Genomic DNA, 141,691 nt, shown 5'->3' with positions numbered 1-141,691 from the left:
CCATGGGTAATTGGCCGACTCCCACCACGGTAAAGGAGGTGCAGCGATTTTTTAGGGTTGGCCAATTACTACCGGAGATTTATCCAGGGTTTTGGCCAGGTGGCTGCTCCCATTACCTCACTGCTGAAGGGGGGTCCTGTACGTCTGCAGTGGTCGGTTGAGGCGGACAGGGCTTTTGGGCAGCTGAGAGCTCTGTTTACCTCGGCTCCCATGCTGGCCCATCCGGATCCCTCTTTGGTATTCATAGTGGAGGTGGACGCGTCAGAGGCTGGGATAGGAGCCGTGCTCTCTCAGTGCTCGGGCACGCCACCGAAGCTCCGCCCCTGGAGCGGAACTATGATGTGGGGGACCGGGAGCTGTTGACTGTAGTTAAGGCTTTGAAGGCGTGGAGACATTGGCTTGAGGGGGCTAAACACCCTTTCCTCATCTGGATTGACCACCGCAACCTGGAGTACAACTGGCCAGCTAGGAGACTGAATCCTCGTCAGGCAAGGTGTGTGGATATTGTGGATATTGTTACGCACGTTACTTTTTGTCTATGTTCCGTGTTTTGGGCACATTTTATGTTACTGTGTGCTGTCATTTTGACCAGAATAAAAAGTGTGCCTGCACCTAATTTTCCTTCAATACACAATCCTAACAGTAACGTTAACTGATATAGCAACAACACATTTCTGTAAACCCAATTAAGACAATAAAATACGTGCAATTTCTTTAAAACCGCATTACACGGATCATATTTCTAAACAAACGTGTATTTTCCAGTTTCAAAATCAGAAAGGTCGTGCGTCTTTAAAAAAAAAGTATTTTAAAATATTTTTTCTTTTTGTTTGTTTATTCATAATAAAAAATTATCATTAACTTACATCCCTACATCAATCATGTCTATGAAAAAAAACAGATATTAACAAGAAATTACTAAATACATACAAAAAATAATATATATACAAAATAATTGTAAAAAAGAACGACAATTCTAGTGCAATTGTATTCACTCTGAAATCTCATTATAATCTCACTATAATGAATCTCACTATAATGATTCAGGAAGATGTTATGATTTTTGTTATTCACTAGGGTTAATGTCTTAACAAGATGATTTAATTCAATCAAAAATATTTTGGTATAGAATTCTGGAATTTTTGTTTATGTATAAAGTATTTGGCATTCACAATCATTTCATTGGTCTTGTTATCATTGCAATAGTAACATATTATATCCTTCATGACAAAAACATAGGTAATGTTCAAAAAGGTAAATAAGTATTCTGCAAGGTTTCCCCCAAAATCTATCACAGATATACATTCATAGAACAAGTAAATCAGATTTTCACCTTTTTCACAGAAAACGCAGATATCATCAACAGCCACACATTTGGACCACATAGAATTACATGGATATATATTATGTAGAATGTTAAAGTGCACTTCCTTACATTTGTTTGGTATACAATATTGGTAAGGCATCAACCAAGCTTTTTTCCAGGCAATGTCAGGAATAAGCATGTTCCCACCAAAAATATTCCTCTAGGCGTAAGTTGATTCCGTGAATGGAAAATTTGACTTATGTCTTTGTTACAACAAGATTTTTCAAGTAAGCCCACACCTTCCAAACTAAGTTCTGGATAAGCTCTGTGATCATCACCAAAGCTAAGATGAGTTTTCATTAGTGTAGTTAGACCACCGGGAATGGCTTTGATCACAGAAATAAACTCTCTCTGGGAATGTCTTTGATCACAGAAATAAACTCTCTCTGGGAATAGCTTTGATCACAGAAATAAACTCTCTCTGGGAATGTCTTTGATCACAGAAATAAACTCTCTCTGGGAATGGCTTTGATCACAGAAATAAACTCTCTCTGGGAATGTCTTTGATCACAGAAATAAACTCTCTCTGGGAATGGCTTTGATCACAGAAATAAACTCTCTCTGGGAATGGCTTTGATCAGAAAAATAAACTCTCTCTGGGAATGGCTTTGATCAGAAAAATAAACTCTCTCTGGGAATGGCTTTGATCAGAAAAATAAACTCTCTCTGGGAATGGTTTTGATCAGAAAAATAAACTCTCTCTGGGAATGGCTTTGATCACAGAAATAAACTCTCTCTGGGAATGGCTTTGATCAGAGAAATAAACTCTCTCTGGGAATGTCTTTGATCACAGAAATAAACTCTCTCTGGGAATGGCTTTGATCAGAAAAATAAACTCTCTCTGGGAATGGCTTTGATCACAGAAATAAACTCTCTCTGGGAATGTCTTTGATCAGAAAAATAAACTCTCTCTGGGAATGGCTTTGATCAGAAAAATAAACTCTCTCTGGGAATGGTTTTGATCACAAAGCAGAAGCAGAGCAGAAGTGACAACATTAAGATGGCGCGGAAGAGGATGGCTGACGTTTTACATACTCCTAACCAATTGTGCTATTTTGTTAGTTTTTTTGCGTTATTTGTAACTTTTTATTTTTTTATTTCACCTTTATTTAACCAGGTAAGCAAGTTGAGAACAAGTTCTCAATTACAATTGCGACCTGGCCAAGATAAAGCCAAGCAGTTCGACACATACAACAACACAGAGTTACACATGGACTAAAACATACAGTCAATAATACAGTAGAAAAATAAGTCTATATACAATGTGATCAAGTGAGGTGAGATAAGGGAGGTAAAGGCAAAAAAAGGCCATGGTGGCGAAGTAAATACAATATAGCAAGTAAAACACTGGAATGGTTGATTTGTAGTGGAAGAATGTGCAAAGTAGAGATAGAAATAATGGGGTGCAAAGGAGCAAAATAAATAAATAAATAAAGTTATTTTGTACGTAACGTTGCTGCTACCATCTCTTTTGACCGAAAATAACTTCTGGACATCAGAACAGCGATTACTCACCACGAATGGGAAGAACCTTTTTCCTTTAACAAGTCCGATGAGAAGGATATACTGCTCTCCGGGAACAGGCCCAAATCCCCATAATTTGCTTGAAGAAAAGACGGAGGAAAAGAGGACGCAGATCGGGCTACCTTCTGAGAATCCGTAGGCAAGCGAGTAAAATCCCAGTGCCATCCATTCTACTTGCTAATATGCAATCATTGGAAAATAAAATTGATGACCTACAATTACGATTATCCTACCAACGGGACATGAAGAACTGTAATATCTTATGTTTCACGAGTCGTGGCTGAGCGACGACATGGATAATATAGAGCTGGTGGAATTTTCCATGATCCGGCAGAACAGAGAAGCTACGTCTGGTAAGATGAGGGGTGGGAGTGTGTGTCTTTTTGTCAATAACAGCTGGTGCGCGATGTCTAATATTAAAGAAGTCTCAAGGTATTGCTCGCCTGAGGTAGAGTACCTTATGATAAGCTGTAGACCACACTTTCTACCAAGAGAGTTCTCATCTATATTATTCGTCTATTTCCCACCACAGACCGAATCTGGCAGTAAGACCGCACTCAACCAACTCTATAAGGCCATAAGCAAACAAGAAAATGCTCACCCAGAAGCGGTTTTCCTAGTGGCCGGGGACTTTAATGCAGGCAAACAAATCAGTTTTACCAAATTTTTACCAGCATGTCACATGTGCAACCAGAGGAAAAAAAACTCTAGACCACATTTACTCCACACACAGAGATGCATACAAAGCTCTTCCGCACCCTCCATTTGGCAAATCTGACCATAATTATATCCTCATGATTCCTGCTTTCAAGCAAAAACTAAAGCAGGAAGTACCAATTTACGATTAGCCTCGTTATTGTTACGTTAATGTGTTACTTTTTACTTTAGTTTATTTGGTAAATATTTTCTTAACTCTTCTTGAACTGCACTGTTGGTTAAGGGCTTGTAAAGTAAGCATTTCACGGTAACGTCTACACTTGTTGTATTCGGCGCATATGACAAATAAAGTTTGATTTGATTAAAGCTTGTTGGGGAAACCTAGCCAATTTAGCGGGTAATATTTCAGTAATATAATTACAATTCAGTAAAAATTGAAGACCTCCCAATTTATTAAACACATTATTTGGAATGAAATACCAGAAAGGTTGTGAGGTGGTGCAAAAGATATTGTACTGATGACGTTTATATTGTGTAAAGTCAAGCGTGATAAGACTACCACCGAGCGGTGCGGAGGTGAAAATCTCTAATAGGTGAAGCAATACTATAGTTTTTTTAATCAAACGAATAAATAAATACTTCTACAAAAATAGCAGTTGAGTTAAATGTTTTATCATACTTGACAGAATTAATTTTCCAGAGGTTATTTCAAATGCAAAAATATGGAAAATAAGGCCTACTGTTAATACATTAATATAAAGATAAAACAAATTATTGTAAAACAGCAAGTGTACAGTAAAAACACATTTTCAAATAGCTTTTCATCCATTTTGTAAAACCAAAGACAAAATGAGAACCCTTTACACATACATTTTCAACATGTTCATAACAAACACCAATCAATTTACATAAAAAGTACAAATAAGTGCTAGTAACAGAAGTTTTCTGCATTATGTTTCAACAGAAGATTGTGATTCAAACAAGCCTAAAATTACATTTAGTCAGTTGTCTGAATGCTATATAAGCTTTGTAAGCATGTGACACCCTTTTAAGTTCTCATCTTCTGGAACTTCAAGGTCCACATTTGATGCACTGAAATCGAGACATCTGAGTGTTTGAGATCTAAGGTTTGACTCTTCCTTGTGCCGATTTCTCAGGCTCCCAGTTCCGTCTGGTACATCCCCTTTGACATGTTTGGGAAATACTGTATAGCGATTAAATATTATTGATCTTCAGAAATTTGGGGGTTTGAACCATGAGTCAAATTTGTCACATGGACTACAATTTTAGACTGTTTTGGTCCTTTCTTTTTATCTGCCGGTTTCACCAGTTGGGGCTTTCTGATTGTTTATTGGCCTTGAGGTCAGTTCTTCTCTAATTTAAAACTGTCTGTGAAACCACTAATCCCCACTTTGGGGTGGGAATATAGGGATTGAGGTGTTAATACTGGGAAGACTTGAGTCTATATCTGGTATTCTTGTATAACTACCCAATTTAGAAGTCTTGGATTTGGGAATTTAGAATTTCACTGTGAGGTCGTCAAGGTTAAGGTCTGAACCTCTGAGATCCACACCAAACACTTGGTAATCAACTTTTGGCAAATCAATATCTGCAATGGGATAACTAGCCGTACCTTTCACCTTCCTAGACTTCCCAACAGGCACTTTTATATATACTCCACCTGGCATTCAACATCTTTTATATGCGCTCTACCTGGGATATCAGATCTGCGTTTACTATGGGATGACACTTTGTATTCTGGGCCTCTGATATCAGCTTTGGGTAAGCTCAGGCTGACATCTGGGTGACTAACTTTCAAGTCTGGTGCTTTTAGATCCACTTTAGCTTTTGGAGGAGAAATGTCATTTGTTTTCATAAAGTCCATAGCTGATACTGCTCTTCAATTGGGACTTCCAAACTGAGGCAATTTTAACAACGGCAGTTTGAATTTTTGAGATTGTATAGCAACGTTACTGTCTGGCAAATTGAGATCAGCTTGGGGGCCTTTGAGGTTACCAGAGGGAACATTTATGTCTAAATCTGGACTACCGATCCCTGTGTTTACTTTCAGGGTTGACAAGCTCAGGTCCGGTCCCTCAATGTCTCCATCTATTCCAGCATCTGGACCTTTCAGACCAGAAAGGCCCGCATTTAGGCATTTGAGGTGAGGAATTTTGAATTTCCAAGACGGTGAGCCAATGTTCATATCTGGAGTGTTTAAATCTATGTTAGGGGCTTTTAAGTCAATTGTAGGTAGGTCCAGATCTGGTGAACCAATCCCATCCTTCCTTCTTTGACAATTTAACCATGGTCAGTACTGATGTCATGATCTGGTCATTTTGGTGTAGACCACCCAAATGTAGGCATTTTGAATGTAGGAGTGTTGATGTCAAAATCAGTGGCTTTGATGCTACCATTTGGCCTCTCTATGGTTGGAACTCTGAATCTACCTGGGGGCATATCTGGAGCATTGAGGTCTAGTTTGGGCTTTTGAGATGACACTTAGATATTCTCAAATCCGGAGGACTGATTCCTCCTTTTAGCTTTGGGGCTGAGAGGTCAATATCAGGTAAGTCATAGTCAGATTCATCTACATTTGGCCCAGATAGCCCAAAATCAGGCATCTTCAAATCTGGAATTTTTAGACCTGTTTTGGGACCTTTGAGGTCAGCTGTGGGGGAATTTATATCTACATCTGGGCCGTCTAAGTTTCCAACAATGTCAACATCTGGTCTCTTTAGGTCTCTGAATTTAAGCATTTTATATTTGGGCATTTTGAGTTTCCCAGAGGGTTCATTGATGTCAAGATCTGGGGCATTCACATCTAGTTCAGGGGCTTTGAGGTCAGCATCTGGTAAATTCATGTCTGGAACATCAATTCCCCCCTTAATGTTTGAAGCTTTGAGCCTCAAGACTGGGGATTTTGACATTGTACCAGGCAGCAAGAATGTGGGCATTTTCAGGTGACCAGAGGGGCCATCGATGTCCATATCAGGAGCATTCAGATCAACCTTTGGTTTCTTCAATGTAGGTACTTTGACTTTACCGGAGGGCATATTAAAGTTTACATCTGGTGCATTGAGGTCTAGTTTGGGGCCTTTGAGGGCAACATCTGGCAGATCCAAATCTGGGTGACTAATTCCCCCTTTAAACGTGGGGGCTGAAAGATCTAAGTCAGGCCCCTTAAACTTTGGTCCAGATAAACCTAAATCTGGCATCTTGAAAGTTGGCATTTTGAATTTTTCTGATGGACTGTCAATATCAGCATCTGGAATGTTGAGGTCTGCTTTGGGACCCTTGAGTTTGGGAGATGACAAATTCAAGTCTGGTCCCTCTATATCTCCATCTAGATCAATATCTGGCCCTTTCATTCCAAATTGAGGCATTTTCAGATTGGGCATTTTGAATTTCCCTGTGGGTGAATGAATGTCTATATCTGGAGTGTTTACATCTAATTTAGGGGCTTTGAGGTCAATGTCTGGTAGATCCACACCAGGGGCATCAATCCCACCTTTATTCTTTGGCATTTGTAGACTGAACTTTGGTGATTTCGCACCTGCATTTATGTCCACATTTGGTCCTTTTGGCATTGTACTTGAAAGCCCAAATTTGGGCATTTTCAGTTTACCAGATGGAGCATCAATATCAAGATCTTGAGCATTGAGATCTAATTTGGGCCCTTTGAGATGACCCTTAGGTAGACTCAAATCTGGGGGATTGATGCCCCCTTTTAGCTTTGGGGCTGAGAAGTCAATATCAGGTAAATCATGGTCAGGTTTATCTACATAAGGGCCAGATAGCCTGAAATCAGGCATCTTCAAATCAGGCATTTTTAGACCTGTTTTGGGACCTTTGAGGTTAGCTGTGGGGGAATTGATATCTATATCTGGGCCCTCTAAGTCTCCATCTATGTCAACATCTGGTCCCTTTAGGCCTCTGAATTTTGGCATTTTCAATTTGGGCATTTTCAATTTCCCAGAAGGTGCATTGATGTCAACATCGGGGGTATTTCCATCTAGTTTAGGGGCTTTGAGGTCAGCATCTGGTAAATTCAAGTCTGGGGAATCAATTCCCCCCTTTATCTTTGGGGCTTTGAGATTAAGTTTTGTGGATTTTGGCATTTTACCAGACAGCCCAAATTTGGGCATTTTCAGTTTACCAGAAGGGCCATCAATGTCCAGATCAGGAGCATTCAGATCAACCTTTGGTTTCTTCAATGTAGGTACTTTGATTTTACCTGAGGGCATATTACTGTTTACATCTGGTGCATTTAGGCCTAGTTTGGGGCCTTTGAGATCTGGCAGATTCGGATCTAGGGGAGTGATTCCCCCTTTCAACTTGGGGGCTGAAAGATCCAAGTCAGGCCCCTTAACCTTTGGTCTAGAGGAACCTAAATCTGGCATCTTGAAAGTTGGCATTTTGAACTTTCCTGATGGACTGCCAATATCAGCATCTGGAATGTTGAGGTCTGCTTTGGGACCCTTGAGTTTGGGAGATGACAAGTTCAGGTCTGGTCCCTCTATATCTCCAACTTTGTCAATGTGTGGCCCCTTCATTCCAAATGTAGACATTTTCAAATTCGGCATTTTGAATTTCCCTGTGGGTGAATCAATGTCAATATCTGGAGTGTTTACATCTAATTTAGAGGCTTTGAGGTCCATGTCTGGTAAATCCATGTCAGGCGCATCAATCCCAGCTTTTATCTTTGGCATATTTAGACTGAACTTTGGTGATTTCACACCTGCATTTATGTCCAGATTTGGTCCTTTTGGCATAGTGCCTGAGTGTCCAAATTTGGGCATTTTTAGTTTTCCTGAGGGAGCGTCAAAATCTGGGGGATTGATGCCCCCCTTTAGCTTTGGGGCTGAGAGATCAATATCAGGTAAGTCATAGTTAGGTTTATCTACATTGTGCCCAGATAGCCTGAAATCAGGCATCTTCAAATCTGGCATTTTTAGACCTGTTTTGGGACCTTTGAGGTTAGCTGTGGGGGCATTGATATCTATATCTGCACCCTCTAAGTCTCCATCAATGTCAACATCTGGTCTTTTTAGGCCTCTGAATTTAGACATTTTGAATTTGGGCATTTTGAATTTCCCAGAGGATGCATTGATGTCAAAATCGGGGGAATTTCTATCTAGTTTAGGGGCTTTGAGGTCAGCATCTGGTAAATTCAAGTCTGGGGAATCAATTCCCCCCTTTATCTTTGGGGCTTTGAGATTAAGTTTTGTGGATTTTGGCATTTTACCAGACAGCCCAAATTTGGGCATTTTCAGTTTACCAGAGGGGCCATCAATGTCCAGATCAGGAGCATTCAGATCAACCTTTGGTTTCTTCAATGTAGGAACTTTGATTTTACCTGAGGGCATATTACAGTTTACATCTGGTGCATTTAGGCCTAGTTTGGGGCCTTTGAGATCTGGCAGATTCGGATCTAGGGGACTGATTCCCCCTTTCAACTTGGGGGCTGAAAGATCCAAGTCAGGCCCCTTAACTTTTGGTCCAGAGGAACCTAAATCTGGCATCTTGAAAGTTGGCATTTTGAATTTTCCTGATGGGCGGCCAATATCAGCATCTGGAATGTTGAGTTCTGCTTTGGGACCCTTGAGTTTGGGAGATGACAAGTTCAGGTCTGGTCCCTCTATATCTCCATGTTTGTCAATATGTGGCCCCTTCATTCCAAATGTTGGCATTTTCAATTTGGGCATTTTCAATTTCCCTGTGGGTGAATCAATGTCAATATCTGGAGAGTTTACATCTAATTTAGGGGCTTTGAGGTCCATGTCTGGTAAATCCATGTCAGGGGCATCAATCCCAGCTTTAAACTTGGGGGCTGAAAGATCCAAGCCAGACCCCTTAACCTTTGGTCCAGATGAACCTAAATCTGGCATCTTGAAAGTTGGCATTTTGAATTTTCCTGATGGGCGGCCAATATCAGCATCTGGAATGTTGAGTTCTGCTTTGGGACCCTTGAGTTTGGGAGATGACAAGTTCAGGTCTGGTCCCTCTATATCTCCATGTTTGTCAATATGTGGCCCCTTCATTCCAAATGTTGACATTTTCAATTTGGGCATTTTCAATTTCCCTGTGGGTGAATCAATGTCAATATCTGGAGTGTTTACATCTAATTTAGGGGCTTTGAGGTCCATGTCTGGTAAATCCATGTCAGGGGCATCAATCCCAGCTTTAAACTTGGGGGCTGAAAGATCAAAGTCAGGCCCCTTAACTTTTGGTCCAGAGGAACCTAAATCTGGCATCTTGAAAGTTGGCATTTTGAATTTTCCTGATGGGCGGCCAATATCAGCATCTGGAATGTTGAGGTCTGCTTTGGGACCCTTGAGTTGGGAGATGACAAGTTCAGGTCTGGTCCCTCTATATCTCCATGTTTGTCAATATGTGGCCCCTTCATTCCAAATGTTGACATTTTCAATTTGGGCATTTTCAATTTCCCTGTGGGTGAATCAATGTCAATATCTGGAGTGTTTACATCTAATTTAGGGGCTTTGAGGTCCATGTCTGGTAAATCCATGTCAGGGGCATCAATCCCAGCTTTAAACTTGGGGGCTGAAAGATCAAAGTCAGGCCCCTTAACTTTTGGTCCAGAGGAACCTAAATCTGGCATCTTGAAAGTTGGCATTTTGAATTTTCCTGATGGGCGGCCAATATCAGCATCTGGAATGTTGAGGTCTGCTTTGGGACCCTTGAGTTGGGGAGATGACAAGTTCAGGTCTGGTCCCTCTATATCTCCATGTTTGTCAATATGTGGCCCCTTCATTCCAAATGTTGACATTTTCAATTTGGGCATTTTCAATTTCCCTGTGGGTGAATCAATGTCAATATCTGGAGAGTTTACATCTAATTTAGGGGCTTTGAGGTCCATGTCTGGTAAATCCATGTCAGGGGCATCAATCCCAGCTTTAAACTTGGGGGCTGAAAGATCAAAGTCAGGCCCCTTAACTTTTGGTCCAGAGGAACCTAAATCTGGCATCTTGAAAGTTGGCATTTTGAATTTTCCTGATGGGCGGCCAATATCAGCATCTGGAATGTTGAGGTCTGCTTTGGGACCCTTGAGTTGGGGAGATGACAAGTTCAGGTCTGGTCCCTCTATATCTCCATGTTTGTCAATATGTGGCCCCTTCATTCCAAATGTTGACATTTTCAATTTGGGCATTTTCAATTTCCCTGTGGGTGAATCAATGTCAATATCTGGAGTGTTTACATCTAATTTAGGTGATTTCAGGTCGACTTTGGGTAAGTCCAAGTCAGGTGCATCAAGTCCACCTTTTATCGTGGGAGCTTTGAGAATTAGCTTTGGTGTTTTTACATCATTATCAAATTTGGGCATCTTCAGTTTACCAGAGGGGGCATTCACATCGAAATCAGAAGCTTTGAGTTCTGCATGTGGTTTCGTTAGTTTGAATTTACCTGGGGGTATGTCAATATCTGGACTATTGAGGTCAGGCAAACTGATATCTGATACACACATCTCATCCACTGAGAGGTCCAGGTCTGGATTCCTAAATCTTGGTCCAGATATAGCAAAGTCAGCCCTACCAAGACTTGGTGTTTTGATCTTCCCAGATGGGATGCCAATGTCTGAATTTGGCAATTCTAAATCTATTTTGGAACCTTTAAGGTCTACTGAAGGTAAATTGGAGATATTGACATCAGGATCAGCCTCTATAGACCCATTCAATTGAGCTAGGAAGAGATCCCTTGTACTCATGTTGGCATTAGGCAACGAAAGTTCTCCACCAGGAGTATTGAGAGTCACTGTAGAGTCTGTTCCTCTGACATCAGGCTTGGCCCAGAGAGGTCTCGGTACCTGCGCATTAGGAGAGCATCTTTCCCCAGAAGCTGTAGGTTGTCCAGAGCTGTCCTCCTTCATGAACTTCTTTATTTTGGCATTGAGTCTGTTATAGGAATCCTTCAACATCTGCAAAGAGAAGCAATCCAATAACAATAGATATAATTGATCTAACAACCTTTTGAAAATGGACTTAATTTGTTATTCAGGTAATTCTGTTTAACTTTAAATGTATTCCACAAACCTCCTCTGGTGCTTTGATGCTGTCCAAGGTCCCCATACTCTTGCGCAAATTATTTTTCGTCAGAACTTGAACCTTCTCATCAAATCCATTATCATCCATCAACCTCAGTATTTTCAACACGTCGTCTTTCGAAAGTTGGTCAAAGTTGATTGTGGCACCCACAATTTCATCTCCTGAAAAAAACAACATTTCTCAAAGTGAAACACAGTTAAAGCATGGTGACCGAATATGTCAATGATTCCAAATGTGTCCTTAAAAACAGCTATGTATTTTACTTATGCACAAATGTCTGAGAAAAATTCCAAGAGTGAAAGCTCTAGTTTTTTTGTTTTTTTGGGAGCTTTGAGACTCAACAACATGTTTATGTATTAAATAAGAGACTCAAAAGTCATACCTTCTTTCAGCCCCTGATTGGCCAAGGAGCCATCGTCAACACTGGAAACGACCAATTGTCCTTCCTCTGATTGCTCCAGCATCAGCCCATCAGAGAGCCTCCTCCCGCTGCGGACACCAGGCTAAAAGCAGACATACAAACATAGTTATAAGAAATGTGCAGACAGGCGTGTGGCCTCAGCATTGGTCATGTTTCAATAACCCGAACATCAAATGCCAACAATGAACAATAAACTTAAAAATACATGTTATTTACAATAACTTACAAATCTATAATACAATCACCTTTCTAAATAGACGTTTTAAATGGCATACACTTCTAGAAAGTAATGCTGAGGCATAGGTGTTTTTCAAAAAGTACATTTCCTGTTGCTTAGCTTATTGTGCTGGAATATGCTTGTTATTACTATCATCATGGCTGATGGATGAATGATCTCACATACCATGATCCTTTATGAAAAGCTCTTCTGTCTAAATCTGTTGAGGAGGACAGAATCAGTTGAAAAGAAATGCTCAACTTGGTTTCATGCTCTAATAATCAAATCATGTAGGCCTAAATACTGCAGCATACTTTCATAGCCTTCAAGAGTATCAAATGTAAAGAAAGAACATAATGAGACAATAATGCCACAGCTCATTTTACCCATTTGAACATAAAACACTAAATCAGCTGAAACCATAACTAAAGGGGGGCTATGGGGGATAACTTGTTTACATATGTAAATTGGCAGATGGTTGACACCCAGGTAGCTGCCCATTTGAGGTATTCGAGGTATGGCCTTGGGACATGGAGGGAACAACGGGAACAAGTTTGTCCAGATATATATATATATATATATATCTGGACAAACTTGTTCCCGTTGTTCCCTCCATGTCCCAAGGCCATACCTCGAATACCTCAAATGGGCAGCTACCTGGGTGTCAACCATCTGCCAATTTACATATGTAAACAAGTTATCCCCCATAGCCCCCTTATATATATATATATCTGGACAAACTTGTTCCCGTTGTTCCTCCATGTATATATATATATATATATATATATATATATATATAGTGCACTACAGTCGGGTGTAAACGCAGAAATGACCACACCCATCAGTTTCTATTATGAAAAGCTTGCCGTGGCAGGGGCTCAAATAAAGCGATTTGTAAACAATCGCTTCCAGTATGTTCTTTCAAGTCCTGTAAGTGATTTGTGTCACATGCTTAGCGAGACTGCTGCTCTAAGAACAATAATTAGTTCCACAATTATCATAATCATCATCATTAACTTCATCATCAAATACTGTACATCCAAAACATGAATATGTACAAATATTAATCACTCAGACTTATTAAACTATGTGTTTCAGTATTCCCCTATTGCTTTTAAGTCCGCCATAATGTTTTGAATTAAATAACTTAATTCAGGAGCAGAGATTGAATGTAATTATGCCACACGCCCAACAATAACTACAGGTAACTGCCAAAATAATTGAAACACTTGAATAAATAAGGGTATATTGATACAAAGTATGCTTGGCAGGCCATTAGTTTGCCCATTATTTTGGCTACCATGGCTATGCCCCCATTTTGGCTACGCACCCATAAGATGACAATGCCCCCATCCACAAGATGACAATGCCCCCATCCACAGGGCATAAGTGGTCACTGAATGGTTTGATGAGCATGAAAACAATGAAAACCAAATGCCATGGAGTGGGGCCTGAGACAGCATTTTACACCAACATCAACAAAACCCCAAATTATGGAATTTCCAGTGGAAAACTGGTGTCGCATCCCTCCAACAGAGTTCCAGACACTTGTAGAATCTATGCCAAGGTGCATTGAAGCTGATGTGGATCATGGTGGCCCAACGCCCTATTAAGACACTTTATGTTGGTGTTTCCTTTATTTTGTCAGTTACCTGTATATTCACTCATAAAGACGAGTGCACTGACAGTAAGCTAAATGCTGCAATCATATTTCATGAAACATGGCACGTTATTGACATTTACTCTGTTCAAATAATTCCTATTGTTTGACATTCATTCACATGGTGCAGAGCTGTAAGAGATTCGAGGCTGACTGAGATTTTCCCCAAGTCAGCCCCCTGCACCTCTCTGATTCAGAGGCGTTAGGTAACAAGTGGAAGACACATTCCAGTTGAATGCATTCAGTTGTACTGACCCTTACAATGACATCATTGTGGACTTTGTAAACACTACAATAGTACCTGGCACCATATAGTCTGGATGGAGTACTTCAGCAAAGGTTTCAAAATGTAAATAGACAACAAATCTAAATATTACCTTAGTCTCCATTGGGTTGTTTTGACCATGCAGTTTCTTGTTACTCTGCCACCGAGGAGTTTTACCACCGATGTGAGAAAGTTGTGACAGTGTTAGCAGTCCATGCTGTTCCGTACTCCTGTAGGACTGCCTACCCCTTGCCTCACTCAGCGAAAGCATACCCTCCCCAAAGCAAACAAACTGGTTCCACCTTCGGCATGCCTTCCAGGTGCCTCACTCAGTGAAAACAAACCCTCCCCAAAACAGACAAACTGGTTCCATCTTCAGCATCCCTTCCCAGCCACAAACCGTCACACACATTCTCCAGTCCAGGTAGGCAGGGCGATCACTGAAACCTGGCCTCCCAAGATTGGAACTGTGAGCTGGAGTGCTCTGTTTTTCTCTGACATACCAAGACAGGTGGAAAATAATAATTGTCTGTAGATATAACAAAAATGCAGGTGTGCCAAAGAGTTGTCTTGTTTCAAGGGAGGGGCTGCTAGGTCGTTCATTCATGACTCATGGTAATTATGAGGCACAACAATGAAGGTGTGGCATGATCTAGGGATGAAGACTTGAATAGAACTGATTTATGAGACATCATAACATTCTTACTGTGTAACCATACCTTTAAGGTGGGGCTACTCCTTCCAATTACCATTAAATGATAATTATGTAATTGTACTGACATTTTGATCAACCCAAACTCAACAAAACAATAACATGAGATGTGTAAATCATAGAAATATGACGATTGTCATAATGATGTTCAAGCAAACTCAATAAATCTAAAAAGTGACCAGACGTGTAAAACCAGTGCAGCCATTTTATTTTGAAAATGTTACACCTTCATATTACTGTACATGAGAGTACTGACCACTACTGAAAATGCTGCATGCAAAGGCGATTCTCCCTGAATGTTCTCTCTTACAGTATATTACAAAACAGAAACATTCTCAAATGACTGATATACAGTAGTTCTGCTACAGAATGGCTTGAAATCCTCAGACGTAACAATACTGTGAGGAGCTTCCAAACAAATGTGCTCTGTGTGAATGGCAAACAAAAAGAGAAATAGCAACTTTAAATTGTCTTTATAATTTGTGATAAATATTTGTCTGTAGCATGTCCGTACAGAAAACAGTGTGTAACCATGTGTTTTATCTATGTGAAGAATGTCCATTATTGTGCACTCTAGCTATACAGATCATACTGTCAACAGACCAGGTGCAAAAGGAATCTCAGACATTCATAAATGATTGACAATGCTGCAAAGTGAATGACTGACTTGTCTAGGAAGACAACTTTCCAGTCCAAATCATTATAGCGCTATAAAATACTCACTTCATACAAAAGCAATTCAAGTACTTTTTCATTGTTTCTTCATTACCTCTGTGCCATTGACACATCGACAGTTCTTTCGTACCACATTAACGTGTTTCATGAATAAAAAGCAGAGAAATTCCACATGACGCCCAGGTTAGAAAATTAACCTGACTTCCTAAAATGTAGTAAAAGAATAATCTTGCTCGGGTTGGACTATTCAGACCTTACTCTCTGAGGTCAAATGTCAGTCGGTGGGCCTCAAGGCAGAAGTCGCCGCCCTTAACTACAGATCTAGGATCAAATTACCCTACACCAAATCCTAACCTTAACGATCATGGGGATAAAAAAATATATAATCCGACCCTGGACCAGTAATTATTATAGTGCCAACTTCTACCACCTCCATTGGACGGGTGGTTGGTTGGTCCACAGAGTCTGACCACCACTGGCCTCCTGTGGGGAAACAGAGAGAGATCCCCATTGACATTTCCCATTGTCATTAGTCCTCTGATAGCTTCTCTTCTCACTCTCTCCTCCCACCAACCAGCTTGCAGAAAATGGAGTCGTCTCTTTGGCACAGATCAGCAGGGGTATCAAACTCCACCACCTTCCCAGAATGCATCACCAGCACCCTGTCTGAGTCCATGATGGTGTTGATTCTGGTGACAGAGAAAGAGAAAATCAAGGTGTCACTTTATTAAACTAGGACATCAAATTACATTAAAAATGTACCATAAAAACTCAAGTTATGTATAATTCAGTATAAATGTCTACTAAAGCACTTAAGATCATTATGTAAAGTTGTGTTCACTGAATAATTTACCTATGGGCAATGGTGAGGACGGTCTTGTCTTGAAAAGTCTCTCTGATTGTCTGCTGTAGCAGTTTGTCAGTCTTTTGGTCAACGCTGGCTGTAGCTTCGTCAATGCACAGAATCTATAGAGAGGAAACAATGGTTGAGAAATAAAGCCATGCTAGTAATTGATACGGATGGTTGAATTCAAAGCCATGTTTGTAATTGATACGGATGGTTGAGAATTCAAAGCCATGTTAGTAATTGGTATGGATGGATGGTGTGGGCTGGTTCTTACATTAGCTTCAGTCAGCAGAGCCCTGGCCAGACACAGCAGCTGTCTCTGTCCCAGAGAGAGAGACTTGCCCCGCTCTCCCACCTCAGCACCTAGACCACCTAAGATACACAAATACACTCACAGAGGTTAGTGAGGCCACCTGACCAAACTCTTACAGACACAAACATGAACTAATTACTACCTTCACTCTCTTCCTTTCCTCACTCTCCTTTACTTCCTTGTTCTTTCACTCTCACTTGGTTTGATACCAGGGGTGAAAGTAGAATTCATTTCTTACCGCACAGGACATACCACGTTTTTAACATTTTTAAATGGGTCTAATCTAGGGCTGTGGCGGTCATGACATTTTGTGATTTTAAAGCAAATAACTGCCTGTCTCACAGTAAGTGACCGTTATTAAACACATTTGGCATCTCCTGGCTTCCACACCGATGCAGACCTTTGGAACCTCTACATGTTCTAATAAGTCTATGTAATATAACCTACACCATCACAATAAATCTATTATTTATTTTAATACCATGTCTCTTTAGACCTGTCTAAGAAAATGTAGTCTGTTTCAGAAGAACAGTTGTCATTATGTTAGGCCCTGATCTGGCGATGCCATATGACTGTGGGCTACACTAGTTCATTTAGCAGACAATATTTGCTTAGAATTCCGTGGCATGATTTTATAGTATGAAGAATTCAATTGAACATAGCTGAATAAAATAGAAAGGATGCTTTCTCCAAACGATTTCTAAAGGGAGTACACGGCAGTAGGCTATAAGCACAAATGTTCCAAAATGCAATCAATTAGCGGGAAAATGCCACTCAAGTGACCATAATGTGATTATGCATGTAATTCTTTATTATAAAATGTGCATTTTTATGGTGAAAATGATTTTCTCCAAATGTGTAACTCACGCACTGCCTATGTATGTACGTTAGGCTCTACACCAGTTGTAAAAACTGATTAATGAGCTTAAATTAAGAAGTTATTTGGCCACTTTAGTTGTGATTCAAACCGTATCAAAACATATAGGCCTATGGGCTAGGTTATAGGAGTTGTTTCTTGCCTTAATGCACACAAGTGGGATCATTCACAAGTGAAGGACTAATGTCACCCATTAGACTATTCTTGATTTAATCTTGCCTTTACATATACTAAATAATATGTGTCAAATTAGTTTTCATTTATAATGGACCATTATCATGGACCTGTCTCGGAACAGTGGCAGGGGGGAAAAAATACATGTAATCTATGCGCTTAAATAGCGAATGGAGTTTTCCCGTGGTTAATTTTAATGCCAGCCAGGTAGGCTATACTTCTGTTTTAAAGCAAAGCAATGTGTTTAATATTAGGAAAGCCTAGCCTATAGAAAGCTGATGGCCTCTATTAAAAAGAGGATCCCATCAAAACACTTTTCTCCCGCAATTGCATAGCCTATAGAAATGTTGCGCAACATGAGCTCATCGATTACGTTTGCATCAGAGTGATTAGAAGGACAATAGAGTGCTGAGTACCAGGCAGTTAGCTAGTTTGGTAGGCTACTAGTGATCAGCAGCAGCATCAGGTTATGTGGAATTTGACTGCGTTCCTGGCTCGTGACTGCCGGTGTGGCGGTAATATGTTCACCCTAACAGCACTAGTCTAATCATAGAATGACACAAACTCAGCAAAAAAAGAAACTTCCTCTCACTGGCAACTGCGTTTATTTTCAGCAAACTTAACATGAGATTCAACAACTGAGACATAAACTGAACAAGTTCCACAGACATGTGACTAACAGAAATGGAATAATGTGTCCCTGAACAAAGGGGGTTCCAAATCAAAAGTAATAGTCAATGCAGCTGGTGGCCACACCAGATACTAAGTACTGCAGTCCATCTCCTCTTCATGGACTGCACCAGATTTGCCAGTTCTTGCTGTGAGATGTTACACCACTCTTCCACCAAGGCACCTGCAAGTTCCCGGACATTTCTGGGGGGGAATGGCCCTAGCCCTCACCCTCCGATCCAACAGGCCCCAGACGTGCTCAATGGGATTGAGATCTGGGCTCTTCGCTGGCCATGGCAGAACACTGACACTCCTGTCTTGCAGGAAATCAGCCATCCTGCTCGTTCTGTGCGTGGTGGCATTGTCATGCTGGAGGGTCATGTCAGGATGAGCCTGCAAGAAGGGTACCACATGAGGGAGGAGGATGTCTTCCCTGTAACACACAGCGTTGAGATTGCCTGCAATTACAACAAGCTCAGTCCAATGATCCTGTGACACACCGCTCCAGACCATGACAGACCCTCCACCTCCAAATCGATCCCGCTCCAGAGTACAGGCCTCGGTGTAATGCTCATTCCATCAACGATAAACACGAATCCGACCATCACCCCTGGTGAGACAAAACGTGACTCGTCAGTGAAGAGCACTTTTTGCCAGTCCTGTCTGGTCAATCGACGGTGGGTTTGTGCCCATAGGCGATGTTGTTGTCTGGTGAGGACCTGCCTTACAACAGGCCTACAAGCCATCAGTCCAGCCTCTCTCAGCCTACTGCGGACAGTCTGAGCACTGATGAAGGGATTGTGAGTTCCTGGTGTAACTCGGGAAGTTGTTGTTGCCATCCTGTACCTGTCCCGTACCTGTCCCGCAGGTGTGATGTTCGGATGTACCGATCCTGTGCAGGTGTTCTTACACGTGGTCTGCCACTGTCTCTCCTGTCTCCCTGTAGCGGTCTTAGGCGTCTCACAGTACGAACATTGCACTTTATTGCCCTGGACACATCTGCAGTCCTCATGCCTCTTTGCAGCATGCCTAAGGCACGTTCACACAGATGAGCAGGGACCCTGTGCATCTTTCTTTTGGTGTTTTTCAGAGTCAGTAGAAAGGCCTCTTTAGTGTCCTAATTTTTCATAACTGTGACCTTAATTGCCTACCGTCTGTAAGCTGTAGTGTCTTAACGACCTTTCCACAGGTGCATGCTCATTAATTGTTTATGGTTCTTCATGGTTCATTGAACAAGCAAGGGAAACAGTGTTTAAACCTTTTACAATGAAGATCTGTGAAGTTATTTGGATTTTTACAAATTATCTTTGAAAGACAGGGTCCTGAAAAAGGGACGTTTATTTTTTTGCTGAGTTTAGATGCATAGATTACATATAGAATCCCTATTAACTTTGTTAACCAGTCATGAGGTTTTCATTTGATTGTGAAACAATCACTTCAAAAGGCACTCCTGTTGGCTACCCACGCACGTTTGGCCACTCACAATATAATTCCAGCATCCACAGTGCACCTGCAATTTGCTGAATGGAAAGACAAATCTGTTACAAAAACACTAAACGTGTAATGACATTCGGCGATTGTCATTAGGCCCACTACACTTGTATCCCGAAATTATGCATCCAATGCTGTACGCACGTATCTCGGTCACTTATCTCCGCCTTTCCAACATTTTAGTGTTTTCTTCGAACCACAAGTATACGGACCGATTTCAAGTCAACTCGCTCATTTTCATGCAGCCGACATGCGGTAATGTTAAATAATGGTGTAATTCAATATAGTTTTTTCTGCATTTCCTTTAAATTATTGCGATGGGTCACGTTTTACTGGTACGGCGTACCACCACTATTTATTTTGTTGGTACCGGAATGTACCGGCTTACTTTCACCTCTGTTTGATACCCCTCTTCTCTCCATTGGTCTCTCATTCTGTTTGTCTGTTTAATTCAACTACTCTTCCTATTTCTCATCTGCTAGATCACCCTCTCATTTGCACGATTTTTCATCATCTCCCTTCTATCACCATCACAATCTCCCTCCTCTACTGTCCTCAATCCTCTCTTCCCCCTCTCTTTCTCTCCCACCCTCACCGATGCAGTTGATGACAGCGCTGAGGTGACAGTGTTCCAGGGCCTCCAGTAGCCGGGGGTCAGGGTGACGTCCACATGGGTCCAGGTTCTCTCTCACTGTCCCGCTGAACAGGAACGGGTCCTGGGGGATGATGGCCAGTTTGGACCTGAAGGGGGAGCGGCAAATACAGTGTAAAAAAATCATCTATTTTTTTGTAGTTCAAAATAAGTAGACATGCTTGATGAATGTCGTCACCTATAAAGAGCTTTTATTACAGATGCACAGATCCCAATCATTATCAGTTGAAAAAAAAAACATTAAAATCATATCACCACCATCATCTCTTAATCCTCTCACCTGAGCTGGGCCAGTCCCACCTGGCTGGTGTCCACTCCATCCAGTAAGATCTGACCCTGGTTCAGCTCCACCATGCGGAAGAGGGCCAGGAACAGGGTCGACTTGCCTGAGCCCGTCCGGCCTACCACCCCCACCTTCTCCCCAGGCCGGACCACCAGGCTCACCCCGTCCAGGGCGTTGGGCAGCCCCTCTCTGTAGGACAGCACGGCCCCACGGAACTCCACCCAACCCTGCTCAGGCCACGAGGTGGGCACCTATGGTAAAGACGGAAGTAGATGGGTCCTCAGTCATTTAACAAACTTATTTGTTTTCTATTCCCCTGAATGGCCACTTCAGTAAGAAGTAACTGACCAGGCTAAAATACCCAAAGAACTTGAACAAATAGATTTAGTAATTTTAGAAATAACACCTATCCAACACCTCATAAAGACAACCACTGAAAACCTGCCACATAACCTTCTCAAAGGTCTACAGAGTGGCGTACACTTCTGACAATGAAAAAAAGGAATTATGAAACCTCAATGGGGTGCAACTGAGTAGCATGCTATAAAACACACGTCCTCACAGGACTCCTCACCTGTGGGTTGCTGTGTTGTTGCTCAGTGGGCAGGGTGGTGGAGTACTCCTCGGTGCGCTCCACACTCACCAGCTGCATCTCTGTCTGGGTAAAGTTGAAGATGAGGCCTGACAGCAGGCCTGTGATGGACAGAGCATAGGACAGGGACAGACCCACCAGACCTGGCAGGGAGAACACCCATAGGACAAACAGTTATTATTAAGGCCTAGGCACAGCAAACAAGACATGCACTGAGTATACTCTATACAAAACAATATTGCCCTCAGAACCGCCTCAATTCGTCGGGGCATGGACTGTACAAGGTGTCGATAGCATTCCACAGGGATGCTGGCCCATGTTGACTCCAATGCTTTCCACAGTTGTGTCAAGTTGGCTGGATGTCCTTTGGGTGGTGGACCATTCTTGATACACACAGGAAACTGTTGCGCGTAGAAAAACCCAGCAGCGTTGCAATTCTTGACACAAATGGAGCACCTGGCACCTACTACAGTACCCTGTTCAAAAGGCACTTAAATATTTTGCCTTGCCCATTCATCCTCTGAATGGCACACATACACAATCCATGTCTCAATTTTCTCAAGGCTTAAAAATCCTTCTTAAACCGGTCTCCTCCCCTTCATCAACACTGATTGAAGTTGATTTAACAAGTGACATTAATAAGGGATCATAGCTAACACCTGGATTCACCTGGTCAGTCTACGTCATGGAAAGAGGTGTTCTTAATGTTTTGTATACTCAGAGTACATGTACTGATACTATTTCTAGATTCTCCTCTACAGCAGCCTCAACAACTAGTAGACATCAACAGTGTAATCGAGGCCTGTGTTGTGCTAAACCTGTGCTGACTATGGGACACATGCTAACATGCTAGCTGGGTGCTCACCCGGGTCGATGGATTTGAACTGGTGCTGGACGACGGCGATCACGCTGATGCCCGTCACCACGACAACGCCGATCATCTGCAGGCGGATGTCCAGCCACTGCATGGCGGCGTTACTAAGGAACAGACAGCGCTGGTTCTGCTCCAGACGCCTCTCGTTCTCCTCCTCAAATCTAGAGCCACAACAGACAGACGGAGAACATGAACCTCCTTCCAAAAAAAAAATATATATATATATGTCCTTGCTGTGTCTGAATCCTGGCTCAGGAAGGCCAAGATAGAACCTAAAGGGGGAGGAGTTGCAAAAATTCAGAGATTTCCATACCCTAATTTTGAAAAACTATAACATCTTCCGCCCTGGACACCAAGATAGAACTGCTAAACTGGGGGGAGGAGCCCTCAATCTCACACAAATTGCAGTCTAAATCTGTAAACAAGGGCACCCTCACGAGAACTCCTCCAAATACACCTCCGCTGTCTTCAACCAGGATCTCAGCGATCACTGCCTCATTGCCTGTATCCGCTACGGAGCCGCAGTCAAACGACCACCCCTCATCACTGTCAAACGCTCCCTAAAACACTTCTGTGAGCAGGCCTTTCTAATCGACCTGGCCCGGGTATCCTGGAAGGACATTGACCTCATCCCGTCAGTTGAGGATGCCTGGTCATTCTTTAAAAGTAACTTCCTCACCATTTTAGATAAGCATGCTCCGTTCAAAAAATGCAGAACTAAGAACAGATACGGTCCTTGGTTCACCCCAGACCTGACTGCCCTCGACCAGCACAAAAACATCCTGTGGCGGACTGCAATAGCATCGAACAGTCCCCGGGATATGCAACTGTTCAGGGAAGTCCGGAACCAATACACGCAGTCAGTCAGGAAAGCTAAGGCCAGCTTCTTCAGGCAGAAGTTTGCATCCTGTAGCTCCAACTCCAAAAGGTTCTGGGACACTGTGAAGTCCATGGAGAACAAGAGCACCTCCTCCCAGCTGCCCACTGCACTGAGGCTAGGTAACACGGTCACCACCGATAAATCCGTGATTATCGAAAACTTCAATAAGCATTTCTCAACGGCTGGCCATGCCTTCCGCCTGGCTACTCCAACCTCGGCCAACAGCTCTGCCCCCCCGGCAGCTCCTCGCCCAAGCCTCTCCAGGTTCTCCTTTACCCAAATCCAGATAGCAGATGTTCTGAAAGAGCTGCAAAACCTGGACCCGTACAAATCAGCTGGGCTTGACAATCTGGACCCCCTATTTCTGAAACTTTCCGCCGCCATTGTCGCAACCCCTATTACCAGCCTGTTCAACCTCTCTTTCATATCGTCTGAGATCCCCAAGGATTGAAAGCTGCCGCAGTCATCCCCCTCTTCAAAGGGGGAGACACCCTGGACCCAAACTGTTACAGACCTATATCCATCCTGCCCTGCCTATCTAAGGTCTTCGAAAGCCAAGTCAACAAACAGGTCACTGACCATCTCGAATCCCACCGTACCTTCTCCGCTGTGCAATCTGGTTTCCGAGCCGGTCACGGGTGCACCTCAGCAACACTCAAGGTACTAAACGATATCATAACCGCCATCGATAAAAGACAGTACTGTGCAGCAGTCTTCATTGACCTTGCCAAGGCTTTCGACTCTGTCAATCACCATATTCTTATCGGCAGACTCAGTAGCCTCGGTTTTTCGGATGACTGCCTTGCCTGGTTCACCAATTACTTTGCAGACAGAGTTCAGTGTGTCAAATCGGAGGGCATGCTGTCCGGTCCTCTGGCAGTCTCTATGGGGGTGCCACAGGGTTCAATTCTCGGGCCGACTCTTTTCTCTGTATATATCAATGATGTTGCTCTTGCTGCGGGCGATTCCCTGATCCACCTCTACGCAGACGACACCATTCTATATACTTTCGGCCCGTCATTGGACACTGTGCTATCTAACCTCCAAACAAGCTTCAATGCCATACAACACTCCTTCCGTGGCCTCCAACTGCTCTTAAACGCTAGTAAAACCAAATGCATGCTTTTCAACCGATCGCTGCCTGCACCCGCATGCCCGACTAGCATCACCACCCTGGATGGTTCCGACCTTGAATATGTGGACATCTATAAGTACCTAGGTGTCTGGCTAGACTGCAAACTCTCCTTCCAGACTCATATCAAACATCTCCAATCGAAAATCAAATCAAGAGTCGGCTTTCTATTCCGCAACAAAGCCTCCTTCACTCACGCCGCCAAGCTTACCCTAGTAAAACTGACTATCCTTCCGATCCTCGACTTCGGCGATGTCATCTACAAAATGGCTTCCAACACTCTACTCAGCAAACTGGATGCAGTCTATCACAGTGCCATCCGTTTTGTCACTAAAGCACCTTATACCACCCACCACTGCGACCTGTATGCTCTAGTCGGCTGGCCCTCATTACATATTCGTCGCCAGACCCACTGGCTCCAGGTCATCTACAAGTCCATGCTAGGTAAAGCTCCGCCTTATCTCAGTTCACTGGTCACGATGGCAACACCCATCCGTAGCACTCGCTCCAGCAGGTGTATCTCACTGATCATCCCTAAAGCCAACACCTCATTTGGCCGCCTTTCGTTCCAGTACTCTGCTGCCTGTGACTGGAACGAATTGCAAAAATCGCTGAAGTTGGAGACTTTTATCTCCCTCACCAACTTCAAACATCAGCTATCTGAGCAGCTAACCGATCACTGCTGCTGTACATAGTCTATTGGTAAATAGCCCACCCATTTTCACCTACCTCATCCCCATACAGTTTTTATTTATTTACTTGCACTTTTGCACACCAATATCTCTACCTGTACATGACCATCTGATCATTTATCACTCCAGTGTTAATCTGCAAAATTGTAATTATTCGCCTACCTCCTCATGCCTTTTGCACACATTGTATATAGACTCCCCCCTTTGTTTTCTACTGTGTTATTGACTTGTTAATTGTTTATTCCATGTGTAACTCTGTGTTGTCTGCTCATACTGCTATGCTTTATCTTGGCCAGGTCGCAGTTGCAAATGAGAACTTGTTCTCAACTGGCCTACCTGGTTAAATAAAGGTGAAATAATTTTTTTATTTTTTTAAATATGTTTTGGCTTGGACCTTGGACTGGTCCTAGAGAGGTACAAGTTGAGCCGGCTTTTGTGCAAGCTCAGATCTAACCGCTAACACCCCTGATTCAACTAGCCAAATCAAGGTTGGTAACCACCAGATCTAGAGTGGGTCCAAAATATAAATTCCTCATTCTAACTTTACCGTTCTCACCTGGAGGCACTGGAACTTGCTCGGATGGTACCGAGGCCACTCAGCGTCTCAGAGAAATGTGAATACACCGGCGAGAGGGTGAGGCTGCACAGACGCTTCAGGTCTCTGGATGTGTGTCGGTAGAAGCGCTGTGTGAGGTGGTAGAGCAGGCCCAGGGGCAGCAGGGCCACTAGGAACCAGGGCAGGCCGTAGCTCATCACTACCAGCATGCCCAGCAGGCCGAAGATGCTAGCCAGCAGGATGTTGAGGAAGAAAGGGAGAGTGTCATCCACGCTGTACAGGTCAGAGGAGAAGCGGTTAACGACACGGCCCAGTGGTGTAGTGTCGAAGAAGGTAACTGTAGCCTGGATTGATATAGAGAGAGGCGGGTCAGGGTTAGTTAGGTGTGTTTGTACTCTATCATGGCAATGTAAACAGTAAACACTACAAACACGTGTATTAGGGTAGTCTAGCAGTCTGAACCACTGCCTTCAGATCACATATATGGCTGCAGCATGGGTTTGAATCCGGACCAATGCCTTTTCAGCCTAAAACTATCTTTCCCACTGTCTCACCTCTATCCAATAAAGCATTTTTGTTTGTGCACAAAAAAATATACCTTTAAAATAAATACTACAAAGTGTATAAAACATATATATATATATTTTTTTTTTCCAAACAGTACCCACCACTAGGAATGTGTGGACAAAACAAGTACACTGTAAATTATCTACAGAACATCAACTCTCACACAGTAGAGGCTGGAATGGATAATGGTTGGAATGGAGTCAATGGAGTGTTATCAACCACATGGAAACCACGTCTTTGAGATGTTTTATACCATTCCATTGACACCATTCCAGCCATTACTATGAGCCATCCTCCCCTCAGCAGCCTCCACTGCTCTCACAGCATGAGTTGAACCGTGATAATTTTTCAGAAAAATCATAATTATGCTAGAAAATGTAAAATACATCTTTTGCATGATTGAAACCATGACCATGGTCATGACTAAACCAGTTTCCCGAGGGGTCAACTGAACAGAAGACGCTCAACCTTGAGGACTGTGTCAAGCAGCCTGTTGTGGACGACCGATGCTGCACGGATGCCTCCAAAGGCGAAGAGGAAGGCTCGGAAGGCGGTGAAGACCGTGTTGGCACCCGCAATGGAACAGTAAACTGTCAGATAGAACTTCACCTCTGAGCTCATGTTGGCGAAAGCTGTCGTTTCCATAATATTGACAGGGAACCTGGGGATAAAACACACATTTGAATCAATCTTGCATCATGGAAGTCTCTGCGATTTGACACCTAATCCCTTTACTGCACAATCTAAAGGATTTAGAGGCTCTGTAATATCAATGGAGAGTACCTAAGTATGACTTAAAGCAGTGTGGAGTCATAAGTGGTGATGGGTTCTGACTCCTAAACTTGAAATATGGAGTGCCATAGTCTGGTTTCTACACCAGAAGTAAATGGTTATCTGTAGCAGGAATGTATATGGTGGAGGCAATTAAGCTTGGAATGTACTGAGTAAAGGAAAGGCAATCACATCGTTGCAGTCACTGATAAGGGTGGAGAGCTGTGGTTTAGTGAGGAATGTGGGGCAGAGGTCAGGTCAGATTAAGGGAGAAGGAACTGTTTATTGCCCGCATCACTTAACTTCCTGCCTAGCAATAAAGATGTCATGTTTAGAGAAGAGGAGGATACTTCACCCAAATTGGGGTATATATACTCGTGCTGGGGGAAACTCGTGCTGTTTTTGTCTGCTCAGCTGTCCGACCTTTTGGGTGAATAAACTTGGTTTGAGCTTTTATAGTTGTCCATCAGTTTTGCCATGTTATTTAGAACCTAACAGTGGATTAGGTAAGAGGAATGACACTGCCCATTCTGAGTAATTGAATCTTATCCAGTGTATCAGTCTCAACGTTGTAACAACCTCTAACTTACATTAGTCCTCCAGGAGAGAATAGCAGCAGGTGTGGTGAGCTGTAGGCAGGCATGAGAACACTCTGGGCGGAACCATTGTTCTTCAGGTTAGAGATCCAGTGGGACAGCCACCAGTCAGACACATTCTTAGAGGCTGAGACAGAGACAGCAAAATGTAAAATTCATAAACAATCCAGCAAAGCCAACAGAAGTGCGATGTCATATTAAGGCGCCAGTTGGTAGCTGTACCTTGCATGAGGAGTAGGGACAGCAAGATGGAGACAGCCAAGGGCCCTCCTACCGCTCTCCAGTAGGTGTGGTAAACCTTCCAGGCCAGCCCGCCCACCGCCTTCTGCTCCTCCCTTGACAGTGAAGACTCCTCCTCCGCAAACAGCTCATTGGACGGACCCTGCTTCTCCTCTCGCTCAATGACATCTGATTCAAGTCAGAACGCAAATAAAAACACCTGACAATTTTTCCATGGAGTAGTCCATCACTCAATTCAACAACAAGGTGTAGAAACTAATCAAATGGACTTTCATTCCTCTGCATCAGTGATATTAGCACTGTGTTGCAAGCAATATATTCCAAAACACAACGCTAAGAGACATAAATGACTACTGGTACCTTTCTCCTTTGCATTACTGTCATTCTTCCGGTTCTTGGGCACTGCTTCTACCAAAGGAAGGACCTCTTCAGGTGTACCTATTTAAAACGAATGAGAAGGACAGAGAGTTTATTCAGACATATGCATTTACACAGAAATTTAATTCATTATTCCATTATCAATTGACGAACGAAAGGCCAGAGTTCACTACCCGTTTTAATAATTGTTCCATTGTCCATGAGAATCACCACATCAGCTTTGTCCACAAACTCTATGCGGTGGGTGCATAGGATTCTGGTCTTGCTCATGAGGATCCCCATGATGCATCTCTCCATGAGGTGATGGGCCACGTCAGAGTCTACTGCTGCCAGTGGATCGTCCAGGAGGAAAATGTCTTTCTCCTTGTTCGTTTAAAAGAGAGATTGACATTCAATACAAAAAGCAAATGATTTAATGTTTTCTGCCATCCATACTTCTAACCTGGCAAAAGCTTGCTTGTTAAATAAAGTTGGAGATTCACTGATACACAGTCTCTGTCTTTTCTAGATGGCTGTTGTGTTACCATGGATTCTGGTGAGGACTCTTACCATGTAAACAGCTCTGGCCAAGGCCAGGCGAGCTTTCTGTCCTCCACTCAGAGTCACTCCGTTCTCTCCCACCTCGGTCCTGTCCCCATTAGGCAGAATCTGGACAAACAAGACAATTCAGCCAAATATTTTCAAATGCACCGAGTTTGGGATTTGTGCTTATTAACATTCATTGGATATATAACAAATATATTAGAGGTTGGTCAAGTAAAGTTTGGACTTAGCCAAAATAAAAATGGAACAAGGGATAAAGCTAGCATTGAGGTTGTCTATGAAGATAAGAGAGATTGAAGCAGAGAGAGAGAAACAAATAAAGAAATTGAAAAAGAGGCGAGTCTCACATTGAGGTCGTCCGTGAGCGCACAGGCCTCCACCACGGCCTGGTAAAAAGAACTGTTGTAGTCCTTGCCAAACAGGATGTTGTCCCGAACTGTTGCATGCTGGATCCACGGCTCCTGAGCGGCTAGACCAAACCCATCCTCCCTGCCCTGGACGTATACATCACCGCCACGCCTACAGAGGGAAGTAAACAACTCAACGATAGATCCAAAAAGGTCATTGAAATAAACCAACAAAATAAATTTACTTGAGCTTTGTAAGCTTGAGGCGGTGAGCACTACCGGTTGAGTTCTCCAGTGATGGCTGCCAGTAAGGAGCTCTTCCCACAGCCCACCTTTCCCACCACAACAACTAGGGATCCCTGGCAGACAAGAAAAAAAAATACTACATCTTTGCTGTGATAAGATGGTAGACCCCATGATTTCCAAGCTGTATAGGTTACATAGTTTGTGATGCAGGGTACACACCTTAGTGATGGATAGGTTGAGGCTATGGAGCATCAGACTTCCTTTGGGGGATTCAGTATCAGAGCTTGTGGGGGGGTCTGACCCCCCAGGCCCCTGCCATGAGAATATGCCCTGACTCATCACAATGGTGTCCTGGGGGTCCTCAGGGGCCACTGTAAGTTGGACCCACAAAGTCAATGAAAAACATTTCATGCACATATTTGCATCTCTTACTTTCATAGACACAGTTATTGCACATGTATTAATTAATAATGTATGTACAAGCAAAATGTACTTTACTTATGCTGAGCACGCACACACACACCTACCGAGACTGAAATATGCATCGAGGTCCTGGTTGGGAAGCTTGAGGAAGCGTTGGATGCGGTCCAGGGACACCTTGGCCTCCAGGATGCCGTTGAGGACCCAGGGGAAGCTGTTGAGGGGGACGATCAGCATGCCCACTAGGGCCAGAGTGGTGAACACCTGCAATGGAGGAGGGAAAGTGTCCCTATTCGAATTAGTCTCATGCAGCCACATCATCATTGTGTTCCTGGGTATCAGTTAGTAGATCTTTCAATAGCTAGTATGTCTGTTCCAATGTCCATTCTAGCATAGCTACCACTTGGAATGTTCTATCCGAAACATTACTTCATACAAGGTGATATTGCTAGTGAGGACATTGGAACAGATTGATTGCAAAATATTTTGCTCACTTTTAAATGGTAACTACTATCGGATGAAGCACAAAATGAAATATGGACCATGCCTACCGTGGCTGCAGTGAGCTCATGGCCGAGCAGCACGTATGTGACAAAGGTGATGATAGATATGACTATGGGTAGAGATCCCCAGGTGTACACGCACACAGCATCCAGGTACTTAATGGCCTTGAGGTGGGACAGCTCTTGCCTCCGAAAATCTGCTATCTTCTGGGCAAAGTAGGCCTCCCAGTTGTAGAACTTGATGACTCGTATTCCAAAGAGGACCTCTGTCATTAGCTGGAAGGCAAGGACAGGGCAGACAGATGACATTGTTGAGCTCACATTTTTAGGTGAAACGTCTGCAAGCAGTTTCACAGCTTGACATCGAAGACTTTTAATATAAAAGCTATAGAAGTTGTATGTTGTAATTTCTACTTCATTACTACTTAATAGCACTGCTCTAAACAATAAAAATAATAGCATTCATAGGTGTTGCTATGGTTGGAGCGTTAAGATAAAAGTAAAAGATAGTCAAAGCCATAGAGAATTTCTCACCTTGACACGACTATCCTTATGTGAGAGCATGTGCTTGTTATTCTCCATGATCTTCGAGGCCAGCACCTTATTGAGCGGCACCAGCAGCAGAGCCACACCCAGTCCTCCTAGGAAGGCCACACCCACCTGCAGGTAGAGCAGGTAGAGGGCAATGGAAAACTGGAAGGGCAGACTCCACACCTCGTGGAAATTGTTGAAGAAGTTGATCACATGGTCCGTGTCCGTGCTCATGAAGTTGACCACCTCGCCCAGGGTGAACCGCGCTGCCAGGCTGCCGCCGCTGACCCGCAGTGCTTTCCCGTAGATGGTGGAGATGAGGGCGGCGCGCGCTGAGAGTGAGACCTTCGAGACTTCGAAGGCAAAGATGTTCCGGATGAGGGCAGAGAAGAAGGTGCTGAAGAAGAGGCCCGTGGCACACCAGGCCCCCTGGCTGATGGGGGCCCCCTCCTCTTCCATGTAGTGCACCAGGCTGCTGAGGAGCAGGGGTCCTGCGAAGCTCAGCATGTTGCCCGCTAGCTTCAGCACACCAAGCAGGTAGTAGCGTAGCCCGAAGGCTTTGTGCAACACTTTTAACAGTCCTACCTCCTCCACTGCTATACCCTGCTGGAGGGGTGAAGTCCATGTTCTGTTCTGTAGGCTCTTGTTTGCAGGCCTGGGTGTAGTGTTCCTTCTCTGTGTTGCTGCCCTCTGTTGGCAGTCCTCCCAGCAGTGGAGGAAGTGTCGGTGCACTGCAGTGGTGCGGAGCCTCCGGGGAAGGAGATAGACATTGCATGGCCTCTCCAGCTCCCCACGCCGGCCGCGCCTCAGTAGAGGGTTCAACCACAGGTACATCAGGCGGGAGATGAAGCTACTGCCATCCTCTGCCACCACCTCTCCCGTGTCCTGGTAGGAACTCTCTGGGATGAGGAGAGAGCTGTCTGCGTCATTGACGGACATGGAGGTGTAACTCCCTTCACCGACGCAGGGAGCAGCGAAGGCCAGGAGGTAGACCAGGAGAGAGAGTCCCCGGGTGACTGCGAGCACCAGCCGTGCCACTCTAAAGGGCTCCACCAGGTCCAGGTAGGTGGCCTCCTGGGCGTAAGCCAGCAGGGTGATCACCAGGTTAGGGATAGGCAACAGGACCAGCAGTAGTAACACAGAGGGACCCCTGGTTCTTCTATAGATGGACCTCTGGAGGACAAGCAGTGCCCCAAAGTGGACCAGCCATGCCAGGACGGCACATCCATCAGCCAGGACGTCCAGGTACATGTCCCCCCGGTGGAGGAGGACCACCAGGACCAAGTCCACCACAAAGAGCAGGGTCACCAGCAGGGCTGAGGCCACCCTGAGGCCCCAACCACACGGGGGAGAGGACCAGAGGAGGCTGCATCTGTGTAATGCAAAAGGATAAAATGGTTGATGAACTGTCTGAAATATGGCCTGGCTAGATATAATAGATATAATAAAGATGCCAATCTACAGTAAGGGATCTAGTACAGACATGAACTTACTGTTCTGGAGGTAGAAATCAAACATCTTTATTTTACCTAGGTACACGTAGGTACAATATGTGGGTCTGTATCGCATACTACTGTATGTGCTGTAGGATTAATAGTGGCCAGAATGTTTTAGCCTATGCCTTGTGATTTTGTGAGGGGCCTGACTGTGTGACCTAACGTTACCTCTGAGCACTCAGGTAGCAGGCACTGAAGACGGCCACTACAGCGTGAGCCAGGGCTCCCAGAACCAGCTGGTTAAAACAGGGGCTGATGGCTCCATCCCGCCACACTGGGAACGGGTCAAGGGTGTCCGTGTGGCACAGGCCAGAGAACAACTCACTGGGGCCAAAATCAGCCACTACACCTTTCCCCATTCTCCAAGCATCTAGGGAAACGTTTATAAACATTGCAGATATCTATACTACTTCTGTAATTCGTTTTTCAACCTGTCTGATCAAATCTGTCAGCAACACTTGCAGTTGACTACAACCAGGCCTACCGGTGTTTAGCTCGTCAAACAGGTTGGGCTTTTAAGAGTGAGTTCACATAGGCTACAACACAGTTCTGTACTAGCTAGTTACAGTACATATGTAGCTAAATGTTTTGTTTTGGCTGGTCATAAGAAATGTGTTTGTGTCTCTATAAGCAGTCTACCTCTATGATTCAGTTGCACATGGTCTAGCTAGCTAGCTGTCACTGTCACTAGTCAGCCACACTTGCTTAGGGGGACATTTGTAAACATTGGAATGAGTGGCTAGCAAATCTCTCACCAGCGGCGTGTGTTATTGTTCGTCAAGTTAATGAAACATTTCCTTTTGCATGATATAAAGCGTATATATAGCAAGACTCTCTCTGCAATTTGGGGTAACACAATTGTCAAGATAAATTGAAATACCTGTTCACAGCTTTGGATTCATGGGGGAACGTAGCATCTGCAGTGTTACAACTTCCGGTCACGCGCCACATGTATGTTTTCTCCAAAGCACAAGCCGCATTGAATTCAATGCATTAAATATTGTATTTCTAAATGACAGGGGTTTACGAACACTAACTAAAAGAAAACCACTTTTTTATTTATTTTGTAAACACTAATGCAGATTTCATTCTACTCCAGAAGACTCGCTCCTGCGATTCAGATTCTAGTTTTTGGAAATCACAATGGGGAAATACTGTTTATTATAGTCACGGGTCTTACCACTCAGCTGGTACTATGATATTGCCTCATACATTTAGAGGTGATATTTCAGAGTCTTGTATGTCCAAAGATGGGAGATGGGTTATATTGATCTCCAAACTAGATACGTGTTTTTTATTATATGCAATGTGTATAGGTACAACTCTTACCTCAAATAAGACTAATAAGCTTACTGAGCTGCAAAACAAGTACACAAATGCATGGCTTATAATAGCTGGAGACTTTAATGAAACACCTTATAACTCTTTAAAATAGAGACATCATAACCTAATTTTGCAATAAACTGACAGTGATTGATGCATGGCGCTTCTTTAATACACACTTAAACGAATACACCTGTGTACTAGGTAAACGATGGTCAAATCCACAGTGGTCAAATCCACAATCTCATTTCTCCCCCACTTTTACAGTATGTACAAGAAGTAAGATATAAAACCTGCTCCTTTGACTGATCATAAAATTATATTATTTAAGTTAAGAATGTTCAGAAAAATACAGTGGCGTTCGAGAATACTGGAAATGTAATAATTCACTCCTAAATTATCCAGTCTTGAACAAGAGCTTACATAACTTGATCATAGACTCGTTTAATTTAAATGATTTTAGAACCAAAGCATGGAAGTAGCTGTGAAATATTTAAATTCAAAGTAAGATCTATCGCTATTTCACGCAGTAAGGAATTCAAGTAAGCAAAAATGTTTGAAAGAATATGAGTATATGAATAAATTGAATGTTCTTTTAGAAAAGCATATCCCTTGAGAAAAGGAAGAAACAGATCTGAATACATCTCGAATAGAACTAGATCAAATGTAAACTGATTTAGCTAAAACCGACTTTATTAGAAAAAAGAGCAAAATGGGTTAAAGGGCGAAAAAAAAACTTTAAGAGAAAATATCTTTCTGCCTTAAATATTGACAATAACTTGTGTAAAAACCCTAAGTATAAGGTTCTGTATTTATTTTCTTAGTCAACCGAGTGTTCTGTTTCTTTGTATTCTTGAAGGTAGCCCTGTCTTTAATTTTTGTTAATTGATTTCACCTGTGTTAGTTGCTCACCTGGTCTCATCAGCTCCTTATTTAGTTCAGTTGATTCTGTTTGTGCCTTTGTGAGGTATTGTTCGTTTTTGACCCTACTAAGACATTTCCTAGCTCGTGTGTGAGAACCAGTTATAGCCTTCAGTCCTACTTTTGATTCACCTGCCTGTTTGCCTACCTGTGTATGACCATTGCCTGCCTGTGACCACGATTCCTGCCTTCTGCAAGGGCGAAATATAAATGGATAATTTTAGCATATGCTAATAGACTTAAAATGGGCCTAAACCGGCGTATTATTGAAACCCAAACTGGTTTCATGAAAGGTCGCCGCATCAGCTGTGACATTGGGTTAGTTTTAGACTTGATTGATTCAGTTGACCCCGAGGCTATTATTTTATTCCTCGACTTTTGTGAAGCATTTGATACAATTCAACACAATGCTAATACTTTCGATGTGCACTTTTGGTTTCGGGACTAGTTTTGTCTCTGTTATCAATATGTTTTATAAAGATATGAAGTTACGATTAATCGTAACACATCTCAAATATTTCATTCACCGCAGCGTACGCCGTGGTTGCCCTATTTCAGCTTTCTTATTCATTTTAGTTGTAGAATTACTATCTATTAGCATTTTAAACAATCCTGAATTAAAGGGTATTTCAATATTTGGAAAATAAATACATATCTCAATTAGCAGACGATACCGCTCTGTTTCTAAAAGACAAGGGTCAAATTGCTTTTGCACTTAATGTTATCAAATCATTTCATTCTGCTTCTGGTCTGGAATTTAAATAATTGCAAAATGTTGTCCCTGCATAACTTAAATGACCAATCTAATGAGAATATTCCAGTGAAAGATGCACATGGCGAAAAACCATATTGTCTGTCAACATCTCAATTTCTTTCAGAGATGAAAGAAAACGAAATCCATCTTTAATAACTGGCTCCAACATGACCTCTCTATTATTGGAAGGGTTTTATTGTTCAAAGCAGAGGGTCTGTCACGTTGCCCTGCTGTATCCCTATTTGTAGCTGATCAAACCAGCAAGGATATCAAAACTTTATATGGAAAAATAAACAACACAACCTTAAGAAGTCTGTAATATCAAACCAAAGAGCTGATGGTGGGTTTGAAGTACTAGATTGAATTGATATCAACAATATCTTCAAAGTAAACTGGATAAAAAGAGGTATGTTTAGCTCTGAATCCATATGGTACTTAAATTCCCTGTCATATTTTTATGAAATTGGGTGGTCTTTAATTGTTTTGGAAGTGCAAAATTACCCATCAAACTGTCCAAATTTCATAAACAAGCCCTTTTAGCCTGTCCACAACTTCTCCCCACACAAGACACTTCTGTGGAACAACAAAGATATTGTTGTTAAAAACAAGTATTTGTTCTTTCCTAAGTGGTTTGAAATAAATATTAGATCTGTGCTTGATTTATTTGATAGAGAAGGAAATATACTCTCGTATAGAAAGTTCTTACAAACATTTAACTTCCCAATACATTATAAATAATGTAATGCTATATGCAAAGCAATACCTTCAGGACTTACTCAATTAATTCAATGTAATTTATGTTTTGGAGAACATGTCAGGATAGATACACAACTAATGTTCGAGGTTGCCCCCTGCTGGAAAATAAATGTAATAATACATTCATAAAATAACTTTTTAACTCCAAGAACAAGATCTCTCCAAGAGCGAAATTCTTCTTGAATGCATATATTACTGAAATTGAATGGATCAATGCTTGGTTGCTCCCTCACAAATTTTGTATGTCAAAAAAGTAAAAGCAATCCACTTTAAAATCTTGCACAAAATATACCCTTGCAATAACTTGTCTAAATTCAAGGACTTAGAGGATTATGCCTGTTCTGAAGGGAAAACTTCTTTATATGTGTGACTGTGAAATTATTTTGGAGCGAGTTAAGTATTTACATTTTTTATTTCATCAATAAGACCCATGTATTTACAATTAATTATATAATATGTTATTATTCAAATGAAAACAAAACTACTGAGTAAGTCGTTAATTTCTTCATTCTCTCTGGTAAATTGTATATACACAAAAACAAATATTTTAAATCTGTCTCCAAATGCAATATATTTTTACTTGAAATCCAATATTTAATAAATCTCTAGAATTAGTCAATAACAAAAAAAACACTGTATTCTTACAACTCTATCATAGGTTTGTACAACTGTAACCCCTGACCTTCTTACAACTCTATCATAGGTTTGTACAACTGTAACCCCTGACCTTCTTACAACTCTATCATAGGTTTGTACAACTGTAACCCCTGACCTTCTTACAGCTCTATCATAGGTTTGTACAACTGTAACCCCTGACCTTCTTACAGCTCTATCATAGGTTTGTACAACTGTAACCCCTGACCTTCTTACAGCTCTATCATAGGTTTGTACAACTGTAACCCCTGACCTTCTTACAGCTCTATCATAGGTTTGTACAACTGTAACCCCTGACCTTCTTACAGCTCTATCATAGGTTTGTACAACTGTAACCCCTGACTTTCTTATTTTATTTAAGGTACTTTAACTTTTGAAAGTCAATTGTTGTGATTTAATTGTTTTACTTTTAATGTTATTTTGTGTTTCTTCCGAGAAAATATACGTGTAGTGATGTCCTATGTTTTTTTTGTTGTTATTGTATTGTAATTAGAAATGTTATGATAGGATTTTTTTTAAATACCCCAAAAAGTATATATTTATTTACAAAAAAACAGGGAGCGTTCGTAATTGTATGCAGTTGGTGAAGTCTTCTTCTTCGGTGTGGTTTATAGGCGGTTGGCATCCAACGTTATGGTGCATTACCGCCGTTTACTGTACTGGAGTGTGGGCCAGGTACAGGAAGAAACTAAATCCTACCTGCCAGCTCCGTGGCTCTTGAAAAAAATAACATATTTGAGACTATATCTAATGATGTTCTACTCAATATACTCTTTAAACTAATTTCCTGTATCCCCTTCTCCCTCATACTAGATCTCCGCCTCTTTCCCTCTGATAATACCCACACTGTGGCAAAACATGCTCCGCTGTCTGTTTCCTGGCAATAACCACACTTTCCTGTTGGATGCTTTCCTATCACATTTAAGGATTTTTTCGAACCTACTGTGTCCCAGCCTCTCTTCAGTCGGTGAAGTCGATATTATTGTAATAAATTAAATATTTGTTTATATTGTTGTAAATTCATTAACTAATTAATCTGAATCATCTACTGTGTACTGGCTTCATGAGATGATTGCAAAATTGCTACATTTTTAAAGATTAGAATGAAGTTACAATATCTTTCTAGATTAGAAATCAAAATGAAAAACATATTTTCAGCAAATCAATTAACAAATGTAATCAAAAACAACATATTAAAACGCTTAGATTTTTTCAGGCTACACCAAATCAAATCAAATTGTATTTGTCACATGCCAAATACAACAGGTGTAGTAGACCTTACAGTGAAATGCTTACTTACAAGCCCTTAACCAACAACTCAGTTTTAAGATTTTTTTATATATTTTTTTATAAATAAAAGTAACAAATAATTAAAGAGCAGCAGCAAAATAACAATACCGAGGCTATATACAGGGGGTACCAGTAGAGTCAATGTGCGGGGACACTGGTTAGTCGAGGTAATTGAGGTAATATCAAATCAAATCAAATCAAATATATGTACATATAGGTAGAGTTATTAAAGTGACTATGCATAGATAATAACAGAGAGTAGCAACAGAGTAAAAGAGGGGGGAGTGGGGCAATGAAAATAGTCTGGGTTGCCATTTGATTACAGTGGTTCTTCCTGTAAAAGTTGCGTCATACTGCAGCACACCTTGCGGGCTGCCGCAGAATTCTATGGCAAATTATTTAACTGTCAGCCATTGTTGCCATTAATGCTAGTTAGTGCTAGTTTGACCACCAGAGGGCATCTTTGAGAAGCGTTTGACAGTCTTCAAAATTGTCTGTACTGGAGAATTTAAAACCTTTTTTGGTAGAACATACTATATTGGATTAATTTTAAGAAATTTAGCTTAATTAATTTGATTAATATTATGGTGTTTCTATTCCAGGAATAACAAAACCCTCAGGGTTTCCGTTAGGAAAATATGGCTCTGTACAACGTGACCGGTCAGGAGTAGGCTACAGTACTAAGACCATAACATTTCCACACCCTAATTGTAGTCTAACCAATACCCAAACGGAGATTCAGTGATCATAAAAATCTCATTGATTTATCAAGACCTGTCCCCATGCTTGTCTCAGAGCAGCACAAAATGGTGCTGAAATAGTTGACCACACACAGGTAGGCTATTGTTTAAAATCCTATTACTTCTAACTTCAATATGCTTTAAATGCCACAAATAATTTAACACAAACAATTCTTAAAACTCTAATGCTTTACTATTTAATAATTTCTTCCCTCCAAATTGATATTCATTATTTAAACACTGAACCCCCTAAGCAACGGGACTGGAATTGGTCAAACTTTCAGTTTAATACATGTCAAAATCATCCTCTTTCCCTAAAAGCATAATGGTCATTACTTTTTTTTTAAAATTACATGAAAGGGGGAGGTTAACTTGGCCCCGCAGACAATCGATCTGAACTAGACTTAAGTTTCCTTTAACTCTACAGAACATTATGTAGCAAACACACTTTTTTCTGAAATCAACTGTCCAGACATCAAGCCATGAAGGGGATACAGCACTGAGACCCTATAGCTTGGAATCACTCAATCTCTTCAAGAAATGATTTTATTTCCTCATTAGCCATGTACATTTGGCATAGGGTTTCCCAAGCTCGGCCAAAGTTGTTGTTTTTGCCCTAGCACTACACAGCTGATTCAAATAATCAAAGCTTGATGACGACTTGGATATTTGAAATCCGCTGTGTCGTCCTGCACTCAGGGCCGGGCCCCAGGGCCGAGTTTGGGAAACCCTGATTTAGTGGACCCTCTTATCCAGAGCAACTTACAGGAGCAATTAGGGTTAAGTGCCTTGCTCAAAGGCACATCAGATTTTTTCACCTGTCAGCTCAGGGATTCTAACCAGCAACCTTTCAGTTACTGGCCCGACGATCTAGGCTACCTATTGCCCTATGTAAAACAAATGACAGCCAGGTAAATACTTGTACACAAACACACCTTTTATAAAAATTCATCCTATGGTTCTCAGTGAGGGCAAATCTCTTGTGAAGGCTGATGGGACCTGGATGAAGAAGGACAACCCAGAATACAGTTTGAATGCTTTATTGGAGGGTTGGGTGACTGTAAAAAAGGAGCAAGCACCTGTAGTAAGTGCCTTAATACAAGTTATAAAAGATGGGCAATAGCTGGATATCTGAGGACTCCTGTTAAACAAAGGAAGTCTGAAATGGCACCCTATTTCCTATATAGTGCACTACTTCTGACCAGAGACCATAGAACTGTGGTTGAAAGTAAGTGCACAATATAGGGATTAGGGTGCCATTTCAGACACACGCAGGATCTGAATCTATTACTGTGGTAGATCAGGTTTAGAGAGGGAAAAGCACCTGGTTCACTGAGACCAACATTAGGACCTTTTCAGTTTAGGTAAAAACTCATCCACTGATCATTACTTAAAAATAAAATAAAAATCACACATTTTCAACCTGGGCTCAAGTCAGTGCACATAAACATCGGCATTGTGTAACATAAGTTAGATAAAAATAAAAGGAATTCTACAAATGCCGTTCCCTGGAAATTAGACAGAAATCTCTTTAAATACTGGGTGCAACTGTCTAAGGCAACTTTAAATTCGATAGAAAAGGGATCATCTAGAAGTAATGGTGTACAAAGCAGGAATGAAGCTATACAACGTCACATTACGCATTTTCCTTTCACACTGTACAGAGTCCGCTTCCTTCAGCTCTGGCCAGGCCGGCCAAAATACAAGGCAGTGTAACTTTTTTATCCTACATTTTACTGTGTCTCCCAGACACATTGTATATACACATTCAGGACATACAATACAAACATAAATATGAGCAGGACTTTCTTTCCGTCCCCAAGGCCCAGTTTAAGGCATCCAGACATACTGGACACGATTTTTCTATTGGCTATTCAATGAAATGTTGAACTCATTTTAAAATGCATGAGGACCATTTTTTTGTGTGTGGGGGGGGACATTTATAAATCTTTCCGATTAGTTATGCAGTTAGCTACATAAACAGTCAATATGTATTAATTGAACAGAACTTATTGTAATACTACGAGTAAAGGTTTAGCTCTGGTGTCCTTCCTTGAGTGTTCAAGGAATCGAAACACCAGAAACCTTAGATAAATAATAGTAGATAGCTTGTCAATTTATGTCATAAGAATCGGAAATGTTTTATCAAACATATTTGCCTCAGACTGATCTTAATGTAGATCATAATAAACAAGTTATGACAGGCCCGAGAAAGCATTTTCATGTTGATTATGTGCATCTTGTGGCATGATTGTCATGCCAGACCAATATTTGGAACAGATTTAGTTAATATCATAATGATATACACATACCAATGCACTACATTTAAACTCATTAGGATGGGGTGTGTATTCAAAATAAATGTGTAACTCTTCACTCAAACAAAAAAAAAATGCCAAAACCTAATTTACATTTTCATCTTTGATATAAAAAAACCTCCCGAAAAGGGTATTATGTCTGAACACCATAATTATCTATATTTGTCCATGTATGTGTGAAAGTATGTTTGTACGCACATACACAAACTCTTTTGCCAACTTGGGTTTTCAGAGTCTGGAACTGTGTAAGGTTTCAAAGTAGTCACCAAGGCCTCACAGATATGTAGGTTCATTCCAACCAAATCATTTATTTGTTGAAAAATCTATAATAGTACTTTGATATTGAACAAGAATAGAATTACAAATACCGTTCAAACCATGTAAAAGGATATGCATGTAGTGCAATTTACTGAATAGGATTTGTTTGACTGAAAAAAGTACCTTGGATACCAGTGGGGCTTGAGGATCAACTTTGAAAAAAAAACTTATTCTGGAGCTTCAACAACAATAATATTTGTTATTATTAACATTGAAAAGAATAAAACTTGGAAAAACAAGAAGGGGCAAGAGTGGCTGGAGTCTCCTTTGGGCTCGGGTACTTTGGTAGACTAAATCTATCCGTTTTTCTCTCATTCCTCCCTCAGACCTCGTGACTGGATATGGTGCTCAGAGCATGAGGTCATCAGAACACAGCAGCCACACTTGCCTATCTTTCTGGGAGACCGCCTTTCGCTGTTCTACGCATTCTGCCTACGTAGGTAAGCCTGCTGTCCGTAATTATATATATATATATATATTTTATCATTAATAAATTGACAGGAACAGTTGAGTCTGTCGGGGGAGGATTGGTATGTACACCAGGCTACGAAGCCCCTGAGGGGGGAGTAAGGAGAACAGGGCATATGGGGCCTTTTGGGGGTTCACCCATCATGAGACTACTCTCTTGGTATCCTCTCCTGCGGCCCTCTATGGGGTTTAGTTCATCAGGACATGTCTGTGCATACAGCACAGCTCACAAGTTCTTGGTGTTTATGTGTGTTTTGTAATGCTTCGTGAGATGGTCGCTCCTCATGAACCGTTTCTGACACTGGTTGCACTCGAAGCGCTTGTCTCCTACAAGGAAAAGACAGAATAAAATCAGTTGTTTAATTTTCCTGCATAACACAAAACTATGAAAGAGCAATACCATCCTTCTCTGCTGCAAGGGAATCTCTGCTACAAATCTGAGTGCCTGCTTGAGTCCTGGAAACTTCAGCAAAACTTAACATACTGTATGTTAATGTACTGCTCGAGTCCTGACATATGGTGAACACAATGGTGTATCAGAATGTTTTGGCATATGGAGTATTGTCGACTGACTTGTGCTAACCTTGCTGTGTACGGTACGTACCTCCTGTGTGTGTCCTGGGGTGTGTTCAGTAGGTGGAAAACATTTTGAAAACAGGGGCGGTACTATCTGAACTTGTCCAATAAGAACACAGGATTGTCATTATCCATTGCAAAACGTTTTGCTACGGTGCTCCTTACTGAACATGACCCAGTGTGTGTTGCAGACTGACCTACATTCACCCTACAGTGTGTATCAGCATGTCTCCTGCGGTGGACAGACCTGTGTGTGTCCTGGCGTGCCGCTGCAGCTCGTCGCTGCGCGTGAAGCGTTTGCCGCAGAAGACCCAGTTGCAGACGAAGGGCCGCTCGCCGGTGTGCAGGCGCACGTGGGCCCGGAGGAGGGACGTTTTCCGGAACGTCTTCTCGCAGCCTGGGATGTGACAGATGTGCTTCCTCTTCCCTACCTCGCCGGGCCTGCACAACACAGAAAACACAAACTTAACTACACTATATATATACACAAATGTATGTGGTCACCCCTTCAAGTTAGTGGATTTGGCTATTTCAGCCACACCTTTTATTGACAGATGTATAAAATCAAGCACACCGCCACGCAATCTCCATAGACAAACATTGGCCTTACTGAAGAGCGCAGTCACTTTCAACGTACCACTGTCATAGAATGCCACCTTTCCAACAAGTCAGTTCGTCAAATTTCTGCCCTGCTAGAGCTTCCACGGTCAACTGTAAGTGCTGTTATTGTGAAGTGGAAACGTCTAGGAGCAACAACGGCTCAGCCGGGTAGTGGTAGGCCTCACAAGCTCACAGAACGGGACCACCAAGTGCTGAAGTGCGTAAAATTGTCTGTCCTCATTTGCAACACTATCTACCGAATTCCTCTGGAAGCAACGTCAGCACAAGAACTGTTAGTCGAGAGCTTCATGAAATGGGTTTCCATGGCCGAGCAGCCGCACACAAGCCAAAGATCACCATGCGCATTGCCAAGCGTTGACAGGAGTGGTGTAAAGCTCACCGCCATTGGACACTGGAAATGCGTTCTCTGGAGTGATGAATCATGCTTTACCATCTGGCAGTCCAACGGACAAATCTGGGTTTGGCGGATGCCAGGAGAACGTTACCTAACCCACAATGCATAGTGCCAACTGTAAAGTTTGGTGGAGGAGGAATAATGGTCTGGGACTGTTTTTCATGGTTCAGGCTAGGCCCCTTAGTTCCAGTGAAGGGAAATCTTAACACTAGAGCATACAATGACATTCTAGACGATTCTGTGCTTCCAAATTTGTGGCAAAAGTTTGGAAAAGGCCCTTTCCTGTTTCAGCATGACAATGTCCCCATGCACAAAGCGAGGTCCAAATAGAAATGGTTTGTCGAGATATGTGTGGAAGAATTTGAGCCCTGATCTCAATCCCATCAAACACCCTGGGGATAAATAGTTACTCCGAATGAGAGTCAGGGCTAATCGCCCAACATCAGAGCCCGACCTAACTAATAATCGTGGCTGAATGGAAGTAAGTCCCCGTAGCAATGTTCCAACATCTTGTGGAAAGCCTTCTGAGAAGAGTGGAGGCTGTTATATGAGAAAAGGGGGGGGGACCAACTCCATATTAATGCCCATAATTTTGGAATGAGATGTTTGACGAACAGGTGTCCACATACTTTTGGTCATGTAGTGTATTCACTATATTTCTGCTTGGTGCACAGATATTAATAGCAGGAGGATGGAAAGTCATTGCTTGCAATCGTGGTTGTGTCTCTGCCCCAATCTCACAAAAGGGTACACTTTTGCCATACAGGTGTCAGTTTGTATCAACCAAGACATTCCATTCTGGCAACAAAAAAAAAAAGGTTTAATACTGTATATAATGCTTTTTCCCACCAGGTGCTCAGGCCTGTCACTAGTTTGCTAGTAAGAGCCACTTGCCTCTTCTCTGCGTCCTTACAGTTGGGACAGGTGCAGGCCATGCGGCGTTTCTTCTCCCCAGGCTGGCCCTGCAGCTCCAGAGCCAGAGTCTGCTCCATCTGCACCTGGTGGCCCTGGGAGGTCACGCCGCCCAGCTGGAGGGCCCCGCCCTGTACCGTCTGCACTGTCAGGTGCTGCTGCCCTGAAAGAACAGTAGAGACATTTTAACATCTTGCACATGTATAATAAACATATATTGTACATATATAAAGCTACTTTACACAGACATGCACACCCCAATCCACACACACATACATGCCTCCATTAGCTTGCTAATAGTCCATTGGAATGAAAAACGTTTTTAAAGGAAGACAGTATGGAAATAGAGTGGATATGGATATGGTCAAGCACTTTTTATATTTGTCACGAACACACACACACCTCCTGCATTGGTGATGGTGACGGGCACTCCTTGCACCTGGACCCCGTTAATGTTCATAGTCTGCACGGCCTGGCCCGCCGAGGAGAGCTGGGCCGCGTTCAACGCTATCATCCCCCCCGCCGGAGCTATTTTTGGTAGGGTCCTCTCCTTCCTGCCCCCCGCCAGTGTTCTCTTGGTGGCCCCCACGGACGACAGGGTGGTGGTGACCATGCTGGAGGGCGTGGAAACTGTGGTTTCCTGGAGCTGCACAGTCTGCCATTCGCCTGATGCGGTTTTGATCAGCAGCTGAGAGGAGCACAGGGGTGTCAGACTAACATGGAACAAGTCTGTCAGATTAGGACACATTTCTGTATTAAAAAGGCCCACTTCCACTTTTATGGTTTCATTACATTTCAGCTGTTTGAAAAGCGCATGTGCAATCAATCAAGACTCAATCATGGACACTCTTACTGACAGCTGTGGCTGCTTCACGTGATGTACTGTTGTCTCTAACTTCTTGCCCTTTGTGCTGTTGTCTGTGCCCAATAATGTTTGTACCATGTTTTGTGCTGCTACCATGTTGTGATGCTACCATGCTGTTGTCATGTGATGTTGCTACCATGCTGTGTTGTTGTCTTAGGTCTTTCTTTATGTAGTGTTGTCTCATGTCGCGATGTGCGTTTTGTCCTTTACTTTTATTTTGAATCCCAGCCCCCGTCCCCGCAGGAGGCCTTTTGCCTTTTGGTAGGCCGTCATTGTAAATAAGAATTTGTTCTTAACTGACTTGCCTATTTAACAAGGTTACATACACAAAAATAAAAAGAATAAACATGTGGGTAGCCTGGAGTGAGTGTAGAGAGGTGGTGTGCATGCAGCATCTGTAAGAGTACTGTGTATGTGGCCTGTGTGCATGACGACATAGGTCAGTCTGAAGTTGCCAATCTACAAATCACCTCGCATCCTAACTAACTACTCTGAGTAACTCCTATATCTGTCAGTTTGCTGAGAGAGCTACATTGATGATCTCTAACAACTTGTGTGTGTACCTGAGTGGGCTCTGGTTGCAGGCTGGGTGCAGGCTGTCTCTGGGGGACCTGAGGCAGGGTGGCGGAGGCGGCCTGCACCACCTTCAGGGCCTGCTGGGGGATCTGGACCACCTGCTGCTCCTGTTTCTGCTGCACCAACTGCACCAGCTGCTGCTGGCCTGACCCGGTGTTCTGCACGATCAGGAGCTGGTTACCCGCCTGGGGAGAACACCGAGAGAGCAGCAATGAGACACAGACCTAAATCTGTCCAACACTTACTCATACAGGGACCCCAATACGGGAGATTGAAGAGTTGATAGAGTAGGATAACCCTCATGTAAAGCATAGCACTTTGAGTTTGAGAAATACAGATGAAATCATTACTCATTTACACTCACTCACAAGCATTGTAGACATATTCAGTAATTAGTACCCATTTGTAGCCCAATCAAGCAAGTGAACTAGTCCACAAGTCATGGTTGACCCTACACCAAATGCAGCAGAACAACAAACATACCTGAATAATATTCTCCCCGGCTTCTAACAATATCGTCTCCATCTGCTCGGGGGGCGGAGAGGTGGTCTGTGGTGGAGGGGCTGCTGCCACCAGCTTCTTCCTTCCTCGTCTGCCCTTCGTTGGAGGGGGAGGAGCTGCCGCTGGCTCCTCTCCGGTGGCTACGTTGAGGGGCAGCGTGAGCCCGCTGGGCAGCCGCACCACGTTGGCTGCATTGGGTTTCCGCCCCCTGGGGGACGGCTTGATGGCCACCGTCTTCTGCGGGGTGATGGGCGCGGTAGCGGGCTGTGGCTGGGGGACCGTCATGGGCGTGGTGATGATGGCCTGGTTGGTACCCGGGATGAGCTGGATCTGTCCGCCCTGCTGCATCATCTGGATGGTCTGTGTGCCTCCCAGCTGCGGCATCACCTGGTACTGGATGTTGGATGTTTGATTCGAGCGGCCAGGGCTCTGCTGGATTGTGAGGACGATGGGGGTGCCGGGGCTGTTGGAGCCCAGGCCCGCTGGCAGCTGGATCACATTTCCTTTAGCGGACAGGAAGCCCAGGTTTTTGGGAGGGGCGGGGGCGATGGGGGCGGGCTTGATGGGGAGGAGACGGCGAGGTTGGGGTTGGGCAGGAGGGGCGCTGACAGGGGCCTGAGCGGCAGGGGGGCCGATCTTACTGCAGGTGGCGGCCAGGAGGGCCAGTGGGGAGGGCTGGGAGTCCTGTACAGGATGAGAGAGAGAGAGAGACAAATGGTTCGGGGTGGAACAAGTTGGACACAAAGGATTTACTGTTGATATCAGACCCGGGCGAAATCCCCGTCATTTGCATGAAGAAGCGACACCGATACAGGGGACGCAGGTCCAGGTGCCTTGTGAGAATTCGGTGAGTGGGTAACCCGCCTCTACCATCCGTCCTATTGGCCAATGTCCAGTCATTGAAGAATAAACTGGATGAGCTCAGTTCAAGACTATCCTACCAACGGGACATTAAAAACTGTAATATCTTATTTTCATATGAGTCGTGGCAGATCGATGTCATGGATAATATACAGCTGGCTGGGTTCTGTGCATCGGCAAGACTTAACAGCTGCCTCCGGTAAGACAAGGGGTGGCGGTCTATGTCTATTTGTCAATAACAGCTGGTGCGCAAAATCTAATATTAAGGAAGACTTAAGGTTTTGCTCGCTTGAGGGTAGAGTATCTCATGATATGCTGTAGACCACACTATTTACCAAGAGTTTTCATCTATATTTTTCGTAGATGTCTATTTACCACAACAAACCGATGATGGCACTAAGACCGCACTCAACGAGCTGTATAAGGCCATAAGCAAACAGGAAAATGCTAATCGAGAGGCGGTACTCCTAGTGGCCGGGGACTTTAATGCAGGGAAACAAATCCTTTTTACCTAATTTCTACCAGCATGTTACATGTGCAACAAGAGGGGGGAAAAAAATCTAGACCACCTTGACTCCACACACAGAGACGCGTACAAAGCTCTCCTTCGCCCTTCATTTGGCAAATCTGACCATAATAATATCCTCCTGTTTCCGGCTTACAAGCCAAAACTAAAGCAGGAAGTACCAGCGACTCTTCCAATACAGAAGTGGTCAGATGACGCAAATTCTAAGCTACAAGACTATTTTGCTAGCAGACTGGAATATGTTCCGGGATTCATCCAATGGCATTGAGGAGTATACCACCTCGGGTCATCGGCTTCATCAATATGTGCATTGATGACGTCGTCCCCAGTAACCAGAAGCCATGGATTACAGGAAACATCCGCACTGAGCTAAAGGGTAGAGCTGCCGCTTTAAAGGGAGTGGGACTCTAACTCGGATGCTTATAAGACATCCCGCTATGCCCTCCAACAAACCATCAAACAGGCAAAGCGTCAATACAGGACTAAGATTGAATCCTACTACACCGGCTCTAGCACTCTTTGGACGTGGCAGGGCTGGCAAACTATTACGGACTACAAAGGGAAGCCCATCCGCGAGCTTCCCAGTGACACGAGCCTACCAGACAAGCTAAATGACTTCTATGTGCACTTAGACACTGAAGCATGCATGAGAGCAACAACTGTTCCGGACGACTATGATAGCCAATGTGAATAAGTCCTTTAAACAGGTCAACAGTCACAAGGCTGCAAGGCCCGACGGATTACCAGGACGTGTACTACAAGCATGCGCTGCGCTGACCAACTGGCAATTGTATTCACTGACATTTTCAACCTCTCCCTGACCGAGTCTGTAATACCTACATGTATCAAGCAGACCACCATAGTCCGTGCCCAAGAACACCAAGGTAACCTGCCTAAATGGCTACCAACCCGTAGCACTCACGTATGTAGCCATGAAGGGCAGTGAAAGGCTGGTCATGGCTCACATCAACACCATCATCCCAGAAACCCTAGACCCACTCTAATTTGCATACCACCCCAACCGATCCACAGATGACGCAATCTATATTGCACTCCATACTGCCCTTTCCCACCTGGACAAAAGGAACACCTATGTGAGAATGCTGTTCATTGATTACAGGTCAGCGTTCAACACCATAGTGCCCTCAAAGCTCATCACTAAGCTAAAGACCCAGGGACTAAACACCTCTCTCTGCAACTCGATCCTGGACTTCCTGACGGGCCGCCCCCAGGTGGCAAGGGTAGGCAACAGCACATCTGCCACACTGATCCTCAACACAGGGGCCCCTCGGGGGTGCGTGCTTAGTCCCCTCCTGTACTCCCCATTTACCCACTACTGCGTGGCTAAGCACGACTCCAACATCATCATTTTCCGAGGACACAACAGTGGTAGGCCTGATCACTGACAACAATGAGACAGCCTATAGGGAGGAGGTCAAAGACCTGGCAGTGTGGTTCCAGGACAACAATCTCTCCCTCAAGGTGATCAAGAAAAAGGAGATGATCGTGGACTACAGAAAAAAGGAGGGCTGAGCACACCCCCATTCTCATCGACAGGGCTGTAGTGGAGCAAGTTGAGAGCTTCAAGTTGCTTGGTGTCCACATCAACAACAAACTAACATAGTCCAATCACACCAAGACAGTTGTGAAGAGGGCATGACAAAACCTATTCCCCCTCAAGAGACTGAAAAGATTTGGCATGGGTCCTCAGATCCTCAAAAGGTTCTACAGCTGCAACATCGAGAGCATCCTGATTGGTTGCATCACTGCCTGGTATGACAACTGCTCGGCCTCCGACCACAAGGCGTGTAGTGCGAACGGCCCAGTACATCACTGGGGCCAAGCTTCCTGCCATCCAGGACCTCTAGACCAGGCGGTGTCAGAGGAACGCCCTAAAAATTGTTGAAGACTCCAGCCACCCTAGTCATAGACTGTTCTCTCTGCTATCGCACAGCAAGCGGTCTAGGACCAAGAGGCTTCTAAACAGCTTCTACCCCCAAGCCATAAGACTCTTGACCATCTAGTCAAATGGCTACCCAGACTAATTGCAGTGCACCCCCCACCCCCTCTTTACACCACTGCTACTCTCTGTTGTCATCTATACATAGTCACTTTAATAACTCTACCTACATGTACATACTACCTCAACTATCCGGTGGCCCCACACATCGACTCTGTATTGGTACTCCCCGGTATATAGTCTCACTATTATTATTTTACTGCTGCTCTTTAATTATTTGTTACTTTTACCTCTTATAGTTATCCATATTTTTTTCAAACCGCATTGTTGGTTAGGGGCTTGTAAAGTAAGCATTTTACCCTAAGGTATACCTACGCTTGTTGTATTCGGCGCATGTGACTAATAAAATTTGATTTGAAACACAACAGACCAGCAAAATTGATAAAAGGTTGTGGTGGCAGTAGAAGGAACAGCGGCAACAGGAAAAACCTTGGTACTTTCACACTAATATATGGTAAAGAATGCAAGCGACTTCAATGGCTAATTTCTCTGAACATAGGAAAAAAACATCACCTGATTCTCACACACCTCCCACTCCTCGTTCTACTCAACTAGTCTAAAGGCCAGTTTTATTGCTTCTTTAATCACAACAGTTTTCAGCTGTGCTAACATAATTGCAAAAGGGGTTTCTAATGATCAATTAGCCTTTTAAAATGATAAACTTGGATTTGCTAACATAACGTGCCATTGGAACACAGGAATGATGGTTGCTGATAATGGGACTCTGTACTCCTATGTAGATATTCCATAAAAATACAAATCAGCCGTTTCCAGCTACAATACAGTTGTGGCAAAAAGTTTTGAGAATTACACAAATTTTCACAAAGTCTGCTGCCTCAGTTTGTATGATGGCAATTTGCATATACTCCAGAATGTTATGAAGAGTGATCAGATGAATTGCAAAGTCCCTCTTTGCCATGCAAATGAACTGAATCCCCCCAAAACATTTCCCCTGCATTTCAGCTCTGCCACAAAAGGACCAGCTGACATCATGTCAGTGATTCTCTCGTTAACATGTGAGTGTTGACGAGGACAAGGCTGGAGATCACTCAGTCATGCTGATTGAGTTCGAATAACAGACTGGAAGCTTCAAAATGAGGGTGGTGCTTGGAATCATTGTTCTTCCTCTGTCAACCATGATTACCTGAAAGGAAACACGTGCCATCATCATTGCTTTGCACAAAAAGGGCTTCACGGGCAAGGATTTTGCTGCCAGTAAGATTGCACCTAAATCAACCATTTATCAGATCATCAAGAACTTCAAGGAGAGCGGTTCAATTGTTGTGAAGGCGGCTTCAGGGCGCCCAAGACAGTCCAGCAAGCACCAGGACTGTCTCCTAAAGTTGATTCAGCTGCAGGATCAGGGCACCACCAGTAGAGAGCTTGCTCAGTAATGGCAGCAGGCAGGTGTGAGTGCATCTGCACGCATAGTGAGGCGAAGACTTTTGGAGGATAGCCTGGTGTCAAGAAGGGCAGCAAAGAAGCCACTTCTCTCCAGGATAAACATCAGGGACAGACTGATATTCTACAAAATGTACAGGGATTGGACTGCTGAGGACTGGGGTAAAGTCATTTTCTCTGATGAATCCCCTTTCCGATTGTTTGGGGCATCCGGAAAAAAGCTTGTCCGGAGAAGACAAGGTGAGTGCTACCATCAGTCCTGTGTCATGCCAACAGTAAAGCATCCTGAGACCATTCATGTGTGGGGTTGCTTCTCAGCCAAAGGAGTGGGCTCACTCACAATTTTACCTAAGAACATAGCCATGAATAAAGAATGGTACCAACACATCCTCCGAGAGCAACTTCTCCCAACCATCCAGGAACAGTTTGGTGATGAACAATGCCTTTTCCAGCGTGATGGAGCAAATTGCCATAAGGCAAAAGTGATAACTAAGTGGCTCGGGGAACAATACATCGATATTTTGGGTCCATGGCCAGGAAACTCGCCAGACCTTAATCCCATTGAGAACTTGTGGTCAATCCTCAAGAAGCGGGTGGACAAACAAAAACCCACAAATTCTGACCACCTCCAAGCATTGATTATGCAAGAATGGGCTGCCATCAGTCAGGATGTGGCCCAGAAGTTAATTGACAGCGTGCCAGGGCAGATTGCAGAGGTCTTGAAAGGGAAGGGTCAACACTGCAAATATTGACTCTTTGCATCAACTTCATGTAATTTTCAATAAAAGCCTTTGACACTTATGAAATACTTGTAATTATACTTCAGTATTCCATCTGGCAAAAATATCTAAAGACACTGAAGCAGCAAACTTTGTGAAAATTAATTTGTCATTCTCAAAACTTTTGCCCACGACTGTAGTCATTTACAACATTAACAATATCTACACTGTATTTCTGATCAATTTGATGTCATTTTAATGGGGTAAAAAATGTTTTTCTTCCAAAAACAAGGACATTTCTAAGTGACCCCAAACTTTTGAACGGTAATATTATATATTAGAAACGTTGAAGAAACAATACTCCAAGCAGCAGCTCCATACTACTTGTTAGAGCTAGAGAACTGATACCGTATACTGGTTGTTGAGGTGGGCTTGGCGTGGGGGGGTCCGTGGGTGGCTTTTGATAATTTTACTGGATTCCTCATGTCTTACTCATTGTTAGGTAGAATTAAGGTCCAAATTCGATGTTAAGTACTATAATTATTGAAGATATGAATCTTATAAATTAAAATGGCCAATTTGGGTGCCATCAATCGGCTTTACTTCTCAGATATCAAATTACATTGCAACAAAACATTTCAAGAATGCTAATCTTATCCGTTTCTAACTACAGAAATGATTTCTGAACAATCGGAGATGGTGGGTGTCAATGCTCTTTCTTGTGCTTTTTGAAGTGGAGTGACTCTTGTGCAACAAAGCTAGGAGAAACAAATAGAAAGTTATCATGAATTTCACACAGCCCTAGGTGGAACACAGTTTACATACAGGAGGTTAAGCTACATCTCACCATTGGCAACCAATAAAATACATAAACTGCAAACTTCACAATAGGATGGCATTGCTGGACTCAGTATTCACGCTTTAGTCAAATAATGAACCCCTTGGTTACTTTTAAGACACTACTGGGTGATATTTACACATCCGAGAACCACCGAGGACAAGCAGGAAGTAGTCTAACTGTGACTCACTTGAGAGGAAGTGGCAGAGGGTTGGAGATACTCGCTGGGACTGACAGCAACAGTGGTGGCCATACTGTCCTGTTGATCTGCAACATACATGGAAACACACATTGCATATACTGTAAATAGTCTAACACATTTCAAGTACCAAAAATAATGCAGGTCACTGTCAATACGTCTGCTGCAGAGATTCAGGAAATTATTAAATCCGAGGGAGCTGTTTTGCCCTAAACGCATGCAAAGTCATTCAAATAAGACACAGTACACAAAGGACAATGGGCACTGCAACTCTAATAGATTAGTTGTGGCTGGCTAGCTACCACCCCGTGAATGCCAGTCACATCAGACGTTGGTGTAAATTGCGTGACCTTTAATCCGTACTAAAAGTGCGGGTCTATGCCAATAAAAGATAGCAATGCATGAGTCTGACTAACTACAACTCCTAGTCTACAGAATACAGAATTAAAAGGCCCTAAAAAAATACAGTATGCTAGCTAGCAAATGGGCACAGCAGAGAGCTACTACTTGTGTACAGTGAGTTTGGTGGCTACTGTACCTGGCTGAATTCTCACGCAATCTCACAAATAGCTCAAGCATGATAATGTATCGCGAGAGTATTAATACAATAATTGTACTGTACAAATAATATGCACTGTGGATTATTGGGTCAGTTGCAATCATGACCAATGTGACTGTCTCTTTAAAATCGGATATTTCATGCTTAGAATTTTTTTGGAGCGCGGCCTGAAAATAGCGCCGCCATCAAACGTACACAGATAGCTTCTTGCAAGCGAAATGGTTTGCTGCCTAACTGGAAGTCAAAAATGAAACAATTAGCTGGCATTGCAAATACTTTCTCGTGCAGCTGACTTTTCAAAGTGAGTGGAACAAACAGCCCATTGCGATACATGCATGTGGAATTTGTTTTAATGTGAAATATCGAAAATGATTATCATCAATGTATACCTAACAGTAGCTGGAATTACAAACAGGATTCAGCTTTACTGGCTAGTATGCTAAGCTAGATACGCGTAGCAAATCAAACTCTTTGATACTGAAAAAAAGGCAGCCCTTTTCCGGAAGTGCATAGCTGGCTTGCACAATGCTCCTACTCAACAACAAACATAAGGAATTTCCAGCACAAACTGTTCGATGTGTTTTCTTTAACATAGACCAAATTGTTTTACGAAGTACAATGTAATATAAATGCCAATGTTTTAATTCCTACCCACCGCTCATGACGACACTCGCTCTCCGTGAGCCTTCAAGAGCAAGCCCCTGGAAGATTCCGCCCACGCTCATGGACCAATCCACGCGCTATTGTTGAATGAAGGATGCCCAGGCCAGCCAATAGACACGAGCTCTCAATGTGATTGAAATTCCATTTTGCCAATGAAAAACATGAAACCTCACACAACCGTCGATGGATGCTATTTTAACCAATGGAGTATACAGATTATGGTCTATGGGGTGGGTTTTAAGGGAGAAGGTGGACCAGGCAAAGGGCCTATTATACTGGTTTTACATTTAAATGACGTCTATAATGTCCAATAAGAGCTCTATGGGACAAATCGGTCAAACTCAGAATGACATCCATTTTGATCAATGAGCTTGTTTTAAGCCATTTGATTCAGGTAATACCTACGACAAAAGCACAGATACAGTATGTTATTAGAATGGATAGGCTATACTCAGTCTGTCATAGTCAACACACAATAAGGCTTACGGATGACGAGGTATGAAGGTAGTGCTGATAAGGGCACAGGGAAAGCTGTTACAAACTCGTTTCTGTCACTCAAACTAAATTACAGCTGATCTGTAGTGATGTAGATCCTCAGGTAATCTATAGTAATAACATGTTTTCTAAATACTCACCTACACCTATGTGAATATCCCAGTCATTAGTAATATTTTACAGGTGTAGTAGCGCGATCATTGAGTGCATGCAAAATAGGCTTATTATGCACGATTATCAAGCTTGCAAAATTATGTCTAAGGGAACTATCAGACGTGTATTTCTGCTTATTAAAACATTATAGTACCACTTTGCACTAGCTCCTGGTGGCCTACCATTTTTAGGCTGATTTGATATATGACATGGATAATACGCCTTTAGAGAAGGTGTATTCAAGTCTTACCCTACAAGGTCCGGAAGCCTGCAAGTGCTCTGTTCTAGCTGCTCATTCATTTTACCACCTCATCTAAATCAGTCCCTGATTAGAGGTGAATGATGAAAACAAGCAGTGGAACTGGCTTCAAGGTCCAGAGTTGAGTTTGATGGGTATAGAGTATGGGCAAGAATTTGAAACCAGTCAGCACCAAGAGACCAGTTCATGGTTAGGGTCATTTCCATTTCAACACAATCAGTAAAATAATTACACAAACAAATTCAGCTCAGAATTGAAAATATCAAATAATTAAACCCTTAGTGTAGACCTGCTGGACCTTCTTATCCAATTTCCTATTTTAATATATAATCACAAACCCATTTACACAACTGGATTCTCTCTATAGAGGCAAATCACCAATACTGCTGGCATAGTTAGATGCCAAGTTCATGTGTTGTCCATCCATTAAGTTGGCCCCCAACAAAATCATCCTTCCTGTGTGTGTGTGTGTGAATAGGATCACAATGAAAAAGGGGCACAATAAAATAAGCATATGTTTGGTAGGGGGGGAACTAAAAAGCAAAGCAGTCAAAATGACAGGATGAGTTGATGTTTTTGTCAAGTGCAAGTGTTAAAAACTATTCTGTGTGAAGATTGACATTGCCATTATGCTTTGCATGCCTCTTGTCCCGACGATTATACAACAGGGTGTGTGTTGTCATTGGTAGTTGAGTTATTAAGAGTGTATGATGGAGTAAAAACATTTGACCTTGATGCTGTTTACACTACTACTTAATTATTACATCAGTCTGTATGGATTGAAAGGGCCACGTTCATCATTACCGCAAAAACACCCACACGGGAATTGACATACACTGGAGTGTGCCAAACATTAGGATCAACTTCCTAAAATTGAGTTGTGCCGTCCCCTCCCTCCCCCCTCCCTCATGAAGGCCTGCATGAGTGTATCAGTGGTCATGTGTCACTATGTACAGTTGAAGTCGGAAGTTTACATACACTTAAGTTGGAGTCATTAAAACTCGTTTTTCTACCACTCCACAGATTTCTCATTAACAAACTATAGTTTTGGCAAGTCAGTTAGGACATCTATTTTGTGCATTGACACAAGTCATTTTTCCAACAATTGTTGACAGATAGATTATTATTTCACTTATAATTCACTGTATTACAATTCCAGTGGGTCAGAAGTTTACATACACTAAGCTGACTGTGCCTTTAAACAGCTTGGAAAAATCCATAAAATGATGTCATAGCTTTAGAAGCTTCTGACAGGCTAATTGACATCATTTGAGTAATTTGGAGGTGTACCCGTGGATGTATTTCAAGGTCTTCCTTCAAACTCAGTGCCTCTTTGCTTGACATCATGGGAAAATCAAAAGAAATAGACCTCCACAAGTCTGGTTCATCCTTGGGAGAAATTTCCAAACGGCCGAAGGTACCACGTTTATCTGTACAAACAATAGTATGCATGTATAAACACCATGGGACCACACAACCATCATACTGCTCAGGAAGGAGACGCGTCCTAGAGATGAATGTATTTTTTTCCCCCGAAAAGTGCAAATCAATCCCAGAACAACAGCAAAGGATATTGTGAAGATGCTGGAGGAAACAGATACTAAAGTATCTATATTCACAGTCAAATGAGTCCTATATCGACATAACCTGAAAGGCCGCTCAGCAAGGAAGAAGCCACTGCTCCAAAACTGCCATAAAAAGCCAGATTACGGTTTGCAACTGCACATGGGGACAAAGATTGTACTTTTTGGAGAAATGTCCTCTGGTCTGATGGAACAGAAATAGAACTATTTGGCCATAATGGGGGAGGCTTGCAAGCCAAAGAACACCATCCCAACCGTGAAGCACGGGGGTGGCAGCATCATGTTGTGGGGGTGCTTTGCTGCAGGAGGGACTGGTGCACTTCACAAAATAGATGGCATCATGAGGTAGGAAAATTAGGTGGATATATTGAAGCAACATCTCAAGACATCAGTCAGGAAGCTTGGATGCAAATGGGTCTTCCAAATGGACAATGACCCCAAGCATACTTCCAAAGTTGTAGCAAAATCACTTAAGGACAACAAAGTCAAAGTATTGGAGTGGCCATCAAAAAGCCCTGACCTCAATCCTATAGAAGATTTGTGGGCAGAACTGATAAAGCGTGCGAGCACAGAGGCCTATAAACCTGGCTCAGTTACACCAGCTCTGTCAGGAGGAATGGGCCAAAATTCACTTAACTTATTGTGGGAAGCTTGTGGAAGGCTACCTGAAACGTTTGACCCAAGTTAAACTATTTAAAGGCAACGCTACCAACTACTAATTGTGTATGTAAACGTCTGACACACTGGGAATGTGATGAAAGAAATAAAAGCTGAAATAAATCACTCTCTACTATTCTGACATTTCACATTCTTAAAATAAAGTGGTGATCCTAACTGACCTAAAACAGGATTTTTTAAACTCAGATTAAATGTCAGGAATTATGAAAAACTGAGTTTAAATGTAACCTTCCGACTTCAACTGTATGTGTGGATTGAGGTGTGCAGTCTCAATTTGTCGGGGCATGGACTCTACAAGGTGTGAAGCGTGTTCCACAGGGATGCTGGACCATGTTGACTCCAAAGCTTCCCACAGTTTTGTCAAGTTGGCTGGATGTCCTTTGGGGCGATGGACCATTGTTGATACACACAGGAAACTGTTGAGCGTGGAAAACCCAGCAGCGTTGCAGTTCTTGACACACTCAAACCGGTGCGCCTGGCACCTACTACCACTTTATTTCAGTTAATTAAAATTGATTGTGCAAAAGAGGGAAGTCATATTTTTTCTCTTTTACTGAAAATGCTGAGCCTGTGGCCAGCTTAGGGTATGGAGGAACAGAATGATGAGCAAGTTACAATCAGGGATTTTTTGACAATTAAAACCAACAAACAAAGATCAACCATGGCCTCCTGTGGGCCAGTCCACAACAACCCTCATAGCAACAGGAGGGAAGAAAACAAGGAAATTATGATAATTGGAAAAAATAGCAGTACAAATGGACCAGTGCATCAACTTCAGTTCATAGGTACAGTGAATATCTGTCTAGGGATTGATTCAAAGTCTAGGTTCAAGTTGTTGTTTTTTTGTTTTCAGGTTGTTTACAGGCTAGAAGAGTCCGTTCTCCTGTCCGTTCTCAATGAGGCTGTGTCCTTTTTTGTCCCTGCCCCATGTGTGCCCGCCGTATGGACAATTTTCCAGCATTCCACTACTGTCCCTTTCTACTCTCATTGGTCAAAGTCAAGAGAAGGCATGGTCATCTGGATCCCTTTGACTGCAGCTGACTGGATACAGAGGGTGCCCGAGGACTTTGATTGGCTGATGCTGGAAGACTGGCAGACCAGCAGACACCTCTTCCAGTTACGTCTGAGACTCGGCCTCTTGTTCTACTCCAGCCCCTGGTCGAATGCTCTTGATTGACAGGTACATCTCTTCCTCTGCATCGTAGTAGTAGAACTTCCTCAGGTACATGATCAGTGGTCTGGAGAGGGAGAGGTCAAATGCAGACAGATGCCTTTACATTAAGTTTAGCATGCGAGGCAGTATTCTCCCTGTGTATAACACTCTCAGTAAAAGAAAGGAAACTGACGAGGATGATGATGGATTGCATTAAAGTACAGCTGCTTTTTATAGCACTTTTCACTTGGTCTCAAAGCACATCATCCATGTCTAGTCTGTCAGCAATCAAGGATTATTTCCTTGATTTATTTATTTAGACTAAAATAATATGCTGAGGCATTTCTGTCAAAGCTCGGGAGAGAATGCTATTTCACTAACAACTATTTCCAAGAAAACAAATACAAGGTTAAAATGAATGACTGAATAAATATTTGGATAAATTGAGTATGGCAGTACTTGGGCAGCGGCAGCTCCTGGATGTGGTCGATGCGGACCATTTGTCTGATGCAGAAGCGGCAGAGGTGCTGCAGGGACTTGACGTTGCTGAACCGGGACACTGGGTAGAGCAGCTGCACCGGGGTAGGGGGGAGCCCTGGAACACACACACACACATTCAATGCACACACACACACACACACACACACACACACGAATGAGCACAAACAACCAATACAGATGCTCGTAACCTCTCAGCAACCTTGTATGCTATGCTTACTGTCATTCCAACCACTACACTATGTGGTAGTTAACATAAACATCTAATTGGTTAGGCCGTGTAGGAATGGGGGCTGTTTTTACCTGGCACACGTGATCGCAGGAAGTAGAGGAATTTTCCATTCTTGGAGTGCATGATGGCTCGCTCGATAAACTCCACCACAGAATGACATCGGTCCTCAAACTTGGGGTGACACCACAAGCTGAATGTCCCTATAGATGGAGACATGGAAGGGACACACACCTTAAGGTTACACCGAACACTTACACGTACATACCATTTAAAGGGGAATGAAATAGAACCAAATACCATTTAAAGGGGAATGAAATAGAACCTTGTGGTACCACTTTATTTAAAGTGTTCAGGTATAACGCTGTATTACTTGTTATAGGCACGTATTATATCATATATCAAACTTGGTTTTCTCATCTAACCCATGGGTTGGGTGGCTGATATGTGCTGTATGTGTAAAAACATAAATAGAATTAACTGCATGCTTTCTGTCTGTCATATATTTACACTGCATGATGAATGTGTCTGTATGTGAGTAAATCCCGTTAGAAGTGCTTTATGCGTATGCCATGTATATATGCGAGCATGTCTTTGTCGTTCACCCAATTTGTGTGCGGGTGACTCACCATGTTGCTCTGTGTGCGTGTGTGTGTCTGTGTGTGTGTGTGCCTGCCTTCGTGTGTGTGTATGTGTGTCAATAAACATACTGACTGAGTAGCTACAACATTTATATTTGTGTGATTGACTGACTGTGTGCACGTTTCTGCGTATTTACTGTACACAGGACTCACCCCTGTAGTGCTCCATGCGCGTGTGGTGTGTGTAACTCACCTCTGTAGTGATCCATGCGTGTGTGGTGTGTGTAACTCCCCTCTGTAGTGCTCCATGCGCGTGTGGTGTGTGTAACTCACCCTGTAGTGCTCCATGCGCGTGTGGTGTGTGTAACTCACCCCTGTAGTGCTCCATGCGCGTGTGGTGTGTGTAACTCACCCCTGTAGTGCTCCATGCGCATGTGGGGTGTGTAACTCACCTCTGTAGTGCTCCATGCGCGTGCGGTGTGTGTAACTCACCCCTGTAGTGCTCCATGCGCGTGTGGGGTGTGTAACTCACCTCTGTAGTGCTCCATGCGCGTGCGGTGTGTGTAACTCACCCCTGTAGTGCTCCATGCGCGTGTGGGGTGTGTAACTCACCCCTGTAGTGCTCCATGCGCGTGTGGGGTGTGTAACTCACCTCTGTAGTGCTCCATGCGCGTATGGTGTGTGACTCCCTGGGAGCGGAAGCTGAGGCTGAGGATGTAGCGGGGGTCAGAGCTGTCCCTCACCAGGAACGCCCCGTCAGGCTTCCCCTTCAACTTCATCTCTGCATCTTCCCAGTTCATAGGACCCCAGTACCAGCCACACTGGGGATAGACATGTAGGTGATTATGAACAAATATCATAGAAACATACACACAGGCGCACACACACACACACACACACACACACACACACACACACACACCATCCATAGAATCGAATATAAACGTAGAACTGAATGAATGTCATGAAGAAGTTTTCATCAATTAAAGGTTTGTTATCACACACCCACTAACACCCAGGCAGTTATCATCAATTAAAGGTTTGTTATCACACACCCACTAACACCCAGGCAGTTATCATCAATTAAAGGTTTGTTATCACACACCCACTAACACCCAGGCAGTTATCATCAATTAAATATTTGTACCCATTTGTTAGTATGTAACCCAATTGATTAGTAGTGAGTCTATATTCAGTCAGTATGTATGTGTATGTGTGTCGTTGAGTGGGTCGCAATTACCTTTTCCAGCTCTCTCAGACTAGCGGTGAAGTTGCTGGCCTCAGGCCGCCTCAGAGGACAGAGCCTTGGGGGCGGGGCCAACCTGGAAGAGAGAGGAGCTGAGAGGAGCTGTGAAGAGGTGGAGTGAGGCAGGGCCCGGAGGAATGCATCTGAAACAAATAGAGAAATATTCAGCTAGACACAATGATATGAATGTGTAGCCCAAACCATTACATTTGGCATAAATGGGAGTTGCAAGAAAGTTCAAGTCACACGCATAGATCTCAAGTTAGGACTTGTTACTAATAGATGATAACGGTGTTCAATTTGAGCAAGACTGCTTAGACAGACCAGGTGCCACAAATACTAATTCTCAAGACATATAATAAAAAGATCAGACAAGCATTGGTTCGCGACCGCACACCTTCACGATTCATTTCCACGCTGATCGGTCTGTATAGTCTTTCCTGAATACAAGCACTTACAGTATTTGACCTGAGGGCAACTATACAACCTTCACCCCAACACGCGAGTGTCACAACATATCACTCTACGAACTTAGGCATTGGCCGACAGGCACACAGGTTTTATGTTACCTATATATTCATAACTGCAGATGTTATACATGTTTATGATTACTGATATATTCACACATGTTTATAAATACAGCATTATAAATGTATCATATTGGTACTGTTTTGTATTATTATTGGTCTTTTCAGAGTCTTTGGCTCTGGCCATTACGTGCTCTATTACGACACCGTCCGCCCGTTTGCCCCATGCACAGCTCCCAGCTCTCTGCTCTCTGGTGTCTTACCATTGAGGCTGATACTATGCTGGATGGTGGCATGGGAGGGATGAGGAGGAGGAAGAGGCAGGGGGAGGGACTGTAGGGAGGCCCCCATAACACCCACTAGGAAAGGACCAGGCTGCGGCCCACCTATGTCATCTGGAACAGAGCAGGGGGAGGGGATGTTTCAGACCAGGGAGGGGTCTAGATCACAGGCTTTCTCAACTCCTCTCCTCTGGACCCACTGTGATGTGAAGTTTTCATCTCAACTTTTTTTGCACTGTTTGTTTTTTGATACATATTTTTATTTATTGAAATGTACTCCGTGAAGTATTCTAGGGTAATTAACAAATCAAAACGACATCCGATGTCATTTTATATTTTTAGGTTGCCAGAAATGGGTGATTCAACTCAGTAAATTGGTTTGTCCTTGTACCACTGCTTGGCTGAACATTCAATTCTGATAGGTCGAGAGGGTGGGTCCCCAGGATCGATGTTGAGAAACGCTGGTCTATAAAGGCCACAATACAACAGTCCCTCAGACTTATGGCTGTCGATGTGAGTGTTGCCGTGGGGATCAGAGATGGTGTAAAGCTATTAGGCTCTCCATCACCATAGAACAGAATGGGTATGTTTACATACTGTGATATTGCTTTCAGGAGAGGGAGGTAATACGGTGGCTATAGGACAGTAGGGTGAGTGAGGGTGTGCAGGAATCATTTTTAGTGTTTGCGTTTGCCTTCAGGTAGAAACATAGGCAAAAGAGATGCGTGAAAGTAAGGGAGAGACACAGAGAAAAATAGACTACAGAGACACACATGGAGAGAAAGAACAGAGAGAAAGAAAGGAGGTAAAGTACCTAATAGACTGAGACTTCTGCGTGGCGGAGGTGGAGGCGTGGGAGGGTGCCGAGTGTTCGCTCCTCTCCTCGAAATATCCACATCCACCAATGAAACAGTCTCACCTGCACCCAGAAATGGAAAGAAGGAAAGAGAAAGGGAGAGAGGGAATGTGAGACAGGAAATGACAGAGGAAGAGAGTGATGCCACTAAAGAGACATGAGTTCTTGGACCAGAGTTTGCCTCTTCAGCCAAGAAATGGCAGAGCCCCTTACCAGTGAAAGGAGCAAAGGAAGCAGGAGAGAAGGCACTTTGGGCCCTGGTCATTCTGGGTTGGCTGTGGCAAGAGAAAGACAGCAAAATAGGAATGAAATAAGTTATAGAGGGATGGAATATAGAGGTGATAGGGTGAAAAATAGATATTAGCTAGGTAGCCTAGATTTAGAAGAAACAAAAACAGATTTTGAAAATATTCTGACAGTTATGGGTCTATAATATCCAGATATAAATTATAGGCATACAATCGGTAGTTACTCACGATGCTTAAAATTGTTGAAGTCCTTACCTGTCCACGTCATGCTCCCCACCACTTCCACTGGCCACGTCTGTCAGACTTCCAGCGGAGGAGATTGAAAAGGCCACTGATGGCCTCTTATCCAGAAGGCTATTGGAACCACTACAGCTTTTAGTTCTGAAAAGTTTACTCAGGCGTATTTTAAGTGAGCCCTTTCTGGACTTCCCTGGAACTTTTAGTGTTTTCTCTCCGTCGCTTCCCCGACCGTTTGGAGTCCGGGGCGCACTGACGCACTTGTCTGCCCGCTTCCGGGGTGTTGATGCCTGGCTAGGGTTTGGACTGACAGGTCGGTCCGAGCTTGGTGTAGCCGCAGAGGCCCCAGGTAATTTCGACACCTCTGGATTCTGTTCTGTATCTCCCGGGCTCGGTTGAGTTGGGTTAGGTGCGTTTCCATGCAGGCTACATACTTGTGCGTCACCGTGCGCCGACGGACAAGGTTCTCCAGCCACCCCTTCCATCTGTCTGGTCAACTCTGCTTGAAAGCTACTGAGAGAAAATGCACCGGACATCTTTTGAACTCGACGTGCTCGACTTTCATCCGAATCGTCGTCCGGGCAGCCAGTGATACCCAGGCTGGCCACGTCCCCAGTCCCCAGCCCCTCCAGCACCAACAAAGCATCGCTAGTCTCAGTCGGGTCATCCCCATGGCCCATCCCCGCCGGTGCCGGCCCATGTGCACCCTGACACGAGCACTGGGGCATCTCCCCGTCCTTGAATACTATCTTGGGTACCGCGCCGAGCCCCAGCTCCCCGAACCTTCTGGCCAGGTCGAACACTGGGCCGTCGGGCAGCTCCCCGGTTGTGCACCCCCATTTCGACTCTATCATGGTGAGAGGATTGGATTTATCCGATAAGGGAGGCCAGTCTAATGGGTTGGTGATCAAACGGTGCCGATGACATAGCTCACCTATCTCGATATCGACAGCAACCGTGGATAATGCCACCCGGGGATGCAGACCCCAGCTCCGGGACAGATGGTTCTGCTGTTGCGTGTCGCCGGCGCTGAGCGTATTGTTATTGATGCCTCCGCTTATGTCGGAGACAGAGCCGGAGGTCTTGTCCAAACCAATATGTTCCCTCGACTGATTCCGACCGTCGGATTCACGGTCTAAAATCTCCTCACCATCCCTCAATATGTTAGGAAACACAAGGAGCTGAGGCCGTAAGCCGCCTCTGTGAGCGAACTCAAAGCCCTTGGCCTCCATAGCGCTCTGTGGAGGAAGAGTAATAGACACCGAAGGTCTAGTTGCCATCACCCCGGTGTCAGGTGCCGCCGTTCCGCAGCTCTGTTGTGCATTGTTCAGCGAAGAGAGATGCCCGGAATGCGCGAGGCCTGTCTTGGGATCTCGGGAGAATTCCAAGCCCCCTTTCATGTTGCTATGAGCCAAGACCTCTTTACCGAGTCCTGCCACCACTCCACCCGACGACAGATTCCCATTCTCCTCGTCTAAGCGGTCATCCTCGGCCGCGGAAACCAGGCGCATCAAGACAAAATCGGGAGACATATCTTGCGCGTTGTTCATAATTATTCCTCAATTCACGAAAGGGAATAAACGATTTCAACGCTTCACATAGCTACCGCCGTTTGATGGATCCCCGTTGTCATATAATAAAGAAAGGCCAAAGCGCTATCTACCATAAATAGGCTACGAGCGAATAAACTATTTAAAGCGTTCTTTCATTATCGCACAGATAAGCGCCTACAAAAAAACGACATCCATTTCTATTCTAACGAAGACCGAGCGAGTGCACGCATAAATATATCCAGCTTGCTGTTGTAAGCAGTCGAACCCCGGGGTCAAACATACGGTCTCATATGTTAGAATAAAAAGCCTCACAAGTCTGACCACTCTCTTTCTCTCGCTATCTCTATCTCTCTCATGTTCCCAGCGAAGCCCCACCCGCTCCCTCACTTCCGCAAATCCTATGCGTTCGTTCTGTGTTCAGTGTGTCCCTTGTCTCCCTCCCCCCATTTCTCTCTCCCCGTAGCGTGAAGTGATGAGAGAGAGAAATCAAATAAAAGTTTATTGGTCGCATACACAGATCTGCAGAAGTTATCGCAGGTGCAGCGAAATGCCTGTGTTTTCTAGCTCCAACAGTGCAGTAATATCTAGCAATACAAAAAAAATACACACAAAATAACACAAATAATTAATCATTTCAGAATGATGGGCTACTTTGCAATTAGTGACATGCATAGTAGCCTAAATATTACAACATCCAAATTGTTCCAATTATTGACATTGATTGGGGGAAATTAATTCAATACAAGACTACATTTGTTGTTGCTGAATGTTATTGATTGATGGCTGTATAATAGGCTATGGATTGATTCGTTGCAATAATCAGCATGGTAATAACATCCCTAAGAGCTTAGGCAATAATAAACATTTAGTATTCAAGGCCTATTTTGAATTCACTGCACGTCTTAGGAAATGATAGGACGACTTCAACAAATTAGTCCATTATTTTCTCCGGTGCACAGAATAAAAATCTGACCACTTGTGCCAATGGCTGTGGGCAGTGCTGGGCACCTGATCTGCTCAGTCTGTTCTTGGCATCTCACCGCCCAGTCTTTGCCAACTTAAAAGCTGTGTCAATTTCAGTTCAATTTGGCTCGGGAAGAAACAATCTAACATTGTGCTATTAAAGTGACTAAGGAAATTAGGGGAGGAAAAATAAGAAATAAAGATTCAGAATCTATTCTATTCCAGACTGTGCCACATCATCAAAACTTCCTGGACGAGAGTCATCGCACAGGCCCTCACACTATGTGACTGCACTTGATGTGACTGCACTTAAAAACATAAATCTGGTGATTCAGCAATCCACGTGTCACTTATAAAATGTAATGTCATAGAATAGAACAGGATAGAATCTAAAGTCCATCAATTAATTTGCAAAAGATAAATCATCAATGCATGGGCGTTTATAATTAGACCTCCCCTATCATAACCATTTGACTTCCACTTGTAGCTTGCTAGATTCAGAGGAGTGGCCTCCTAGACTGCACTCATTGTTCCCCAATTAAAGTGATAAGACATGATTTGGGAATTCTAGAGCCTTCCATCAGAGCGAGCAGCACTGTCCTGAGCTTGACAACCTACATTTCAGCAATGCCTATCTGCCCTTGTTGGATACCCCATTTCGGATTTCAGGATGCTATCAATTTCCTCCACTTGTCATATACAATACATACCACCTTGCAGACAAAGGATGACAAAAGGTTTTCACCCATAAATCATGACTCATTCAATCCGTTGTAAAAAAAAATGTTATTTTTTAATTACATCTCTCAACCAGAAGGTGGTGCTACAGGCCACCAATGATGGTAAACCACTGAAGCCCAGTTTAATACAAATGATCATCGTAGAATGGATGGACAGACATTTCATTCTTGATGAGTGCTAGCTAGTATGTAAACACATATATTTAAGTCAATGAGATGGTGCAGAGTAATGCATTATCATGATCACAGATAATGTTTAATTCAAAAGCTGCTTATACAGGTAATGTTGGGCAGGGCTGGCAACACAAGGGGCTGAAAATGCACATATGCACAACAATGAAATGGCTTGCTTATCAAGGGTAATTTTAAACAGAGTCCTGATTGTGAGATTTGCATTGCCATTGAGTCCCGATTGTGAGATTTAAATGGATGTACGGATCATTTGGTATCAACATTTACAAGCAGGCTTAATTCTGTATTACTATGAACAAACTCCCAACTACCTACAGTAAAAGCACAGGCACATGTGAACACACAAACTATACACACTTAAATACACGCACGCACACACACACGCACAGGCACACACACGGACACACACACGCACACACACACACACACACACACACACACACACACACACACACACACACACACACACACACACACACACACACACACATCTGTGCAGCCTCATTGTCTTTCCCACACCACTGCAGAACCTCCCCTGCTCTGCAGTCCTGGGTGGGGGTAGGCGGCCCACAGGAATGGATGAAAATTCTCAGAAGCCCGTTGCCATGGCACCGAAACAAGGATGTGCCTGCATCACCCAGAGCCTGGAGTTGTCTGCTCCATCACTGAGATATAAGAAGGGGTGGGAGGTGTCTCTCTCTCTCTCTCTCGCTCCCTCTCACACACACAAACACTCCCTCTCTCTCTCCTTCTCTCCCACACACCCTCCTTCCCTCATTCTTAGTGATGATGAATACTGAATCGTATGATAAGGGAGATTCCCATTTTATAGCCACACATGACGACACTCAATATGAATCTATCTCCACCTGTTCGCCAAATAGACACCGGTAATCTATTTGTCAACACACCTCATACAGCTGAAAGCATCATCATATCTATAGCATCCCTGACTTCCCTGGCAGTGTGTGTCACTGTGTACATATTCCTGGAGGATCAAAGAGCAGCCTGGTCCCTCATCCACTCTCCTGGCTGACCCCGCTGGAACACCAGGGGTTAATCCATCGAGTGCACGATTTTGATGGATGCCCAAATACAGGCGGATTAACCCTCATCCTGCATCATCCTCTCTCCTCTTTGCGCTGCAGACACACACGCACACTAAAACACACACAAAGACACACGCAGACATGCACAGCAGTCCCTGCCGCCAACAGATGTGCACTCTCATCACTCCACAGGCACAACAGTTACATTAGCATCTCCAGCAGCATACTGAGGGGGAATCACAGAAAGAGAGAGATGGAGAGAGAGGGGGTAGAGGTTGCGGAGCAGGGGTAATCACCGTCAGTCAGAAAGAGAGAGCGAGAGAGAGAGTGGACAGTGAGAGCAAGAGATGCTTTACAGAGGAACTGTGGAGCGAGCAAGAATGTAACAGGCAGACAGAAGGAGGAGTGCAGAAGAGAGAGAGAGAGAGACACAGAGGAAAGCCGCTCTTTTTCTTTCCCCTTCCACACACTATTACACCTGCTCTCTCTCTCCGCCCCACCTTGCCTCAGACCCTCAATATTGGGCTGTTCCCTCACTCCCCTCCTCCCTCTCTGCCTCCTCCTGTCGTACACGCTAGCGCTTGTTTCGGGCTGGGAGTGTGGCGCACCTCTCTCTCTCTCTAATCTCGGTTGGTTTTGTCTCTCACTGCTCTGCTTCTGCTCTCACCGGGGACTCGTCGTCGGGAAACGGGAATACAAACATGGGAGTGACAGGCAGATTGACTGCGGACATGATGGGAATCGTAGTGGGATTGAGCGGGAACGCCACTGGATTTTCCCAACAATTCCCTCTCCCTCCCACCGACATGCAGGATTAACCAGGAACACCAGTTGGATTCCCCCAGTTCCCATCGGAGGTAGAGAGTATGATTTTTATCTGTGTGTGTGTGTTTGTGTGTGTGAGGAGTGTGTGATTATGAGGCACAAATGAGCACGGTGTGTTGTGTGTCTGAGACAGTGCTACAGATGATCGACTCCCCCTTGTCGTTACAGTAGACACCTGCTGGAGCACCTCAGCCTGTATGACTACGACTGGAGAGAAGGAGAAGAGACATAAAGAGAGATGAGAGAAGAGGCTTATGAGGCTTTCCAAGCCTCGGCCAAAATGTGACATTTATTTGAGGATTTTGAAAAAGGTCAAGACTAGAGATTATAAAAGAGGGGGGTATTAGTATATGGCCCCCCCAACGAGAGTGGATTTGAGAATGGGCCCTGTTTGGCTCCTCTTGTTGCTGCTCACACCACTTCTTTCAGCACAGGTTAGCATAGTTTCTGAATTGGGGACTACAGCCGAGTCAGAGGACCCAACGTCATCCGTTGTGAGCGCTACAGGGGAGTCGGGCACCCCCTACAGCCCTGATCCCTCAGGGTCGGTCACGACCCCCTCGGAAGCCCCAGAGGAGGACTGGACGCCGGCAGAGGTCTTTCTCTACAGCGGGGATGACTCTGTCTTGGAGATAGTGGAGTGCGACCGGGCGTACAGTCTCACGGGTCAGAACGGCCCCCTGCCGCGGGGGTTCTATGGCCCCCTCCGACCGTCCATGGACGCCCTGGCCAACACGGCCAACTTCCTCAACATGATCCTCCAGGCCAGCGACCTGCGAGAGAGCAGTGTGCGAGAGGACATGGAGTGGTACCACGCCATGGTGCGTGCCCTTCTGGAGGCCGACCCACTCATCCGGCAGGCCCTCCTCACCTTTGACGCCGACCCAGCCTCCACCGCCCCCCAGCTCGTGCTCCGCGCCTCCCGGAACCCTGCCCCCCCCAGGTACCAGAACATCCTCCTCCAGGACCTCTCTAGCCAATGGGAAAGTCTGCACCTCCCGGCCCCCGCACCCGACGACACCTGGTTCAGCAGTTTCAAGTTTCCCGCCTCCTCAAACCAGCCCACCTCAGCCCTATCTAAAAGAGTCCTCCTCAATGACCTCAGCACCCTGGACACGCCCAAATGGGGGCAGGGCGATAGCTACGTGACCAATCGCAGCGGGGTGCGCTGGGCCAAAGGGCCATTCCTAGAGTGTGAGGACGGACGCTTCCTGCCGGGCTGGCTGCTCACCCTATCCACTTCCTTCTACGGCCTGAAGCCCGACCTCAGCCCTGAGTTCAGGTCAGTCAGGGCCCTGGCTGCGTCTAAAATGGCACTCTATTGCTTATATTGGTTTTGACCAAGTGTCACCCTATTCCCTATATAGTGCACTACTTTTGACCAGGGCGAGTTGGGCGAGGGCCCTGGTCAAAAGTAGCGCACGACATAGGGAATAGGCTGCCATTTGGACAAACCCATGTCTCTCTCTGTGTCTCATACTGATGACCTCATTTGAGGTAGATAGTCCTTGATGATGGTACTAAACCTATAATGGCTCCAACCCACTACTCCTACCCCCAGTAGGCTATAATTCACGTTTCGTGCCTGGCTCTAAAAATATCTGGCCCCAGCAGTACTAGGGCCTATAGTAGTAACCAGAGAGCCACACTGGAGATACTTTGATAAGCATTTGAAATAGCAGATATGATTGAATTACCCATTGCTGGATACGATCTGACATTTCAAAGTAAGGCCCTTTTAAAGGCCAAAGAGGTTGATCTAGAGAAAATGTCAAGCTCCAGGCGATATTGTTGAATATGGATGATTCAATTATAATAATAATATATTTGTTCCCATAAAAGGTCCTGTTGTTTATGTTGCTATTTGCTATTTGTTTGTGCCCAGTTAGTTTCCAGGATATTCTCTTTTACTGAAATGGATGTGTCTCTTTTGTGTGTGTGTGTGTGTGTGTGTGTGTGTGTGTGTGTGTGTGTGTGTGTGTGTGTGTGTGTGTGTGTGCGCGCGCTCTTGTGCCAGGGGTGTAATCCGTGTGGATGTAAACGTACAGGGCTTTGATGTGAACCAGTGTGCCACGGGGGACGCTTGGTTTGCCAACACACACCAGTGCAACCGCACCACCATGGAGGTAAAGAGACTCTCAAAACATTTAAGCCCTGGAAAAACAGTAACTGGAACCTCAAACTGTTGTTGAAGAGTTAAAGAACCTCTTGTCTCTGACCAAGGCCTAGATTCAATCAGATCAAGTGTTAGCCAGTGACAGCGTTGGAGCTGTCAAATCAATGAGCAGCTGCTCTTAATCATTGCCACAAAGCCACACCCCTCCCATCCGCATTACAGTGGGTTTTGACCAAAGGCCACACCTTCTCTTGACAATGCTTTGCTCCAATGCTTCGCTTTGATTGAAGTTTTTATAAAGTAGAGCAGAGCTCAACTTTTTTCTACCGCTCTGCTAGCAGGGTTCTCGCCGCTCACCTTCCCCGCCTGTTTCTCTGCATGCCCTCGGTGAAAACGAATGGGGCCACAACTTCTCCAGCTGAATTCGTCGTTGGTGAAACCCCTACATTAGAAGTTGAGAACGAGAAAGTGTAGGCTACATATACATAATTACGTTCAAATTGAAAGTCATTCAACAAAATAATGAGGATTTCTATCACCCTAATCAAGGTGTAGAGCTCACATTCCAGTGTTGGAACTTGTAAACAGGGCTGCACTGGAATTATCTTAATGCAACTCCATGCACCCAATGGCAATGTCTGCTGTAGATATAATGCCAGGAGCCACTTGTGGATTTGACCGCTCTAACGCACTTCCACCCCCGATAATGCCAAAACAACAGCTATGCGGATGTCTGCTAAAGCGGATCTGATTGAATTGAGCCCTAAATCTCCTAGAACCAAACCTTGAGTGGGCTAGCCAGCTACTCTGTCACAAGAGACAGCAAAACCCCCTAACTGGCTAAACAACTCCACGATTTACATTGGAGTTGAGGGTACTGGAGCTCCGATGTCACATAAAATGTTGATTTGATTCAAAACTGCTGATTAAATCACCCGAACCAGCTGTGCCACCAGAGACCATGGGTCCGCGCCCAGGCTCTGTCGTAACCGGCAGCGACCGGGAGGTCCGTGGGGCAACGCACAATTGGCCTAGCATCGTCCGGGTTAGGGAGGGTTTGGCCGGTAGGGATATACTTGTCTCATCGCGCACTAGCGACTCCTGTGGCGGGCCACCTGTGTTTCCTCCGACACATTGGTGCGGCTGGCTTCCGGGTTGGATGCGCGCTGTGTTAAGAAGCAGTGCGGCTTGGTTGGGTTGTGTATCGGAGGACGCATGACCTTCAACCTTTGTCTCTCCCGAGCCCGTACGGGAGTTGTAGCGATGAGACCAGATAGTAGCTACTAAAACAATTGGATACCACGAAATTGGGGAGAAAATAAAATATATACATATAAATAAATAAATCACCCAAAGAATAGCCCACAGTTACACAGAACAATGTCTTGTGTAATTGCGGGCTATTCTTTGGGGTCTAAAATCTGCCGTTTTTGAGCCATCCACACTAGTCACCGCGCAACTCCATCGTAAATGGTGGAGTTGAGTTGAATAAGCTACAATACTCCAAACCCTAACCTATATACTTTTGTAAGTCACCATATAGGCAGTATTTAAGGAGTAGTAGTGGGTATTGTGACATCATATGATTCATATAAATGCATTCGTCAACCCTAACCGCTTTAAATAGCGTTACCCTCTCTCCAGCTCCATCCTTCGCGTGTTACTTCATTTACATTTTTATCCTCCACTCAACCCCTCATCCATTCATAGTTGTCCTCCTCTGCTCCTCCTTTACCTTCACCTCCAATTTATTCCCCTTCTCTTGTTTGATCATCAACTGTCCTTTCCGACACAATCCTCTCCCTCTCATCCCGCCCTTCTGTTTAAAGATAGCTGTGCTGGGTGGCGGAGGGATGATCTGCAGGATTAAGATGATAATCCAGCCATGAACGACAACCTTCCCCCAATCCCCATGCACCCATCACTCATCTGACAGGCAGAAACAGAACACAGGAGCACGCCCATATCCCAATCTCATCAGCATCATCCCCTCTCTAGTCTCATCCTGTCCCCTCATGGAACATCCAGAGACAGGTCAGAGGTGGAACAAGAGAGAGATTGATTTCCAGGTAGAATGGGATGTTTTATTCGAGATTATTTAATTTCCTACAAAAGCAGTTCATTGATTCATGTTTAATTGCAGGCTAAGGCCTCTTTTAAAAGGGGAAGAGATTTATTAATTACTTGTTATGTATGCCATCTCCATCTCAGAATGAAATTGCCTTCATGCCTGAGTTCAGTTAAATCCATGGAACATACAAATATTTAACCCTTTAAGTAGAAACGCGTTTACCCCGCCCACCTGAGGATTTGTCTTTTTCAGGCATCTATTTCCCGTGTTTGAGGGGTGAAAATCCACTTGTCACTTAATTCTCGCTGGATTGATACCTTTCATTTGAATCCCCCGACTCTTTCATACTCTTGCTTGTGCCTGTCGTTTTTTCCCCGTTAACGTTACGACCGTGGAAATGTTTGTCCTGTCCTGTCAAACACACCCCGGCAATGGCTGTCATGGGCTCAATGGGATACATTGTCTTTCTGTTGAATCTATATGAACGCTAAAGCTTCGTCAGGGATTTAACACACCGTCTCGACGCTTACATCACAAGAAAGAGAAGAAAAATAACCTTCTTTTGATGGGTGTTAATTTTTTGTGGAATTGAAAAAATTAATAATTTAATACAGTTGACATGTTTACAAATTAGATGCGCTGAAGTGAAACCAACTTCGGAAAATGAAGACTCGAATTATAGTGATATTATGTCTGATCTCGCCAACAATGTAAAGTATGTTTAGATACTGTAGGTGTAATCTAGAGCCAAGCGTGTTTATTTTGAATCTAAGGGTATCCTGCTATTATCACACGTGTTGAATTATGCAAGAGAACGTGACAACAACAGTAATAAATGAGGCGGGCAGTGCAGGTAGGGTTGACAGAGCAAGAGTCTGGTGGTTGCAGCCCTGTTCCTCCCCTTTGTGGTAATTTATTCATATCTGCAAATACGTCTGGTGTATTTATGCAAATTAGGTACATATAATAATACAAAATACCTGATACAATAAGTAAATGTATATGAATGAGTGCATTCTAAGAAAGAAAAGTGAAATTTGACAATAAAATGGAATACCTGAATTCCCACCAAAATCCCTGAACTCTAATTCAGTCAATATCTCACGGATTATACAAACTCAAAACGTTTGGAGTATCTTCATCCATTGTCCAACTGTTGCGTTTATTATAATAGTTTTAAAACCTTTTAACAATTTAGATGACCGTTGCTACTTTAAACAAGCAAATAGGTCTGTCAATACCTGATGTGGGATTGCACATGTACTTGAGGGTAGACGTGTGTGTGTCTCCCTACGTGTGTGTGTGTGTGTCTTCCTATGTGTGTGTGTCTTCCTATGTGTGTGTGTCTTCCTATGTGTGTGTGTGTGTCTTCCTCGTGTGTGTGTCTTCCTATGTGTGTGTGTCTTCCTGTGTGTGTCTTCCTATGTGTGTGTGTGTGTCTTCCTACATGTTTGTGTGTGTGTGTGTGTGTACGTGTGTGTGTGTGTGTGTCTTCCTACGTGTGTGTGTGTATGTGTGTGTGTGTGTGTGTGTCATCCTACGTGTGTGTGCATATGGGATTTCACTGGTATAAAAGGGATAATGCTCTTGGTAGCGAAGCATTACATATCCATTTAGGTTTTAACTTAGATTAACACGGAGGCGAGAGGCGAACGTCCAAATGGGTGTTTCCTTGACTGAGTGCAGCTGTGCTGGGAACCATCATGGTGGAGAAACTAACACCAGGCTGGCTGAGAGAACATGTGGAACACACTCCATCTCCATTAACTCGAGAACAGCCAAGCATGTCAGACCAATCAGGCATAGGCAAATACAGTCACCTAACTGTAACAATTCATACCAACAAAGCCCTATTTATCATAACAAGAGAACAGTGTTTTTTTGGCCATTTTCACACAGAAATGCTGATATTACAGCAGCAGCAGATAATGATGCCTTGGTTGCATTGGATTTTCTGACATCCACAGCTGTTTACAGATGGAAACATTGCAGATATGCCAAAGAAAAACTATTACTTGCAATTGAATTGTTTTTTATTCCTCTAGGAGCTCCCCTTTCAGGTGTGGAGTGGGGATATTGCAATAATGATAAAGTCCTCCTAATACAGACATGTCAAACTCGACACCTCACGGACCCTATTCATCCTTGGTATCAATCAGGGACAATGATTGAGCAAAACCCAAACTACCCTTGTCCTTGTACTGTGATGTGAACTTTAATCCCCACTGCTTTTACTACCTTCCAGTGTGAGTCAATCACAGGCCAGGGATTCAGATTGGGCCAGTACTGCTGTCGCTGCAAAGAGGGATACTACAGCCCCCCAATGGACGGTAAAGTAGACACACAGGCTGCATCCCAAATGGCACCCTATTCCCTTTATAGTACACTACTTTTGACCGGAGTCCACAGGGTAGTGCACCCTGTGGGGAAATGGGTGCCATTTGGGATGCATTCAAATAATCAAGAACACTTCTATTCAATGTTTGTCTAAGAACTTTACTTTATATAAGACCCTGGTCAAGGTGATGTAATCTTTTGACTTGTAAGCCAAAAACAGCTCTAAGACAATACTTAAAGATTCATTGTCGTCACTGTCCAGCTGTCTTTGTTTCTATCCCCGTGCGTGTCTAATACAGAAGGTGGTGCCCTGAACGGCAGTGGTGGGGAGGAGGGTGGCGTGTGTTACCCGGCCCTGCCCATCTGTCTCCCCTGTTGGCCGGGCTGCAGGCGCTGCGAGGACGGCTCTCCCTGTTGGGTAGAGGAGGACTGGTTCCTCAGAGCCGGGGTGCTGGCCGTCCAGGGCTTCTTCATGTTGCTGGTGTTCATCAGCATGCTGGTGGCCTACCAGTTCAGATGCAGCAGGGTGAGTGAGTTCTAGTGGGTGAGAGGGTCATATTCATTAGGGTACACTGTAGCAAAATGTATCGCAACGGAACATTTAAATGAGTGCTTCTTGTTGGACAAGTTAAGGTAGTCCCTCGCTGTTGCATTATGTTTTCTTCCGTGTGGTGCCTAATCAATACACCTCTGGAGTAACTCTAACAGTTAAGGTTAATGGTAGAGAAATATGATTCTAGATCTGTGGTTAGGGGCAACTTCTACAACAGGCCATCATTGATGGTTAACTGTTCGGTTTCATCATGAAGATCTCACTAGTCTTCAAGTTTCAATGTTTATTCGCAGTGCTACTTGAGTCGATAATTAGAAGGAAATTGATATGAAGCTCTGCTAAAAGTAACAATTAAGTTGTTCCCTCATTCTTTTGAAACACTGTCAGTGCTAGAATATTGCTTCCTTGTATATAGCATATGCTGAAACTCTGCTCTGTGGCTCTATCATAGCTAATCTAGTCATCTTGACGACTTCTGTCATTACTCATCATAGTCGTTGTCACTCTAGATAAGAAATGTGGAAATACCTAACTCAGGGCTCTGAGCTTGAATTTAAAAAACTGATCTAGGATCAGGTCCGCCCTGTCCATATAATATTATTCACCACGATCTATAAGGCCAAATTGATTCTATATCAGCACTACTCTAAGAATTCTTCTGAATATGAGCCCTGAGTGTCAACATGAATTGAATATTTTAAGCCATGTTCTAATGTGACAGTTTACGAATGAATACATTTATCCAATATCAGATACAGTAAGGCCAACATACAGGTAGGTGCCAAAATAAAGGAAACACCAACATAAAGTGTCTTAATAGGGCGTTGGGCCACCATGAGCCACATCAGCTTCAATGCACCTTGGCATAGATTCTACAAGTGTCTGGAACTCTATTGGAGGGATGCGACGCCATTCTTCCACGAGAAATTCCATAATTTGGTGTTTTGTTGATGGAAAAGTCTGTCTCAGGCGCCGTGCCAGAATCTCCCATAAGTGTTCAATTGGGTTGAGATCTGGTGACTGAGACACACACACACACACACACACACACACACGCTTAAACCCCCTATACTCCTTTGATCCCCCTCTTTCAAAGTCACTGAGATCTCTTCTCGCCATGGTAGCCAAACTAATGGGCAACTGGGCATTTTATACAAGCATGATGGAATGGGACGTTTTTAAAAAAAGCATTGCTTAATTAACTCAGAAACCACACCTGTATGGAAGCACCTGCTTTCAATATACACTACCATTTAAAAGTTTGGGGTCACTTAGAAATGTCCTTGTTTTTGAAATAAAATCACATTTTTTTGTCCATTAAAATAACATCAAATTGATCAGATTAGCCTTAATGAAGCTGCCAGGACCTGTGAGGCGTCTGTTTCTCAAACTAGACACTCTAATGTGCTTGTCCTCTTGCTCAGTTGTGCACCGGGGCCTCCCACTCCTCTTTCTATTCTGGTTAGAGCTAGTTTTCTCTGTTCTGTGAAGGGAGTGGTACACAGCGCTATACGAGATCTTCAGTTTCTTGGCAATTTCTTACATGGAATAGCCTTCATTTTTCAGAACAAGAATAGGCTGACGAGTTTCAGAAGAAAGTTATTTGTTTCTGACCATTTTGAGCCTGTAATCGAACCAACAAATGCTGATGCTCCAGATACTCAACTAGTCTAAAGAAGGCCAGTTTTATTGCTTTTCAGCTGTGCTAACATAATTGCAAAAGGGTTTTCTAATGATCAATTAGCCTTTTAAAATGATAAACGTGGATTAGCTAGCTCAACGTGCCATTGGAACACAGGAGTGATGGTTGCTGATAATGGGCCTCTGTACGCCTATGTAGATATTCCATTAAAAATCAGCCGTTTCGAGCTACAATAGTCATTTACAACATTAACAACTTCTTTACTGTATTTCTGATCAATTTGATGTTATTTTAATGGACAAAAAAAGTGCTTTTATTTAAAAAAACAAGGACATTTCTAACTGACCCCAAACTGTTGAACGGTAATGTACTTGTACCCCTCATTTGCTCAAGTGTTTCCTTTATTTTGTCAGTTACCTGTATATCTTCATGTATCATCGCATTACAGCAGGAGCATTAGTATAATTGTACCTCCCCCTGGCCATTCTTCCTCTCTAAGATAGTGCTCCACGGACCTAGTCTCTGCATACATCAACACATGTAGAGTTAAATGGTTAAACGTGGAGCAGCAATGGTCCACAGAGACATCGGAAATCAAAGCACTGTAAGATAAGCACATCATACTGAACCAATCACGTTTCCTCACTTCCTCTCTCCCCCCTCCCCTCACTTTCAATCTCCATTTCCACCTCTCTCTCCCTCATCCACCCCTTCCCTCTCCACCCTCATCAACTGCATCCTTCTCGCCATTGACCTCTACCTTCCCTCTTCTCTGCCCTACCTCACTCCTTCCCTCCCCCATCTCTCCCCCTCACCTTCCCTCTCTCCCCCACATCCATCCCTCCTCTCTACCCTCCCTCCATCTCACCTTTCCCCCTTCCCTCTGTCTATCTCACCTCCCCCTATAGAGGATTCGGGCATCGGGTCTCCTGCTTTTGGAGACCATCCTGTTTGGCTCTCTGCTCCTGTACTTCCCGGTGAGTGAGATAATATATGAGCGAGTGAGTGAGTGTGGAGATAAGAGCGCTCTTTTCAGATCACTGCGTTGGGTTGGGGATTATATCGTAATGGAGGATTTAGATTGGTGGTGGGGAGGGGGAAGGTTGCAACCCAAAGGCACCCGTATAGACCGTGGTCAAAAGTAGCGCACTATATAGGGAATAGGGTGCCATTTGGGAAGCAACCAATGCATTCGTTGCATAACTCTGCTTTACTCGATGGCCGGCAATAGGTTATCAATCACTTGTGTGATTCATTATCCCAATTAAGTAGTCGTTGCTGTCAGAGTGTGCGCAACTGGTCGAAGGAAGTCAGGTGTAGGAGAGCAGAGATGAGTGAACAGGCACACTTTAATCAGGCAGAGGAAAACAGCCAGACGCAACTGTGTCACAACACTCCGGCCCAAGGAAAAAACGATAGCGCACAAATCACACAAATAGGTACAAAATAACAAAACCACGGGTTACAACAATACCCGGCGCAAAACCAGCCTGTAGCGTCACGCACGTAACGAACGAACAAAACCACACTCAGACATGGGGGGAACAGAGGATAATCTACACGTAGAGTAATGAGGGGATGTAAACCAGGTGTGCGGAAAAACACGACAAAACAAATGGAAAATGAAAGGTGGAGCGGCGATGGCTAGAAGACCGGTGACGTCGCCCGCCAAACGTCGCCCGAACAAGGAGAGGGACCGACTTCGCCGGGAGTCTTGACAGTTGCACAACTCACTCACACGTGTATCTACCCTGAATCATTGATCAAAGTATCCCGTTCAAGCCAATGGTAAATGATGGGGGCATGTGATCATATTACTTCGCTCGCTAGAACACAAGGTTGAGTTACATATGTGCGATATACACATATTAATGTGTTCCCTTTGCTGTGTTCCCACTTCACTACGGTATCACAGATGCACTAAAGAAACACCTATGGGGGATTCAGACGCTAAAAGGCCGACACAAAGGTGAAATTCCTTTCAATCTGCTGTAACTGTGGAGCGTTGGCCCAGACAAAAGGGCAACCGAGGGACTGACTCTCTCATCTCTGTAGGGCATCACCTGGGGGGTTACACAACGCCCCCTTTAGCCCTCCAGCCATTTGATCTACTGTTGCCCCGGTCACCAACCTAGAGCACACATACAAATCCACTCATGTACACACACAGTCCTGTACACTGCGCATTTCTGTACACGTTCTGTACTGTTGTGTACAGTTGTGATTACTAAGTGCATAATGTGTCTCTCCACTGAGGAAGGTAGAACTGTTCTATTTAAACACATTCTAATCAATTATGGTCCTGAATTATTTTTATCCACAAAGCCTGTTACCTATTGTAACTACAAAGACAAGGTAAACTAAGCTCACAGGGAGTGATTTTGCGTGATAGATCATCTGCTAATGCCTCTCTCTCTATCTCTCCCCCTCAGGTTTTCATCCTGTACTTCAAGCCCAGCACCTTCCGATGCATCCTGCTTCGCTGGGTGCGACTTCTGGGCTTTGCCATCGTCTATGGAACGATAACACTGAAGATATATAGGTCTGTACTACCGCACTCTCTCACTATTACATTTCATGTATCGTCAGTATCACCGCACGGGTATCCCCTCTCTATAGTCAGGTCGATCAATATGTTGTGAGCTCTTTCTCTGAATTCAGATCAGTTTGTATGCTGTAATGTAATTCAAAATGTGTCAAAATAGTGTCTGTGTATGTTTTATCTCTGAGGAACGAGTAACATCAAGTCAACTTCCCACACATACAGGGTTCTCAAGGTGTTCCTGTCGCGCACAGCCCAGAGAGTGCCCTACATGTCCAGCATACACCTGCTGAGGTTGCTGGGAGTCATGGTTGTGACCGTCAGCTGGTTCCTGTGTGCGTGGACCGCGGGCGTTCTACAGAACCGTGACCGTAACGTTCCGTTACTGATCATAACGAACACGTCGGATGGTCAGGGCTTCAGCCTCTGTGACCTAGACCGCTGGGACTACATGATGGCCGTGGGTGAGTGGATAAATCTAATTGAAAAAGAGGGTTGTTGGTGTTTTCCAGGTGATACAGAGAAAATAATCTATATTGAAAAGATAAACTCCAGCACACGGGCATTCTTGTGTAGACCTATTGACCAAAACCAAAAATCCAGTGAATGTTACTGTTATCGATTTGGCTACAAATCACATTCCTGATTGAGGTCAGAGGTAAAAATCAATTTACAAACATGATTTTGAGCTCAACAACCCAGACAAAATAACAAATTACTGCCTGACACTACTTGTGTATGAGAAGAGTATAAACGTTATGCCTGTCTCTTTGTCTGACTCAGCCGAGCTGATGTTTCTGTGCTGGGGCAGTTTACTGTGCAGTGCTGTGAAGCCAGTGCCCTCAGCCTTCCACGAGCCTCGCTACATAGGTATCGCCATACACAACGAGCTGCTGCTATCCTCCATGTTCCACCTGCTACGGTAACCAGCGTACATGATCCTCGGCTCTAAACAGAGGCAGTAAACCGGGATAAAGCCAATGATTTATAGTATATAGGCCTACACTAGATGAGTAACAGGGGGCGCTGTTTTGAAGCCACTGCACCTCCATCTTGGCACTCCCCCACCGTTGTGAAAAATATTTTGAAAGCTGTAGAAATGTATTTATTCATGTCTTTTGTACAATACGTTTATTTTATTACAGACACAATGCATACTTTCAATTATATTATGTGAGTTAAACATTTAAAAAATAAAATAAATCAATAACATGTTCCTTAATAAATTATAATTTTTGTAAAGTTCTGTTACTGTTCCCACTACAACAAAAAATACCTAAATTCATGTAATTTTGTCCTTGAAACATTTAATTCCTATGGATGACTGCTTCTTCTGGGGAGTGCCAATATGGCTAACCGGTGGCTTCAAAACCTCTGATTGGCCAATACATAGCATCAGCAATCCAGGGTTTATATACATCATTGGATAAAACATGCTTATTCACCACGAGAAACGCATATTGTATAGGGACATATAACATGTCTTCCTGTTTTATATTTTCCTTAGGTTTGTCATGCCCTCTCTGCATCCTGACTGGATGCTGTTGCTGTTCTTCACCCATACGCACATCACTATCACTGTGACACTTGCCCTGCTCTTCATACCCAAGGTACATGGCAATTTTCTTCCACAAGCAATGTAAGTATGAACCTGTCTCTGACACATAATAACTACTCTCTCTGTGTGTATTCTGTAGTTCCTCCATGTGTCAAGGGCGGGGAGAGAGGAGATTGCAGAGGAGGTGTATGAGGATGAGGTGGACTTGCGGCGATCCGGCTCGTACCTCAACAGCAGTTTTACCTCAGCAGTTTGGAGTGACCACAGCTTGGACCCCGATGACATTCGGGTAAACTCCCTTTCTGCCCTGGACCCTTACTAAGTGACCATTTCTATTCAGGCACTGTCTAGGCCAAGACGGGAAGAAATTATTAAATAGAATTTAAACCTTAGTAAAATAAAACAATTATAAACATTGAATTACTGCTATAAACATTTGTAGGATTACTTTATACTAATTTAAAACCAATTTGACTTTTCATTATAAACTTAGACATAAAAAGCCTTGCTCTCCTTGTCCTTAACAATAACACTTCCCCAACTTACTGTTCCCAATGGTTTTCCCTCTGCTCACTCATACCAATACCCTCCCTAATTCCCTTTATCCTTCCTTCTCTCTTCCTTTTCACCTGCACCAGGATGAGCTGAAGAAATTGTATGGTCAATTGGAGGTCCACAAGACCAAGAAGATGACAGCAAACAACCCCCACCTGCAGAAGAAGCGCATCTCTCGGCGCGGGCTGGGCCGGTCCATCATAAAGCGTATCACTGAGATCCCAGAGTCCATGAGCCGACAGTGCAGCCGCGACGGCAAAGAGGTCAACTTGGGCAGCAGGGATGTAACGCACGCCGAGTCCTGTAAGAGAGCGCCAGATACTTTTAGCATAAATTACAAAGATGAACCAGTAAAGCAGCCTTCACCGGTGCTGCGTAAATCTCAAAGTGACTATGACTATGTAACCGATAAAGACCCCTCCTTACACGACACCATGTTAAGGGCGAATCTAGCTAAGAGATGCTCACAGCGCTCTGAGACAGACTCGCTGGATATCGCACCATTGGTCTGTAAATCGGCCAGTGCCCAAAACCTTACAGTCGATAACAATCTCCTGCTTCCTGGACCTACAAAGCTACACAAGTCACTGAGTTTAGCGTCCAGTAAAACCCACAGTCTGGAAGACACCTACCGGGTAGGCAGAAATACTCCAGGCGAGCAAAGGCAGTCCCAACAGGATATCGCTATCAAGGACCAGACCTCAAGTGCCCTTGTGCAATCCCAGTCTTATGACAAAGCCGAAGTGTGTCCCTGGGAGCTGGCGGAGGAACGCCCTGCCAATAAGAACCAGCCACACGTTACCTTTGCTCCCTCCGAGGAAGAACCACAGAGCCCAGAGAGTATATCATCACCAATACTGAAACATATTTGCCCCTGGGACCATTTACCAGTTCCTAACCCCGCAGAAAGTCCTGCTGGGGATTCACAAGGGGGAGAGGCAGATTGCGAGTCCCCGAGACCCCAGGCTCCCATCTCCACTAGTGTACCTGGGTCCCCAAAGGCCGCAAACGACACGCGGGTCTTCTCCTTCCGCACTTCCACCCAGAAATGGCTCTCTGTCAAATCTTTCGTAGGATCTGTGGATGCAAGCATCAAGGAAAAGGCCAAAAAGGAGACAGCAGGAGATACGGTAAAAAAACAGGACTCAATATCACGAAAGACCCAGGGGAGTGTTGCCGCCATCGCCGTCATCGCAGCATTAAAATTAAAAACTCCAAGCACTTCAAGCGCAGAAGCGAAATCGCGAAGTGTTTCAAACTTGGAGAAGAAATGTGGTGTTTCAAGCGTAGACAAGAGGACACAGCAAAAAAGAAGTATGACAACAGGAGATGTGAAACCTGTCCTCGTGAAACAGGCTGCAATCAGAATGTCCTCAATTGATTCCTCTGAAAGAAGTCCTAGGAGAATAGTGGTTGTACAGTCCACTGTCTATCCCTGGGACTCAGAGGACATGCAAAAGGACAGTGTGTATGAAAACGTGTTCATCTCAAGGGAAAACACTGCACATAGCACAGCTAAGACTCCTTCCACTCACAGAAGAGGTAGCCAAATTAGGCCTGCTCTGAGTTTTTCCCAATCAGAGATTTGCCCATGGGATGTTCCTGCTTCCTCCCAGCAGGCCCCACAGAGACAACAGAGCACCACAGCAGACATCTGCCCGTGGGAGGTGGAGGAACCAGAGGAGGATCCAAAGGCACCTGCACGTGTCAGTGTATGTCCTTGGGAATCAGAAGGAGTATTTAAAAGACAGGAGAGTGTCCGGGGAGATGTATGCCCTTGGGAAGCTGATGTTTCCGCCATCCCAATTACCTCAGCGTCCAAACAGTCTGAGAAGAAACCAGAGGGTCTGAACAAGAAAGCAACAGATGTATGTCCTTGGGAAACTGATGAAACCCCACAGATTTCTCACGGCCTGAAACCCCAAAAGAGTGTACGGGTTGATGTCTGCCCTTGGGATGTGGGGGATTCCTTCTCTGAAAAAGTAAAGGTGCCGATTATTTATGAAAATGTTAATCCACAGGAGGACAAGGGATTACGTAATGCGCCACCAAAATGTCAGGAGACAATACATGCCAATGTCTGTCCATGGGAATCTGAAGAGACACCAAAATCCCAAGACGGTGAACGAAAGAATGTCTGTCCTTGGGAACCAACAGACACGGCAAGCATGGGGAAACAAGATGTACAAACAAAAAGCACAGAGCAAGCTAAATCTGCATCTGAAAAACTAAGTGTCCCCTTAGCAAAAGCATGTCCATGGGAATTCCCTGACCCACAGAAAGATTTGACAGTACTTTGTCCTTGGGAAGAGGAGAGTACAATGCCACCCATAACCATAAAGATCACCAAAAGATCATTTTCCCAGGAGACCACTGTGGCAAAAACAGACATTTGTCCATGGGACATTGGTGACCAAGAAAAGACAGATGGAAAAGACAGCCCTTGTACAAATGTTTGTCCTTGGGAAACTCAAGGCAGAACTCAAGCTGATCCAAAAAAGACTGATGGCATCCGAGTAAATATTTGTCCTTGGGAGACTGAGAAACCAGAGAAAACAGAGCAGCAAGACAGCAGTCCGGCTATTGTCTCCATAGAAACAGGAAAGACTAAAAGACAAGACAGCCTTCTAGCAGATGTTTGTCCTTGGGAAACTGGGGCAAATGATGAGCCAGACAAGACAAAAAGACGAGATGGCACTCAAACAGACGTTGGTCCATGGGAAACTGAGGAGCTAAAACAGACAGAGGAGAAAGATGGTGTCAAAGTTGATGTTTGTCCTTGGGAACCTGGAGAGACTGACAAGACAAATGGACAAGACAGTACTGAAGCAGATATCTCCAAGGAAACACAAAAAGAGAAAAGACGAGACAGTGTTCGAGTTAATATTTGTCCTTGGGAAACTGATGTCACCGAAGAACCAGAAAAGATGAAAAAGCAAGACAGTGTTCGGGCAGATGTTTGTGAATGGGAAACTGGTCCAGCGGAAGAGTCAGAAAATACTCAAATCCAGGACAGCACCAAGGCAGACATTTGTCCATGGGAGACCAGGGATCCTATAGAACCAGAGAAGATAAAAAAGCAAGAAAGTGTCCGAGAAGACGTTTGCTCATTGGAAACTGATGAACCAGCAAAGTCTGCAGAGAAAGAGGAAACTATCCTTGCCAGTGGCAGACAGGACGTCACAGAGACCCAGGGTGCACTCTCTATGGAACAGGGTGACGCTGCAGAACCTGCAGCCGGCAGCACGCAGGGGGCAGAGGCAGCCAAAGCTAACGTGCCCCTGGCTCGGCGTGATGCTATGTGCCCTTGGGAGATGGAAGAGACCAAACCACCATCATCCCCCTCATCCATCACAGAACACGACAATAACTCTGACATTTTTACATGGGATCCTGAAAACATTCCTGAAGAGGAAGAGGAGGAAGACGATGCCGAAAGTGCTGCAGAAGCCTTCGTCTTCCCATCCGACTTGTAAATGCCAGGCCTGTCAGTTACTGGCTGGAACAAGAATTTCTCAGTGGGTGGTTACACCTGATTCTTTGACTGGGTCACTGTGCAAAGATGTCCTATAGCAGGGGGGGTAATGAATTGGACATGACCTCTGCACACCTGAATGTAGCAAAGGCGCCCTGGACTGTCCATCCATAACACTCCCCAGAAAGTCACTGCTCCACAAGCAATACACCCCTGGGCCAGGATCTGCAAATGCTCTGCCCACCAGAGGTACACCCCCTCCCAGGTTCTCAATCAGAGAAAGTATCCGGATGCAGTCCCTCTTCTTCTTTCCACTTTGACCCAATTTTAGATAATGAATATTGTTTTCTGTGTCTCTTTGTGTGTTTATAAGTGACAATGCGCTCTTCTGTAATCACACATTTAAAACCCCATCGCCATGGCTGTAAAAGGTTGACAACGCGTTTCAAAAAATAACAGCCCGAGCCTTACGAAGCTGGCGATAACCCCTTATAGACACACGGGGAAATAATCTACACTAGACCAGTGCTCCTTCAGCTTAACTGGGAAGCACATCCAGCATTTTTGTAAATCACTGATTACAAATGGTGGTGATGCATGTCCTTTTTGTTGCCTGCTATAAACACATTCCAAACACTTTAAGGACAGCTTTCCAGCTGTAATATAAATCTGTGCTTTTTCAAAGTCAATTGTGTCAATTAGACAGTCGTGGCTACAAGGACATCAAATTTAATGTCAGTCCTGTAGATCAACAACATGATCACGTCCCCACAGGCACAGTGCTAATATTAATAATATAATACATCGAACTTTAACAGAGAACTTAAAATCGTTCTAATTCAATACTGATTGAGCTATAATCTGTTATTTTGAATAATTTACAATAGCAATTTTATTAGCGGAATAATAAATACATTTTTTTAAATTTTTTAAATTTTTTTTTTTTTAAATACGTGTGTGTATTTGGAGGATGCACGACCAAAACTTTTTTTACATTCTTTGTTTTAAGCATACAACTCAACTTGGAAACAGTTGCCCTAAAAACAACTGCACCTCAGTATAGTCCCACTAAAACTGTACATAAGGCCCTTGTCATTGATGTATTTACCATTTCCATGCTTTATTTACCAAATGTATCCATCCATATTTGACACATCTCCTCATTCAGTGAAAATGAAAATTTTGTGCAGTGGTGATATCGTCTTCATGCTTTGCCTCGTGTTATCCGCAATGGACCAACTTCGTTCTGTGAGTGTTTTTTTTATGCATGTAAGGTGTTTTTTGAATGGGTGTGCAATGTCATTTTGTTAAATAGAATCAAATACCATCATCATTACACAATGCATCCTTTTTGTATGCATGTTGAAAAGTATTTCTGTTGATTTCAGTTATTTTTGTATGTATTGCCGATGAAAAGTACAGATTATTCTGATATAAATATACATTCACTGAAATCCAAAAAGGTATGAAAAAAAAAGAGATGGGACATTTTATTTTTGTATTTTTTAAAGTAATATATTCACCATTGAAATAAACCATACAATCTCTACAGATCTGGATAATGTGGATTATTTGAAGTGTTTGAGATATACAAGTGTAAGGTGTAACAAACAGTGTATTTTTATATAAAAAGGCAGAAAACTAAATGTAGCTTCATGGTTTCTGAAAAAAATGAGAACATATGTGTTGGCCCAGAATTACAGCTCCCAACTGTGGTCTATTTGTGCCACTGCACAGCCTTAGGCTTGGGCACTTCATAGTTGAGCTCTTCAAATTCCTCGCCTGGCTTGAGCTCCGGACCAGGGATCATAACAGTCTGAAACAGAAGAAATAAAAGCCAGTGAGCAGAAATTACAACCACAGACAAATGGGCTCTCATATTCGCTTTTGTGTACCATACAAGTTACTGAGAAATCTAGGGCCAGTCATAAAACTGTCTGAGACAAAACACAGATAGTAAATAACAGAGATTCAGTACATTAAAAATAATTTAAAATCAGTTCAAGTAATGATCTGAAAATGTATTCAGGAATTTCATTAGTCATCTAATTATTTTCTAATCAACCCTTTGGTAAACAGTGTTAAAGGGGCACATCACCACTTTTTAACCACATTAATTTGTGACATGCCCCTTTAAAAATCAGTAAACTTGCTATAGACTCCTATGAAAGGTCACCTTGACGATGGGTTCCTTCACTGGGGCCCAGGCTGGTACTATCTTGCCATGTAACCTCCACATGCCGTATGGGTTGACGAGGTGCCTCTCCAGAACCAGGTACTCCAGCACATCCCTGGGCTCCTCTTCGCTCCCCATCATCAGTCTGCCGAAGCGGTCATAGACAGCCAGGGTCTAACCACCAGAACACACAAGTTAACCATTTAGGAATGATGTTAATTCAGTTAACACAACAAGGTAACACAACCCTTACAGAGGATAATGGTGAAACGATGATGTAAACAGAGTGGTTACATTCAGCCTTAAGAGTGGGACAGATTCAGGGGGCAGGAAAAGGTAGGGGGGAAGGAGAAAAGAGAATGAGTTAAGAGAGAATTGGTTCACTCATTACTAAATTGGTTCACTCATTACTAAATTGGTTCACTCATTAGTAAATTGGTTCACTCATTACTAAATTGGTTCACTCATTACTAAATTGGTTCACTCATTAGTAAATTGGTTCACTCATTACTAAATTGGTTCACTCATTAGTAATTGGTTCACTCATTACTAAATTGGTTCACTCATTACTAAATTGGTTCACTCATTAGTAAATTGGTTCACTCATTACTAAATTGGTTCACTCATTACTAAATTGGTTCACTCATTACTAAATTGGTTCACTCATTACTAAATTGGTTCACTCATTACTAAATTGGTTCACTCATTACTAAATTGGTTCACTCATTAGTAATTGGTTCACTCATTACTACTATGCTAATGCAATGTGAATGTTTGAGTCTATAAATAAATGCAGACCCTTATAGCTAAGCATAGCGCCATTGTCTCCTTTTAACGTTTCAAAATGTGGGATTCCATAGTACCCAACCTGTGTGTTATATACTTGTTTAAAGGCTCGTCGTGACAGTATTCCAACATGACGACAACCATTTTCGGAGTGACAGACCGTGTGTTTGCGACTGTCTGTCTCACCTGTCTGGAGTGCATGCGCACCGTAACCTGCCCATACAAGTTGCCTTTGCTGACCATGTCTGGGCAGCGGGCGTGCACCACCTTGGGCGGCTCCAGGGACTCCACGAAATGCCACCGCAGCGTCTTGTAGCGGTTCCCCCTCACCATCTCCTGCACAGGATGGACAGACAGTGAGCTAATGCCATCTAAGCTAAAAGAGCACCCCAAAGACAAAACACAACAAGTAACTTGTAGGTTATAACATAGGTTACAAGTATAATTAACATTTGATCATACTATTTCTTTGTAAAATACCTGGTTAATTCTGTACCGTAAAATTAAGTACAATAGGCTTGGGCCCATGTGAGGTCGGTATGTGCTAGCCCACTACTTATAACTAAGAAATGTCAAAGAAATGATATCCAAGTCAGGGCTGCAGCTATGCATTTGGTTTGCTAACTGGCTAGATATCATCAAGATCAAGCTTCTTGCTTACAGCAGAGACATTCAACTCCCTCCAGGATCAAGAGCCCTGTTGCCTAAATTGTTTTGAGCGTTTAAAAACAGAGCGTCATGTGTACACTTCTGGTAACACCGCATACCCCAGTACGGTACAGAAACGGTATGACAATCTATATACCGCACAACCCTAAAGTGCAACCACACACACACTATTTTCAGCAGCAGCAATTTTCATGACATGATAACACTGGGATTTTATCAGTGAAAATAGAACTGAGAATAAATATACATGGTGAAATAAATAGCCTGTGTATTGTATAACAGTTAAGCAAGTGTACTGGTGATGGTGACAATAACTGCCTGAAGGAGAGAGAACTTACAGGGTAACATCTTTCTGTCACAAGGGAGTGAAGTTTCTCCTTGTTAAACCTGAAAACACACAGACAGAAGAAGGGTGATACACTTAAGAGCGACTGTCCCTAAAAAAATCCACTTCTTGTTTTGATAGCGACTTGTGGCATCGATGGCAAAAACTTTATTCTGGTGTCAAAATTTACTACAAAGTGTAAATAGGATCATTTTGGTCATCAAGTAAGTCTCGACCAAAACGGAGATTTGCGAGATAGCAAAAATGGTATGTCATTGAATGAATGGGACTGTAACAGTTTTCCTTGGGTTGTGTTTATTTCAAACCTGCCCACATGCCAAAAGCTGGCAGCACCCAAAAAGTAATCATCGATTTGGAGCGCAGCTGCACACAACCAGATTTGAATGCCCATGGTCATTTAAAAAAACCATTTGATATACCTATGGGGCTAGTTAGGGACCATTGGTAAAATACACACTGTACAGTGCATTCGGAAAGTATTCAGACCCCTTGACTTTTTCCACATTTTGTTACGTTGCGGCCTTATTCTAAAATGTATTAATTGCATTTTTCCCCCATAATAATACCCCATAATGAGAAAGAAAAAAACAGGTTTAGACATTTTTTAAGATTTATTCAAAATAAAAACCTGAAATATCACATAAGTATTCAGACCTTTTACTCAGTACTTTGTTGAAGCACCTTTGGCAGTGATTACACCCTTGAGTCTTCTTGGGTATGATGCTACAAGCTTGGCAAAACTGTAGTTGGGGAGTTTTTCCCCATTCTTCTCTGCAGATCCTCTCAAGCTCTGTCAGGTTGGATGGAGAGTGTCGCTGCACAGCTATTTTCAGGTCTCTCCAGAGATGATGGATCGGGTTCAAGTCCGGGCTCTGGCTGGGTCACTGAAGGACATTCATGGCTTGGCTTTTGCTCTGATATACACTGTCAACTGTGGGACCTTAATATAGACAGGTGTGTGCCTTTCCAAATCATGTCCAATCAATTGAATTTACCACATGTGGACTCCAATCAAGTTGTAGAATCATCTCAAGGATGATCAATGGAAACGGGATGCACAGGAGCTCAATTTCGAGTCTCATAGCAAAGTTCTGAATAAGGTATTTCTGCTTTGTAGTTATGGGGTATTGTGTGTAGATTGTTGAGAAAAAAAAGAGTATATAATCAATTTTAGAATAAGGCTGTAACGTAATAAAATGCGGAAAAAGTCAAGGGGTCTGAATACTTTCTGAATGCAATGTCCAAGGGGACAATATTTTAAATGTCAATAGCTCCTTATTTCAATGACAAACTATAAATTGTAGAAATTGATACAGAAATATTGAAAGCATTTATTGAGACTACTAAAAGATGCACAAAATGAAAATATTGTCCCATTTACATTGTATAAATTATTGACGGTCACCAACTAGCCCCAGGCTATCCAGTGTCAAACCAATTTCGCCACGATCACACACTAATCAGCTGAAGCTAATTGGCGAAAGAAGGTGGCTAGCACTAGCTAGCCTAGGCAACTTCAAGACAAGACCTGGTTAGACTGTTTCAAGTTACTGTTGAATTTTCTTAATGAGCCAGCCGAAAAACTAAGCCAAATCAGGTAGTTCAGATTTACAAACAAGATGAGCCTAAACAGACTTTCACAGCAAGCTATATCAGTGAAAGCAATATATCCATCAGGAGCACAGTGAGTCACTATCTCACTTCCATTAGAAATGCCTCACTGGCATAACTGGGGACACCACTCACCCCTTTCACAGATCATCTTTGCCTGGTAGCCAAGAGTGTAAGCAGGATAGGGAGCCGTTGATTTGGGTCATATGAGAGTGAGTGTATCTCTTACTGTGTGAGAGCGTTGTGCGCGTCAACGAAGATCTCCTGAGCTTTCACTGGGAACGCCTTTGTGGTGAACTCAGCGTCATGCTCTTTGATCTTGCGTATCCTGCAGTGGAGAGAAGGTTTGGTGTTCCCACTTTAAATGAACTACAACTTTTAAGCCTTCATAAACCCTTTATTAGGCTTTCATGAATGGACTATAAAGCCTTTACAAAAGTTTGTTTAAAGTGTAACCGGGTTTGTTTCAATGCCAAAGACGTTAATGCAATATAAGAGACAAATAGGGACTCATTCTAAGTCTAATACTAACAGAGAGTAAGAATATCTAAGGAGTACATGACAGACAGTCTTTGCTATCTGGGAGTATTTGAGTGTGTGTGAAAGATAAGGAAGGATCACTCAATATCCTACAAAAAGATAAACAATGGGGCGGCGGTCAATGTTAGAGTGTGACACAGGAAGACTGTCTCACGCTAGCTGGGAGGCAGCACCCTGTTTGATCTGCTCTGTGCGCTGTTTCAGACCCTCTTTGGACAGACTGGAGAGACGAGCATCACCTTCTGGGGGGATATAGGGATCAAACACTCCCGCTGTGGTAGTGGAAAGGAGAGATATATTGGTTATTGTGACTATGTATATTATTTGCTTCATTGTAACAGTGGCAAACCTCTTAACTTTGATTCTGTGTACAACAAACTGAAGGTTGGAACTTTAACATGACCATAATGTATATGCTAATACTGTACTGGTCTAGCTTGCTTTTAGAACAAGTCTGCAACATGTATTCTCAAAATGGCTCATAAGTCTTACACTACCGCTGATATGCAGTCATCAGCAGCAGTGCCAGACTGTCTGACATTTTGAAAAGTGTATGAATGCACATAAACAGGTCTGTACCAGTGCAGGCGATGTTGATGGCTCTCTCCATGTACTCCTGCCTCAGGACAACACCTGCCGCTCTGGCTTTGGCCTCCTGGTCTGCCGAGACTGCCGCCTTCCCTTTTATCCCCACCGCGGGGGGAATGAAGTAGCGCTTCTTGGTCCTTACCGGGACAACAAAGGGCTGGGGATACCGTACCTCCAGCGAAGCCTCTGCATTCTGCACGAGGGAAAAGTGGAGAGGGTAGTAAGTTTTAAGTTCCTCGGCGTACACATCACAGACAAACTGAATTGGTCCACCCACACAGACAGCATCGTGAAGAAGGCGCAGCAGCGCCTCTTCAACCTCAGGAGGCTGAAGAAATTCGGCTTGTCACCAAAAGCACTCACAAACTTCTACAGATGCACAATCAAGAGCATCCTGTCGGGCTGTATCACCGCCTGGTACGGCAACTGCTCTGCCCACAACCGTAAGGCTCTCCAGAGGGTAGTGAGGTCTGCACAACGCATCACCGGGGGCAAACTACCTGCCCTCCAGGACACCTACACCACCCGATGTCACAGGAAGGCCATAAAGATCATCAAGGACAACAACCACCCGAGCCACTGCCTGTTCACCCCTATCCAGAAGGCGAGGTCAGTACAGGTGCATCAAAGCTGGGACCGAGAGACTGAAAAACAGCTTCTATCTCAAGGCCATCAGACTGTTAAACAGCCACCACTAACATTGAGTGGCTGCTGCCAACACATTGAGTGGCTGACTCAACTCCAGCCACTTTAATAATGGGAATTGATGGGAAATGATGTAAAATACATCACTAGCCACTTTAAACAATGCTACCTAATATAATGTTTACATACCCTACATTATTCATCTCATATGTATACGTATATACTGTACTCTATATCATCTACTGCATCTTTATGTAATACATTTATCACTAGCCACTTTAACTATGCCACTTTGTTTACATACTCATCTCATATGTATATACTGTACTCGATACCATCTACTGTATCTTGCCTATGCCGCTCTGTACCATCACTCATTCATATATCTTTATGTACATATTATTTATCCCTTTACACTTGTGTCTATAAGGTAGTAGTTTTGGAATTGTTAGCTAGATTACTTGTTGGTTATTACTGCATTGTCGAAACTAGAAGCAAAAGCATTTGGCTACACTCGCATTAACATCTGCTAACCATGTGTATGTGACAAATAAAATTTGATTTGATTTGAAAAGCAGGTGGATTAGATAAGAAATCATGGAGTACCAGTCTATGCATAAAGGTTATAGCACACTTTGTTCATGTGGTTTGCAATTCATGGAAATAAGAGAATTGCACATCATTATCAATTGGTTATTATTGCATGGTTAATATCATAATATGATGGCACATTCTTTATGCATTTAGTTTAACAAACAACTTGGTTTTGGACATAAATACAAAAATCAGATGACGCTAGTCAAAGAGACTGAAGAAAACAGTGTTATAAAATGCAATTATGACATCTTGAGTTACACGCGTTTTAGGTTGGCTACGGTGATTGATTAATGAGTATAAACTAGCGAGGTAGCTAAACTGGTTTAAAATTTAGTCAGTTGAAAAAATGAGTGTTTTAGCAAGAGTTGCCTTCCAAAAAGATCTGCTTGCTGGGTTTAGCTAGGTTAGCTAGCTAGCCACTGCTGATTATAAACCTACAGCTTTTTTCGGTGTCATTTTCTGGGGCTGAGCAGTCAACATTTCAATGAATTGTGTGTAATTTATAGCTAATGTAATCCATATTCTCTCAAATAATACCTTCAAATTGCTGAATCTCATCCGATGCAGAGGCAGTAATGCCCTCCTCATGGACATCGCCATATTTGCTGTCAGACTCAGTTTGAGGTGTGTTCAAGAACAATATATCTGCGCTGTGCTGCGTATTGTTACGATTCTTCTTGCAACGTTTTGGGGGTCACTTTGGCTATTCTGCCTTGCTCTGCATTTTAGAATAAACTATTACTTATTTAGGTTGTTTTAATCATGAGAATATGCTTTCAGTTATTGTTGATTTATAGTTCAAAGATGTTTAGATCAGAAGACAAAAAATCTACAAGGTGTGGCCAAATGTTTAACTGTTGTAACAAGGCAGAGGGCTCCATTTTGCTCTGCATTGACATGATTGGTTGATGGTAGGTGAGGGCGGGCGGTCCTGTATAAACACAAACTCACTTCCTTGACAATTTCCTTCACAACAGCTCTACGCTGCCCCGCAAAGCACAAGAAGTATGAATGCCCTGACTTGCATAGCCGGTAAATGCTGACCGTAGTGCTGCACTGCCAATGCAGACGTCAGAATGACCATGCAGCGCCTTTGATATGGCCTCTGCAGAAGTCAGTGCATTCATAGTTTTTGCGCTTCCCTAAGCATCTCAGAGCTGCTCTGAAATAAGTTGTCAAGTGAGTTTGTATTTATACAGGACCTCATACCCGCACCTACCATCAACTAATCATGTCAATGCGAAGCTATATGGAGCCCTACTCATTGTTACAAAATTTGAGGCGCACAAGTGCAGTACGGAGCGCAATTTGGCCACTGCTTGCCTCTTGAGGCTTCTCAATTGCATCACACCATCCATACGCCCCCGACCACATTTTTGGATCAAGCATAAGTTGGTTCTTATGGATGCAGGTTACAGCACCAGTTACTTAGCCGTTGGACACAGATAATAAAGAGTTACATATAATAAAGAGTTACATGGGTTTAGATAGTGGAATTGTCTCTTAAATTGGTTGTTTTTTCATGACATGATCTGAAGATTTGAGCAGCAGCTACTTCGAACACCTTCAGTGGCTGTGCACGTCTTTTTGGCAGGAGGATTCTTAAGCAAACAAAATATAGTTGATAAAGAGATGTCTGCAATGACCTACACGAGTCATGTGAGTAGCTAAGCCCTCTGCTTGTTTCCATGGGTGATTTACACACGCTCACTACTAGGCAACAACATAGACAATCATCAACACTTTCACAACATAAAAAGGTAAACAACCTGTTTTTTAATGCAAATTCTTACTTATTTTCAGAGATTATGTCAATTATGATTTATGTCAAATATTTTACATAACATAGCTATATTTTTGGAGAGAAAAAGGTTACTGCAATTGACAAACTAATTCAAAACCAAACATATTGAACACACCCCCTTGTTCCAGTGTTCCTCTGTGATGACGCTGTTTCCTCGTCATACTGCGCAGCTACACACGTTGTTACGGTGGATTTGAAGTGAGAGGGGAGGACCCTAGCTGGTAACATTTCTAGCTAAGGATTTTATGTTGCTGGTTCTTGGCCGTCGGGTTTCGCTGTCATTCGTAAAACGAGTAATTCCCCAAGATCCAGTTTTGTTGTCGAAGCCCATTTTGCAGAACTTCAGAACTATCAAATTCCGAGTAATACACAGCAGCACCGTCTTCGCAATCGCCACCAGACAAAATACAGACACCATGCCTGAAAGGAGGCCCTTCGTAAGGTTGCCCACTGACGTCTACCCTGTCAACTACGGGTTGTGCTTGAAGCCCGACCTCATCGACTTCACTTTCGAGGGCAAGCTAGAGGCGATTGTGGAGGTAGGTGAAGTAATTGAAAGACAATTTGTATCGTACTTGGTGCATGGTTATGTAATCTATTTTGCCTAATGTACAACGTTCGAATGGCGAACGTAAAAATGCTAACTAGCTAGCTATCTTGCCAGCTAGCGAACCACAAACTAACGTTATCTACTAACCCATGATAGTAGTGGCAAATAGCTAGCCTAGCTCACTTTAGTTAGGTTGAACATATATGTATTCAATGTAGAAAATATTGGCCTGAATGGTACTGTCCAGAGTAACTAGCTAGTTGGCTACCTACCTAGATGAACCGTCATTCGCTAGTTAACTGCTAATACTAGTTAGATAGCTAGGCACAATAACGTTAGCTCGCTGTAATTTTTGCAAATCGTTCACTGGCAAATAGTCACTACTACATACTTCTCACTTTAAATGAATGTATAGTATGATCAACGTCAATGTAAAGATGTTGATTTAGCTTCAATGCTAACGATAGTTGCATGTCAGCGCACCCAGTTAGCATGCGCGCTAGTGCTAACTGAGCTAATGTTTGCTAAATCATAGCTTGTAAATGTCTTCCTACTAGACTTCCCAGCTTCCGTCTGTGTTAACCTATTTTGCAAGCGTGTTGCTAGCAGACCATTTCAATCACAAAACACTAGACATTCAACACCCATGATGTATAACATTCAGAACGGATCTTGTTTGATGATAATGACACTTTCAGAAATGTAGTTAAATGATTCATAATCTGTCAGTGATTGGGAAAATGGTGTGCAACATTGCGTACTTCCCATTGCCTGTTGGTATGTTGATGGTGTAAACAAATTACTCTATACGGATGGGCATTAATTCTCAAACGGACGTCAAAGCTCGATCTAACTAGAGATGACTTTTATTTATTTAGTTATACTGTAAAACTATTTGGTGGAATGTGCCTTGGCTACCCGTACAGACAATTTACATTTAGTCTTAAAGACAACTATCCTTTCACTTGCGGGGCACAACAAAAAAGAAACCAAGCCACTCCTAAGCCTTGAGGCATGGCTTTTGTATGTGTGCGCCATTCATATTGTGAATAAGCAATACAACATATTTAAGTGCCTTTTAAACGGGGTATAGTAGTAGGTGCCGGCGCACCGGTTTGTGTCGAACTGCAAAACTGCTGGGTTTTTTGCACTCAACTGTTTCCCATGTGTATCAAGGATGGCCCACCACCCAAAGGACATCCAGTCAATTTGACACAACTGTGGAAGAATTGGGGTCAACATGGACCAGCATCCCCGTGGAACTCTTTTGACACCTTGTAGAATCCATTCCCTGTAGAATCGTGGCTGTTCTGAGGGCAAAAGGGGAGGGGATTTAACTCCATATTAGGAATGTGTTTTCAATGTTTTGTACACTTTCTGTATGGGGCAATTAGTATTTGTTATCTGTAATACTTGAGTATGATTTAGTTTTTTCCCCAATACGAGTACTGCAACTGTCAAATGCCCATCCCAAATACTACACCACATGTGTATTACAGACTTGCTTGCTTCATTTGATTAGTTTCTAATGGGTGTCATATTTGGTGACAAATGTGGTGCGTAGATTCCTCTCAGATGTTTGCATACACCATCTTCATCTCAGAACACAGGCTAGGAACACAAGTTACTCATCAGCATGGGGACATAACACTGGCTGTGTTACAATTACACTTAAAACGCCAGGCTAAACTATTTTAGTACGTTACACACATTGTCTAAATCTAAAAGATTATGGTATGGGTTATCTATGTGCCGCTGATCTATGTTTGGTAGCCTATCCATAGGGGGGTGGCACATTGTTTTATGCAGTTTGTGAACTGCATTTGCCAAGGAAATTAGGCTAGATGAAAGGATTAGACTACTCTTTGCATTTAAGTGACATACAGTTGTCAAGTATGGCATTTTTAACTGCAATACATGGGCTATGTGTTGTCAGTTGCGTGGCTGCTATTTGTATGCACAATCTATAATTTCATTAGCCAAGTTAATGTCAACGCCAGCCCATGATTTAAAAGTCTACAGATAACCGCACAATAGCCAATAAGACTCATAGCGATGTGGCACCGTGCCATCACCTAGCACACTCTATAATTACAGCCCTGCCTTCTTGGTTACAACCTCCCAGCTCTCTGAGTATCAAAATAAACAACGGCAGCACCCAACCGTCAATAAATGGGACTAGCCTACTCTCTCAGAAAGCCGCGTCTGAGTGTGCCACTGGGTTCCGCCCTCAATAAGTCGGACGGTAGACCGTCGCATGAGCAGCAATCACATTGCATTCTAGTCAGCCCTATAGGCTGTCTCTTTCTTTCCCCCTCTCCAAACCTTCTTTCACTCCCTTTCCGCTCTCCCTGTCAAGCCACAATTGTTTTTCACGGTGACACTGAGCCACTGTAGGTTAAGCCTGCTTGGCCTACAGTAAGTTGTTTGATCCCTATTGCTGCTATCTGACACAGTTCAGATTAGATTTACCCTTAATGGTGGATTTGCTTATGGCAGAAAAACAAATATCCTAGTTGCAAGTATTATATCGAGGGAGTATTATCGTTGAGGGACTCTAGAATGACTGCCAAACATTTATTTTTATTTTTTACACTTGTTAAAAATATGGTGTTCTTATGTAATCCCGGGGATTTATACAAGGGTGTGCTAGGCCCAGATTTGACTTAGTAGTTGTGTTTCTGTCATTTTCCCAGGTTAACCTGGCCACTAACCAGATTGTGATGAACTGTGCTGACATCGACATCATCACAGCATCCTTTGTACCAGAGGGAGGGGAAGGTGAGGGTGAGATTCTGTCAATTGTCTTTTCATATTTCTCTTAAATATAGACAAACTATTAGATATATATATTTATTATTTTTATTCGATATATTTCTTCCTGCTTTTTCAGGCCTGATAGGCACATTTGTATATTCTTTTCATTATTATGTTATGGCAGCGAATATCAGCCTTGCATTTTTTTCCTACTCTTTAGAAATTAACGCGACAGGATTCAACTATCAAAATGAGGATGAGAAAGTAACTCTGTCATTCCCTAGTGCTCTACAGAAAGGTAAGTCAAAGGACTCGCCGTTAACCAGAATGGCTCCAGGGATTTTTAGGTTTATACTAAACCCTCCACTCTCTGCCATTCAATATTCTTCCTGGTGTTTGACACCATGCCATGTCTTTTTGTTTGTAGTTGACAAAAAAACAAACCTCTTGTTGTAGTAAAGGCTGAATAAACACACGTTGGTTTTTGCACCTGTTTCCCAGGATCTGGCACTTTGAAGATTGACTTTGTTGGGGAGCTGAATGACAAGATGAAAGGTTTCTACAGAAGTAAATATGCAACTCCTGCAGGAGAAATCCGCTATGCTGCTGTCACACAGTTCGAGGTACAGTAACTAGGTGCTCCTCCTGTCCTGCAACACTTCTTGGTACAGTAATGAGTACATTTTCTCTCGGCAGCAGAGTTGATTTGCTTAACCCGTGTTGCAATAGTGTTTGAGGGTTGTCACACCCTGGCTCTACGCTGAATGTTTTAGCAGCCTTTGTTGTGGATTCTTGATAATGCAACATTGTAATCTTTTAACTTTAGAAGAAAAAAAATGTGGGGAGGGGAACGACATGCCCAGCTGCTATATAAGGAATGTTGTTTATTTTCAACTTTCACTAGAGGTCATTGGAGTAGCTTTATTATAAAGCAGCCCTCTGACACCCTCCAGGATGTTGGCCTGGCGTAACACGCTGTGAAATGTGTTGAAAGTATCTCGCCTAACCTCCCATGGTGTTCCCTCCTCTCTTCTCTCCTCAGGCCACGGACGCTCGCCGGGCCTTCCCCTGTTGGGACGAGCCAGCTATCAAAGCCACCTTTGACATCTCTCTGATAGTTCCCAAGGACCGAGTAGCCTTGTCAAATATGGTACGTGTCGCACTCGAACTCTTCCGCCTGGGGACACAAGACCCCAAACAGCTTGAGTCACATTTCGCCGCTCTGTTGTTTGCGCTCTGCTAACATTGGCTTATGTAACATAAGACAGTGTTGTTGGGTCACTGCATTTCCCCCTCATCTAGCTACAAGAGTAAGTCTGCTGGCATTCAAAATGTAACCGAGTTAGTATGTTTTTCCAAGATGGCTGCCCTGTGGACTGTTAAAGGCTATGAGCTCATTCTTCAAAAGCATTGCTGACTCTGATAGGACTTTCTGATTACATTTTCTGTCCATACTAATATGCCCTTGTCCTCAATGACACAGAATGTCATCGATCGAAAGCCACATCCAGAAGATGACAGCCTTTTGGAAGTGAAGTTCGCCACCACCCCCATCATGTCCACGTACCTTGTAGCGTTCGTCATCGGCGAATACGACTTTGTGGAAGGCCAATCATCGGACGGCGTGACCGTACGCGTCTACACGCCTACCGGAAAGGCGGAACAAGGGAAATTTGCACTAGAGGTGAGTTGTTTTTACCCCTTTTTAAACCTGGATACTGGTTAGACCAGTACTAAACACTAGTCATGTGTCACATATTGATGAATGACAATTGGCATCAAGTGTAAAATAGAAAAAAAACTAGATATCATTTCCATCGACTTTTCTCACAGGTTGCTGTAAAGACCTTACCGTTCTACAACGACTACTTCAATGTTCCTTACCCACTGCCTAAAATTGATCTAATAGCTATCGCTGACTTTGCTGCTGGTAAGTACAATTCAAATGACTCTATTTCAACTATTATATTGTGACGAAAAATAGGAATTATAGTCCAGATCTAACACGCTTGGTGCTGCCCCCTCCAGGTGCCATGGAAAACTGGGGCCTTGTTACCTACAGGTAAATCTAAAGTAATGTTGCTAAATTTGCAACTAATGAGAGGATGCACAGTTAGCCTGCCAATCATGTTATTCCACACAGATTATTTTGTTACCACTGGTGGGAAATGTATGATTGTTTTTTAAAGAAAAAAAAAAAAGTTATATGCAATTTATGTTTTTGTGTTAATGCATGCTACCACTAGGGGGAGTGTGAAATTATTCGCATTTTGCGCTTGTTTTTCTTTGAGTTGACCTCGCTGTGTGACCTCATTGTCCCAGGGAGACGGCGCTGCTGATTGACCCGAAGAACTCGTGCTCGTCCTCACGGCAGTGGGTGGCCCTGGTGGTGGGACACGAGCTAGCTCACCAGTGGTTCGGAAACCTGGTCACCATGGTAAACAACCACTGCACTCTTTACTGCTTATGTAGAAACCAAAAACACTCTGCTGGTCAATGACCGAAAAACATTATCATGAAAGATATTACATTATTGAAGATTATCTGAACAACTTTCTACAATTGCATTGTCATGAATTGGTTTTAGTCAATAAGATCCCACCCTTGCCTTGTAGGAATGGTGGACCCATCTGTGGCTTAACGAGGGCTTCGCATCATGGATCGAGTACCTCTGTGTGGACCACTGCTTCCCTGACTACGACATCTGGACACAGTTTGTGTCTGCCGACTACACCCGCGCCCTGGACCTGGATGCGCTGGACAACAGTCATCCCATCGAGGTGTGTTGGCTTTAAGTTTGTAAGATGATACATACATACATACCATATGTTCTGGACCGAAGTTTTTCAACAGATGTGAATGTACGTGAGGTATCTCTGTCAGATGAATGCAAACCTCGCACTGTGGTTTGAAAGCATGAACTGACTGATCCCCTGGGCTGCAGGTGAACGTGGGCCACCCGTCGGAGGTGGATGAAATCTTTGATGCCATATCCTACAGCAAAGGAGCGTCTGTGATCCGTATGCTGCACAACTACATAGGAGACGAGGTGAGGAGCTGCTGCCCGGGCACACTGCCATTGTTGTCCACTAATTAGTCAAGCTCTCTTTCATATGCTAGCTAAGCGGGTATTGCCTGTGTCTCTGTTAACTATTTGTATGTTTTCATCTCCGATGTTTTTCTTGATTTTCTAGCTTTCTTTGTAAACCTATTTTGTTTCTTCTGTCTCTAGGATTTTAGGAAAGGAATGCATTCCTATCTGTTGAAGTTCCAACATAAAAATGCAGCAACAGGTAACACTGTCAAGTCTCCTATAAATCTCCTGAATTTATAACGTCTTGTCTGGTCCATTTATAACAAGATGTATATTTGAGCATTGTAATTGGTTGGTGACCACCTCTCTCCCCACCACCAATCCCAGAGGACCTATGGGACTGTCTGGAACAGGCTAGCGGGAAACCCATCGCCCTGGTGATGAGCTCCTGGACTAAGCAGATGGGCTTCCCTATAATCGTAGTGGACCAGGAGCAGGTAAATAGACCACAATGGAAATAGTCTTTGGACAATATGAATGTTCTGTGTTTATCCTGTGAGAGGGAATCTCTCTGTTTTGGATATAGCTGTTTGTGTATTAAATAATCACATGCATTTTTTTTTTATAGCAAGGGGATGACCGCATCCTCAAGATATCTCAGAAGAAATTCTGTGCCAGTGGACCACATAATGGTAAGACAATATTTTCCAATAACTCAACACAAAAACAAACAAAAAAAGCCAGGTACAAATCGCTGGTTCCCTTTTTGTCACTTATTAGCTACATGAGCCACGCATCCTACTTTGCTTCATCTCATTGGGTCTTGCGTGTGTCAATCATCCACCAGGTGAGGACTGCCCTAACTGGATGGTACCAATCAGTATCTGTACGGGTGAGGACCCCGGCTGTACCAAGCTCAAGGTGCTGCTGGACAGCCCAGAGACCACCATCACGATCAACAGCGTCAGCCCTGACCAGTGGGTCAAGGTGAGGACAACCAAATTCCACCTATTACGTCTGTCTAATATAGAATTGAGTTGAAAACCAAGCCCTGGGGCCTTAAAATGTGTACTATAATCCTTATACAGAGTTGCATGTTTTTAGGGAAATAGAAAAGCTGTCTAATAATAGCAAAATCGATACAAAAATGCTCGCTTCAAGAGCCATGACCTTGAAGGTCTGCTTGCTTGGAGAATTATACATTTTTGTGAATGGGCTGTAACATTCATCATTCTGAGGCGGTAAATACTAAACAAACGGGTGGGGGATCATTGAGAGTTCAGTAAACCAATCACCTGACAAAAAGGGTCAACGAGAGGTTAAGCCAACCATGGCCCTTGAAGGTCTTTGAAAGGGGTCAAAAGGTCACACAGAGGGCTGTTGAAAGGGGTCACTAGAGGGTCAGGATTTGTGAATGGACCATAGAAATAGCTGCTCACTGAAACAACGTCATTAGTAATGTCAAAGTAAGTTCGGGGAACTGAGAACCATTCAAAAATAACCACTTGATTGGGACTAATGGTTGCTTGAGCAGGATTATAACCTATCTAGTTAGCAATGCTAAAGAGGATCCACAAGGCCAGTGGTTCCCAATCAGGGGTACTTAGACCCATAGGGGTACTTGGCCTATCCACAGGGGGTACTTGTGAAGACTCATGAGACCATCGGCTCACTGGTAAAATGCACAAAGGGTTACTTCGGGGGTAGTCCGGGCAGAGCAAAATTCAATTGGTGGTACTGTAACCCAAAAAGGTTGGGAACCACTGCACAAGGCTATGGTAGGGAGAGTGAAACTACTTATGTGTGTGCCTTTCAGAACATAATTATCCATGTACTGAGTTGATCAAAGGGTTAGAAAATATATCTTCCTGTTTCCTTAATGCTAAGCTGTACTTTTTATGGCTAGAATAGAACGTTATTTTGTTCATTTGTTGGGTGGGGTCACTCAAGCATATAAGGGCTTTCTTCCACACTTGCTTGTTAGGCAGATTTATTTCCGCTTTAGCTAACAAATTTGGAACAGCAAATGGTTTTGCATGACACCGACAAAGGAGTGGAAGAAAACAGATTGGCAACAAGGCTATGGTCTTTGGCTGCTGTTCAACTGTCCTCCTCCTCCCCCTATAGATCAACCCAGGAACAGTGGGCTTCTACAGGATCCAGTACAGCTCGGCCATGTTGGAGAGCCTGCTGCCTGGTATCAGAGACCTCACCCTGCTGCCTGTTGATCGTCTGGGCCTGCAGAACGACCTCTTCTCCCTGGTGAGAGAGAGACGACCGTCAACACTACACCAACATGCCCTTTAGCTTGACGCTAACGTTCAAGAATACATTTGATATTTATGGTATTGGTGCTTGTTTTTAAAGTCAGTCATGAACAGGGAATTGGTCAGTTCCTGTAACAATCATATTCATAAATAATAATTCCTTTCTGCCACATAACCCTTAGGTTCTTTCACCTTCCATATAGCAAGGCCCCATCTCTCTGGTCCAGCCCTACAGTGGCAAAGAAACAGAACCTTCAGTGTATAAACAGATACTTTTTGAGGAAGCTCAGGGTCAAAGCTTCCCCTAAAATAAACTCTAGCAGCTCAATGTTGTAAATGTGGAATCCACGCAACATAAAGTTAAGGGAACCCCAACATGGTGTCAAATCAAATTTTATTTGTCACATGCGCCAAATACAACAGGTACAATTTCACCTTACAGTGAAATGCTTACTTAAAAGCCCTTAACCAAGTTTTAAGAAAAAAAAGTGTTAGGTAAAAAAATAACATTTTAAAATATTTTTTTAAATAACACCCAAATTGACTCGTACGCTCCTATGGGGCAGAACAGACGGGATTGGTTTAGACTGACATGAAAACTATATTTAGTCTCCAAATGTTTAATAGAAAACAAATACATTTTGCACAATGAGCACTTGTTGTCTCTCAAATAGTTGTTGGTTAGATAGCTAGTGAATTTGAGCCATATTAGTATAGACATGACATCAGTCAAAACAAGATCCAACTTGCTGAAACGAACCACCTACGATTCCCCACATGGCAGCTTATTGTCATTGTTGCTAGCTATCTGACCTTTCAGAATCATAACAACGCATGCCTTCCGGACACATATTTGCTAGCTATCTGACCTTTCAGAATCATAACAACGCATGCCTTCTTCCGGACACATTGTTGCTAGCTATCTGACCGTTCAGAATCATAACAACGCATGCCTTCTTCCGGACACATTGTTGCTAGCTATCTGACCGTTCAGAATCATAACAACGCATGCCTTCTTCCGGACACATTGTTGCTAGCTATCTGACCTTTCAGAATCATAACAACGCATGCCTTCCGGACACATATTTGCTAGCTATCTGACCTTTCAGAATCATAACAATGCATGCCTTCTTCCGGACACATTGTTGCTAGCTATCTGACCGTTCAGAATCATAACAACGCATGCCTTCTTCCGGACACATTGTTGCTAGCTATCTGACCGTTCAGAATCATAACAACGCATGCCTTCCGGACACATCGACGCATGTTGTCAGCCAACCGGTCTATAGCTGTGGTAGCCAAAATAATTCTCTGCTCAGCATTTTTATACATTACCCTAATCATGATGATGTTAATTACTTAATTTACTCAGGAACCACACCTGTGTGGTGGTGGTGAATGGGTCATCTGCAACCGCCCGACTATGTATTACAAAAAAAAAACAAGAGGCCCACACCTGAACCTAATCTGCAAATTTAGAAAATGTGCAGTCAGAGACTAAGGAATGTTTTTTGACAGGGGTGCATGATTTATTTTTCCCTCATTTAGATGCATTTCTGATAAATAATGTCTGATATTTTGGTAAGCTATTATCGAGAGCTTGACAGGGGTGCAGTCTGTCCTCGACCAACAACAAAATAAATATTGGTCTACCGAGATTCAATTTTAACGTGTTTTTTCATATAGACACACCCTTTGTTTTACTAAAATCAACTATATGTTGGTTGCTGAGCTTGTCTGCTGCTTTAAGCTCTGCGATTTAAAAATGAAGACACAAATTATTTGAGGAGCCAGAGATTAATATAGCCTAACCAGAAGAAGAAAAAATGTTCATGTTCCCCCCTCCTCCCGCTGCATTTGCAGATTCTGCCATTATGCTCCTGATGTTGCTGGTAATAGGCTACACCATTTGGAGTGCCAATTTATTGTACCAGTGCCACTTATGATTTTCATATGCACATTTTAATCTAAATGAAATGAATGAAAATGATACAATTCTAAAAGTAACTTCTATTGCCGATATGTACAAATTGCCTACATAAAGCCCAACAATGTACATTGCAACCTGCAGGTAGAAAAGATCACGATAAAAATAAATATCCTATAAATCCCATTGGCTTTGCCTGTCTGCAAGGATGTTGAAACATGGTCTAGCCGGAAGCTGGTCCTTGCAACATATTCTGGGCCCTCAGTTTCCTGCACCGGTGAGCTCCTGACAGACACAGCTGTAGGCTATTTGCGCAAGGGATAAGAAGTAATCAGGAAGGCATGTTTTATGACGTTTCCACTGGTTTGACACTTTACTTTCGTTCCCCTTTCATGCTGAGTGGTTATCGATATAGGTCACATTGAGGAATTAATGAGTCTCTGTTTTTACATCCATTGAGACTTTGTTTACTTGCTGTTTTGAGGTGACAATTGCTTTGACAAGCTCCACAGTGATGGCGAGTTAAGACGATCAGAAATGGTCTCAGATCCTCAAATGGGAACACTTATAGGCCGACATTTGCAAGCAGGCCAGGTAGACTAGTCCTACTTCTATGCGTAATCAGGTGTGTGTCATTACTCCAAAATTGACAGGAGCGTTTCAAACAAAAGACAACGAATAGATTGACCACTTGAAAATGGAATGAAATAAACCCAAACTTTCTTTCTCACAAGTGTAGCCTAGGTTGTGCGCTCTACAAACAACGTGCCCACTCCTAGAATGCGAACGGTAAGACTGTAATAATAATATATTGAATGCATTAACAGAAATAACCGTAACCAAACATTGTAGGTTAGAAATTATGGGAATTAACGGTAAATGTACTACTGGTGATATTGGTGTGCCATCCCCTCAGCCTCTGCAATGGATTAGTCCACTGAGGTGTGAATCAGACATGTTTCTCGTGTGCCATAAAAAAATATGTATGTTTGTGTGGGACTGCTCAAGTACGAAAAATCTTGGTCGATCAACAGCCTGTCGACTAAATGTAGTTGGCCCTAATAAGGTTTTATCTACATTTGTGTCAATCCAGTTATTGACTTGTTTTGTTAAATGGTCTCTACCTATATGGTACTCTAAATACCCCAATTCATGTTAAGTTCAAAAGAATACAGGATCAAAAATGTACACCATTTAAACCAATGAAGGTTTGTAACTTTAAAGCCTGTTATCTCAGAATCCTCTTTTTCCAGATGGAACCTTGTAGACCCAAGCTCTCTGACGTCGTTTTGACCGGTTGTAAGGAAATGGAAAACTGTGAAATACGACCCAACATGTTTCTGATAAGATTTCAGTTTGGCTTGGACACATTTTATGTGGCTAGGAAATATGATCAGCTTTTATCATGCTGATTTTAAGATAGCACCTCTACAGACGGTCCCCTAACTACATTCGCATTCTCTCAAGATGCTGAAAGAAATCATATTATCCCATATATTTCAAAATGTACATTTGGTGTATAATTTTGCTGAAAGAAATGCTTAATTCTGCAGGAGTTTATATTAAGGCTATGCGAGAGGATATAGACTAACAGTCGGTGTCCGGATTTCAGTTTTCCATTTAATCCACCTGAACGGTAGGCTAAAGTTCCCTGTCTTGTGACTGTCGAATATGTATAGCGCCCCAAACATTACTTTTCTGGCCCTCCCTTCTCTTTATTTTCAACTCCATTTCGCAGCATTTCTCTTATTTAATTAAACTCCGACATTGTCCTTTTTTCCTCGGTGGATCGACATCCACTGTTTCTGTCCGTTCCCAAAGGCATTTGGCGATTGGCATGTAGGCTATTTGGGGCTCTGTACAGTTAGGACAAATGCCAGAGAGCCTAAAAAGAATGAAAGAACCTCTGTAGCCTATATATGAATGAATTAAACATTTATGGATTATTTTATGTATTTTCTCTTTATTCAACCTGCCACCCACCTGCCCTTCATCTACACAATATTTAATGAGCCGAAACCCGCCCCGCGGATATACCCGCGGGGACTGCGCCTTCTGGGTCAACCTGCGCATCACTACAGTGTGGAAGTACCTGCTTTCGATATACTTTGTATCCCTCATTTACTCAAGTGTTTAAATTATTTTGGCAGTTACCTGTACATGTTATTGTTGTGTGTTTTGTGGCCATGTAAACGTAACTGTTATGGTTCGATAACGATACTTCTCCTTTCTCCCTCTGTACCCATGAGTATTAAGGTCTTTGACTAAGATATTGTCATGTGAATTGTTAAGCATTGATTCTTCAACCTTTTTCTCACCAAAGCCTCTTGTGAAGATGTTTACTGTAGATGTTGGATAAACAATGTGTAATCTAATCTGCTTGTTTTCCTGCTTTATCCTATTCCTCAAAAGCTTTGTTGTCCCATTCATTCAGGGCTCAATTACAAACACTGTAGATAACATCATAATACTGTGACTCTTAACCACATTTCCCCTGCTCTTACCTCTTCTATTCCTCTTACCTCTTCCCCCTCATTCTTCATGTTCCTTCTCTTCCATTCCTCTTTTACTTCTCCTTTATTTTCCTCCTCTATTCTCCTTCTACCCCCCCCCACCCCCATTCCTTCTCTTCTTGTCTCCCATGTTCATCCTATTAATCATCTTCATCTTCCTCAGTCGCGCGCTGGCATGATCAGCACGGTGGAGGTGCTGAAGCTGATGGAGGCCTTTGTCAACGAGCCCAACTACACTGTATGGAGCGACCTGAGCTGCAACCTGGGCGTGCTCTCCTCCCTGCTCTCCCACACCGACTTCCACGAGGAGATCCAGGAGTTCATCCGGGACTTGTTCACTCCCATCGGCCTTAAGCTGGGCTGGGAATGCAAGCAGGGCGAAGGTGAGCCCCCTGGGGCCGGTGGTAAGCGTTACGAACTGAGCTGCCAAGTCATTCCGAGTCAATCCTCAGCTTTTAGCCCCAAGTCACTTGATGTAGCTCTGATTGGGTTGGATAGGTATAAGAGAGAGGGCAATCAGTCTACGTTGCGCTCTTGATAGGCTTGGTGGGATTTATTTTTTGCTATATTGCTTACACCTACCTATATAATCCTTTCAGTTCTGCTCAAGTGCCTAGGGGCTAAGGGTCAGGTTTGGAATTAGGCAAGTGTTTTGTGTAGTAGGGGTATCAGCCCAGAGCTGGTGATGTATGGATTTACTGGCTCCTGGATTGACTAGCAGTAGATAAATTCGGTCCTTTTGGATGAAGTTCAGTGTGTCAAAGCGTTTGTGTTTTTAACGTGTTTGAGACTGACTGGTGTTTTTTTCCTTTTTTTTCCCTCTTCTGTTTTCTGGCCCCGGTTATTTTATTCTCTCCTCTCCCCCCCTCTCTCAGGTCACCTGGATGCCCTGCTGAGGGGCCTGGTTCTGGGGAAGCTGGGGAAGGCGGGACATAAGCCCACGCTGGAGGAGGCCCGGCGGAGATTCAAAGACCATGTGGAAGGCAAGCAGATCCTCTCTGCAGACCTCAGGAGCCCAGTAAGCTGTTCTGCGCCACACACACACACACACACATTTATTCATAGAGAAACACATGTGTTATTAACATGTAGTTACATAAACAAAGGCCCCATTCCAAACTAACGTTTGCCTTCTAACTCTAGGCTCTTGATGACTTTCCGTCATTAATGTTTAAAGGATTTGATTGGTCAGCAATTTGATAACGTCTCCACCTAGGCCTCTGGTTGGCTAGGTTGAAGCGTCGTCAGTACTGCTTTCACCTGTCCATTTATTTCAATCAGTTGTGGTCAACATTTCAACAATGGACCTGCAATCATGTTATTGATCCTGCTTTCCAGCAGTGACTTCTCATTTGTAGATCATTTCTAAGTGCTAATGATAGTTATTTTGTACCACCATGACTTGAAGTAGATGCCATTTATGAGACAGACATAAAATGATTGTAAAAATCAAGTGATGAAACCGTGTTGAATGCCCACGTGTATGGTCTTTGTTTCTCTCCAGGTGTACTTAACAGTGCTGAAGCATGGCGACAGTGCCACGTTGGACACAATGCTGAAGGTAAGTCACACCAGCTAATGGTGCACACCGTAGCAAAATGTTTTGCAACGAAAACAAGCATTTCTTATTGGATAAATTCAGATTAGTCCCGCCCTGTTTCGTCACATTTGGTTCCTAGACAATACACCCCAGCCAGGCCAGCTGGTTGGCGATCAGTCTCCTCAATAAGCATGAGACATATATTGTAAGTGTGAATGATTTCAATTACATTTCCTCAGTCAGATGAAGAGGATTACCAGCTCGCTCCCGTTAGAGCCTCACCAATAATCTGTGACAGATAAAGCTTTAATCACAGTCAACTGATGAGAATTGATATCATTTGATTTCATCCCATAAATGTCACACCAAAGGTAAAATATTAATATTTTTCTCTCACATTATCGCTCTCTAATCTCTCCCACCCTCTTCAGCTTCACAAGCAGGCTGACATGCAGGAGGAGAAGAACCGCATAGAGAGAGTGCTGGGAGCCATCTCTGCCCCCGACCTCATCCAGAAAGTCCTCACCTTTGCCCTCTCGGTATGTACACACAACCATTCCTGCCCTGGCATCTGGAGTGTGTTGCTTGCTCCTGCTATTTTGTCAGGAGAATATAAAAGACGGAACAAAAATGCCTAGAAACATTCATATTTCCACCTCGTGTTCTTTTGGTCTCGATTTTATGGTGTTCATTCTTGAAAATAGCCGGTGCAATTGTTAACACTGGTGTTAACTAACTTCGTAAATGTAGCCCTCCTAGTTCTTTTGGTCATACGAGTTTACCTATAAGATGAGCATGATGAATTCATGGCAAAAACCGACCCCTCTGTCTCCCCTACCCAGGAGGACGTGCGTCCCCAGGACACTGTGTCAGTAATCGGGGGCGTGGCCGGAAGCAGTAAGCATGGAAGGAAAGCCGCCTGGAAGTTTGTCAAAGACAACTGGGAGGAGCTTCACAACCGCTACCAGGGCGGCTTCCTCATATCACGGCTCATCAAGGTAAATGCTCCACTCTGAAGGCTCTGAAGCATTGTCGTGGAACTGTTCTTATTCTCATGTTTTCCTCAGAGAGGGCACTGTATACGGTGCATTTCGAAAGTTTCCAGACCCCTTGACTTTTTCCACATTTTGTTACATTACCGCCTTATTCTAAAATGTATTAAATAAATGTAAAAAATCCTGATCAATCTACACACAATACCCCATAATGACAAAGCTGAAAGTAAAAAAAAATAATAAAAAATAAAAATGTTTGCACATTTTATTAAAAACAACAGAAATACCTTAAATTACTTAAGTATTCATACCCTTTGTTATAAGACTCCAAATTGAGCTCAGGTGCATTCTGTTTCCATTGATCATCCTTGAGATGTTTCTGCAACTTGGAGTCCACCTGTGGTAAATTCATTTGATTGAACATGGTTTGGAAAGGCACAACTGTCTATATTAAGGTCCCACAGTTGACAGTGTATATCAGAGCAAAAACCAAGCCATGAGGTCAAAGGAATTTTCCGTAGAGCTCAGCGACAGGATTGTGTCGAGGTACAGATCTGGGGAAGGACAACCATCTCTGGAGCACTCCACCAATCAGGCCTTTATGGTAGAGTGGCCAATCATAAGTAAAAGCCACATGAGAGACCGCTTGGAGTTTTCCAAAAGGCACCTAAAGGACTCTAACCATGAGAAACAAGACTCTCATGAGAAACAAGACTCTGATGAAACCAAGATTGAACCCTGACACCATCCCTACGGTGAAGCATTATGCTGTGGGGATGATTTTCAGTGGCAGGGACTAGGAGACTAGTCAGGATTGAGGCAAAGATGAACGGAGCAAAGTACAGAGATCCTAACGAAAACCTGCTCCAGAGCACTCAGTACCTTCGACTGGGGCGAAGGTTCACCTTCCAACAGAACAACGACCCTTAGCACACAGCCAAGACAGTCCAGGAGTGGCTTCGGGACAAGTGTGAATGTCCTTCGGTGGCCCGGCCAGAGCTCGGACTTGAACCCGATCGAACATCTCTGGAGAGACCTGAAAATAGCTGTGCAGCGATGCTCCCCATCCAACCTGACAGAGCTTGAGAGGATCTGCAGAGAAGAATAGGAGGAACTCTCAAAATACCTGGTGTGCCAAGCTTGTAGCGTCATACCCAAGAATACTTGAGGATGTATCGTGGCCAAAGGTGCTTTAACGAAGTTAAGATTTCTAAACCTGTTTTTGCTTTGTCATTATGGGGTATTGTGTGTAGATTGATGAGGGGGGGGAACATTTAATCAATTTTAGAATAAGGCTGTAACGTAACAAAATGTGGAAAAATCAAGGGGTCTGAATATTTTCTGAATGCACTGTATATTCTGTATATATTATAAGAGGAATGTATTATGGAAAACTGGTAGCTTTTGCATGTGGCCCAATGACCTAAGCCAACTCACTTGTGTATTCACCCCTCTTCACAGCTCTCTGTGGATGGATTTGCCATTGACAAAATGGCTGCTGAAGTGAAGGTGAGCAATCATATTGGTTTATACCTCTTTTAATAGTGTTGTCTCGCTCAATGAAACTGTTATAAGTATAGCCAACTTCTGTCGTTTTTAATTCTAAACGCGGCCATTTTGTATCTTCCAGAGTTTCTTCGAGAGCCACCACGCGCCGGCGGCCGAGCGCACGGTGCAGCAGTGCTGCGAGAACATTCTCCTGAATGCCGCCTGGCTCAAGCGCGACGCCGACGACATTCACCAGTATCTACTGAAACGCAAAGCTCCCCCGGTCTGAACAACCCAATCTCCCTTCCAGCGCGGACCTCCCTGCATCATAGCTGCCTCGGCCCCCCCTTCTCAGTCCATAGATGGAGAGCGAGCATACTCAAAGCAGGCTTAATGTCTCTAAAAGGAAAAAAATATAAATGATGACGAAGTCGACAAACAAGCCAAGAATTTAACCAAGCGTTGAAAAAGAAAAGAGACTATTATACATAAATAACAAAGCAAATTCATTTGTCTGACAAAGAATGTAGTTACCCCCATTCTGCCCATCGGAAGATGATACATGAGTTAGGTTACTGGGGTTTAACACTCCCAGATATGCTTTGCGGAATGGCTATCCCAGTGTGTGTCCCAAATGACACTCTCTTCTCTCTTAGTGCACTATTTTTGACTTGAGCCAAATGGGCCCTAGTTAGTGCACTTCACAGGGAATAGGGTGCCATTTGAGATGCACACCCAAGTCTGAGTGCATGCTCACACTCCCGTACAGTTACCACACGCAAAACATAAACACTTGCATACACACACAACCTTGCATTGTAGTTTGAAAACTGTGAATTTCTTTCTTTTTTCTCATCTCACTCCTACTCTATGGAGAAAAAAAAAGCATGAATAATATGATATATCCTGTGTTGCTGTTTTTGTTCACTTTGTTTGTTTTCTGTACAAACAAATTATTTTCTTTCTTTTTTTTCCCCCGCCATCGGCGTTTCGCAGTTGCTGGTTTTTACCCAACAGGTGTTGTGATTGGGTAAGAGCTGGGCAGAATGGGGTTAATATAGCGTGTGATGTTTTGTTGGCGGTAGTTAAATGAACTCATGGCACTGATCTCCATCTCTACTAACGGTTAGGACAAAAGGCGAGCAGCGCTAGCATGGTACTACATGTATACTGTATAATGCAAGCATTCTTGCAAAGACGTTCCACAAATCTGAATAGCGATGTTCATCGTTACCTTACCCACCCCTCTCTTCCCCCTCAATCCATCATTCTACTCTGGCATTTGATACATACCATCCCCCCCAGTCGCCTGTATTCTCAGCCCTCTGTAGTGTTACAGAATGATGTATAGTGTGGCAAACGACAAACATGCATATTTAAATTGTTTCTTTATCTGCCACGTTATATACAAAATTACGTCTTGTTTTCAAAAACCTGTTTTTATAAGATGCAGTGATTTTTATTTTAACGTTGAGGAAAAACTTTCATTTATTCTAGAGAATTAGTAAAACACTACTTGGGCCTTTTAGTGCAGTTAACACCAGGAAACTTTAGTGTAAGAACCTTAACGATGTGCTGGCCCAGTTTGAACTTGGAAATGATAGGATTTACTTAACACTGCTATTGAACTCCAAAGCCTTAAATTGGTAAAGTGGTTTGCAATAATTACACTGAAGTGGGTGAAATTCCACTGCAAAGTAAAAAAAAAAAAAAAAAATTGTTTCTAACATGACCGATCTACACACACTTGTTGAACGAGTATATCTATATAGAATTTGATGTGGCTTTGAAAACATTTACCGGAGAAGATCATCAAACTAATTGTCACTCTTTCCCTGGAACATTTGTTGTGCTTTTGTTTAAAAATACAGTTGGTGTTCATTAAAGTAAAAAAAAAAAGACTTAAACAATATGAAACTAGTACCGTTGGTTTATGATTGCGGTGTGTGTGTGCATGCCTGGAAGTGGAAACCAGTTTGATATGTAATTGAACAATTACTAATACAATTTAATACAATTTTGTATGATCCTAATAAGCAAAAACATGATCATAAATAGATTACAAATGGTTCTAGTAAAACCTGCAATAGAAATGAACGCTGTACATAATTAAAGTTGACCTAAATGAGAATAAAGGAAATGGGTATGACGTGTCGATGGAGGGAAGTAAAATTAGTCTGTACATGTTGTTTCACAAGGTGTCTGTAAACTTGCGGTGGTGGATTTTGGTATGTCTGAGATTTACATGCTGTTATATTTTCATTGCAGTATTACGCTGCAGTCCAACGCGTTGTGGTAGTGGGTGGAAAAAATGACTCCGTTTTTCAAACACTGAATGATCAAACTTAGTGTTGAATGTCGCATTGCTGCCGAGAAAATGGGGGAAATGTATTGGCAGGACGGCTGTGACGCTGGTGTTGCCAAAGCAGAAATTAAGATGCAGTACAATAAAGTAACGTGGTAATTAATATCCTTCACTATGGGAGATTCTTTTTGGTTTACAGTACCTTGATCTGATGATGCATTGATATACTGGTGAGTCTTCAATTCCAGTTTTTTTAAACTATTTTTTTTTTTTTATACCTTTCTATAATCCTACACACAGTGCTTGGGAACTGTAATACTACAAACCTGATCTTGTAGGCTGTATATAGCGGGGTTGGGGACCGCTGGTCTAAATGCACTTCATGGATTGAGCAAACACATGTGTAGGCATATTCTACAAAGTAATAATGCTGACATAATTCGATCAATGTGTAGCCACATTTTTTTTTCTCTTTGTAGGCTCCTAAAATGTTTTTTTTTGGGGTGCAGAGCTCCTTTAGCAACTATATTACTGCTGTGTGAAGCGTACAACCAAGTCTCTTGAGGGGTGTGGGACTGAACTTGACAATAAATGGATCGGGTAACTGTAAATAACTTAGAGGACTGGTTAGGGTCACATTGTCTATTTATATATCAGTTCCCATATGTATATTTGTAGGATGGTGTGATTTTAATATAGGCCCAGTGTTACTTGGTGGTTTGTGTTCAGTTATGAATGTGCTACTTTCCCTGTACTGTAGGCGGCGCCAGTGGATAAGTGTGAGAGACCCCGGAAAACGGAAGAAGTGAACTTGACACTGACTGGTTCGTTAGTTACTGGCAAAACAATAACCATTACTAAAGTTGTGCTCGGAACAATGTACAGGTGAGTAGCTAATGTTCTTGTTCCACCAACCTGCTAAATATTGTGTAAACCGTAAGTGTTGCTTCTCGTAGCCCCGGAAAGTTCTTTGTGCTAGACTACTAACATTAGCTAGCTATGTAACGTTAATTTAGCGTAGCCAGTTAGCAAGCTAGCATGAACGCAGGCAGCAGTAGCTTGCTTCTTGCAAGGCTGATGAAATGTAGCTATGTTGTTCGTATCAATCAATCTATTTGCATATGTGTTGTTAAATGTATGTATTTTGCATATAGTTAACGAGCCACCAGTACAATACTCGACGTTTCGCTATCTAGCTAAAGTGTCCACATCATGGCCACGCGCTGTCAAACAATTGCTTTAGGACTACATTCTGCGTTAGCGCATAACTGAGTCTAGCTTTATAAGCTATTTTGTTAATGGGATTAGTCAGTCTGTGGCTGCTCTAATAACTAATTCACAGGCCAGCGATTTAGACGGACATGTGTAAGTGAGCGGTTAGCCAGCAGTCAATGCAAGGCAGACAGACAGGGTGGGCGTAACGTCTTTACAGATGGGCTACTCAAGAAGAAGCTGCTAAACATGTGTAGTATATTACAAGGTTGCAGAGGTCACACAATGCTTATCTTTAGAAGCTAGCTTGTTACTGTATTTATAGAGCAGAGATAGTGCAGGGCTTGTAAGCCAGATCAGTGATCTACAGGCAGGAGGTGTCAGTTTCTAAACATCCCTTAAAAGTCAACTGGCTTAAGACTATATTGCCCCCTTGAGGATTTGCCCAGTACAAGCTTTATCAGGCTTATACTGTACTGTAGGTAATGCATTTGTTTGTTTGTTGCCCTTCAGGTTATCAACAGATGGTAGAAGGTGGGTGTTGTCCAGTCGGTGACTCTGACTATCCATCTCCATTATGGTGCTGTGCAGCAGCATGCTGGCTGTGGCATTCCTCTTGTCTCAGGCTGGGGGGTTCCTGCACTCTTTGGAAGAGGATGCCCTTCCTAAGGAGTGGGTGCTGCTCCACATGGTGCAGGGCCACATCGGGGCGGGCAACTACAGCTACCTTCGGCTCAACCACGATGGCAAGATCATCCTGCACATGCGCAGCCTCAAGGGTGATGCAGACCTGTACGTCTCGGACAAAACTCTGCGACCCAGCTTCGACACCTACAAGCTGCAGTCGGTCACCTGCGGCCAGGACGTGGTCGTAGTGCCTGGAGACTTTGGGAGGCCCGTGGGGATTGGCATTTATGGCCACCCGTCGCACCAGGAGAGCGAGTTTGAGATTAGGGTGTTTTACGATCAGACTTCCCTCCAGGACCCATTTGATAAAAGGTCGTACCCCTCAGAGGAGGACCGGGGGAAGCAGAAATACTCTCCAGCTCCAGAGGATGACTTCCAGGAAGAGGAGTCCATCTTCTGGACTATTTTAATTGGGATTCTGAAGATTATACTTGAAATTTTGTTCTAATAAATGTGTGCTGCTGCTCTCTGCCATGTGCATTTTTAGAATGAGGACACTTGTGGTGTAGTCGAGCTGAGCGCATGATGTTAATCTATCTGAGCCCAGTTTCCCAAAAACATTTTAAGGCTAAGTTCATCTTAGACCATAGGATGCTTTTGGGGAAACCTGGCCCTGCCTGGCATTGGTGATCTGAACATTGGACTGAAATTAACCTGAAGAAGCGGAAAAGCAAAGGGAATATTATTTTTTATTTTCGTAATTCAATTGAGTGATTATCTTTTGATTAATGACAAAGGCAATGCCTCAATATGTTGCTTGTCAATCAACCTCTTGGCTGAGGCTTACCTCTGTGGAAAAAATGATTGAATCAAACCACTAGTATTTGCATATCTATATCAATTATGCCATCTGATTAAGTGACTGGGTTATGGTGAATGACCACTGCTCTCCAAGCCAATACCATGGCCTAACAAACAATGGAAGTTTATCTGATTGGTAGTGCCTCACTGGACGGACTGATAGCACTTCTTCATGGAAGTCTCGCAATGAGCCTGTTCACTTGAAGTCATGTAGAGTTTAGCCAACCTGGGCCTGGTTTCCTGATAGCAAAGACACTTAGGCTTACAAGTGTTTAAACAATGTATCTTTCCTACAATGGCCTAAGATGTAACATTTCAGTGATAATGCCAGTGAAGCTGGTGTTTGGAGGATATATTGACACGGATGTCTCGGGCTGGCAAACAGTGCCAATATATCCTCCAAACTCTGGCTTTGAGGACATTATCACTTTTATACAATGGGTTACCAACAAACAAATAATGATTGACATTTTCATAAACATTTTGAATTTATTCATACCATTTCATCCTTCCACAAGATTAATTCTATTGGTCATTAATTCTATCGGTTGCCAGAGACGCGACCTAGTCGTTCACTCTTTTTGTTCTTTATCTATGGACGCAACCCAGTTCTTTCTAAAAAGTTACCTTACTGATTTCTTTCAGTTACCATACTGACTGGCAACATTCTTATCCCTCGCTTGCTAGCCAACTACGGCTAATTTAGTCACGTCAAACATTGCAGCCAGAATAACAGCAAAGTAGCTGCATTTGCGTTTGTTTAAGCTGTTTTCCAGAGACATTTTTCGACAGGACACTGTTCAGACGAATTAGCCAACAACACAGCTAACACAATCCCTTCCAACTGTAGCTCGAAAGACTGCAAACTAGCTGCGTTTCGTTTTACCTGTTTTCTATTGACATTTCATTGTGTAATAAAAATGCCATTTGATTCATGATTTCGACTGGCTGAGAAAAGCTGTCTGCCTTTCTCGTCCCAACTCCCCGAAACGTTCATTATTATAGGACAGCTAGAGATCGAATTTCAATTTTGAACCGATGTTGGAAATGTCGGAGACGGTTAAGATTTAGACAAATCTCCGCTGTTAAATCAAATGCTTGTCGAAAATAAATGGGAGATGGGCATTTCAACGCCATAGCTTTAGCCGGTGGTCATTTTTGGAATAGACACTGGCTGGAATGCGGTTTTAACCAATCAGCATCCACGATTAGACCCACCCGTTGTATAATTCCCAAAACACTAGGCAGAGAACATTCGCCAAGTGCATCGTTGAGGCCTGTGTCGATACTGACAGGATCGGAATAATGGCAACGCTGCTCTCTGATCAGCTTTCCGTTCAAATCTTACTTTAACATTCTAATTATTCCACGATACTGACGATGGATCAGCTCATAGAAAGATCACATGGCTAAAATATTAGGCAAATCAAGATTTGGCACATCATGAAATGACAAATTACAGACGGAATCATACAAGAAGCAAAATATAACTCAATTTCTTGAACATTAAATGTATTTCAATATGATTGAAATAGGCCTATAGCTTACTTACTCTAGGCTATATTTTAATGCAGTCATCACTGTTTTAATCTGAAGCGTGTTTTTATACGTCGCTCAAGTCCAACGATGGTTTTGGGAAACAGCTCAAACGATGCGCCTACAAAGGTTCTAACGATGAACTTTGCCTTCAGATGCTTTTGTGAAACCGGGCCCTGTTCAATAGGTTCCAAATGGGAACAAATTACTTGGAGGCGGCAGGCACTACCTGAAACTTGCGTTTCCATTTGAAAACGTTTGCTCCCATGTGTGCCTAATGAACAAGACCAAGGTCTAAATTGGTGTCCTGGGTCTGAATTATGCAACAACTAAATATCAGAACACCAGTGAGCAGAGATGTTCAACAGTGCCTTTTGATCTGTCATGTCTTGGGTGAATGGCAATGCAACATCTCATGCAAATGGAGTCATTTTATAAGATTTTCAAATAAAGATGTGATTATCTTTGCAAAACACCTAGTGTCTGATTGTCTATGTCTGGGATATCCACAATATTTTTGTAAAATTAATTCAGATTCACTAAGTGCAATGATTTCATCACAGTTTGTTTACTTGACTGTACAAGTATACGACTCATTGAAATGCATATATATGTGTTCATGCATGCATTCATGTAAAATAAAAATATTGCTCTTACAAGCAATATTTTACATGCATGCATGAACACATCTAACATGAGGCAAAAGCAAGAAGAGGACCCTGCTCCACACACTCGATGGTGTTCTCACAAGAGTTTCGAAACTAATTATAGCTCGTTTCTCGCGAGTATCCTACAGGTTTCATTCCATTTGAGGTCGCTGTTTTCCCAGTTGATAAACTCGTCGGCGGTGATCCTGTTACCTGCCTGCCTCCATTTTGTGTTGGACGGCCCAGTTCCGGGTTTCCGAGAAGCGACAGAAACAGTTGTTAAGCGAGAGTCTCGCTTTACTTGCTGGTCAAGGGGAGAGCAGAATAAAAAGCATATGAAAATAGGATATTAACTGGAGTTACGCGTACCTCGAATTAGCTTTTGCACCGACATATAACTTATTTACAGCCATAGTTAAGACGCCAGCAACATTTCACTTGACAGCTGTCGCGAGTAAACAGTAATTTAGCTAGCAAGCTAACTTTGGGTATTGGATTTAGTTGATTTCGCTAGCAAGCTAATTTAGCTGCTAGTGTCCCCCAGTTTTTATTAGATTTTCTTCGCAAGTAACCAAGAGAGCCACCTACTGCCTGGGATTGTGTTAACTAGCAAACTTGCCACAACTGCAGTTTCCATTCATGTTGTTATTGAAGACGAGACTCACAATCCTTCGAGACAGGGTAAGTCACTGCCAATCCACCCAGCTAGTTAGATCAACATGTTATCCAGATAATTACTAGTTGACTCACTTGATATACATTTTTACCTAGATTGCTACATTAATTCAAAAAATGTCCAGTTAGGTAGTTCAACTTTTAGGCTAAGAGGAAGGAATTGCATTTTAATGTATTTTATAACTTACATGTTTTTGGGGCTCGCTCACCTGGCACCTATTGTAGATTGACAGAGCGTGCGTAGACATTGGCTAGCGACCCGAGACCATTTCTGATTTGGAATGTTACCTTATCAAATCTGTGTTTACATTTTCTGCATATCAGAAAGTGAAATTCAAGTGACACTTCTGACTCGGGCCTGCTCGTTTTAGGGTTGCTAGTTTGTGTTTAATATGACGTTAGGCCCAAAATAGTTACTGACATCGGCACTTTTTTTTTTACTCCTAGTTTATTTCCCCGTCCACAAAACTATCAAACTAAATCAATTGGTCACATATTAGGTTAGAGAAGGAGCTGAACACCTCCCCTACCCTGCAAGAATGTCATAATCCTTTGTCTGAGGTTTTAACATTGTAGTCCATTGGCAATTCTCCAAGTAGGCGCATGTACAGGTGGTAACTACCAAAATAATGAAAACACTACAGTAAATCAGGAATGCAAAGTATATTGAAAGCAAGTGCTTCCATACAGGTGTGGTTCCTGGGTTACTTAAGCAATTAACGTCCCATCATGCTTAGGGATGTACAAAAATGCTGGGCAGGCCATTATTTTGTCGACCATGGCTATGGATGGTCGACAAAGGATGACCATGCCCCGTGTGGAAGCAGGAGTGGTCACTGAATGGTGTGATGAGCATGAAAATGATGTTAACCATATGCCATGCCTGCCTCAGTCACCAGATCTCAACACGATTGAACATTTATGGGAGATTCTAGAGAGGGGGGACATTTTGATTGACATAAATGGTTGGCGCCGGTAGTGCAAAAAAACAATAACATCAAATCTTCTCAATGGATGAAATATGAAGTGGCGGGCTGTGCTGTCCACTCTCGGTTTCTCTCACTCGAGGTAGCAACTTACAATGGCTGCTGCATTTCTGTTCCTTATCGCCTCACTGGCAAGCTCACCTGATGACATTCCATTTGTTTTCCTCTTCTGTGAAAACCTGTTCAAACACTCTTAACAGGTAGCTTGTGGAATGGAGTTTAGGGTGAGTGAAGGAGGGTGGGGTTTGCTGCCTAGCTGAACGTGCTGTATGTCTGTATCCACAATGAGCTCAGCCCAGCCAACCAACTGGTTTTGGGAGCTCTACTGAGCTGAATCATTCTAGAGTGAGTATATGCATGTAGAATTAGAGAATAGTTGTTTTAGTGTGGTCCATGCCACCATTGTAGTCAACAGCTACAACTAGAGGTAAATTTGTAATGGTCTTTGAACAGATGTTCCAATGATATCTTGACTCACCTGAATTCAATACAGTCCACCAATGTCAAACATGACACTACGAGGATGTACAATTTTACTCTGACCCCAGTTTAGTTCAGGAGTGTATATTTTTGACCTTGTTGTGTGTATTTGACTGAGCCCGAGTCTCTCCTCTGTCTTGTTTCGCAGGAGTTTGAGAGTGTACCCAGAGCTGAGACGGTGAACAAACCTCCTCCCCAAGGTGCCCACAGAGGGACAGGATGCCCGTTCCTCCTCCTCCCCCTCCTCCTCCAGGTCCCCCTCCTCCCCCCACCTTCAACCAGGTCAGTCCAGCTCCTAAACTGATGTTCAAAACATGACAAAACTCACAAGTCCTCTGAAGGGTTTCTAGAGATTCATAACTGCATGATAAAATAACTGAAGTCACTCATTATTTGCTGTTGTGTTGTTAATAAGGATGATTCGACACCAGCTGGTGTTAGATACTATGCCAAATATGTTATTATGCCCACATTTCCCATAGTATGATTTCTAGGGTTGCTATGCCATGTTTATAAAGGATGCAGTTTTTACATTTTAAACAAATCCAAACCAAAAAATGTCTGAGCTGACCAAACACACACCCATGCAGGCACCATGTGGATTACTATCAACTTGCACCATAATGCTGCATTGCCATCTATTGTATCTGTTGCTATAACGGCGGTACCTTATGCAGTTCATGTTATTATCTTTGGCATGGTCAACCTAACTAACATGGTGGTTTGCTCATATCCTTTCCTCAGGCGAACACTACAGCACCTAAGTTGAATCGGGATGAGGCGAAGGGGAGAGGAGCGTTGCTCTCTGATATCTCCAAAGGAGCCAGGCTGAAGAAGGTTGGAGTGGTCCATGACAGAAGTGCACCTATTATAGAGAGTAAGTAGCATAAGAAACCTATAGGAAATAGAAACTAACTTTGGCACTCTCCTCATTTCCAGCTGAGAGACACACACACACACACACACACACACAGAGACTATACATGTACGTTTATGCATACATACAGTACCAGTAAAAAGTTTGGACAGACCTACTCATTCCAGGGTTTTTTATTTGTACTATTTTCTACATTGTATAATAATAGTGAAGACATCAAAACTATGAAATAACACATATGGAATCATGTAGTGACCAAAAAAGTGTTAAACAAATCAAAATATAAATGTATTTCAAAGTAGCCACTGTTTGCCTTGACAGCTTTGCGCTCTCTTGGCATTCTCTCAACCAGCTGAGGTAGTCACCTGGAATGCATTTCAATTAACAGGTGTGCCTTGGCAAAAGTTAAGGTGTGGAATTTCTTTCCTTAATGTTTTTGTGCCAATCAGTTGTGTTGCGACAAGGTAGGGATGGTATACAGAAGATATCCCTATTTGGTAAAAGCCCAAGTCCATATAATGGAAAAAACAGCTCAAATTAGCAAAGACAGTCCATTATTTTAAGACCATGAAGTTCAGTCAATCCGGAAAATGTCAAGAACTTTGAAAGTTTATTCAAGTGCAGTCGCAAAAACCATCAAGTGCTATGATGAAACTGGCTCTCATGAGGACCGCCACAGGAAAGAAAGACCCAGAGGATAAGTTCATTAGAGTTACCAGCCTCAGAAATTACAGCCCAAATAAATGCTTCACAGAGTTCAAGTAACAGACACATCTCAACATCAACTGTTCAGAGGAGACTGTGTGAATCAGGCCTTCATGGTCGAATTGCTGCACAGAAACCACTACTAAAGGACACCAATAAGAAGAAGAGACTTGCTCGGACCAAGAAACACGAGCAATGGAAATGTTTCCTTTGCTCTGAGTCCAAATGTGAGATTTTTAGTTCCAACCGCCGTGTCTTTGTGAGATACATAGTAGGTGAATGGATGATCTCCGTATGTGTGGTTCTCACAATGAAGCATGGAGGAGGAGTGCGGGTGCTTTGCTGGTGACACTTATTTAGAATTCAAGACACACTTAACCAGCATGGCTACCACAGCATTCTTCAGTGATACGCCATCCCATCTGGTTTGCGCTCAGTGGGACTATAATTTGTTTTACAAGAGGACAATGACCCAACACACCTTCAGGCTGTGTAAGGGCTATTTGACCAAGAAGGGGAGTGATGGAGTGCTACATCAGATGACCTGGCCTCCACAATCACTCGACCTCAACCCAATTGAGACGGTTTGGGATGAGTTGAATTGCAGAGTGAAGGAAAACTGCCATCAAGTGCTCCGCATGTGTGGGAACTCATTCAAGACTGTTAGAAAAGCATTCCAGGTGAAGCTGGTTGAGAGAATGCCTTGACAGCTTTGCACACTCTTGGCAAAGGCTGGCTACTTTGAGGTATCGCAAATATAAATATAAAAATACTTTATTTTGTCATTTTTATGAAACACTTTTGGTTACATCATGATTTCATAGTTTTGATGTCTTCACTATTATTCTACAATGTAGAAAATTCAAAAAAGTAGTTGTCCAAACTTTTTTGACTGGTACTATACATGCACAATTCTTTGCCACAAATGGCTTTCAACAATGTCAATGCAAGCATTATCAGCACAACAGTGTAACAAGGACATTCGTACGTCTGCTTTCCCCAGAACCAAAGGAAAGTGGTGGAGGTGCTAGAGGAGGTGGAGGAGGGAGCAGTGGTGGGTCAGGGGGAGGCCTTTTCGCTGGGGGCATGCCAAAACTACGATCAGTTGGAGCTGGAGGTAAGCAGAACTCACTATATATGATTACAATGTAAATGGGGCCCTGTAAACTCAGCTTTATTTTTTGCCTGGTTCTGTTTAGTTTTTAAATGTGTTTTTCCAGGCCTCCCAAGTGGCACAGTGGTCTCAGGCACTGCATCGCAGTGCCTAGTGATCCTGGTTTGAGTCCAGGCTCTGTCGCAGCCGGCCGTGACTGGGAGACCCATGGCGCGGCAAACAATTGGCCCAGCGTCGTCTGCGTTAGGGGAGGGTTTGGCCGGCAGGGATGTCCTTGTCCCATCGCGCTCTAGCAACTCCTGTGGCGGGCCGGGTTCAATGCACGCTGACACGGTCGCCAGGTGCATGGTGTTTCCTCCGAGACATCGGTGTGACTGGCTTCCGGGTTAAGCGGGCATTGTGTCAAGAAGCGGTGCGGCTTGGTTGGGTCGTGTTTCGGAGGGCGCTTGGCTCTCGACCTTCGCCTCTCCCGAATCCGTACGGGAGCGATGAGACAAGACTGGAAATAAGGGAGAATACCAATTGGAAATAAGGGAGAAAAAGGGGTAAAAATATATATATATATTTTTCCAGGTTTCTGTTTTCCCACTTTTTTTTTCAAGCTTTCACGCTCAAAATCACACTTTAAATGTGCACAATGCAGAAATAGCTCTGCCATTTCCCGCTTGCTACGATTCTAATAGTCAAATCTAATTTTATTTGTCACATGCGCGGAATACAACAGGACCTTATCGTGAAATGCTTACATACCAACAATTTAGTTCAATAAATAGTTAAGAAAATATTTACAAAATGATTGCCTAATTTCAAGCAAGTATAGTGCAGAGAATCATTGTACCATCTAAACTGCTGTGAAATCTTTTCCATTCCCAAAAAGATGGTGTTTGAAGCTGGTGTAAAAGACTCAAAAACAAAACTTAAGAACAGGAAGCATAGAAAGATCTACCACTTCATAGACTTGCTTTCAATGAGAATGACATAGAAATGTGAGTTATAGATATGTGAATTTGGTCAGGTCACCCCCAAAAAGTTACATATTGCAGCTTCAATAGAAAAACAACCAAATTAAATTTTCTAAGTCCACAGCAATGCTTATTTAGATGTTTTGGTGTAGTTTAATGCAAGTTCGCACCAGCAAGAGACTGTTTGGTTAGCAGCTTTTCTGTTGTGCTCGTAATTTGAGTTTGCAAAACAAATGGCCACTGGATTGATGCAAATAATCATGATATCATTCTGCCAGATAGGCATAGGCTACTTTGTAGGTAACGTTTAATTGAGATCTCCACCAGAAGAAGGTTATCATTAGCATCATCGCTAACGGCTACACAAAGTGTAGACATACGCGCCCACTGCACGCACACAAACACTTACGGCCATTTCTGTGTCATTTCAGAAAGTTGCATGAAAATACAAATCACTGGTGCATTTTTTGTTCAGGTCTTATGATTAATTTGGGTAAATTTATGACTAAGTTCAATACATTTAGTTTATTTCCAACTAAGTTCAATACATTTTTGAATATTGTTGAACTCCATTTTGTCTGGATTCCGTGATTCCGCCCGTGTTCTCTACAACATGGATTTCATTGGGCCCTATATAAATTTGCTACTATAAATATACTGCAGAAACAGACTGGCACCCAGGCTACTGGATGTTCTACATTTGCCATGAAGCTTGATGTGTGTGGGTGAAAGTATATGAATGGGTGTATTTATGCATAGTGTTCTAAAATGTGTGTTTCTATGCTTTCCTTCCAGACGCCTCAGTGGGCAGATCCGCCCTGCGTCCCCCAGGCTCCAGACCTGCAGCCCCCCGGTCCACCCCAGGCCGATCTACCTCCCCCTCCCCAGGAGACAAACCCTCCCCAGGAGACAAACCCTCCCCAAGAGACAAACCCTCCCCCTGAGCCCCAACGCTCCCACCGCCCCTCTCTCCCCGACATCTCCCGCCCCCAACCAGTGCCAGCTCATCCCACTCCTCCACTGGGGGCATGAAGCACAGTACTTCAGGCTCAGCTCCGCCCCCTCCTTCAGGTATGAAACACAGCACATCAGCCCCACCCACTCCACCTTCTTCGACAGGGGGCTTGAAGCCCAGCACATCCGCCCCAGCTCCTCCCCCGCCGTTTAACCGAGGTGGTTACCGCAGCAATGCCCCGTCAACCCCGCAACAAAAGGCCCCAGTAGGCCCCAACAACAGCCGGGAGAAGCCCCTCCCCCCGCCGCCTCAAAGAGGCCCGGCTCCGCCCAGCTCTGGTCCCCCTCCTTCATCGAGACCGCCTCCTTCCTCCACGCGGCCACCCACTGGGGGGTCCTCGGTGCCCCCTCCGCCCCCGCCTTACAGGCAACCCTCTGGGGGCACCTCCAACGGCCCCATGGGGCACCCTGTTGGAGATGGGGCTCCGAAACTTCCCCAGAGGCACAACTCACTGCACAAGAAGAACTCCTCAGGCGGCAGCTACGGCGGACGCAGTCATGCACTTCCTCCACCCCCCTCGCCATCTGCAGGACCTCCAGGGGTTGGCAGACCACCCCCACCTGCCAGGGAGCCCCCCAGCAAGAGATCAGGTACTAGAACACAGCTCAATGTTTGTATTGGGGAGCCATTAGTCTTATCAAGGGACTGCTGTCACAAAGGATAATGACATTTTCCAAACCAATCCTTTCTTCCACACACAAGTTCATGGTCTGAAAGGAAAGGATGGGTAGTAGCCATAGTCTAAGACATGTCAACATTGTATATGTCCCATTATGGTGTCAGAGCATGGGCAGTGCCATTGAGTCAATTTTCTTCTACTACTTCTATGAGTTGGCAAACAAACTGAAAGGGGGCATACTGCTACCTTTAGTGTGTTGTTGGAACGGGTATGAAGCCACGGTTGCTGATTTACTGCCACCTGCAGTTATGGAACGTTTGCTCACAAGTATGCAGTGCATTCGGAAAGTATTCAGACCCTTTGACTTTATCCACATTTTGTTATGTTACTACAGCCTTATTCTAAAATGGAATTGAATTGTTTTTTCCCCCCTCATCAATCTACACACAATATCCCATAATGACAAAGCAAAAACAGGTTTTCAGAAATGTTTGAAAATATATTTAAATATCAAATTTACATAAGTATTCAGACCCTTTACTCAGTACTTTGTTGAAGCACCTTTGGCAGCGATTACAAAGTATTCAGACCCCTTAAATTTTTCCACTGTTACATTACAGCCTTGTTCTAAAATTGATTCAATTACAATCTACACGCAAATGTATTAATAATAAAAAACAGAAACACCTTATTTAAATAAGTATTCAGACCCTTTGCTATGAGACTTGAAATTGCGCTCCGGTGCATCCTGTTTCCATTGATCATCATTGAGATGTTTCTACAACTTGATTGGAGTCCACATTTGGTAAATTCAATTGATTGGACATGATTTGGAAAGGCACACACACCTGTCTATATAAGGTCCCACAGTTGACCGTGCTTGTCAATGCAAAAACCAAGCCATGAGGTCAAAGGAATAGTCCGCAGAGACAGGACTGTGTCAAGGCACAGATCTGGAGGAGGATACCAAAAAAACATGCACAGTATTGAAGGTACCCAAGAACACAGTGGCCTCCATCATTCTTAAATGTAAGAAGTTTGGATCCACCAAGAATCTTCCTAGAGCTGGCAGCCCAGCCAAACTGAACAATCAGGGGAGAAAGGCCTTGGTCAGGGAAGTGACCAAGAACACAACGATCACTCTGTCAGAGTGATCTCTGTGGAGATGGGAGAACCTTCCAGAAGGACAACAATCTCTGCAGCACTACACCTATCAGGCCTTTATAGTAGAGTGGCTAGACTGATGCCACTCCTCAGTAAAAGGCACATGACAGCCCACTTGGAGTTTGCCAGAAGGCACCGAAAGACTCTGACCATGAGAAACAAGATTCTCTGGTCTGATGATTCTTGGCTTGAGTGCCAAGCGTCACGTCTGGAGGAAACCTGGCACCATCCCTACAATGAAGCATGGTGGTGGCAGCATCATGCTGTGGGGATGTTTTCTGTGGCAGGGACTGGGAGACTAGTCAGAATCGAGGGAAAGCTGAACGGAGCAAAGTACAGAGAGATCCTTGATGAAAACCTGCTCCAGAGCGCTCAGTACCTCAGACAGGACAACTAACCTAAGCACACAGCCAAGACAATGTAGGAGTGGCTTCGGAGCAAGTCTTTGAATGTCCTTGAGTGGCCCAGCCAGAGGCCGGACTTGAACCCGATTGAACGTCTCTGGAGACCTGAAAATAGCTTGAGAGGATCTGCAGAGAAGAATGGGAGAAACTCCCCAAATACAGGTGCATCATTCCCAAGAAGTCTCGAGACTGTAATTCGCTGCCAAAGGTGTTTCAACATAGTACCGAGTAAAGGGTCTGAATACATATTTTAATGTGATATTATATATATTTTTTTACAAATTTGCAAAAATGTCTAAACCTGTTTTTGCTTTGTTGTTAGGGGGTATTGTGTGTAGACTGATGAGGGGTGGGGGGACCATTTTTAATATGTTTTAGATTAAGGCTGTAACGTAACAAATGTGGAGAAAGTCAAGGGGTCTAAATACTTTTCGAATGCGCTATACCACTTCCGTTTACTGTAGAGTACAGTACATAAATTTTTCAGAAAGCTACGGTTGGAAGGGATATTTTTGCTCCTTAATTGCTGCTATGTAATTATTTTAATCAGGCATCATCATGGTCTTACTATTGCGTGTGTTTGTTTGCCACCGATGCAGCCCCTTCTGCACCCAATCCTGGGTCACGAAACGGGGGTGGTGGGCAAGCCCCTCTTCCCCCTCCCCCCTACCGGATCCACAGTGCTGTCACTCCCAACACCACCTCCTCGGAGCCACCCCACCACACCCGGGGGCCCAGGCCCCCTCCACCCCCTTCATCTTCCTCCCGCACCGGACCCCCTCCGCCTCCCCCGCCCATCCGCAACGGACACTCCTCTTCCTCCAAGTCCAATATAGGTGAGTCAGGACAGGCTCATTTCCTCCCGTCTCCCAGTCCTGGTCGTCAATGTCCCCTGTACATTCTGGTTTTCATGCAAGTCCAGTTTTTGAGCAACTGTCACTTTGTTTGATTAATATGATGTGATTGCTGGCTTTTCATCGCTTTAGAATCTATCTTGTGTTGAGTATTGGCCTCAACAGCCCTGAACACGGTCTACTTTGGAACACTATGGCCATTTGTTAGTTCTCAAACCAACAGACATGTTGGAGACACTAGTAGCCTAGTTGTTGTTGGTAGTAGATTGTCAGGTATTATAGCCCCATATTCAAATGCCAGCTCAGTAATGCAAATGTTCCTCTTGCATTGTGATCAACCCAGAGCATTCATAGAGTTCATAGATTGCACAGTCAAATTAAAGTTTCCAGGAGAACTGACCATTGTGCATGGCATTTATTAATGGAAATGGAAATTACTAGAGCAAGCTCGAGAAGTCAAAAATACATGACTTCTAATGAGTTTATATACTGCACCAATGTTACTGTACTTTATTCATTCTATTACTGTACTAAGGTCTTGGCCTTCATTTTTTGCTAGTTTAGTGTTATCCTGATTTACAATGTTGTGTTGACCCTTTACCTTTCTGAACCCTCAGAGGATTTTGAGTCCAAGTTTGACTTCCACCCAGTGGAGGACTTCCCACCCCCTGAGGAATATAGGAATTTCACCAAGATCTACCCCAGCAAAAGCAATAAACCTGGACCAGGTACAGGCTTAGGCTTAATTCATTCTCCACACCACTGTTTTTGGAGTTAAGAACTGACCTGATGTACCCTTTTTTGTTTCCACTATGCCCTGTAGGTATGTTCCGGGGAGTACCTCCAGCACCACCAGTGGCAAGGTGAACTATGGAATTCATGACCAAAGGACTTTAATAAGTCACTCGGTCTAATCAGAGGACGTTCAGGGGAGTGGCACGACACTTGAAACACACACAGGCCTAAACATAGACACTTTATATGACTAGCCGGAAACAAGTCAACCCCCAAACACTATAGAAAGTTCACTAGTCTTGTTCGACGCTACTTTTTTTTACAAAACCCTACACTACCAGTCGCTCTCTTTTCCACAAACACTTCAGACACTTCTGTTTCAGCATGATCGAACAAAACCACTGAGGTGCTGAGGAACTGACCTGTTTGACTGTGCTGTGGTCACAAGCCAATCTTTCTGCAAGATTTGGGGGGGCGTTGCATTGTTTATACTTTATAGCAGCAGGACCAACTAAGAATTCTGCATTTCATCTTTTGAAATGTGTGCATAATCCACAATGATGATGATGATGATGATGATGATGATGATGATGATTTCCTGCGATATATGAATTAATGTTTTTGTAAATGTTCTATCGTTAACCGCAGTAACTGTGTCGTCTGTAGGACACTATAGGGGACACACCAACATCTGCAAAAATGCGTTGGGTGTCAATTGGTATCTATAGTATGTGGTGTGTTTTCTATAGTTTTTTTTTTAAATGCCGCGCTTCCAGTGCCCTGAGGAGAAGGTGTGGAATAGAATTCTCTCCTACCTTGATGTGCCAATAGTTGGGTGGAGTAGAATGAGGGGCCTCTCACACTTAGGGAAGCTGTTGTTTTCGTCACACAGAAATGGCTTAGTTTTTTTGGTATGAAACAGACAGGAGAAATTACTTGAATGCTTGTCATGTTATGAGAGGGCGAGTCTTGCTGACAGTGCGTGACACAGTGTAAAGACTGTGAGGGGCATTCCCAATTAGATCTTTTTTTTGTTCTTCCTCGTGGCATTGCTCTGTGGCAGCATAACAGCTTAACCGTGGCCCCTGTGAATACCATGTTTTTACACTAGAGGAGAACAGAAAGTGCTGCTCTGATCGGTTGCAGTCTAGATTTATCTGAAACAAAAAAATAAATGCATCTTCGTTTCGTCAACACTACGACATTTTTCAGGGATCCATAATGCCGCTCCTCTTTAATGATTGTTAGCTGCCAAAGCTCCTTTACTTTATTGATCAAGGAAGGCGTTTGAGAGTAGTGTATGAAATTCTACTTTCACTTTATTCAATGCTGTTCCTGTTTCTTGCCACAAGGGGGCGATAATGGCTAAATTATTACCCTCATTCCTTTCTTTGGACCAAGGGTAGCTTTGCAGGGCTGTCAGTCATTCAACCCTGTCTTTCTGAAGTTCCTTCAAAGAACAAAAAAAATGTAATCTATTTTTTTGAAACTAGAATATTTTCTTTTACTGCTGGTGGCCCTTTGGAATGGACTGTATCCTGGCCAGAGGGAAACCATAATGCTTGAGTTTTTAATGCATTCCTATGCAAGGAACGATTTTGTTTGTATTCTCACTTCTCATTGGTAGCAACTAACCAAAAAGGAAACGCCTAAGTGCCAGAAGAAGGTTGTAGGGTGAAGATGCTCCTAGGTGCTGATTTGGGGTCAGTTTTGTATTTTCCCTACTCATGTTTTAAGGTTAGGATTGGGGAAGGGAATCTTATCCTAGATCTGTACCTAGGGGAAACTTCACCTAGAGCACCAGGGAACTATTTGGGCAGAGTAGGCCCCAGAAATGTCATCATGGTGGATTTATATATATATATATTTTTTGACTTAGGAGCTTCTTAATGCGTGATACCTAAACTGTCATTACATTGTAGCTTTCTGATTTCTGTTATGATTCCACTACCGTGAAAGAGAACTACATGGACCAGCTACATGACAATAGATTCATTTTCTTTTCTCCATTCCTTTTATGTCGTCCTCAGGCTGGTTGTTGCCTTATACACATCTATTGTCATACTTATCGGTACCAGTGCGTTTGATAAAAATAAATAAAAGTGAGTCTATTAAAAATGCAATAAATAATGTATATTTACATAAAGTATGAGAAATATGGTAATTGTAGTTATTGATATATTTTAATGTTTGTAAAAAGCTTGTAATATAGGGAGGAAATTGATTAAAAAGTTTAACAACAGTCCAGTTGTGGGCTTTGTCTGACAGCCAGAGAGACGGGTCTCTTTGCAGCACTTCTCTATGTCTGACCGTGTGTGTAACTTGTGTGATTGATGGATATGTTTAGTCTCACACAGGTGACTCATTGACTGTGATTCTCATGTTCTCACCCTGTTCATTCCTGCCATGGTCATTTCACTTGTTAATCAACCATGTTTTATCATTTTGAAATAAATATATGCTTTTGGGGGGAAAAGGGATACGTGATTGTTTTGGTGTCCATTGTATTTGACTCTTTATCACCGTCTCTATCATCCATCTTTTAAGCTTCTTGCAGATGTAATTTATTGTGGAAGTTAACAATAATGATTGAAATAGCTTACGCAGAAACATAAAAAAAACTCATTTGTTACTCATATCATTTAAAAAAATATTTCGATACGTATGCCAGAGCACATATGCAGAGGTTTTAGTAATTCTCTCAAACTGCAACAAAGTCACTAACGACACCAGAGAATATTGTGTTAAATGTTAACACCAGACAATGCTGAATTTCCCGGGAGATTTCCAGTCCGCCAAAATATATATTATTGCAACTCCCGCCACCGTGTACTTGTGTGACGTAAACACTGACGCTACCTAACGATTGAAGATGAGCCAATGAGAGCCTGGGAAATAACAAAATGACACAAGAAGGACAAATCAGACCTTAGCTGTGGGAAGTCCAGCTGATTGGGGGAGGAGTTGTGGAGACATTTGGCGCAAGTTTTGTTTCTTAAGTCAGTCAGACTAGAGCGCGCCAGAGACCACACGAAATCCATCTAGACGACTAGCCGAATACCACTTAATCAAGAACTGAAATAAGGTAACACTACCTTCAATACATGTTTAAAACGTGTGAACTTGTAGCATTAGGTTGGATTTGACGAGATAGTTTACATTTTTTTTGTCAGAGTTGGGGGGGAAATGTATTGCGAGCGAGTTTCCGTAGCATACTGGGGGGATTATTATCAGTCAAGTTTAACTAGCTAGTCAGATACAAAAAAAAGTTTGTCGAAAACAGCAATATTTCCTGTTTTCTTTGATTGTGATATTTTACGCCATTTCAGTGTTTTTAATCATATTTGTGCTGTTGGCGCCACAAATGAGGACACGTATAGTTGTCGCCATTGAGTCTGCAGATACAGTAGTTACTGAGAATTCACACCATTCTGATGGCCCCGGAAAATGGCAAGTTGTTTGTTGCATTGTCAGTATACAAGCGAACATTCGGGCTAACCTTTTGTAATGTTGATTTACAACAGTGCAACAACGGCACAAAGATCGCATACTCTTCTAAATCGTGGGAGTCATGCTTAGCAGTTATAACAGTAACTTGCGTGGAAAATACCGGAACTACTTCGATCAGGGTAGGCCTGATAGCTAGGATGGATGGTATCATTTACTATTAAGCGGTTCTGTACCTCTTCTGTGTTCACTCATTTCAAATCACTCTTGAACACTCTTGAATTGTTTTTCTTGCAGTCTATCTATTCATGGGTGTTGTCACAATGGCTGACCTTATCTCTTCCCCCTTCAGTCTTTTGAAACCGGTCTGGACGCTAAAGTGCTCACAGGGAAGATGCCCAGCACACGTTCCCAGGCTCAGTCTATCCTCCAGTTCCCCAGACGCAAGTCCTCTGGGGTTGACTCAAAAAGCACCCCCTCCAAGAGCACATCCCAGCTGAAGGAGACCCAGTCCCTCTGCTCCGTGGGGGCTTCTAAACCGCAGTCCCTTCCAGAGAGGGCCCAGCTAACGCCCCTCTCACATGGACCCGTGGCCCTCAAAGACATAACTTTGTGCCCAAGAATACCCCTCAGCCCTCGCAAACGCACAGGTATGGGATTGCTATTATACACAACTTTGAAAGTGTTTCACTGTCTAAAACGTTAGACAGTTTGTGATTTTTACATATTCTGTGCAAGGTTTAAGCTGATAAACCACCGTGCTCAAAATCAAGTAATTATTTCAACTCTTGATGCAAACGTAAGGTGCTATCGAAAAGACAGACATGTTGTTTCTAACCTAACCATCTGTCTTCTGTGTGTTTCTCAGGAGATGAAAATGGCTGTAACCTCAGTGCCACCCTACTGGGCTCTCCTCCCAAACAGCCCTGCCTTAACCTGGCCTCCCCCCACAAGCTGGGCTTTGATGAGAACTCCCTCCTATCCCCGAGGAGACTACTGACCCCCCTCTCCCCCAAACAGCAGCCCCTCTCCCCAACCTCCTGCCCCAGGGCCTCCCCCAGCAGACTGCATGAGACCCCCAGTGGGAGCCCATCATGTCCCCGATCAGAGAAGACCCCTGGGGTCCGCCTCTTTGCTGAAAGTAAGACATGTCTCTCACTCTCTCTTTTCTCTTCCTTGTATCTTTTTCTCAAGTGCAAATGAGAAGCGTTAAACTCCAAAGACAAATGTGTGCCTTTATTTGATTTGCTCATCATTCTAAATGTTCACGTCATAGACTTCAGGCAGAGTAATAACCCATCTTCCGGTCCCTCTTCAGAGTCTAAGTTCCACAGTGTGAAGCAGGCCCTCCACACTGCTGTCCCAGAGCGCCTGCTATCCCGGGAGGCCGAGAGGTCCTCCATCCGCTCCTTCCTGGAGGACAAGGCCCTGAAGGCCAGCCCGGCCAGCCTCTACATCTCTGGAGCCCCCGGCACCGGCAAGACTGCTTGCCTCAACTGTGTGTTGCAGGAGATGAAGGTTAGCGCCACTGTTTGCGTTAGCCTCCGCTTTGTTGATGATGGGCTAATTGTTAGCATTAGCCTAGCATTGGAGTTGTTGCCTTGACAGGGTTCCAACATTCATTAGCCTAATGTTGGTTCTTGAGTGGAACCCAATACTCTAAAATGACCTTACAGCTCTACCATAAGGTGCAGAATCACTTAATTCCACCCTTCGTGTACAGCCCTGAACCCTGTGTAAATTGAACCTCATTGATTTCTCTTACATGAATTTAACTATTTCCTCTCTTGATCCAGGATGAGCTGAAGGCGATTCAGACGGTGGTGTTGAACTGTATGGCTCTACGTAGCTCCCACGCCATCTTCCCCTTGCTGGCAGAGAAGCTGGGGGCCTCCGGGGGCCACACTGACACCAAGCTGCAGAAACTGCTGACCAGCACAGGGCCCACTGTGTGAGTATCTATAGCCCTGAACTAAAACTTAAATCACTTTTGCAAAGAGAAAAAAAGTTGCGTTTCGTTATACATCTTCATACAAGTTTTCTTCATACATCTATTCTGAATCTACACCCTAAACAACAACATATATTTGAGAGAAGATTTACATTTTGCTGACTGATAAGTTTTCTCGCTTAACCTCCTTTCTCCTTCTCTCCCCAGTCTTCTAGTCCTGGATGAAATGGACCAGTTGGACAGCAAGGCCCAAGATGTTCTCTACACCATCTTTGAGTGGCCCTACCTGCCCAAGTCCCGCCTCTGTCTCATCGGTAAGAACCCCCCCCGAATATACAGTGTTAAACAATATACACTGTCTCTGGTATACACATTTCATTGGCCGTTAACAATTTCTATGTTAATATCTTAAGAATTAATCTGAAGATTTCACCATAAAACCCTCATACACACACCCACCCATTTTCTCTATTTAAATTCCATCCAGTCAACTCTCTCAGCCACTTCCTCATACGGGCTGTCCTTAGTCCTCCTGTATGCAGGCAGGTGTAATGATGGGTGTCGTCCCATTCTAGGTATCGCCAACGCTCTGGACCTGACCGACAGGATCCTCCCCCGGCTGCAGGCCCTGCCTCGCTGTCGCCCCCAGCTGTTACACTTCCCTCCCTACAGCCGCCAGGAGCTCGCCGCCATCGTGCAGGACCGACTCGCACAGGTGTCCGGAGAAGGGTTACTGGACGCGTCGGCCGTGCAGTTTTGTGCCAGGAAGGTGTCTGCTGTGTCGGGAGACGCACGCAAAGCTCTGGATATCTGCCGGTAAGGGAACGACTTGACTAAATATCTTAGATGCACTGTGTTAATACTAAATAACATGTTGGTTGCAATGCTGACGACTCAGGACACCTTTGAAAATAAATGTATGAGCAACCCCCCCAAAAAATGTGCGTTTTACTATCGCTTGTTATAGGTGGTCTTGGAAAGTTGGTATGGGAAGGAAGATACCTTGTCAGTTTAACTGAATGCATTCAACTGAAATGTCTTCTGCGTTTAATCTGACCCCTCTGAATCGGAGAGGTGCGGAGGGGCTGCCTTAATCGGCGTCTGGGGAACAGTGTGTTAACTGGTTGAAGTTTTGTTTGAGAACAAAGTAGTAGCATGACACCGGTTCCTCTGTGTTACAGGAGAGCTGTAGAGCTTGTGGAATCTGACGACCGAAAGAAGGCCGCAGAAGCGACAGCGTCTCGTGTGAGCGTGCCCCAGGTGGCCAGGGTGCTGTCGGAGGTGTACGGGGACCGCATGTCCTCCTCCGAGGGAGAGAGCTTCCCCCTCCAGCAGAAACTACTGGTCTGCTGTCTGCTACTGCTCACCCGCAACGGCAAGAACAAAGAGATCCCACTGGGCAAGGTGAGAGATGGGCACTGCATTGGTGCAAACACGATACCACCACCCAAGTTTGTAAATTGAGAGCAAACATTTAGCTTTTTTGTTTGTTGCTTTTAATCATTTTCTAATACACCTTGATATACACAGTGTACAAAACATTTTAGAACATCTGCTCTTTCTTTCCATGACAGACTGAAGGTGTTCCTAATGTTTTGTACACTCTGTGTGCGTTTAACATAGAAGTCTAGGTAGCTAGTCAGAATGAAAAGTGCAATACAGTCAATGTTTTCTCTTACACTGACCTGGTTACCACTGAAGGTCATTGGGTTGCTGAAGGTCAGTACCAATTCTTTCTCAAGTCTGACTCTTATTCTCTACCCCTCAGCTCCACGAGGTGTACAGCCGCCTGTGTGCCAAGAGACAGGTGGGTGGCGTGGGCCAGGGCGAGTGCCTCTCCCTCTGCGGTCTGCTGGAGAGCCGGGGCATCTTTGCCCTGAAAAAAGCCAAGGAGGCTCGCCTCACCAAGGTTTCTCTGAAGATTGAGGAGAGGGACGTGGAGAACGCTCTGAAGGATCGCACCCTGCTGGGCAGCATCCTGACCTCTGGCCTACCATGACCTCTCACCCCAATGATATCAACTGACCCAGATTTATATTTGTGACTTATTTTTTAAAATATTTTTTTTTGGGGGGGTGTACTATTTATTTTTTTGTCGGATGATGCATATCCAACTATGACTTCCCTTTTTCAGAACAATGGGAAATGCAGCGATTAGTTACGTTTTTATTAACAGATTATGAACATGGACTAAACATTTCAAATGGTCAGCCAAACTGACTAGCTGCTTTTAACTTGAGTTTAAAATGCTAATTTTATTTTCTTTGGGGGGGGGTGAAAACCGTATGTACATTTATGTTGTAATAAATGAATGTACAAACTTTTTAAACAGTTGTTGCTCTTATTTTAATTCGGCAAGAGGCCTACCATTTTTGTTAAACATGGTGCATCGAAAAAGAAAGTCAAATAAAATAAAAACGATGCTCTTGTAAACTGTAGGCATACCCATCAAAATAATGAGGACATATAGCCTCAGTCCTTTTTCCTTAGTCAAAATAAATTAAAGGCCTGCCTGCTGCCAATGAGCTTTCTGTGAAATATGCAGTTCACAAAACGGGTGCAATGACAACGCACGTGAAAGTCAAAATATCTCAGCCAGCAAAGACACTGACAACCAAACAGCCGGAGGAAGCAAACAAGGTAAGTCCTTCGTTAACTAATTTAATACACTGCCCACGTTAATTGCAAGTGCACTTTCAATTGTTTAAGCCGAGGAGTTGCAATTTGGAAACGGTATCAACACACAGATCAAGTTGTCCATATTGTGAGTATTTCTGTACTGTTGAAGTCAGAAGTTTACATACACCTTAGCCAAATACATTTACTCCGTTTTTCATAATTAAGTAAAAATTCCCTGTTTAAGGTCAATTAGGATCCAACACTTTATTTTAAGAATGTGAAATGTCAGAATAATAGTACTTCAACTTTTTATTTCTTTCATCACATTCCCAGTGGGTCAGAAGTTTACATACACCCAATTAGTATTTGGTAGCATTGCCTTTAAAATTGTTTAACTTGGGTCAAACTTTTTGGTTAGCCTTCCACAAGCTTCCCACAAATTGGGGGAATTTTGGCCCATTCCTCCTGATAGAGCTGGTGTAACTGTCAGGTTCGTAGGCCTCCTTGCTTGCTCACGCATTTTCAGTTCTGCCCACACATTTTCTATAGGATTGAGATCAGGGCTTTGTGATCATGCCAATACCTTGACTTCGTTGTCCTTATGCCATTTTGCCACAACTTTGGAAGTATGCTTGCGGTCATTGTCCATTTGGAAGACCCATTTGTGACCAAGCTTTAACTTCCTGACTGATGTCTTGATGTTGCTTCAATTAATCCACAATTTTTCTTCCCTCTTGATGCCATCTGTTTTGTGAAGTGCACCAGACCCTCCTGCAGCAAAGCACCCCCACAACATGATGCTGCCACCCCTGTGCTTCACGGTTGGTATAGTGTTCTTCAGCTTGCAAGCCCCCCTTTTTCCTCCAAACATAATGGTGGTCATTGTGGCCAAACAGACGTGTCAAATAAACGGCAGACGTGTCCTCCATATTCAAGGTGAGCTGGCTCATGTCTTACAGTTAAAAGTGAAGGGATAGTTGTTTGATATCTTTGTGACCACTTGACCTTCTCAAGCACTTTTGTTTTTAATGGAAATAAGAGTCCGCAATCTCAGACTTCAACAAGTACAAAGTACTGTTTGTCTTTGATGGTCTGGATGAGTGTCGACTTCCAGAACAACGAGATCTGGTGTGATGTTACAAAGTCGACCTCAGTGGGCGTGCGGCTGACAAACCTCATTCGGGGGAATCTGCTTCCCTCTGCTCACATCTGGATAACCTCCCGGCCAGCAGCTGCTAGTCGCGTGTTGACCAGGTGACAGAGATGAGGCTTCAATGACCCACAGAAGGATTTACTCCAGAAAGAAAAATCAGTGACAAGAGCCTAGCCAGCAAAATCATTACACGCCTGAAGTCTTCAGGAAGCCTCTCCATCATGTGCCACATACCAGTCTTCAGTTGCATTTCAGCTACAGTTCTGGAGGCTGTTCCGTGAAACAGAGTCCAGAGATGCTGAAGGCCCTGACTCAAATGTATTCACACTTCCTGAACTGTAACATATGGCTAAAAAAACAAACAGAAATATCCAAAGAGACCAGATAATGCTGAGACATATTCACAAATGGAAAAAGGCCTTTGAACAACTGGGAAAAGGGCAATCGGATCTCCTATGAAGGAGACCTGGAAGAATGTGGCATTGCTGTTACAGAAGCGTCAGTGCCCTCGGCCCTCCGGAGAGGGGTGTGCACTCGGCTCTCCGGACAGGAGTGTGGGTTGTTCCAGGAGAAGGTGTACTGCTTTGTGCATTTCAGCATCCGGGAGTCTCTTGCCGGCGTCTGTGTTTGACATTCAACACCGAGAATGTCAACCTCGTGGTTGAACAGGAAACGAGCAGAAATCTTCTAACATCTGAAGAGACGCCTGCAACCATCGTCCACAAGAAAGCAGTGGACAAGGCCTTGGTGTAAAAATGGACACCTGGACTTGTTCTTCTGCCTCCTCCTCCGCCTCTCACTGGAACCCAACCAGACTCTCTTACGGTCCCTACTAACAAAGACTAGAATCAGGTCAGATCAATGGAGGAAACAGTCAAGTACATCAAGGAGAAGCATCAATCTGTTCTACTGTCTGAATGACCATTCTCTAGTGAAAGGAGATCCAAACCTACCTTAGCTCAGGAAGTCTTTCCGAGGCCAAACTCTCACCCGCCCAGTGGTCTGTTTTGGCATTTGTGTTGCTGACATCAGAAGAAGAGCTGGATATGATTGACCTAAGGAAATACTGCAAATCAGGTCTTTTGAGGCTTTTTGACTATGATCAAAGCCTCCAGAACAGCTCTGAGTACCTAGTGATTTTAAAAGCTCTTCATTAAATGATACATTTCCAACAAAACAAAAAAGGTACACTTTTATTGCATGGAGAGTGTCCCACCTCACCTTCCAATGGATTAAAAACCTACTAGGCAATATTTTTGTTGATCATGTACGTAATTCCATGTACGTAATTCCTCTTCAAACTGAAAGGATGTAACCTCAAGGTATGATGCTGTGAGACGCTGGCCTCAGCTCAAACCTGAGAGAGCTGGATCTGAGTGACAATGACTTGCAGAATTCACGAGGCTCTCTGCTGGACTGGAAAGTCCAGACTGCAAATTGGAGACACTCCGGTTAGGAAATTCAGTTTGACGTTAAAATTACTAAAGTGAACTAATTCACATTTTAAGCATCATGGTTTGTTACTATCTTTTCACTCAACGTGTATCGAGACGGACCTCCTTGAATGGGGTTTGAGAAGGAGACGGTGTGGATCATGATGCACAACACTGGATAAAATCTGGCCTAAGAAAATGTTGAATTTCTCTCTTGAAAGCTGCACACACACAACTGACTAAGTGAGAATACTTGAAAATGTTTTCGTTGGATAGAAATAAGATTAAATGACAGTGATTACTAATAATCGTATCCTTCGGTCTCTCCATTAGATACCTGTGAGCTATCTGCCGTTGCCTGATCACACAGGGAGTTTGAGGGCTGTTGGCAGGTGCTGTGTAAAGAGGGTCTGAATACAGTTATTGAGAGGAAATGGGAGTGACGGAAAAAATCGTCAGGAGTGGAGCGATTGGGGACTGTTGGCTTGGACGTAATGACAAATCCCGGAGTTTGCGATGCTTTGACAAGTTACGTCGCCTGCCATAATGCTAGGACTATTGCTTTCCCTGCTACCTCGTCTTATTTGAACAGAGTAGGAATGTACCTGGACTGGCTGGCTGGCACGCTGTCCTTCTACAGCGTCTCCTCTGGTACACTTACCCATCTGCGTACATTTTACTCCACATTTTCTGACCCTCTTTACCCAGGGTTTGGAATGACAGCGTGTGCGTGTCAGGTAGAGCAGCCTCCAATTTGAAACTCAGGCCAGAATTCCATCATTGCAGGTAGTTGATTTTTGCATTGCGGTTTCAGAAGTAGATTTGAGTTGCAGAAATGATACAGAAATCAGTAGTCCCGTACTACCTGGTTTTAGCTGAAGCTCTGGTAGGATGTTTTGACCGTTACCACCCCTTCTATATTTATCTGGATAATTCCTTTGGTCGTCATTGCAGTAACACAATTTCAGTGACCGTAACCAATTAAATAGCATTCATTTTCTGCTCTGCTTCACCTACAGCAAATACAACATTTGGTTTTGTTCAATTTAGGAGTTAAGCATCCTGAGTGAGACAATTTTAATAATGTTTATCTGGAATACAATTCTAAAGTGTGCCCAGACCACAGCCTTAAATGACACCTGTAATTTAAGAAATAATTTAGGGTACATGTTGCACATTAATGTAGGCTAATTGAGTATTATAAAATCACGTGCTATAGCCAGGTCTCTGGGCTTGTTGAACTTGTTGCATGGGCTCCGGGTTTCTCAGCAGACCAGTA

At 43.4% G+C, this 141,691-nt stretch overlaps 11 protein-coding genes across 19 annotated transcripts; 5 read left to right on the top strand and 6 right to left on the bottom strand.

Moving 5' to 3' along the window:
* Positions 1-5,884: 5,884 nt before the first annotated feature.
* LOC112245707 (neuroblast differentiation-associated protein AHNAK-like) lies at positions 5,885-9,711 on the bottom strand. Its single transcript, XM_042310784.1, has one exon. The coding sequence runs from the start codon at positions 9,709-9,711 to the stop codon at positions 6,025-6,027; it is 3,687 nt and encodes a 1,228-aa protein (XP_042166718.1). The 3' UTR covers positions 5,885-6,024.
* Positions 9,712-9,791: 80 nt separating this feature from the next.
* LOC112245543 (neuroblast differentiation-associated protein AHNAK-like) lies at positions 9,792-14,534 on the bottom strand. Of its 2 annotated transcripts, XM_042310786.1 has the most exons (5): positions 14,286-14,531; positions 12,435-12,468; positions 11,993-12,113; positions 11,599-11,771; positions 9,792-11,483 (listed from the first exon to the last, which is right to left on the bottom strand). In XM_042310786.1, the coding sequence occupies exons 2-5, from the start codon at positions 12,435-12,437 to the stop codon at positions 9,792-9,794; spliced, it is 1,989 nt and encodes a 662-aa protein (XP_042166720.1). In that variant the 5' UTR covers positions 12,438-12,468; positions 14,286-14,531. The 2 variants fall into 2 exon arrangements, with proteins under 2 accessions (XP_042166720.1, XP_042166719.1); XM_042310785.1 differs by lacking the exon at positions 12,435-12,468 and having other exon boundaries at positions 14,286-14,534.
* A 538-nt stretch (positions 14,535-15,072) lies between these two features.
* On the bottom strand, positions 15,073-33,209 carry LOC112245792 (ATP-binding cassette sub-family C member 10). Of its 2 annotated transcripts, XM_024413955.2 has the most exons (22): positions 33,111-33,192; positions 32,399-32,600; positions 30,738-32,106; positions 30,252-30,479; positions 29,808-29,964; positions 29,500-29,651; positions 29,314-29,393; positions 29,035-29,206; positions 28,694-28,792; positions 28,318-28,507; positions 28,127-28,204; positions 27,749-27,934; positions 27,521-27,653; positions 26,628-26,820; positions 25,593-25,936; positions 22,324-22,493; positions 21,441-21,601; positions 20,864-21,117; positions 20,527-20,672; positions 16,682-16,779; positions 16,414-16,526; positions 15,073-16,249 (listed from the first exon to the last, which is right to left on the bottom strand). In XM_024413955.2, the coding sequence occupies exons 2-22, from the start codon at positions 32,587-32,589 to the stop codon at positions 16,114-16,116; spliced, it is 4,650 nt and encodes a 1,549-aa protein (XP_024269723.2). In that variant the 5' UTR covers positions 32,590-32,600; positions 33,111-33,192; the 3' UTR covers positions 15,073-16,113. The 2 variants fall into 2 exon arrangements, with proteins under 2 accessions (XP_024269723.2, XP_024269724.2); XM_024413956.2 differs by lacking the exon at positions 32,399-32,600 and having other exon boundaries at positions 33,111-33,209.
* Positions 33,210-39,692: 6,483 nt separating this feature from the next.
* LOC112245742 (transcription factor Sp2) lies at positions 39,693-54,096 on the bottom strand. 2 transcript variants are annotated; one of them, XM_024413894.2, is made up of 8 exons: positions 53,996-54,096; positions 52,773-52,849; positions 46,200-46,901; positions 45,704-45,901; positions 44,678-44,963; positions 44,258-44,438; positions 42,596-42,789; positions 39,693-42,099 (listed from the first exon to the last, which is right to left on the bottom strand). In XM_024413894.2, exons 1-8 carry the CDS (start codon positions 54,063-54,065, stop codon positions 41,999-42,001), a joined length of 1,809 nt encoding a protein of 602 aa, XP_024269662.2. In that variant the 5' UTR covers positions 54,066-54,096; the 3' UTR covers positions 39,693-41,998. The 2 variants fall into 2 exon arrangements, with proteins under 2 accessions (XP_024269662.2, XP_024269663.2); XM_024413895.2 differs by lacking the exon at positions 53,996-54,096 and adding an exon at positions 53,730-53,989.
* Positions 54,097-57,643: 3,547 nt separating this feature from the next.
* Positions 57,644-64,968, bottom strand: LOC112245647 (suppressor of cytokine signaling 7). Of its 3 annotated transcripts, XM_042310672.1 has the most exons (9): positions 63,046-64,968; positions 62,756-62,817; positions 62,501-62,605; positions 61,669-61,800; positions 60,873-61,021; positions 60,285-60,453; positions 59,126-59,254; positions 58,784-58,919; positions 57,644-58,409 (listed from the first exon to the last, which is right to left on the bottom strand). In XM_042310672.1, exons 1-9 carry the CDS (start codon positions 64,575-64,577, stop codon positions 58,289-58,291), a joined length of 2,535 nt encoding a protein of 844 aa, XP_042166606.1. In that variant the 5' UTR covers positions 64,578-64,968; the 3' UTR covers positions 57,644-58,288. The 3 variants fall into 3 exon arrangements, with proteins under 3 accessions (XP_042166606.1, XP_042166607.1, XP_042166608.1); XM_042310673.1 differs by lacking the exon at positions 61,669-61,800 and having other exon boundaries at positions 57,645-58,409; XM_042310674.1 differs by lacking the exons at positions 61,669-61,800; positions 62,501-62,605 and having other exon boundaries at positions 57,645-58,409; positions 63,046-64,967.
* A 2,756-nt stretch (positions 64,969-67,724) lies between these two features.
* gpr179 (G protein-coupled receptor 179) lies at positions 67,725-86,749 on the top strand. Its single transcript, XM_042310671.1, has 12 exons — positions 67,725-68,381; positions 68,518-69,631; positions 70,367-70,475; positions 74,782-74,866; positions 75,173-75,399; positions 77,977-78,045; positions 79,501-79,610; positions 79,836-80,074; positions 80,394-80,532; positions 81,118-81,220; positions 81,308-81,457; positions 81,807-86,749. The coding sequence occupies exons 2-12, from the start codon at positions 68,700-68,702 to the stop codon at positions 85,197-85,199; spliced, it is 5,556 nt and encodes a 1,851-aa protein (XP_042166605.1). The 5' UTR covers positions 67,725-68,381; positions 68,518-68,699; the 3' UTR covers positions 85,200-86,749.
* mrpl45 (mitochondrial ribosomal protein L45) lies at positions 86,665-93,941 on the bottom strand. The gene is made up of 8 exons (XM_024413835.2): positions 93,694-93,941; positions 91,906-92,107; positions 91,481-91,598; positions 91,016-91,114; positions 89,168-89,216; positions 88,347-88,496; positions 87,375-87,548; positions 86,665-87,014 (listed from the first exon to the last, which is right to left on the bottom strand). Exons 1-8 carry the CDS (start codon positions 93,754-93,756, stop codon positions 86,916-86,918), a joined length of 954 nt encoding a protein of 317 aa, XP_024269603.2. The 5' UTR covers positions 93,757-93,941; the 3' UTR covers positions 86,665-86,915.
* Positions 93,942-95,141: 1,200 nt separating this feature from the next.
* Positions 95,142-113,771, top strand: LOC112245656 (puromycin-sensitive aminopeptidase). Of its 4 annotated transcripts, none has more exons than XM_024413783.2 (23): positions 95,142-95,499; positions 98,207-98,291; positions 98,488-98,565; positions 98,769-98,890; positions 99,310-99,417; positions 99,751-99,951; positions 100,101-100,197; positions 100,296-100,329; positions 100,590-100,704; positions 100,883-101,047; positions 101,212-101,316; positions 101,500-101,560; positions 101,689-101,798; positions 101,930-101,993; positions 102,149-102,288; positions 103,429-103,563; positions 108,172-108,391; positions 108,884-109,026; positions 109,513-109,569; positions 109,980-110,087; positions 110,391-110,546; positions 112,005-112,052; positions 112,174-113,771. In XM_024413783.2, the coding sequence occupies exons 1-23, from the start codon at positions 95,206-95,208 to the stop codon at positions 112,318-112,320; spliced, it is 2,793 nt and encodes a 930-aa protein (XP_024269551.2). In that variant the 5' UTR covers positions 95,142-95,205; the 3' UTR covers positions 112,321-113,771. The 4 variants fall into 4 exon arrangements, with proteins under 4 accessions (XP_024269551.2, XP_024269550.2, XP_024269549.2 ...); XM_024413782.2 differs by having other exon boundaries at positions 98,207-98,297; XM_024413781.2 differs by having other exon boundaries at positions 95,143-95,499; positions 108,172-108,412.
* Positions 113,772-114,416: 645 nt separating this feature from the next.
* Positions 114,417-119,047, top strand: LOC112245765 (UPF0669 protein C6orf120 homolog). The gene is made up of 3 exons (XM_024413929.2): positions 114,417-114,566; positions 115,097-115,221; positions 116,062-119,047. Exon 3 carries the CDS (start codon positions 116,126-116,128, stop codon positions 116,681-116,683), a length of 558 nt encoding a protein of 185 aa, XP_024269697.1. The 5' UTR covers positions 114,417-114,566; positions 115,097-115,221; positions 116,062-116,125; the 3' UTR covers positions 116,684-119,047.
* A 390-nt stretch (positions 119,048-119,437) lies between these two features.
* Positions 119,438-132,285, top strand: LOC112245695 (WAS/WASL-interacting protein family member 2). The gene is given in 8 exon segments (XM_024413837.2): positions 119,438-119,900; positions 121,509-121,642; positions 122,105-122,237; positions 123,946-124,059; positions 125,814-126,623; positions 128,820-129,056; positions 129,692-129,802; positions 129,898-132,285. Coding segments are annotated over 7 exon segments (1,512 nt in total). The 5' UTR covers positions 119,438-119,900; positions 121,509-121,579; the 3' UTR covers positions 129,942-132,285.
* Positions 132,286-132,771: 486 nt separating this feature from the next.
* LOC112245660 (cell division control protein 6 homolog) lies at positions 132,772-137,536 on the top strand. Its single transcript, XM_024413791.2, has 9 exons — positions 132,772-132,894; positions 133,609-133,906; positions 134,125-134,397; positions 134,575-134,774; positions 135,053-135,207; positions 135,415-135,521; positions 135,783-136,023; positions 136,389-136,611; positions 136,976-137,536. The coding sequence occupies exons 2-9, from the start codon at positions 133,651-133,653 to the stop codon at positions 137,204-137,206; spliced, it is 1,686 nt and encodes a 561-aa protein (XP_024269559.1). The 5' UTR covers positions 132,772-132,894; positions 133,609-133,650; the 3' UTR covers positions 137,207-137,536.
* Positions 137,537-141,691: the final 4,155 nt, after the last annotated feature.

The sequence above is a fragment of the Oncorhynchus tshawytscha genome, linkage group LG32, assembly GCF_018296145.1.
Source record: "Oncorhynchus tshawytscha isolate Ot180627B linkage group LG32, Otsh_v2.0, whole genome shotgun sequence".
In the NCBI taxonomy this organism is placed as follows: domain Eukaryota; kingdom Metazoa; phylum Chordata; class Actinopteri; order Salmoniformes; family Salmonidae; genus Oncorhynchus; species Oncorhynchus tshawytscha.
This window is presented reverse-complemented; position numbering and strand designations above follow the sequence as displayed.

Bases quoted from the DNA above. Each gene is read 5' to 3' on its own strand.
- LOC112245543 (XM_042310785.1), bottom strand. From the start codon at position 14,444: ATGCTTTCGCTGAGTGAGGCAAGGGGTAGGCAGTCCTACAGGAGTACG. The intron at 12,114-14,285 runs GTAATATTTAGA...GTCTGCTTTTAG, and splicing joins ACAACCCAATGGAGACTAAG to CCTGGTGTCCGCAGCGGGAG. The intron at 11,484-11,598 runs GTTTGTGGAATA...TTCTCTTTGCAG, and splicing joins GCATCAAAGCACCAGAGGAG to ATGTTGAAGGATTCCTATAA.
- LOC112245707 (XM_042310784.1), bottom strand. From the start codon at position 9,711: ATGGATTTACCAGACATGGACCTCAAAGCCCCTAAATTAGATGTAAAC.
- mrpl45 (XM_024413835.2), bottom strand. From the start codon at position 93,756: ATGGCGATGTCCATGAGGAGGGCATTACTGCCTCTGCATCGGATGAGA. The intron at 91,599-91,905 runs GTACAGACCTGT...CCACTACCACAG, and splicing joins CATCAACATCGCCTGCACTG to CGGGAGTGTTTGATCCCTAT. The intron at 88,497-89,167 runs GTAAGTTCTCTC...CATCCTGTGCAG, and splicing joins TGACAGAAAGATGTTACCCT to GAGATGGTGAGGGGGAACCG.
- LOC112245656 (XM_024413780.2), top strand. From the start codon at position 95,206: ATGTTGCTGGTTCTTGGCCGTCGGGTTTCGCTGTCATTCGTAAAACGA. The intron at 99,952-100,100 runs GTGAGTTGTTTT...CTTTTCTCACAG, and splicing joins AAGGGAAATTTGCACTAGAG to GTTGCTGTAAAGACCTTACC. The intron at 100,330-100,589 runs GTAAATCTAAAG...TCATTGTCCCAG, and splicing joins TGGGGCCTTGTTACCTACAG to GGAGACGGCGCTGCTGATTG.
- LOC112245765 (XM_024413929.2), top strand. From the start codon at position 116,126: ATGGTGCTGTGCAGCAGCATGCTGGCTGTGGCATTCCTCTTGTCTCAG.
- LOC112245660 (XM_024413791.2), top strand. From the start codon at position 133,651: ATGCCCAGCACACGTTCCCAGGCTCAGTCTATCCTCCAGTTCCCCAGA. The intron at 134,398-134,574 runs GTAAGACATGTC...GTCCCTCTTCAG, and splicing joins GGTCCGCCTCTTTGCTGAAA to AGTCTAAGTTCCACAGTGTG. The intron at 136,612-136,975 runs GTGAGAGATGGG...TCTACCCCTCAG, and splicing joins AAGAGATCCCACTGGGCAAG to CTCCACGAGGTGTACAGCCG.
- LOC112245742 (XM_024413894.2), bottom strand. From the start codon at position 54,065: ATGAGCGTGGGCGGAATCTTCCAGGGGCTTGCTCTTGAAGGCTCACGG. The intron at 46,902-52,772 runs GTGAGTCACAGT...CATCCTGTACAG, and splicing joins CCTCTGCCACTTCCTCTCAA to GACTCCCAGCCCTCCCCACT. The intron at 44,439-44,677 runs GTGTGTGTGTGT...CTGTTCTTTCAG, and splicing joins CACCATCACCAATGCAGGAG to GGCAGCAGCACCTGACAGTG.
- LOC112245792 (XM_024413955.2), bottom strand. From the start codon at position 32,589: ATGGGGAAAGGTGTAGTGGCTGATTTTGGCCCCAGTGAGTTGTTCTCT. The intron at 28,793-29,034 runs GTGAGACTCGCC...TTGTTTGTCCAG, and splicing joins CGCTCACGGACGACCTCAAT to ATTCTGCCTAATGGGGACAG. The intron at 16,250-16,413 runs GTAAATTATTCA...CTCTGTCACCAG, and splicing joins GTCCTCACCATTGCCCATAG to AATCAACACCATCATGGACT.
- gpr179 (XM_042310671.1), top strand. From the start codon at position 68,700: ATGGCCCCCCCAACGAGAGTGGATTTGAGAATGGGCCCTGTTTGGCTC. The intron at 70,476-74,781 runs GTAAAGAGACTC...ACTACCTTCCAG, and splicing joins GCAACCGCACCACCATGGAG to TGTGAGTCAATCACAGGCCA. The intron at 79,611-79,835 runs GTCTGTACTACC...CCACACATACAG, and splicing joins ATAACACTGAAGATATATAG to GGTTCTCAAGGTGTTCCTGT.
- LOC112245647 (XM_042310672.1), bottom strand. From the start codon at position 64,577: ATGAACAACGCGCAAGATATGTCTCCCGATTTTGTCTTGATGCGCCTG. The intron at 59,255-60,284 runs GTGAGTTACACA...CTCCATCTATAG, and splicing joins GCGCATGGAGCACTACAGAG to GGACATTCAGCTTGTGGTGT. The intron at 58,920-59,125 runs GTAAAAACAGCC...TGTGTGTTCCAG, and splicing joins CCTGCGATCACGTGTGCCAG to GGCTCCCCCCTACCCCGGTG.